Source organism: Convolutriloba macropyga, chromosome 7, assembly GCF_964194025.1.
Source record: "Convolutriloba macropyga chromosome 7, txConMacr16.3, whole genome shotgun sequence".
Classification (NCBI taxonomy): Eukaryota; Metazoa; Xenacoelomorpha; order Acoela; family Convolutidae; genus Convolutriloba; species Convolutriloba macropyga.
This window is the reverse complement of record NC_134474.1, coordinates 58,190,033-58,334,211: the sequence shown is the minus strand read 5'-3', so window position 1 is coordinate 58,334,211 and position 144,179 is coordinate 58,190,033. Positions and strand designations below refer to the sequence as shown.

Genomic DNA, 144,179 nt, shown 5'->3' with positions numbered 1-144,179 from the left:
ATCAACATTATGACTTGGTGTTTCTTAAAGTTACACTTTTTAGTACGTGCCTCTCCTGGTAGACGGGGCCCGTATTTTTGGGCACCAAAAATCAGAAAGTTTGTAGTCGATCTGTTGTTGTTGTTGAAGTCTGTTTGAAGTTGCTTTTTGTCGTATCGTCGTGTTCTCTTTTGCTCTGTTGTGTCTTTTGTGTAGCTGAACTGTATTTCTTACTTCATCTGCTGATGATTATGTTGAAATGTTGTATTGAGTTGTGGCCTCAATAAAACGCTGATCTTGAAGTTATGGACTTGTCCATATCTACAAGTTTGTCTGAACTGACTTTGATGATGTCTACTGTTGAAGAATGTGTAGACTGCTGTTCAAAAAATGCTGCTGCTTCTGCAGAAGTAATTCTTGCTGAAGTGTTTGTTGTTTTAGTGAAATTTTTGCTGATGTCTTCCGTCGGTGCTGTCTGTATATTGTTGCTGTGTAATAGTTGTCAACGTGCTGCTTGTAGTGTTATATGAAATTGGTATGCTGGAAAATTGAATTGCTTTTTGTGCTGATTGCGTTTGACTGTGTACATTTATAGTTGTTTTGAATCGACTTTTGTATTGGCTGATTGGCGAATGTCAAATGCTGAACAATTTCTGGAAATGTTGTTGTTGCTGGTCTGCTCCTTGAAAGTTGAGAAACTGATGCTCCCCTTGTTCCCGACCTACCTAAACCTACCACTACCTTCTACCTATTGCCTACGTTTACCTGTTTTTCCCAAATTAGATTTTATCGGAATACCAATTGTTTTGTAATATGTTTACCGCTGATTTCTGATTTTACCTAAGCTGTTTAGTGACATATACTTTTTCAACATACTGTTATCCTGTCGGTTCAACTCTCTGCTCTTTCGCAATAAGCTAATTAATTGTGCATTTTAATTCCAAAACCTACCTATTGTCTATCCAGATTTTGTCTTCCTGTTAATCCTACCTACCTAAATTTTCCCGTTTGAATGTATTTATCTAATGTACGATAAGCTTTGCTAATTTGAGTTGCCTTTTGAATTACTTATTGAAATCCCTAATTGTATCTGAATAATACCTAATAGTCCCTTTGAATTGCTAACTCATTGAATTGAACTTTAAAATTTCATCTTTCACTTTACCCTAATCACAAAACTGATATCAAGTTTGTTTCAGATTGTGTTTGAATTATTGTTCCCCATTTACTATTGATAACCTTTATGTTGATTTGTCGCTAATCAAAATAAGTTTGGTAGCTAGTTTAACAAAATCCCCTTTTGATGTTTTAACCAGGCAAGACCTTACCACATTATCCTTACCTTTATTTACCTTTTGTACCCTACCTACCGGCCAAATACCCCCTGGGAGTGTTGTTTTCTAATATCCATACCATGTCGCCTACTTCTATCAGGTCTATTGTTGAATGCCATTTTCGACATTGTCTGAGTGTTGGGAGATATTCCTTTAAAAGGCGTGTCCAAAATTCGTTCATGATACTGCTGACATTGTTCCATAGTTTTCCTGTTCCTCTATCTTTGCTGCTAATTGTACTATCTGATGGCAGTCCTGTTGTCATTCCTGTCAAAAAATGTCCTGGTGTCAGGCTTTCCACATCGCTTATGTCATTGCTGACTGATGTTAGAGGTCTGCTGTTGAGTAGAGATTCGACTTGGCAAGTAAGGGTTGAGAAACTGTCTTCCTGGAGTTTCCTAGATCCGGTGATATTAAAGAATAGGCGTTTGCTCATCCCAATGAGGCGTTCCCATGTTCCACCAAAATGTGATGCTCCTGGTGGAATAAATTTCCATGCAATCTTTTTTGATTCCGCATATATCTGTATCTTTGTAGTTGTGAAGCTGCTTTCCTCGAAGGTCTTTGCTGTACTGGTGAAATATAAAACGTTGTCGCTGCGAATTCTTTCCTGTAGTCCTCGTCGGCTGAAGAATCGTTGGAATGCCATTGTGCATGATTCTTTTTGCAAATTCCTGGTCACTTCGATATGAACGGCTCGTATCGTCAGACAGGTGAATAAGCAACAGTAAGTTTTCATGGCTATGTTGATCTGGTTGTAGATTTCAAAAGGCCCAAAAAAGTCCACTCCGGTTTCTTTGAATACTACAGGTTTGACTGAGAATCGGTAACTCGGAAGATCTGACATCTGAGGCTGGCTGTTGAGTTGTCTCTGTCGACTGCATTCGCAGCATCTATTTGAGATCTTCTTCATTACTGTTTTACATTGAAGAACCCAATAGTTCATTTGAATGCTGTGTGTTTGCTGTTCAACTCCAACATGACCATTGATATTGTGTTGCAGCTCCAGAAAAAGACGTATAATCGTGTTTCTGCCGCCTAAAATTATTGGTTTTTTCGTTGCTGTTGAAACTGGTGCGTTGGCTAGTCTGCTGTTTAAACGAATGATGCCATCTTCGTCTATTCGAAGGTGTCAATTGAATCAATCTACTCCTTTTCTGAACTGGCCTGTTGTGTGTTAGTTGATTTACATCCTCGTCGAACGATTGCTGCTGAGATAAACGGAAGAGAAAGTTCTCTGCATCTATGATCTGTTGGTCACTTGATTTCGTTTTGTTTCGTAGATTTTCAATTTTGATGATGACGGCTCTGAGTTCTAACCACTGGCATGAATGAGGTCCTTGTCAATTGGCTGTCGTCGTGTTACCTGAGTCTTCTGTTCTGCGCTGTTCAAGAAGACATTTTCTTGTTGTTGTTCGTCAGTTGAAGAGTTGTCTTTATAAAACAGACGAAACTGTGGTACCTGTAACCAAAGAGATTTTTCTGTCATCTCTGTTACTTTAAGTCCTCTCGTTCCATGATCTGCTGGGTTGTCCTTACTATTGACGTAGGTCCACTGATTATTGCTTGTGATATCTCTTATTTCGGCAATTCGGTTTCTGGTGTACATCTTGTGTTTCAATTTGAGGTTCTTTATCCAACTGAGAACGGTCGTGCTGTCGCTCCGTAAAAAGATTTTGTCAAACTTGAAATCCCTTTCAACCTCGATTGTTTTCTTCAATCTTGCTGCATAAAGTGCTGCTTGCAGTTCTAGTCTGGGAATTGTTGTTTGACGTAAGGATGCCACTCTTGTTTTTCCCATAAGAAAACGAATTGTGGTTCCTTGGTTGCTGGTTGTCTTGATGTATGCTACCGCTGCTGTTGCTTCCAATGATGCGTCGCAGAATACATGAAGTTCCATTATGTCCCCAAGTCCTGTACCACCTACCAACCTGTTTACCCCTACCGTACCTAACAATTCTGTTTCCTCTACCCAATCCTTGATGGCCTTTCCATTGTCTCCACTGATGGCTTTGTCCCATTCGTATCCATGTCTCCACAGTTCTTGCAATGGAATCTTTGCTCGGATGAGGAATGGCGATATGATTCCCAAAGGATCGTAGAAACTTGACACAAAAGACAGAAACTTGCGTTGAGTCCATGTATTCCTGTTTAGGTTCTTTCTGACTTTCGCTTTAAATAATAGTTTATCTTCGTCCAAGCTCCAGTGAAGTGTAAGTACTCTTTGATGAAAACCTTTACTGAAGAGCGCCTCCACTGGCTTGCATAGATCGTCTTGATCTGCTGACAAAACTCACGGCTGTTGCTGCACCATATTGTCAGGTTGAATTTACCTTTTTTCAGAGTATCCTTGACATCCTGGGCTGTAGTGAATGGTGTCGATTGTGTCGATGAAAGTTGAAACCATGTCATCCATGTAGAATGTCCGCTGAGTTATCTCCAGAGAATTTGGGTGATCTTCGATGTCGTCTTTGGCTGTCTGTTGCGAAACAAAATTTGCGCAAGCTGGTGAGTCCCTTACTCCAAAGATGTGTCGTTGGTTTTCGAACACCTCTAATTCTTGGCTGTTTGGTTGTTTCCACGTGAATCGCAGATAACGTCGGTCTTTTTGTCGTACTCCGATTTGCATAAACATTGCTTCGATGTCTCCCTGGATGGCGATGGCTCCCTGTCTGAATCGTAGCAAATTTCCAAGCATATTTCCGAGGAGGTCATGTCCAGCTAAGAGTTTGTCATTGAGGCTTGTTCCGCTTTGTGGTGCTTTGGCATTGCAGATTCTTCGTATCTTGTTGAAATTGCTTGGGCTGACAAGACCATAGTGTGGTATGTACTATCCTGTATCTTTCTGTCGATGAAAGGGTACTTTTGCAATTTAGTCTTTTTCCAGGTCTGCTTGAATGCCCTCATTGTATTTCTTGTACTGTTCAGGTTTCTTCTGTAGTCTGTTGACGAGATGATTCAGAGGAATCAAGGCTTGTGACCGGTTGTCTGGTAAACTGTTGTCGTCTTTCCAGAGAAGTCCCGTTTCATAACGTCCATCTGCTTGTCTCACGCATTTTGTGTTAAGTATCTTGGTGGCTAACAAGACTTCTGGATCATTAGACTTGGTTTTGGATTCCAATGGAATTGTCTCTGCTTTCCACCAATGAGAAACTTATTCGTTAAGGTCATTGTCTTGTTCAAGGCAATTGCTGCAAAACAAAGCAGTATGATGCAATGAATATTGTGTTTCGCTGTCATCCAACACTGTATGAGGTACAGAAATATTCCAACCAAATTTGAAAAGCCTTGAGCTTGGTGCTGAAGATGGTCCTTGTTCCACTCTGACTGGTGAGATAAAGTTAATGTTGTCCTGTCCAATACTGTGACTTGGAGATTATCCAGAGTTGGCATATTCACATGTCTAAGGTGGTCGTACTTTCTGGCAATGTCTCCCGGGTGCTCCCTCAACTTTGGCTAATTGATGTTTTCCACAACATATATCTGTTTGAGATTGTAGCGTTCATATTTTCCAATTTTGAAATTTCTGTTGAAGTTGTGTAACGAGTTTTTGTGTCTGTTCCGTTGGCTCCTTACAAGAGAAGTTGTTGACGTGTTTCTTTCTGAAGGCGTAGTTCGTCGGCTGTCTTCGAGAGAAGTATTGTCAAGCTGCTTCCTGGCTCGATGAAGCCGTATATCCGAACTTTGTTCTCTTTGTTATGCAAAATAACGGGCATGACATAGAGAAGATTCGTTGTTTTAGTTACTGCTGTTGTTTCCTTTGTTGTCGTGGTATCTTTGTTGTTGATGACTGCAAATGAGTTACCATTTCCTCTTGAGTTGTTCAATTGGGAGTTTGTTTGAAGAATTGATGCTACTGTTCGTCCGTATCTGCTGTTGGCACCGTGTAGCATAGTGTTGTGTCGTTGTCCGCATCCTTGCTCCCTGCAATTAAAGTTTGAGGGACTATGGTTGGCTCGATGGTTCCCTCCCAAACAATTTCTGCTAAGATTCAATTGATAAACCGTTTGTAGTCTTTCGTCTGCTGCCTTGCTTTAAACGTTGGGCAATGGAACAACTGAAGATTACCGTCGTTGAAGACACAAGGCAGAGGCTGGCTGTTGCTGTTGCTTCCTCTTGTTGCTTGAAACATTTGTGTTGGGCTCCTCTGGTTGTACTGGTTCCTGTTGTTGTTGCTAAAGTTGGTTATGTTCTGTGTTGGTTGTTGTTGCTGCCGTTGTTCCCTGCTGGGATGATTTGGTTGTTGATGGAATTGTCGGGTTCCATTTAAGTTGAAATTTCGTTGATGTGTGTCACTAGCTGTGCTAAGGCTGGTGCAGCTTCGTCCTTGATGCGTTGAACGTTCATGTGCTTCGGCTATTTCTTTAATCCATTGGTTGAAGTCTGCAAGTGTCGGCTGTTGAATTCTTCGTCGTAAAACAAACTGATTCCATCTGAATTCTTCGCTGTAAGGTAGTTTGTTGGTTGCATGTTTCAAGATGGTCGTGCTGTTGAGATCGGCTTCGAAGTTCAGTTATTGCAGTGTCCTTGTCATGGTGTTTATGAAAGTGGAAAAGTTTACAATTGTCCAAAGACGAGATGTTGTTGGTGGCCTGTAGTTGATGAGTTTCTTCAACAAATTGCTAATGATGACGTTTGGGTTCCCAAAACGCTGTTTCAACACGTTTATTGTATCCTTGTACAGGTGTCCGTTGCAGGCAAATCCTTCAATTGCTGTTTTGGCTTTTCCAATTACGAGACCTTGTCGATAGGCGACCTTCTGTCCATCACTGAGATTAGTGTCTCCAATCATGAAGCTGAAACGGCTGTACCAATCTGCCCATTTGCTCGGGTCACTGTTGAATTTCTGAAGATCCATCTTTGGAAGAGCTTCCACATAAGGCGTATAGAATGGAACTGGTTGTGATACCGTTGTTGACAATTGCTGTGGTTGTACTGCTGGCTGATTGAATGTCTGTGTGTCCCCCATTCCAGTTACTCTGTTCTGCTGGTTGTTTAGGCTGCTTGAGTAGGCTAGTCTGTCATACCAAAAGCTGTTGAGGTTGTCACGTTGAGCTGAATTGCGAGTTTCCAGTTGTTCGTTGTGTAGACTTCTGTTAATGGATGTTTGCTGTTGTCCAATTACTCTAGTGTTGATGTTGATGTTGGTTGCTGAGTTATCGGCTGTCGAATTGGCTGTTACTGTTGTCTCGTTGTTCTCTTGTGTGTTGAAGTTTGTTGTAGTTTTTTCTTGCAAAAGGTGATTCTGAATTTTATTTTTCATGTCGTCGATGTTGTTCCACGTGTCAGTGATTTTGTCGATGCATTCCTCGTGCTGATTTTTGTCCACCTGTGAAATCAACTCGTAACTGGTTTCCTCGAACTCCGAAAATGTTTCCACTGCCTTTTCATGAACATTCTTCGCTGCGTTTATGTTCCCACTGTCAATCAATTCGCTCATGGTTTGCGAGTTTTTCGCAATTTTCTCCCCTATCACCCTGATTTTTGCTTTTAAAACGGGTGATTGCATGGTTCTGTTCGGCATTGCTGTCAGGCGGTTTGTATTCTGCTTTGTGTTTTGTGTTGTTCAAATCTTGAGTGCTGGGGGGTCTTTATTGTCCGGTGGGGGGGTCTTGGTCTTTGGGGTTGATTCGTGGTCTTTGTCTTTGCCTTTGCCCTTGCCTTTGCCTTTGCCTTGAGGTTGCACCTCCGAGCTTGGTTAGGGGGGGGGGGGTCACCAGAAAAAAACTGTGCGGTGTTCCTCCTTCAGTTAATATTGAATGCGTAGTGTTGGTGGTGCTGTGGCCGGACGTCAAAGAAGCAAACTAACCAGCTTGCTTCACTGACACCAGTGTTGGTGGTGTTTCAAAAAAGGCCCATGAGTTATAGTTACTTCGGCACGATATGCTTGAGCTACCCTTTGCCCACTGTTGTTCCTTGTCAACAGTTAAAACTTTCGTGAGATTTGCTTCACAAATCTTCTTTTGCTACCATGAAAAAATCATCCATTTGCTAACCATTGAATTCCATCTATATAATCAACATTATGACTTGGTGTTTCTTAAAGTTACAGTTTTTAGCACTTGCCTCTCCTGGTACACCATACTTTAGCGGAAAATTTTTCCAGCAATACACAATTGCAAATAAATAAAATTAATTCGAATTTTGAGAGCTCCAGCCTAAATTTTTTTTTTAAAACAATAATAGATCGAAGATGCTTCAAACATCTACATATACTGTCTGATGTTTGTCAGAGTAAGTTTTTGCCATTATTTCTGAAAATGTTTGTTTTCCTATCATGTTTTGAACTTATATATTATATGAAATTAATTAAATCTAGCGTAATTGGAAGGTCAGTTTTAACAAAATAGCAAAAACAGTTGCTGATAGAGTTCCCCTAAAAGATAATTATTGAAAAAAAATAAGATTAACAAAGTGTTTCCAAATTCGCATGTCCCTACGAGCAATGTATTTCTAGCAGCTGAATAAAAAATAATTGTGTTATATGGCGAAGTATACTCTGATTCGTTTCCAATTGCAAATTATGTAAAAGCCGTAGTAATTAAAAGAAAATGAAAGCAATTACAGAAAAGAAGTTTCTGCAATTAGTATTGATTACAGTTTCCCCGACTTTTGAAAAATTGAAGCAAAGCAAAATTACTGAAAGAAAAAAAAGAGTAAGAAAAAAACATTCTGCTAAAAATTTGTTTGTGAGCTTTTATAGCACCGCCATTTTCATGAATTTTAAATCTGCACCGCATTCAAGTACCGCAAGAATATAATAATGATGGAGTTAATTTTTCTGGTAGAGACGCGATTAGATAGATGTGATGACCTTATGTAGTACCCTATGTCGTCAACTGAACCAAATATATACTTAACGTGAAAAGTATGATAAAACTCTCGTTTTAAGAAGTAAAAGCTCATTTTTGACCCTATTCCTTAATGATAACTTTGGTTGCAAAATCCCATGTCAATTAAGTTTTGCAAAAATTTTATCTCTAATTTTGTGAAAAGTGATCTCACTTATGTCATTTCCTCACACGACAAATTCATTGAACTTGAGATTACAAATTTCCCAAAATTACATTCATCTCTTGATGTTGTATGTGTTTTGGGGACGGTCTTTTTTTGTAAATTTTTCTATGTTCTAACGCAGAGTTCAAAAATCGAAAGACATAAACAATAATGTCATTAAGCGATAGCGCTAATAAAAGATGTGGTTTGTCTACCACCGCTTTTATGGTTTCTATTTGTCTTCTTTTGTTGACTTCTTTGTCAACAAGGTTGCATTGAAAGAAAACCTCACAGAAAAGAGGTATTTCATGATCCACTGCTGCAAATAGAAGCAGATGATTTTTGATACTTCGTTTTGATGGGAACAATTGTAAAATTTTCCGAATTTTCCTGCTAAAAAAGTTCATTTTTTCTCGGGTTTAAAAAACAAAGAAGATAAGACTTCTATGCCTAATAAACAAGGAGTTATCTCAAACTTGGTCACTAGAAATTGGTTTTCAATGTGAGATCTAATAATCTGAATTTGGACATGGATAGCTGTTGATCCCTTTAAAGGCTCTTCCCCTTTTTCGCAGCTCTTATATTTTTTTGCACATTCTCATCTGATTACGTTAGGTCAGATGCTAACAGGGTGTGTCACTTATGAGAATAACGCTACTTCCACTATTATTTAGGGCCCTTATCAGTTTGACATCAATTTTTAGTGTTGCAAACAATGCTGTTTCCGCCCCGCAAGATTTTACCTAGTTTCTGGATATGAATCCCTGCTTTCTTCGGCTTGTTTTCGTTGAAAATGTGCGGTTTGAAAAATGTTGGGCTCCAACATTCGAAAAAGTTCCTGCTTATTCTGGATGCATGGTTTCGTTGACCGCAACGGCGACATTATTTTTTGTTAATAACTCACTGCTGCCTTTGGCCGCTTGGACTACTCTCGGGCAACCACTCGGGACTTCAGATTGATTTTGTTTCCTCGTGTTTGCGCCTGCCCTCTACTGTCGTAATTGGTTCGACTATTATCAGCGCGGCTTCTGTTACTTTTGTTATCTGTTTTTCTATCTGGCCTGTTAGGTTGAACGGTCCGCAATTTTCTATTTAAATCATTAATTGAATTAACTAATTGGGAATTTTCATTAAATTTGATGGGTAGAAACACGCGACTTGTTGTTCTCCCCCTCCAATTTGCGTGACTGCTTCTATATGTATTGCTTCTTCTAAAGCTTTGTCAAAGTTCATATCCGTGTCAAGTTATTTCACAGGTTGAGTCACACCTGTCTATTTTCTGTGCCTTCGATGAATCCCCTCAAAATATGATGATCTCCTTTTCGAGTAGACTATTGGGTGTAAGCTTTCACGGCTAACGTCTGCAAATCATCGAGACAACCTCTTAATTTTCCCCAGCTACTGGACGCCCCGCAAAACTACTGGTTTCTAGTTATAACGCTGTCTGAAAGCTTTTGCGGTGTCATCATAGCTTTTCTTTTTGTCCTCAAAAAATATTCGATAGCAATCAGTAGTGAAATTTGGTAATCTTACGCAAAAGACTGCGGCCGTTCATCAGTTTTGGTCTCGGTGCCGTTTACTAATTTGTTTGCCACTTTTGAAACTGTGCAAAAGACTCATAAAAGGTTCAGATAACAGCGTTTTTGAGGAATGCCGCGCCATCCGCGTTTTGTTTGAAAGCTGTCGTTTTTCAACTTGTTTTAATAAATCTGTTGGAAACCAAGACAATTTGTGAAACTCAAACTCAACAGCTTTTAAATCTTATTGACTGTGTATTTCATTATTGAGGAATTAAAACAACACTCGATGTTGAACGTTTTGTAGTCAAATATTCTGAAACTCGAATACAGACAAATGGAAACGCTATTTTTGTGTCCAAAAACAAATTGTGTCCCACAGTATGATGTTCTATTTTCTAGGGGGTACTCAAATGAAAACACGACGATGCCAGTGTTTATTGACAGCAACTTCCAATCCTGATCGTGATGTTGATACGTCAAACTCGAGCTAGAAAACGGGTTGTCAAGCAAAAAACTCGATTTCTTTGTGAAATTAGTACATCTCCCAATATAATTGCTGGATTTTTTCTATTTGCAATTAATATTTGTCGCCACTTTAAATGCCACCCATGAAAAATATATATCTTTACTTTATTGAGGGCAGTAGAAGTGAAACTAGAAAGAAGAAGTTGAAATGATCAGTAGGCTATGCAGAAGAAAGTGTTAAAATTAAGGTAAGGTTCGATTGAGTGGCCAGCTGCCAGCTCGTCTGGAGGATTTGCCGTTCATTGTATGATTGAAATCCTTTCTTAGTACCAAAAATCGTTTCTATAACAGTGGTAAACTAATCAAGTCAACAATGTTATGCCATTTTCGTTGATATCGCTTGAAGCCAGAGCTTTGCCTAATCAAACAACTATTTTGTTTTTTTTTGCTTCTATCAACCTTGTGACATATTTCAGGTAATAAAAATTTTTTAGCTTAAATCTTTGACATCGAAACCCATGGTTTTTAGTACTCTTTTTTTATATGTATGTGACACGCACAGCGTTAGAGAAAATCGAATGACAATTTCTAAAGATCACTCAACACAAATTTATATCTCTTTATCAAACATTTTAGCAGTTTTTTTTTATTGAAAAGCTTATTTTGAATAGTGCAATCTAACAAAAATTTAAAAAAAACACCAAAAAAATGATTGATCGACATTGTGATTACGGTATAACTTCTAATGACAATGACTTGGATGCAAAATCTAATGTTTTCTTAACTTTCCTAGATGACTCATTTATCTATTTTTCTCTTGCAAACTTCAAAGTATGTAAACGTTAATTTTAGTCCGTGTGTAAATATTGTAAAAAAAATTGAAAGTTTTTGGTCAAAATTTTTAGCAGTTTTTTAGACTGTTTACTGCATCAAATTTTGTTGACATTTATGATCCTCAATTTTTCTTCAGTACAAAATGCGGAAAACCCGGGTCGAGGTTTGGCGGTGATTTTTCGTAAGACATATGTTAAAAAATAATTAAAAAATAATTTTCACCGCGAATTTCTTACATCTTTTTGCGGTCAATGCGGTGAATTGCGGTGAATTATTTATTTTCACCCCGTTCTCATTATTGTTACAAAAAAGAATCGTCACCACACTGGTTCGATCCTCCGACGTCGTGCATGCCTTCAACTGCCAAGTACACTGCGCCAACTCTCAAGTACATAATTCAAATTTCTTGTGAATTTAAATCGGTTTGAGTTAACTTTGGAAATCATATGCGGTGAATTTTTATAAGAAATGCGGCGAATTTCGCGGTGAATTTTTGTAAGAAATGCGGTGAAATGTGGTGAACTATTTTTTTTCACCGCATTCACCGCTTTCACCGCATTTCTTACATTAATTTGCCGCAAAAGTCGATGCGGTGAATTTTTGTAAGAAATGCGGTGAATTTTTGTAAGAAATGCGGTGAAATGCGGTGAAATATTTATTTTCACCGCATTCACCGCAATCACCGCATTTTTTACAAAAATTCACCGCACTCACAGCATTTCTTACAAAAATTTCCCAACAACCTCGACCCGGTGATTTGTCTTATAAAGATAAATTAAAAATAGCACAACGATATCCTTCTTATCAAGCACTGGGCACCCTAGAACGGAGTTGTAGAAACTTGAACTTTTCCTTCGGAAAAAACGAACTGAAAAGTCAATTTGTGTAGCATATTAAATTTTATGTTGATGCATACCTTCCTAAGCCTACTCTCTGTATCCTTAAATGTTCCAACTCAAACGATTGCTATACTGTAATCCTATCTCGGAGAAGAGGAATAGCGGCTCCCAAAACTCTGCGAGACAATCTATCTGGTTGAAATGTTTTTCTTCCATGTTTATTGTCTTATACAGAAAATATTACTCTATCTATTATTAGGGCACTATTTCTAAATTCTCTATTTTTTGTAAAAAGTAAAAAAATTTCTATAATAAACAGTTTGAAATCATTGCTATCTTCACGTATCTGTGGCGCATTACCACTCTACAAAAACAGTAGAAGGTTTCCAAGGTTGCTTACACATATTTTTAATTAAATACTGGGTTATTCCCATTTTGTATTAAAACGGCTGTCGTAAAACTAGCTTGAAAGCCAGCCTGGATTGTGCGTAAATCTGAAAGTTGTCGTCCAATTTTTTAATTTGATGAACGTATTTAATGAAGCGTATGAAAAGAAGTTTATTTTTTAAACTCTTTGACCGCTTTGAGAACAGCGGTTTGCCATTCCAGTGTCAAAGTGCCTATAAAGAAATTTCTTTTCTACCGAGTCAACACTTCTAAAATATAGGTGAAAAATCGAAAGTAAAATATTTTTTTTTCGCCTTCTTTCAGGCTCTTTCACCTACTTTCGACACTGTTGTTCACAGGGATTTGGAAAAATCAATTGTAATTGCAATAATTGATTGGAAGGACATGATTAATTGCCTAATAATTGACGGAAATTGAAGCTCCACTTTGCCCAGTCGCAAACCCGCAACTACAGAAGTTCTACAGAAAATTTTTCGTCGTTGATTAGAAACTGATTAATTTAGATAATATAACCATTTGCGTACATTTTTGAGTAAATCAAGGCAAAAATGTGTTGAAATCTGCGAAAAAAATTGTTTGATAGAACATCAAATTTAATTGATTAATAACTGCCATTATTGCAATAATTGAATTTTATGTTTTGCCAATTAAATTAATTGATTGCTCCTCCTTGTGTCTATAGCCAAATAATTGCAATTATTTTTTCTAAATCCCTGGTTTTCCATCTTTTTGTTTCATCCTTAAATTGTGCTTGCATTTGAAGATAATGCTATAACATTAATGGAGAGTTTTACCTATTTGGCAAATCAAAATATGATTTGTTTAAGGATTTTCTTTCTACAACAAATACCTCCTCTGTTGCTATACCCAGGTCGAGGTGGCCAGACCGAAGTGACCCCTGATCAGACGAGTTTCGAGCGCACACATGTTCCGGGTGCGCTCGAATTACATGGTCTGGAAAAGGCTTCGAGCGCACTTTTGTCTGGACAATGGTCTGGATCTTGTCTGATCAGAGGTCACGTCGGTCTGGGACGGTCTGACCAGAGGCAGTTTTGAGCGCAAACTTGTCTGATCAGAGGCCAATTCGAGCGCACACTAGTCTGACCAGAGACCAATTTGAGCAAATTTTTTTCAAGTTTTTTTTGTTTTCATACTAACTTTTGTTGTCTCTGGTTTAAGAGTCAACAATAAACCAGCATTCTGATCAGAACTGCATCTGAAAATCTGATAGGTTTGATCAGAACCAACGGGTCCAGCTGATAACAACTGCCGGTCCCCTCAAGAAAAGATTTTGAATCAAAGTAGATCAAGACGTTTTTATGCAAAGCTGTCTAAGTTCAATTATTCAGTTAAAAGCATAAATAAATGGCAAACTCAGTAATTTTTTCGATCATTTTATTTTCGATTTATTTTCATTAGCAGTACTTTCAGGATTGGTTTTTTGTTAGTTGAATATAAGATTGATAAAATGATAGATGAAATGAATATATTATGACGATATTGAGAGATTTGTTCATGTTCAAAATCATTCTCTGATCAGAGGTGATTTCGACCGCACTTTAGTCTGGGGCTATATTTCGAGCGCACTCTAGTCTGGACAATGGTCTGGAACTCGTCTGGACAATGGTCTGGAACTTGTCTGATCAGGGTTCACTTCGGTCTGGAACTCGTCTGATCAGAGGCGGCTTCGAGCGCACTTCGAGCGCACAATGATCTTCGAGCGCATACTTGTCTGATCAGAGGTCACTTCGGTCTCGGACGGTCTGATCAGAGGTCCCACTTGTCTGGTACGGTCTGATGAGGCGATTTCGAGCGCGACCTCAACCTTGGTATCTATCACCGCTTGACGCTAAATACAACTTTTGAGCATAACTGTTTTTTGCCGATACAGTTTTCTATTTTCTCTTCAGCAGAGATTTGACACAAGATGCTTTGAATTCAATCTTATCACCTTTTTAGAAACCGTTTTGTGCGAAACTGATACTGAACAGCGCAAAACTGAATTTATGTTTGTGAGCCGAAAAACTGTTCAATGCGAACATATGCTAACTTTCGACTGAAAATTTGCAAAAATGTGAATATTCAAGGTTTTCACATTGATGACGACATTTCTCATTCAAACAAATTTTTTCAGTTTGCTCCAAAAGTTATTATTTTTTTCGCCATATATGTATTCTATAGGGGATTCAGTGAACAGAGCTCCGTTAATTGAGCTAATCAGTTTACTTGTATTCTCACAACTATGTTTTTGTCTCAGCGTCTCCTTCAATTTTTAGCCAGATAACACGACTTTGCGTTGTATCAAAAAGCTACACTTGTCTTGTTACCGTTTCAAAAAGTGATTCTCTTTTAAATTTATTTTAGTTGGGCATCTTTTTGATGACCAACTTGTAAGAGTCACATCATACCTGACAGATGTCAGTATGCCTATAATCAGTCAGTACCATTTATAGAACTGCAATAGGCAAGAGATAGTTCAGTTAGGTCATGCCTTTTGAGTGGAATAGTCTTACATGTCACTTTATCTGATACCCGGAGAAAACTTCTTTCGAGCAAAAATTTTTTGTTTCTCGATTCATAACAAGGAGGCTGCGTAGGTTGTTTACTTCAGTTTTTATCTAACTCCATTTTTATTTTGCTGTTGTGTGTTTTGAAATATGGATATCGAGTTTTGGTCGCAACTATTAATTGCCATTATTTAATTTTTATGTTTGTCTTGTCCAGTACTCTCATTACTGGCAAGTCTGATCGGCACCCTAAACACATAGCATTGTTTTTCCACTTTGTTGTTTTTTAAACAACGTGTGAATTTTTGAACGTTTTCTATCTCTTCTTCATCTGGTAGACAATTAAATAAAAACGTGGATGAGCGGGATCGAAAAGTCATGTGCGAACGCTCTTTAACCTGTACTTCATTAGATAACATATGAGACTCAGTAACAGGTCGGCAAAGACGTGCAAAAAGGGCAAGTTTCAAAAGTACGCTTCTAATTTCGAAAACAACCAATTAAAAATTGATTAAAACCAGTACGTATCAAATGGTCTCATTAAAAAGATATAATCATACTTCAAAGGAAGCAATTAATACATGTCATTATCCGTAATTTGTCAGAAGACGGCAAAACGAAAAAGAAAATCAAATAAATTTAACGAGAAAACAGCACTAATAAAACCATAAGCTACTCATGAAGAATGTTAAAAATCTTCAATTGCGCAATCTTTGAACGCCAATTGTAATAATACGGCAAGGAAACAAATAACACAGCAATTGGAAAATAACCAAAAAATCACACTTGTTATGAGAATGTGTAGTGCCAAACCCAAGAAACCATTATTTTAAAATCAAAACAATGTGCTGATTCGTTCTTGGTCACTAGAATGAGGTTTCCAGTTGTCTTAAAGCAACCAAGCTAAAAATTATATTGACAGAAAGAATACAAAAGTGACAATGCTGAAACATCCATTGATTTTTGCAACAATATATTCAAAAATTCAAATAAATCATGGGCTTTCAACTTAGAAAAAACACAGATTAACTTCCAACTGCTCAAGAAACAGTTGTGATATGTATTAGTAATAGCAAATCATAAGACGACAAGAAAACAACAAATACGGACAGAACTCAAAATTTTGGAATCAGTTAAACGGAACCTGCAAAATTTCACTGACTGTTTCTATATGATACGAATTCAAAGTCGTAACAGGCATTAGATAACAACTGAAGCTATAGTTTAGATTTATCTATAACTTATTTAGAAACCAATTGGCCTTTTAACTTATAAGAAAAAGTCATCTGGCTACATAGGGAATAAAAAATAAAGGCAACTCGAAGAAAATCCGTTAAAATTTAAAAAAACAGATTGTCAACGCCATAAAATTTTAGTTTTTCAAGACGTAATATACAATTGTTTGGCCTCATTTTGTTGTGTATAGGCTCTTTAAATAATTTTCTGGGAGGGACTGCAATTTCTCAAACATATATATCCAAAGTCATAACAGTCATTAGATAACAAACGAAGCCATAGTATAGATTCATCTAAAAGTTATATAGTAACCAATAGGCTCTTTGACTGATAAGACAAAGTCATCAGGCTGAAAAGAGAATGAAAAATGATGGCAACACAAAAAAAAATTAAAGTTTACGAAAGCCATAAACTTTGGGTTTTCTCTGAAAACGTATCATAGAATTGTTTGGCTTCATATTGTTGTACATACGCTCTGTCATTAACTGTACATTGATTTTAAATCTTTGTTGTCAGCAATTGACATAAGAAGCTGCCGAAATTTTTAGAGAATGACCACGTTCAAATGTAAGCCGAAAACCTATTGATTGCAAGAATCGAATACAAGTCCAATCCTAGCACTTAGTTCAAGGTGAAGCGAACAAAAGCAATTATTTATTCCATATAATTGCAAAATCGATCGATTAGCAATTAGTACTTCATTAAACCAAAAAAAATGTTGCAAGGTAATCTGAGATAAAATTAGGCAACATTTTAATTCCAGAAGACTGCTTGAGGAGGGAAAGGTACAACTGGTTTTTTCTGGAGTTTTCAAGGAATTTGACGGCAGATGTTAGGTGTATACTTCTGGCATATTTAAAAAGGTAAGAAAAAAATATTTGGGGCTATTTTTAATTAATAAGTTTTAAATTAAAAAAAAATCAGAAAAAAAATCTACCAAAAGTATCGGATAAATCCAATTGGCAAGTATCCTCTATCTTTTAAACTAAAACAAATCCAATCGTAAATACAATTTTAACAAGATTTAGCAAAATTTGCAGAAATTTTTTAAAGAAAAGACAGAAAAACGGAATTTTGTCTGCTATTCGCAATTTATTAAACATCGATAACTCTTTGTAGAGAACAAAATTTTTTTTATATTTTATATTCTACGCTGGACGGGCTTTTTTGATACCAGTTTCAACATTCTACCGTGAATAGATATATCGGACAAAGTTGACTGAAAGGAAACCATTTGAGTATATTGTTCCTCCCCCCACAAGTGGGCTGGAACAATAACTACAACTTTTATTATTTTAATTGTTATATAAAGATGAAATCAGAATGATCTAAGAATAATATAATTTATTTGTTCGCTGAATGTTTTGTATTACACAACATAGCAAACAACACTGTCCCGCAAGACTCCTCGCTGAGCAACAAAGCTCTATCAAATTATACTAGGGATTTCTTCACCTGTGTCTGGGAAGAGGTTGAATAAATTGATAAAGAAGTTTGCCATTGGAGAGTAAACTTCATTTTGGTCAACAAAAACGAAGAGGGGCACAGATTTTCAAATTGTCCTGACAGAATTTTGAAACCCTTTCTAGAAAAAGGAAAACTTGCAGTCCTATTGCTTAAGAATGCAGCATTTTTTCCACACTTATTTCTCCCATGCGTGAAAACTGTAAACGGTGTGACTGTGGCCAACAACGCAGTTTAGAGGACTTGAACAGTGATGTAAATAGCAACTGGAGAGCTTTTCCTTGAAGTTAAAGCACTGAAACACATGCTTCGTAAACAAAATTATAGCGATAAAGAGGTTGACCTTAAACCGTTCAACAAACTTATAAAAAAAAACGAAAAACATCGAACGCAATTAATTGTTAAGCAGGAGAGCTCTCATCCCGCAGCCCCTCACCAAATAAAAAGTCAATCAAAAAACTGGACTTGTACTACTCCAAGCAAAACAAACACAACCTTTTCAAGCCAATCCAAAATGTTTCTTTTAGCCAAAAGCATTCATTTACGCTCCAAATCAACCCTCTCTTTGAAAACTGCAACACAACGACGATTAAAAATGCGACCATGAGAGATCCTGGCAGCCACCGTCCGTTAGTTAAAGACGCAATCGAAGAGAAGTGAAATTTTACTGGCTACAATAACAACTCAGGCGGAATTGCGGAAAACTCTATCCAAAGTTACCATCAAGTTTGCTATCAAAAACGTTCCTCATAATATTTTGGCAGCATACAACGCTTGTTGTCTCATACCATTGAACAAAATATGGAAAAATAGTTGTTGGGCAAATCGTCCTACATTCCAACCGGTTAGCTTAAGATGTTCCAGAAAACGAAGCAGTACTCCTAACACCCGCCAAAAGCGCATTAAATTGCTTCAATTGACATTTACTTCTTGCAAATTTTAAAAAAACGGCCCTGTTTTAAGCTGTATTGCGCTGTTTTTTAGGCGAAACTCACTTGCCGTCCCAAGAAGGCGCCACCCAGGTAGATAATATTGCAATGGCAATGTATGCAATTAGCCATACTCCCACTGATTGACTTCATGTGAAACTCGAACATAATGTAAAAAAGTGAGGTAGGAGGACGAGGACGGCAGTGCTGGAAGACGGCAGTGTTGAACACATTTCTAAGCTCTAAAGACATGAGTCCAAACATAACTAACCTCATTTTTTTGGGTTTGAGCATCAGAAATCCGATGAGGTCTGTAGATAACGGGATTAATTGACCTGCTGACGATAATGAGAAAAATTGAGAAATGCAAGAAAAAATTCTTAAAAAAATTATTTTAAAATCATTAAAATCATTAGCTACAAATTGAAATCACTGAATAGAGTATTTTAATAGATTATCGCAGAAGAAGTTATGTTTTTCGATTGTCAAGTACATGCGGTACAATAACAATAAGAACGACATTTGGAGGGGAAAAAACAAAAGATCTCTAATAAAATTTTCGAGACAACAGTTCTGCCGTGAAACCTTTCCTGGAATCTATAAAGTTGTCATTTGCGCATTTTTTAATCAACCTCAAAAATAGGCAAAAAGTCAAAAATTACAAAATTTTGCAAAATTTTTAAGTGAAAAGCCAAAGAAACTATTAGTTAAAAATAAAACCAACAAAAAGAGTGCAATTCACTATGAGGAGTTTAATTTACTTCACTTGTGATAAGTTTCGCTCTGTCTATGTTAAAGTTTAAATAAATGTGAACGTGAATAAGATTTAAAATTATGGACTTCAAATTTTCAATGACTTTTTATTGAAAATACGAATTAAAAGTTGTAACAGGCATTAGATAACAACCGACGGCATATTTTGGATTTATCTATAACTTATTTAGAATTTAATTGGATCTTTGACTCATAATAAGAAGTCATCAGGCTGAAAAGAGAATGAAAAATGGAGGCAACTCGAAAAAAACCCGTTCAAACTTACAAAACAGATTTTCAAAGCCGTAAATGTTTAGGTTTTTCAAGAAGTAATATGCAATTGTTTGATCTCATTTTGTTGTGCATAAGCTCTTTCAATGGTTTTCTGGGAAGACTGCTTCCGACACAATCGGAACAACTAAAAATTGTAAGAATCCAAGATTAGTCCAAACCTAGCCCTGAGTTCATTGTGCGTCGAACAAAAAGAATTAATTATTCCATATGTTTGCAAAATCGATCAATTAGAAAAGGAGTATTTCAATAAACCGAAAACAAATGACGCATTGTGTAAAAATTTTGAGTTAATCCGAGATAAAATTAGACAACTCCAGACGACTCCCACAGAAAAAAAAGTAAAACTAATTTTTTTTGGAGTCTCCAAGGGTTATGACAAAAGATTTTAGATGTATACTTCTGGCATATTTAAGTAAAGTGAGAGGAAACAATTTGAAGCCATTTTTGAATATAAAGTCCCAATTTAAAAAGATTTTGCAAAGATATTTACCAAAAGTCTCGAATAAAACCAATCGGCAAGTCTGCTCTATCTTGAAACTAAAACCAAAGTAATTGTTTTTGTAAGTTTAAATAAATTTACAGAAATTTTTTAAAGAAAAGACAGAAAATGTAAATAAATAAAACTGAATTTTGTATGTTATTGGCAATTTATTAAACCTCGATAATTATTTGTAAAGAACAAAAAATCTTTTTGATTTTGTATTTTACGCTGGATGGTCTTTCTAATGATACAAGTTTCAACTCACTGTTATTAATAAATTGATCCGTTAAAATTGACTGAACAAGAAAAAACCATTTTTTTATATATTTCATCCCCTCACAAGCGGGTCGGAACAATGACTAGCACTTTAAAGATTGTAAATATAACCTAAACCTCTGATAAAAGTACTCTAATAATACTTCAATTAATTTGTTCGTGAACGATTGGAATAACCCGACATTGCGATTAACACTGTCTCGCAAAAAGCCTTGCTGAGCGAAAAATTTCTATCTATTGATAATAGAGATTTCTTCCCCTATATATAAAAACAGAGTGAACGAATTGATGAGGATGTTTGGCTTTAGAGAGCAAAATTCACTTCAAAAACAAAAACAAAGCAAGCAAAGAATTTTCAATTGTCTTGAATGTTTTGAAACCATTTAGGAAAAAGGCAAAACTTGCAGTCCTATCCTTCAAGCTCGCAGCAGTTTTATCGCACTTATATGTCCAATGCGTGAAAACTGTGGCCGATTGGCCTCTGACCAACAACTCAAACTATTTTACTTGCAAAGTGGTAATGTAAAAGTCCACTGGCAAGCTCTTCCTTGAAGCCAAAGACCTGAAAAATATGCTTGGTAAGAGAAGTTTAAGCACAAAAAGAAAATGGCCTGAAAGATTTCAACAAATTCATATGAAAAAAAGAGAAATATCGAACGAAAAAAAATAAAGCAGGAGAACTCTTATCCTCTCACCAAATAATACAATCAACAAAAAAACTGGTCTTGAACAACTCCTAGAAAAACAACCGCAATCATTCAGGCCAATCCGAAATGTTTTGTTCAGCCAAACGAAATCAATTACGCTCCAAATCAACCCCCTCTTTGAAAACTTCAACGCTACGACGATTAAAAAAGTGACCTTGAAAGATCATGGCAGCCCCGTCAGGTGAAGACGCAATCGAATGGAAATAAAACCTGACTGGCTTCAAAGAGAGCTCAGACAATATTACGGAAAACACTATCTAAAATTGCCATCAAGTTATCAAACAAAAAAACGTTCTATATAATCATTTGGCAGCACACAACGCTTGTTGTCTCATGCCATTGAATGAAAGCCCTGGTTGTGAGCAAATCGTTGTTGGTAAGGTCTTGCTCCGTGCATAAGGAAGTATTTCATAAAGAGTATTAAAATTGGTCAGTGGTTTCTCAGATGCAAAAGCCAGCTCTGAATAGGCCAAAGGTGCAGGGTTGAATAATTCATACATTCAATCAGGTCTGCAGACATTTTCCAAGTAATTAAAAAGTTCTCCCGAATAAAACCTAAAACAATGATAAAAGTTATCTAATAATAATACAAGTAATTTGTCCACTGAACGATTTGAATAACCCGAAATTCCGATCAACACTCTTGCAAAACGCCTCGCTGCGCGACAAAAATCTTTCTAATGATACAAGGGTTTTTCTCCTATATATAAAAACAGATTGAATGAATTGATAAAGATTTTTGGATTTGGAGAGCAAACTTCATTTCGGTCAACAAAAACAAAGCAGGCAACAAATTTTTAATTGTCTTGAAAAATTTTAAATCCCTTTTGGGAAAAAACAAAACTTGCAGTCTTACCATTCAAGGACGCAGCAGTTTGATTGCACTTATATGTCCCATGCGCGGAAAGGTAGACGATAGGCCTCTGACCAACAACTAGAACTAGATGGCTTGGCGAGTGTTTTAAATGTCAACTGGAGAGCCTTTCTTGAAGCCAAAGCAATGAAGATCAGGCTTGGTAAAAGAAACTTCAGCACAAAAATAGAATGACCTGAAACAATTCAACAAGTTCCTGAAAAAAAAATATCAAACGCAAAAGCACATTTAAGCAGGAAGGCTCTCATCCTCTCAACAAATAATACAATCAATGAAAAAACTGGACTTGAACAACTCCTAGAAAAACTAACACAGTCCTTTCAAGCCAATCCAAAATATTTTTTTCAGCCCAAAAAATTGCATAACGCTCCATATCAACCCTCTATTTGACAATTTCAACGCTACAACGATTAAAAAAGCGACCTTGAAATATCATGGCAGCCACTGTCCGTCAGATGAAGACGCAATCGAATGGAAATGAAACCTGACTGGCTTCAAAGAGAACTCAGGCAAAAATGCGGTAAAACAACATCTAAAAATGCCATCAAGTTAGCTAACAAAAAAACGTTCTTTATAAACATTTGGCAGCATACAACGCGTGCTCTCTTATGCCATTGAACAAAATTCCTGACTTTGAGCAAATTGTCGTTGAGGAGGTCTTGCGCCGTGTATTGGAACGTGTTTCATAAAGCGCATAAAAATTGATCAGTGGTTTCTCAAACGCAAAGCCCAGATATGTCTAGTCCAAAGTTGCGTGATCGCATATTTCATACATTCAAACCGGTTTGCATACGATTTCGAAGAAACTAAAGGAGTTCTCCTAACAGACGCCAAAAAGGCAATCCTTTGCTCCAATTGACAATCACCTCTTGAATATTTAAAACGAACTAGAGCTGTCTTAAGCTGTAATGTTCAAGATACATAGGCGTCCCCTCAGACCTGTTTTTAGCCGGAAATCGCTGGCCCTCACAAAAATAAGCCACCCAAGGAGATCTTATTGCCATTGCAATGTATGCTTTAGACATAACCCGATTGATTGATCTCATGAAAAAAGCATAACTCAAAAAATTATGCCAGGGATCGCAGTGTGTTAGTTAGCTTCGAATGAGCCAAATATTTTCACGGACCTACGCGATCATTTTAGGCATTTCGGATACGTTGCGAATGCTCAAAAATTCCAACTGATTGTAAAAAAAAGCAACAGCCAGAGCTTGCGAAAACTTAAGAGGATCTGATTTTGACATTGAATATGGCTGCTTCGGTTTGAGATCAGTCATTTACAGGGAATTTTTGCGTGAATCTTCTGTTCTGGCAACTATACTGCAAAAGTTTTCCAAAGCACTTCCAAAACTTGGAAAAAAGCAGAAACATTTCCCCGAAACACACTCTTTTTTCAAAAGATTCAGCAAAATTTTGAAGTAATTGTTTTTTAACTCCTACCATTCAAAACGTTTTCTTTGAAGCACAGAAAATACACACAAAGTTTCGTTATCATTGTTCTTCGACTCGCCCATCATCAGCGACGCACGCCAGTTGTATTTGTAACCGTCCGGAGAGGGCAAACTCAACATCAGGGAGCCAACGGGTTACGACACTGACTACGGTGGATTGCTCACTATTGACGAGCCTCTTAGAAATAAAATATTTCACGAATATTCAATTCATACAGGATAGGATTACGCAAGACGAACGCAATGCTCGACTTAAGAAGATGGAAGCACGCAAAAAAGTTACTCTCACCGCTTCACCCAAAGACCAACGTGAGACAAACGACCGTTGACCAACCGTCAGAAAAAGAACCAGCTCACAGAACTGCACTGAAATGCTACAGTTTCACGTTAACATAATATTAGGCTAGGAAGAATGCATTTGATATAATTTCGAAGCAGAATACACCAATCAATTTTCCTTGTGGAAAAAAATTTACATTAACTCACTCTCTCTACTGTCCAAAGAGGGAGTTATCAACACATGCGGCACAACGAAATTCGGAACAAATGGCCAGGATAAAGCAAAACATATGCTATTGCGTTGAATCTGAGCCATTGCTTCTCTTGCTAGAAGAAGGAAGTTTTACAACAAATCTCTTAGCACTGAGGATAATGCTCGACTTGATATAAAAACAATCGGCTAGTAAAAGAGGTCCAGATTCAACTGAACTTTGTCCAATGAATAAATCTGTTATCCGACGGCTAATCAAAACCCTGAAAGAAGCCAATAAAGCCAACAAATATCAAGAAGCTTTGAAAAATCCAAAATGTGACTAATGAAATTCGGAGTTTGAAAAAGATGGCTTTGTTCCGTGCATGTTTTCTTGCGTGGGAGGCACAGGGCACCCTATAACAGACCATAAAACAACTGGCAACACAAATATTTGAAGTAAAAACCGACACATATTTGAACGCAGGAACATACATTAGAAGTAAAATAAGTTTCACACCACTACTCAGCAAAAATATCGGTCTCAGAGGCTGCCGTGGTACAAAACAATTAACTGAGGGTTAAATCCATATAATGTACCTGTGCCAAGGGAAGCGCTAGAATTCTTATTAGTTTTGTACTATTTCAACCTACGGAAGCAGCTCCTAAAGACAAGAATCTTGATTTAAATTTAGAATATAACCTGTTTTGGCGGCAAATTTAAATATGGTGCTTCGATTTTACATAGGGAAGGCTCACTTTTAAAATGATCAAGATTTTTTTCTAAAACTGCCCCGGACAAGAAATAGTTCAATTATTCCCCGCCCTTTGGGTGGAATCATGTTACCTGTGACTTATCTGCTACCCATAGAAGCCGTCTTCCAAAAAAATTGTTTCTTAATAGATTGAAACCAGCACTATGAAGAATTTGAACCTTGAATAAACCTAAAGTAATAGTATTCCGATAAAAATACAATTAATTTATTCCAAGATTGCATTGAAGGACCCGACATTGCAACCAACACGGTCCACAAACAAAAATTGCTGAGGAAGAAAATCCTACCCAATGATATTAAAAAATTTTTCCCCAACATCTACGAACAGATTATATGAAATGATAAATAAGTTTGTCAATAAAGAATAAACCTATTTCCGCTCAAAAAAATCTAAACGGGCACCAATTTATCAATTTTCCGGACAAAAATTAGATAATCTTTTTCGAAAAAGCAAAATTGGCAATTTTATCATTTAGAGTTGCAGCAGTTTTCTGCACTAAACTCTCGCATGCGTGAAAACTTTAAATGATGAGCCTTTGGTCAAAACTCAAACTAGATTTTTTCATCAGGGTTTTAAATGACAACTTGAGGTATTTTTTACTGAAGCCAAAGCCCTTAAAACATGCTTTGTGAAAAAAAAAACAGGCAGAAAGCAGGATGACCTTATAAATTTGAATAAGTTCATGGTAAAACAGACAAAATTGACCGCAATTAAGTGTTCAGCAGGAAAGCTGTCTTCGGGAATCCTCTCACCAAAAAAAACAATCAATGGTAAAATTGACCTTGAACAACTCCTTGAAAAAGTCCAGCAAATCTCTCAAGCTAATCCAAACTATTTTCTTCACCGTCAAGCGATCAATTCAATTTAATGTTATCCTTTTTTTATTTTATTACTTCAACGCAACAGCTTTCTAAAATCTTGGCCATAAAAACCATAAGGGAGGTGGTCTGTCAGTTTAAGACGCAATCGACTTGAAACTGAATCCAAAATGCTTCAAAGAGAACTTAGAGAATATTGCGCAAACGCTTTCCGAAATTGTCATCAAAAAGCTATCAAAAACGTTCCCCATAAACATTTGGCAGCATTCAACGTTGGTTGTTTCATACCATTAAACAAAACTTGGAGTTATGCAAATGGGCTTTGGAGGGGTCTTGCGCCGTATTATTAGGAAGTATTTCATCAAGTGCATAGAAAAATACCTCCGGTTTTTCGGTTGCAATAGCTTTATCTGCCTAGATGAAATGTGCAGAATTGAATATAAAAAATTTTCAAAGTTGTCTGTTTCTCAGGTTTCCAAAAACTCAAGCTCTCCACTATGCAAATGGGGTGATATACCCACATGCGGCACATTTAAATTAGAAATACCTTTGCTGGCATAAAGCAAGACATATGCTGTGAAGTCGAATTTGAGCCATCGCTTCTCTTGCAAGAAAGTTTTTACAACAAATTAGTTAGAACTGAGGACATTGCTTAACTTGATATAAATGCAATCGGCTAGTAGGAGAGGTCCAGATTCAGCTGAACGTTATCCAACGTGAAAATCATTTATCCGTCGGCAAATTCACGTTCCGAAAGATGCCAGGGAAGCCAGGGAAGCCAAAAATCAATAGGCGCTCACAAATCTAAAATGTGATCATTTGTGAACGCCTATTGATATTTGTGAACGCCTGTTGATATTTGTCGGCTTCCCTGGCTTCTTTCGAAACGTGAATTTGCCAACGGATAAATAATTTTCACGTTGGATAACGTTCAGCTGAATCTGGACCTCTCCTACCGAAACGGAAATTAGAAAAGTAGCTTTGTTTTGCTCGTGTTTTTATGCGTGGGAGGTACAAGGATCCCAAGCAACACTTACTATAAAACAACTAATCACAAAAATCTCTGAAAGAAGAAAAACACTCTTAAACGGAGGCAAAACATAAATTCTGACAAAAAAATTGCACTACTACGAAGCGCATTTATTTGTTTGAGGCTGCTGTGGCACTAAAAATTTAACTGAGCTCGATAATGTGTTAAATGTTAGAGTGCGAGAGGAAAAAATAGGCTCCCAATTAGCTGAGTTTTATATAAACCATCGGACGCAGATCCTAAAGTCAAGAATACTGAGTTAATTTTGAAATTCGCTGTGCTTCTGTTTTTCTTCCCAGAATACAGAATAGAGATTTGATCATAAGCTACATGGGACAATCCAATGGAAAATAGCGATCAGCTACTATATGGCAACATTTCATCATATATAATTTTGAAGACAAGGCCCTATAACTCTTCTGTCATAAGAATTGAATTTTTAAAAAACAACAATTTGCTATGAATATAGTCTCGCTTCTCGCATTGTGGCACTGCAAGAAATATTGAGGTCAGTTGGCCGATTGGAACCATGGCACCCTCTGAGGCGCATCGTAGAGCAAGGCAGGAGTGCGAATTTCAACTTGTTGCAAATGTATGCTATTGCGTCCGAGTATTATTCGTCGTTCTTTTCAGAAATGTTGCTATCTAGTTGTATAATTGTGCGCGTTGCAGACGGTTCTGCGCACCCATTCAGAAAAACACGAGTGAAACAAAGTCTCTTCTCGACGTCAAGTATTTGTTGCTCATACTTGAGGCTTTTCAACGTTTCTTGAGCTTTTTTCACTTCTACAGGATTTTTTGGGCATAATTTGGCAAATAGGTTCAATATCTTCACGGTAGAAATAACAGACGTAGAATTAAAGGTTGAAACTGTACCCTCAGATCATTCGCTTTAAAAATTAGTCTTGTGTTTTAATCGGTTTTAGTAGTTCTGTGCAAAGGACTCGCTGTAAAGCAACTGAAGAGAAGCTCAACATCAATATCAGAACAAGCGCCATGCATGATCTTGCCATAGTTGCCTCGGATCACGTTATGTCTCAAGTGTGTTTACACAAACTTTGTTTTTTGGGCCTCGATGTTATATCTAATGGAAGGCTTGTCTTTAAATTTGCACTTTGTTAGGTTGAAACCGTAACGTTTGAGCAGTAATGCGGTAAGCCAATTCGGAGCTCCTTTTTCCGAAGCCATTTCGTTTACGTGGCCTTGCACGGTCTGGAGGCTTTTCATGAGATCCTTCTTGCTGCTCGATTGAGTTTCATTAGGGCGTTTGGTTCGTGGGTTGTGCGTTATGCGTTCTTGGGTGAGATGAGCCTTTAATCGGTCATCATCTTAAAGGGAGCGCATGCGGTGAGCGAAGCGGCCCACACAGTTTCGTCAACTATTGGCTCCTTGATGTTAAATCCGTCCTCCTATGTGGGGAATCAAAAGCAATGGCCATGCGATTTGAGACGCAGTAGAATAGGAGGATGACAGTAGGACGTGCGTTTGGATGTTGTCTTCTGCGTTTGTGAAGATATTCCGTGAGTTTGGCGTTGCTCTATACACCACGTTTATTTTTTCTCGCCCTCCTCTTGTGAGGCATATGTAAGCGTTTTGAGGGGATATTTTTGCCACTTGCCTTAATTATATTACAAAATGGAATACTTTCCAGCTGTGGATTTCTGAAGGTCTCATAGGCTTTCTCATTGGCTATTACCGATTCTAGAACGCGGCAGCCGTCAACAGGGCTTCGTTTTCAGGTTTTTCATTTTGCCAAGGCAGAGAAGGAGTTGACTGTTTAATCCCGCACTTTTGGCCTATGAAAAGTTGTGTGTTGCCGCCCAAAAGACGAAGTTGGTTTTCTGTACGCTTGATGATGCGTTTGCCTATGATGCGACGAAGACTTCTACGCTAATAGTGCGAATACCGGGGGGTTTTGCTTAAGGCCATTGGTTTGCATGCGTCGTACGCTTCAAGAGATTTTTCAGATACTTTTTCAGTTGCCAGATGAATAGCAATTTTAGCTTCCGTTTTCGCTATGTTTGCTGAAACTTCTTTGAAACAAGTTTTAATTCATTCCACTCGTTTGAGATTAAACCTGACGATCCGTGACTGACGTGTTTTCAAGACTGCCTTTTTAACCGACGATGCGCCTGTGTTTTCGAAGATTGCGGGGTGGAATGGGATTGACTCAAACATGTTTTCGTCAACTATGTGATTAATGTTTTCTTGGGAACGGGTTGAGTGTTTCTCTTAGCAACTCATATACAGTTTTTGTAAATTCAGATGCGGTGCTGTTATGTTTGTTGATCATACCCTTTGTTTATCAGTTTGTTCGAGAAGATTCAATGTAAAAACGATAGTGGTCGATTGTGTAATTTGTTTTATCTTGACAAAAATTTTCATGCAAAGTTGTATTTCATGCAAAGTTGTTCTCTTCTTACAGATTTGAATCATGGATGATGACGATGATCAGTACATGGATGACGACGATGACTTTGGTTTTGTAAGCAACTTTGATTTCCAAGTTTTCAAATTGTTGAATATTTTGATTCAAATTTTGAAGACTTGATCACGAGCCATCCTTGTGTAAGGAAAGATTACTGCAAAAACTAGTTGAGCTCGAATGAACTTCAGGAGATTGTGAAACGTGAATATCCGTTTTTGGGTGCTAAATTCTGTTCCAGTATTGTATTTTTTTTAAGATGTGCATGTTTCAGGACTATGCCAGATAAATGTTGCTTGTGGCTTATAAAGGATTTTATGATAATGTCAGATTTTTTAGAGCTACAATGGTTGATATGAACCGAATTTGTGAACACTGAGGATGTACAGCAAAGATAAGTTAGATATATAAGAATGCCCTTATGATTTTACAGGAGTACGAGGATGAGAGCAACTCTGAACCGGATGCTGACCTGGAGAACCAGTACTACAGTGCAAAAGCTCTGAAGGAGTTAAATCCACGAGAAGCAATTGGAGAGTTCGAAAAAGTGTTGGACCTGGAGAGCGAGAAGGGCGAATGGGGATTCAAAGCACTCAAACAGATGATCAAGCTACTATTCCATTTGGTACAATGAAGAAAAACATTGTTTGGCTAGGAGGCTGCCGTGGTACTTAACGTGTAACTGAGCTTGATGATATTAAGTGTTGTGCGGGGGGGGGGGGGGGAGGGTAGGCACCTAATTAGTATAATAATGTTTCAACCTTTTGACGCGGCTCCTAGAGCCTAGCATACTGCTGTAAGTAGGAAATACAATGTCTTTTTGCAGTAAATTTAAATACACTGCTGTGATGACTCCTAGTGGGGGCTCACTGTTCCGTCCATTGCGCCATTGAGTGGAGCATACCCCTTTTTCTACATTGGTTAAATTTTCGGTTATGTTCGATTTGTTTTCTAATCAACAATTAGTTTAATCTTTTGTCACTAATAGCCGCGATAGTGATAGCTGAGTCGAGCTATTATTGACCTTCTCTTGGTTTTTGCGACTCGAAGAGGAGTACTGGTTTTCTTGGTTTTTTAAGTACTTTGCGTTGACGCGGCGCTTTGACCTAAAAGCAATAATGAGTCAAATTTCCTGTCAACTATGTTCTTACTGAGCGAGAAAAACTTTTTGTTCATGAGCGGTGCTGATGCTTCTTGTGCGGGAGGGAAGGCTAGACTCCTAATTAGTTTAGTGTTATTTCAACCTTCGGACGCGGCTCGTAAAGCCAGGAATATAAATTGTTACTCGCTGCTGCTATAATATGTCACTCTTTTCTCTTGATAATTTCCGAAGTGATTGTGGTTATTTTTTAACTTTTTCATTCATTCAGCAACTCAAGCATTCGCTTCTCACTTTTGACATGAACTGTATCTTTTCATAAAACCATATTATTAATCCGAAACGTCCAATTTTTCTAATTTTTTTGTTATTAGTTCATGCCTCTTTGTGCACCGTCAGGGAGTTAAATTATTGGCGATTCCATTAATTTTGGCATTGAGTGTTCGAAATTCAGTGAAAAGTTGATAAGTGCAATTACAAAAAGTTTTGACATTTCTTGCAAAAAGATTTTAATGTTTTGGATCTTTAAATTTATTTTTCAGCATTTCGACTGGAAAATGGCTCATTGAATTCGGTGATCAGCCAAGGCCAAAAAAAATATTTTTACTTGTTCTATTTCTAAACTTTTTCGTTTTTTCAAAATTATGAACATGAGTTTTTCTGAATTTTTATAAACATTGTGATTCTGGGCACCATTGTAGATTTTGGTAACATTCAACAGGCAACATTCTAGATTTTGGAACCTTTTTGTTTCATCGGTAGCTTCGATAATATGTGATAGGATGTCTTCGAAAATGTTTGATTTTTTAATCGGTATAGGTTTTTATAACTGCATGCTGCAAAGATACTGCAGTTTTTTACAATTGAACAGCTTTGTTTAGATTTCTGTTATTATTTTGTCCTTTCAATTTGAATTGCGAGAGTAAAAACTGACAAGGAGTAATGTGCGCTTTGTAATGTGCGCTTCGCACATACTGTTCGACATCGCTAAACGAAAAGATTCAAAACTTCACATCTTGAAATTATTTGGTGTTCATTTAAAAAATCGCTTTGAAGTCAAAACACTATAAAATGCTTCATGAGGGCCGACTTAAGAAAACTTAATGGCAATGTCAAAATAGCATCAAATAAAAACTAAACTAAACAAAGGGACCTGCATTTTACCAAAAAGATTGGGGAACTGTCTTTATGAAGAATAATTAGCAAGTAGACGAAAAACACGTTTGAAAAAAAATGAATATCGAAAAGAATACGTTTATAGTTTTGAAAACTATTAATTTCAAATTCATGTAGGGCAGAAATTAAAACGGTCGAATCCTTTTAAACCATAAATTATACCCTAATTATTTATAATCAATAAATTAAAACATCATATAATCAATTGCGCCTTACTTCAGCGCAATAAAGTGTCATGTGACTTATCTCTAATGTGATAATTTTGATAATTGGACAAGAGAGCAAAAAAGAAGGTAAAAAATTGGCAAAAGTAATGAGAGAGAGAGAGAGAGTTTAGGCTTCTGTGGGTCTTTCCACATGGGTTTGCACCCTTCATATAACGACTGAGCTGAGCTTCTGCATCGGGTTACAATGTCCACAGCTGCAGTTGAAAGCCCAGGAACATAAGTTGACTTCCGAATAACTTTTGAAGAAGTAGTTCCAGTATATTTTTGTTAAATATTTCTGATCAATTTGATCGAGATCGACGTTCCCTACTTTTCGTATTATATTTAGTAAATAACTGGTTCTTTTCCAGAAGTTTTCATCAGCCTTCCTTGCTCTTGTTTTATTAATTGTTATTAGCTCGTTTTGACGTGTGCTTAACAACCCTTCATTATTGTTTGTTTTAATGGGTATTTTTATATTGTAAGATCCTTTAAGCAGTGAGATGAGCATTAATAGATCATGCAATTCAAAGTAATATGACAATGGCAGCAACTTCATTGTGGTCAGTCTTTGCTTGTAACTAATTTCCCAGTTACTGATTATCCACGACGTTGCTTTTCTTTGAATGCGCTCGATGTCTTTGCTTTCGGTCTTATTCCCGAACCATGCTTGTGAGGCATAACTTATGACTGGTATAACGTAGCCGACATATGCATTGAGTTTTGTTGTTTGCGATGCAAGGTTTGATATGTTTCGTTTTAGGAAATAAAACGCTTTCCAGGCTTTGCTACAACGTTTCTTCATATTCGCTTTCCATGATAACTTAGTAGCCATAATTATACCTAGATCTTTTTGCTCGCTTTTATTTGAGAGAGTTTTAGAGTTAAGTATAAAGGAGTGCCAGTTTTTTTCGTTTACTTTAATCGGCAGGATGTGACATTTGCTTTCATTGAGTTGCATTTTGTTGCTATGGCACCATTTTTCGATTTTTTCCAGGTCACTTTGTATATTTGCTGGATTTGTTGATACAAGCTTGAAATCATCTGCGTATCCAAACGCAGAGCATTTTGATGTTTGTTGTGGAAGATCGTTTTTATATATTATGAAAAGTAGGGGACCTAGGAGAGATCCTTGGGGGACACCACTGGTTACTGGTTCAGTTTCAGATTCCGAGTCATTTACTTTCACGTATTGTTTTGTATTTGATAGGTAACTGGCTACAATCTTTAAGAAATTTCCCCCTACACCCAGGTTCTCCACTTTGTTAATCAGAAGATCTTGAGGAACTGTATCGAACGCTTTTTTGAAGTCAAGGTAAAGTACAAAAATTTCGTTGTCTTTTTCGTCGAATTCATTATACAACAGGTCTAGGAAAAGCACCATCTGGGTTACTACTGATCTATGCATTCTAAATCCGTGTTGTGATTCTTCTAGCTTTGTCTTGACAATTTCATATAGTTCGTCGAAAATTAGTTTTTCTAATACTTTTGAGACGCTACATAAGAGACTAATAGGGCGATATTGTTCAATCAGTGCCCGATTCTCATCCTTAAACATTGGTACAACTTCACTGATTTTCCAGTAGGATGGAAAAAAGCCTTTGTTCAAGGCAGTTTTGAAAATCAGAAAAAGGGATTAAGACAAGGCTGGCAGATTTTTTAGTACCGTGTTTCCTATCCTGTCTGGGCCGCAGGCTTTGTATGAAGTTTTGACAGGATTTCTTTGATCTTACTCTCGTCTATTTCAATTTTATTGTGCTGATGTTTATCGAAGGAGTTTTTCTTGATTTGATTGGTTTTAAGGAAAACTTTAGAAAAGAATTCACTGAAAAACGCACACTTTTTCTTATCTTCATTAGTTTGTGCATCCTTGTACTTCATTGTTTCCGGGTATCTACTACTTTTATGACTTGACTTGAGATATTTTTGAAGATCCGAAAAACGTCTACCTTGAAGGACTTTACTTTCGAATTCTGCTTGGTCCTCATTCAAGAAATTTCTTAATCGTTTTTCCATTTTCTTCAGTTTTATTAATCTCGCCAAGGTGGGTTTCTTTGATGTTTTTCGTTTTAAGGTTGATATTATTTTAATAAGGTGGGACGAATCTTTGCTTACCCAAGGAGCTAAGTTTGATCTGTGGGTTGTTGTTTTTGGGACATTTTCGCTAAGAACTTTGTCTAACCATTTGTACCATTGAATTACTAATTGATCTACGCTGCTGTAGCAGTAGGGATTAAATGGGTTTTTCTCTATGTATGAGTTCAGGTCTTTCCAGTCAACTTTGTTAAATGCGCATTTTTTATGTTTCATGTCAATCATTGTCGTTTTCTCAATTTGTAGGGTAGTTATAAAAGCGTCGTGGTCAGATTTAAAACTCTTATTGAATTCATTGTTCCTGGTCTTCGTGATGACAATGTTTGGGTTATTGGTTAGTAACACATCTAGCTGGTTTTGTGTTTTCTGATTTAGGACTTCCTGGAAATTGAGATGTGATAATTTTTCAAGAATTTGGATTTCATATTCATTTTGGGAGCTTAAGGTTTTCCAACAAGTGTGTTCGAAATTTATGTCTCCTGTTACGATTATTAATTCACAATTTTCTTCTTCAGCAAACATTTTCAGGTCTTTAAGAGGTTTATCATTTTTTCGACAGGCCATCTGTAATAACTTTCCTTAGGGGGGTTGTAAATGCAGCAAATTATCCTTGGGACATCTTTTGGGGTAACTTTGATAGCAACGTACTCGTCAAGATTATTATTACCCAGGATCACCCTTTCATGCGGTAAGTTCTTGACAGCTATGAGAACCCCTCCATGCTTCGATTTATGATTGTCTGTGAGTCTATCTTTCCTGTGAATCGCATATTCTTTTAGGAAGAGGCTTTCATCAGGTACGTCATCAGTTAACCATGTTTCAGTTATGCATAGAATGTCCAAGTCATTTTCAGTTTTTACGCAGTTAGAGAATGAATAGCGTCTTTTTAGATCTAGTAGGCTTCTGGCATTGAAAGTTAGTATTTTCATTTGTGTTTGTAGTCATGGATTATTTACGTTTTCATTTTCTGTTTGATCAACATTTATGTCTACCCATTTCTTATCAATTTGTTGCTGTAACTTTAAATTTCGTATTCGTATTTCGTTTGATTTTGTGCCGCTTTCAAGCATTTGTCTTCTTTTTTGCAAAAGGTCATTTTCAACAGCCTGTTCTTCAGGGTTCAGTTCTTTACTTATAAAGATGGGCATTTTGTAGTTTTTCATTTTGCTGAGTGATAGCAGTAGCAGTATTAGGCGTTTAGCATAATCACTATATATTTTGACTATGAGGGTTCGACTTTTACCTTCACTGAATTTTCCAACTCGTTTTAAGTCAGTGACATTGCATGTAATTTGCAGGTGCTTAGTGACCGCTTTGACTTGTTTTAGATCATGCTCGTATCGTTCACGACTGTTGTTTGATTTCAGTTCAGGAATGCCTCGGAATCTTATGCCTTCATAGTTTTCATGGTTTTTCGGGGTTTTTTGTTGGTTAAGTTTTATTGGTTTTGGCTTTGGTTCTGTTGGGGGGGGGGGGGGGTGATGTTTTTGGCTTTTCCCCGAGCTCTTGCTGGATTGAATTTAGTTGGGTATTGACTGCTAGGTTATTAACTTTTATTTCAACTTCTTGTAAGAGTTTTTCTGTTTCATTGTTTTTTCGAATATTTGTGATTTGGTCCAGCAAAGCATCTTTTTGTTTTAGGTCAACACAACTTTGGCATATTAAGAGAATGTTGTTTAGAATACCATTTATACACATAATAATTTCATTTGATAGACCAGTACATTTAGGGGTAAGATGCATGCATTCTCCGCATGCTACACATAGAAAAATGGCAGATTTATTTTCAATGCTCGTTGAGCAACTTTTGCATCGGTTGTGTTTTGTTTTTTCTTTTTGCTCTTGACTCATTTTGTCGTTTCTGTTGATTTACTTTAGTATCAAAAATATTTCTATCGTTTTAAAAGATTGTTACGATCTTTATTAAATCGACGTTCGTGTCAAATGATAGTAGGAAACCGTGATCTCCGTGCGGGGATCTATGGTTTATTGAACTTGTTACTTCTGACCGTGATCTCCGTGCGGGGATCTATGGTTTTACTGGAATTACTTGATATACGAGGAGCTGCTGGAGGAAGGATGGAAAAGAGCCCGTGACCGCCGTACGGGGGTCTATGGTACTCTAATCTAATCGAAAAAACTGCACCGACAACCGGTATCACGGGAACACTCGAAAACTTGTGGGTGCTTTTCAGCTGCTAGCTTGTTCGTATACAATACCTTGTTTTTTAGTAACGATACTACTTGGCCTTTTCCTTTGTTGTTAAGATGGACGTTGTCGTTGTCTGAAATTTGAGCACTGGAGTAGATAGCGTCTGCTAAGCCCCGAAAACCCCAATCGTATTTTTCGGATAGCTGATGAAGTTTTCGATTAACTGCGCGATGGCGAAGCAGGTCGTGGTCCTCGTACTCGGATTTAACTTGTTCAATTTCGTGTTCTGGGGGAAAACGTGGTGGGATGCCAAAAACAAAAACGTTATCGGTAACTTCAAAAAGGGTATTTGCTAACTCACAGATACTGTCAACTACTTCCTGCACTGGAGTGTTGGAGGGCAAATATCGGTTGTACAAGTCGTTTCCACCAATGAATATTGCTATTTTCTCGTATTTTCCTTTTGGTGGTATGAAGTTTTGCACGTGTTTCACCCCTGCGCCAGGAAGGGACAGGATGTTGATTTCAGGGTAAATGAGTTGTCTGACCTGTGAGTCACCAATCAGCAGGCCTTTGTTGTTTGACGACTTGGAAGTGTGATATCTCATTTAAACATACACGCAGGTCACTAAAACCCTTCCATTGAAGGTCTTCCACACCTTGCGTTTGTAGACATTTAACATGAAACAATCTATTTAATAAGTTTATCAATCTATTTAAACAATCTGTTTAAACAATCAATCTATTTAAACAATCTATTTAATAAGTAATATAAAAAGTTATGAGCTCGTAGTATCAACAACAAGAATTCATTTTGAATTGATAAAAAGCAAGAAAGACTACATTGTAATTTGCGCGAAGGAGAGCTTCGACTACGCTGAAAGGTGGTCAAAGCTCTCTTTCGCACAAATTAGAATTTAGTCTATTGCTTTTTACCATTTAAAAATCTCAAAAAAGCATTCATCATAATCAATTTTGAAACCATGAGTCATAACAACAACAACCAGTGGGTTTCGAACTCAGAGAATAGTAAATGTGTTAACTTGTTACTGGTTATGAAGCATATTAGACTTGGCATTCGCGAGAGTGTGTCAGAAGACTACAAAATAAAATCAAATGGTAAAACTAAAAAAAATCACAAAATTTTACTCATACAGCCCTGAAGCGAAAAAACCATAAGCTTTCCGCTGAAATAATTATGCTTTTCCTTGGACATCGCTTACACGTATTTTTGATTGGCCAATAGTTCAGCTTTGATTTCAAATCATTCTCGTCTCTAATTAACATTAAAAGAACAAAAATTGAAAAAAAAAACTGTCAGCTTCATATAGCTTACATCATATAGTTGCTCCCCCACCAAAGTGGGTCGGAACAATAAACCTTGAAATAGATTTGAATATAGTACAATGCTTTCTTGTTTCAGAGTGAGTTCGATCAGATGATGGCCAGATACCACCAATTGCTCACATACATAAAGGCGAGTTGTATAAAACGTTCATCGATTGGCAAATATAATAAAGGTTCAGGTTCGGAAGTTGAGAATTAAAAAATGAAGTTGTAATCGGTTTGCTCTGTGATTCATGCTGCTTTTTAAATGTCTACAATTTTGAGCGTCTGATTTTAACCGTTTAAATTGAGGATTGCTTCAACAAGTGTAATTGGATTAATCCAGAATTGAAAATGTTGTGCGGAGAGGACTTTTTTAATTCGAATTGTTTATAGAACGCAGTCACTCGGAACCATTCAGAGAAGGCAATCAATTCTATTTTGGACTACATTTCGACATCCCAGAACATGGAGCTTCTGCAGAACTTCTACGAGACCACCCTTACTGCTTTGCAGGAGGCAAAGAACGACAGGCTGTGGTTCAAGACCAATCTCAAGGTAAGCAACAACAGGTTGACATTCAGGTTGAGGTTACGCGAATCTGATGAAGGAACCGAAAAAATCTGACATCCGTAAGAACAGCGTAGTAGTTCGAGGTGTATCCAGAATTTGGAAATGACTTCTACAGTCACCTAACCCAGCTTGAAACAAAAACATCGCAAGATTCAAATTCTGGCACTATGTAGAAGAAAATCTGGCTCTGCAGATCCGCATTTTTTAAGCTTCAATATGAGAGTTTTAGGAAGAAAACCACATGTTGATATCAATCGTCTAAAACAAATATTTCTGGAAATTTCGTTGATCACTTGCGTTGCTTGCTAGCGTTAGATAACAGTGCTGGTAACTTCCTTCCTTTTTTCCTCCTCTTACCAGGTATAAATAGCAATTGTATATATTTGACGTTAGCTCAACAATTTCATAATGACTGTTCTCATCTCTTAAAAGGGTATTCATATCAATATCAACACAGAAATATAGTTTGTATGCAGGCAGGCAAATCTATAGTTTGTTTTCAGGCGAGCTAAAAATCTTGCTCCTGGCTCTGAACAAATTGAATAGAAATTTTTGTCAATCGAACTTCTTTTTGTAACAGAAATCAAGACATTTGTTGTAGAAATATTTTTTTCAATTCCATCTTTAGTAGGGAAGATTATGACCATCTTTTGAATTCCTTCAACAAAGCTGATTTTACTAACGGTCGTGGTCTCAACTGTAATGTGCACTGTTGTTCAGCTGTTGAACCAACTGTTTAAAGAGTAGATATTCACGGGAGTTGTGTTTCAGCTGGGTAAACTATACTTTGACAGAGAAGAGTTCCAGAAGTTATCTCGGATCTTGAAACAGCTGCAACAGTCTTGCAAGGTACTGTTAATTATTTTTGTCCTTGCTCATTCGTGCTCTGAAACCATTCTGTTTGGTGATTGAGAACTTTGAAGGCTTTCAACTTTTCGTGATGATATAATTGCTCTTAAGTTTAGTACACAGTATAATAATGGATTTTTAAAGAATGTAAAAGTCTGGTCAACAAGCTCACTCCCAGTATTTCTTTTCTCAGACGCTGGAGGGCGAAGATGACCACAAAAAGGGTACTCAATTGTTGGAAATATACGCCCTGGAGATTCAGATGTATACTGCGCAGAAGAACAACAAGCAACTGAAAAGTCTTTATGAGAAGAGTCTTCAGATCAAGAGTGCAATTCCACATCCACACATCATGGGAGTTATTCGAGGTAAATAAACTCAACAAACATAGTGGATAAAAATAAGGGGATTGGAAAATTTTATCTCAAAAATATTGGGTCAAAAATATATTGAGTCAAAAAAATTTATGTCAAAAAGATATTTACATCAGTCTCAATCACATTTTGTTTGTTTCGAATTTTAGCATCACTTTACAATCGATTTAATATACCAAAAACCTCATTGACACATTAAACTTGGTTTTCAGAAAAAAAGTGTACTCAATGTAAAAACAAATAAACCATTGCGTTTACAAAACTAAAAAATTACTTAGCTCTTTACTTTGTGATAGAAAACAGTGTGCTCAAATTGGCATCGCAAAATCAGAATGGATTGTAAGAATCGGTTTTTCCCAGAAAGTTTTTGGGGCCATTAATAATCATACTTTGTCAGTGTAACCGTAGCAAATCAGATTTATATTTTTCAGAGATGCAACAATTCTGACTTGCAAAAATGGAGCTTATTTACAGCTGTTGGCGGAAGATGTATTAAATAAAACGGATCAGTATATGAAACAATACAAGTTAATTTTAAACAAGGAAAACAGTTGATGGTGTCAGGAAATTAGAAATTACCAATCGTCCAAAATGTCTCCAAAAGAAAGCATCTGGGAACTAAATGAAAAGTGCCGATATTTAGGTATAATTATTGATAAAAAACATACCATAATCGACAGAATAAAGTTATAAGTAAGATTGCATGAGCGATCAGATCCTTACATTCGGCTTGTCATCAAATACTTCTAAAAAAGGAATACATCTTTTTATCGATAGATGCAAGGCACTGCCGGGGGCTTTTTCTAGAAAATTTCTCCAACAGAACTACAAGTTTTGTGAAGAAAGTTTTTGAAGAGACAAAAATTCGTTCGAATGAAGACTTACAAATAATCGACAATATGCCTATTACTGCAAATCACTATACCCGTTACCTTTTTTGGCATCAAAATTGAAGGGCAATTGAAGTCAGAATTTTTTGGCATCAAAATTGATAGTGGAGGAGGGGTTTAATTTTAAAAATCTTTTCATAAATGGAATGAAATTGAATTACGGTTGTAATTAAACAGAATTACAGTTTTTTTTTAAAAAAAAAAGGAAACCGGACTTAAATATGTTCAAATTTATGATGATGATGCTGGGTGGTTTTTATATGTCTAGCATGTAGTATTGACCAAGTGTTTATTAAAGCCGGGGATTGGGGTTCGAACCTCTCTCTCGCCAAAGTTTTTGTACACAAATTTTTTCTCAATTATGCATCCCTTTAAACTAAAGTTTTTAAGTTGGCCTCGATAACTTTTTTCCAACTCATTTCTGTGTCTGTTTTTATCTGTATTTTACGGCAAGCTAGTATATTTTGCAGCTATTCCGGTGGTCTGCGTGCTATATTTTTAATTTACAAGTTTCATTTTTAAAAAATCTCTGCTTTATCAGCTTTGCAGCAGTATGAGTTTCCGTTAGGTTGAAGACAAAAGATGTTTTAATTGACTGCATTATTGATTATTTGAAACGTTAGTAATATTTTTCTTGGTAGTTAGTGCTTTTAATAGCCACCGTATTTATTCAGGTGCTCTACTTTTTGTACAATGCAGTTAATCTTAGCTTTGATTGGTGCTCTGTCGTTTTTAAAATACAAATATTTGTACATTTCAAACGATTTGGAATGAATAGATTCTTTTTTTAACGACTCAAAGTTGAGTTATGGTAGTATTGAAAATATCAAAAATCAAAACGGTTCATCTGTTGTTTAATTGCTTGGAATTTCAAACAAATACGTGTTCTTTATACCCACTTCAATTTTGAAGAGTGGTTTCTTTGTTTGTTTGGTTTTGCTTCTATGGTTTAAAAATGACTTCTCCAGGTTTGAATTTTTGTTCTTTTGTTCACTTAAGAATAGGAAATGTTGATGTCAAATGTTTCTGTGGAAAAAAAATTATAAATTATTAAGAACCTGATAGTTTTAAAGTATGAGCAGCTAGAATGTTTTTTGGTGAAATCGACTTATCTTTTCTTGCAATTCGGAAGGTTCTTGTTTCTTTGGAACGTTGTTTACACGTAAAGTTTAAACTAAAAAGCTTGTATAATTATTTGGGAAACTCTTTTTCTGTGGCGCTAACAAAGAACTAAAAATTTCGATAATTTTCAAGCTATGAGTGTTTCTAGGACTCAAGAGAGAACGGCTAAGACTTTCAATGGTTTCAAAATCACTTGTATTTTTTCTTTCCCGGCGGGGAATGTTTTTGCACCCATAAAGAAAAATTGATCTAGACCACAGCCCCTGAATTAAAATGCCTCGCCTGTCGTTCAAGAGCAATTCTTCCGACATTTGTCGGTTTATGTTCCTTTGTGTATTTGTGTATTTATGCTTTACAGCATGTATTTACCCGTTTTTTTTACAATTCAAAAAGTTTGAATTGTATTGGGGCGCTGTCCTTTAAGATCTGTTCACACATTTTCATGATTTTTGAAGTCAAATTTGGAGTAGTGATTTTGGTCACGCCGAAACGGGAAATGGAGCGAAAAAGCGAGTGGTTTTGCGGCGTGAATTTTTTTTCGCTCTAATTTTAAAGTAGAGTGAGAAAACGGTGTCTGAGCAAAAATTCGGTTTCTCGGTAGTGGTTTTTTGTTCACATGCGGAAATTTCACTCTGATTTTTCCTGTTTTTTCGATTTTTTGGATCGGATTTTTTTCTAAATTTTTTTACCAATCCATTCACAGCTCATTCTAGGCCTAGTTTCTTGTTTGAATTAAATTTTCATTTCTCGCTAGTGGTTTTTTTTGTTCACATGCGGCATTCTGACATTGATGTTCTGTTTTTTTTTCTTATTTTTTTATCTGATTTTTTTTAAAAAATTGTTTTCTCAATTCACTCATAGTCCATTCTAGGTCTAGTTTTTCTGTTTAGTCAATGAAAATTCTTTGAATTGTACGCCAGGACTTGTCCTGCTATGTTTTTTTAATTCAGTTGGATTTAGTTAGCTAAAAATGATTTCTAAAAAGGAATTATCTCGTTAATGAGTATAAACAAAATCACATATTGGTTTTTAGCATGTATTGCACTTTTGTTACAGAATGTGGCGGAAAGATGCATTTGCGTGAGAATGAGTTTGACAAAGCACATACTGACTTCTTCGAGGCATTCAAGAACTACGACGAGAGTGGCAGTGTCCGAAGGACTACCTGTCTCAAGTACTTAGTGCTAGCCAACATGCTCACCCAATCAGCAATTAACCCATTCGACTCACAGGAGGCGAAGCCATTCAAGAACAACATTGAGATCATTGCTATGACTAATCTAGTTGCGTAAGTGTCCGCAAATAAACTTTCAAAAAAAAATTTACCTCATGAAGCATTTCACTGGTGATTAATTTTCGACGTTCCTGTGAACATTTACACGGATTGAATAATTTTTTTATTGCGCATGAATGCAGCGTGGTTTTGAGTAAGGTTATAAAATTTAAGGCATATTTCTTGGTTTTAGTTGCTCTCAAACGAAACTTGTAGCAATTTTGTGCTACCTTCTTCTTCGACAAATTTTCGTCTTGGGAAATGGGATGAGTGGTACACTTTTTTAGCTGAAGCATATCTGTTCAGGGCTTGAATTTTGACTTCTTTACAAGCAGTAATTTCTGTTTTTGAACGTGGAGCATTAACATTTAGGGTTTGCAGTGTCTTTCCATTGTCCAGAAATTTAAAACTTCGGGTAATATTCGAAGTAAAAAGTTCATTTTGAGAAATTTCGATTGCTCTACATTACCTTCTCCGTACTTAAAGAACTACCCACACCCCACCTCCTACGTCATTCGTTCCGTTTGTGTTTTGATACTATATTATTGTTGCTTGGAAGTTGTTGATCTCAGAAGCACATTTGAATAAACTATTGTGCTGGATCCGAGATCGTTAAGTTAACAAACGCTCCCAAGGGCGAATTCAATAGTAGAGTTGGAATAGCCGGACAAGCAAAATTTAATACGACATTGAATCAAAACCCAATTGATTTGATCAATTGAAACTCATACTGGAGAACTCCACGGTCATCAAATCAGTTTTACAAGTATGCACAAATTACAAAAGCAACTTTGGTATTGCATCAGGTTCATTACGATTGGTTTGCAAGGAATTCTATGGTTGGTATAGAATATTCGACACAAGTTCTGCACAGTTAACAACCTTTCCGTGACATTAAATTTACAATGAAAAAGTAGACTTACGGAAAATTTCACATTCTGTCGACATACTTATCTACTGCCAACCAAGGACGCAAAATTGAAATGTAGAACCAGGTGACTAGCAATATGAAAAAAAATTGAAAAACTACCAACAATCAGTTATTAACTGCTCTCAATCGAAGTTTGTAGCAATTATATTAGTCCTGTCGGGCTTTTTTATGCGCTTTTTCGCTTGAGGGATTTTTCGTCTGACGCTTCTGGCTTTTGGTCCTCAAAAACGGGAGAAACAGGTAGCGCCCAGCGGTCATTAAGAGCTAATTTTTGACATTTTTCCTTATTCAGGTCTTTCCAAACCCAGGGGCCTGAAAACGTCCTTGTGGGTTTGATAATAAGTTACTGAAAAATTTTTAGTTGTCATAGAATAGCTTTCAATTTTTTTAATGAGAAAAATTGTATCTTTTTTTTAAATTAAACTTGCATTCATGTTTTTTGATTTTTTTCTTGTTTTCTAGGTCTCAACAGCCCAGAAACCTCTTCTAAGGTTTGAAAATAGGTTACTGTATAGTTTCTAAATGTAATGGATTGTTTTTTAAGATTTGAACACCACGAATTTTAGCATTTTTTTTTACAAAACTTGCAATTTTTTTTAAAAAAATTTCAACATTTTTCGTCATTCAGATTTTTCAGCCTAACAGAAAATCTCCGTTAGGGTTTGATAACAGGTTACTGGAAAATGTTTTTTTTTGGCCATGTATTATTTTTCATCTTTTATTATCACTAATTTTGGCAGTTTTTTATGCAACCTGAAATTTTTTACAAGTTTTTTGAAAATTTTCGTCATTTTTTATGTTTCTCCAGCCTCAAGAGCCACATAACCTCCTCTAGTGTTTGATTATAGGTTATTTTATAGCTTCTAGATGTAATGGAATGTTTTTCAAGATTTCAACACCACGAATTTCAGCATTTTTTTGGAAAACTTTCAATCTTTTTCTATTTTGTCATTTATTCTGACAGGATTTTAATATTTGCAATTTTTTCAAGGTTTTTGAATCTTTTTGAATTTTTTAATAGCCGCACAGCGATAGCTGGGGCTATTATTGGCCTTCTCTTGGTTTTTTTTTATTTCGTCGTCATGATTTTTGTTACGACCATATGACGTCACCGCCACTTTTTGTTCATTCTTTCATGCAATTTCAACTGAATTGCACGTGTGACGTCATTTTTCGCTCTTAGTGGAGCGAGTTTTTTCGTTCATGCGCGTGATTAAATTTTTGGTCACACTTGACTTACCTCACTCTCAAAAATGACTTCCTCACTTTGAAATTGACTTTTATTTACTTTAATTCAAAGAGATAAGGTCAAATGGGTGTGTGTCACTCTAAATGAAGGTTATTCGAGAGCAGCTAATAGAGGCAGCAATAACTTATACAGATTTTTAATCAAAATATAACAGATCAGCCTTCAATGAAAAGACGAACGGGTCTGTCTTTTTTGCTGTTTTTTTAGACTGCCGATCTACGAATCTATTGCGGCTATTTTCTGGCAATCTGCCAGCTATGTTTATCATTTTTTCCTGCACCAGGATCCTAAAGACCTCCTCCAAGGCTTCGTGATAAGCTGTCGCATAGTTTCTAGAGTTAATGCAATAGTTATCAATATTTCAATGACTCCAGCTGTAGCACTTTTTTGATAAATTTTTTTTTAATTTTCGGAAAATTATTATGTTCCAGGTTTATAGATCTTTATGAGCCAGTGAAACTATTTAAAGCTTGTAATAGTGATACTGGATAGTCTCTTAAGACAATGAAATGGTTTTGAAGATTTTAATATCTTGAAATTTGGCAAGATTTTGTTAAAATTTGCGATTGTTTTCAAAAATTTTGAGTTTTTTGTCCTTTTCTGATTTTAACGATCATACTGGCCAACAAAATTTTTCAAGTCTAGCAGATGGTTTACTTGACATAATTCCAGAGAGAAAAGTAGGTTTAACATTTTCACTGCGAAATCTGGAAGTTTTTCTTAATTATTTTGCTATTTTTTTTAAAAATGTCAGTTTTTTATTTGATTTGTTTACTAACAAAGCTAGAAAACTAAAAGTTGCGGGGTCAGATCAAGCTAACGCTAACCTCACTAAACCGTTGCTAGCTACTGACGAAACCAACCGCTCGCCGGTCGTTTGAGAGCAATTCGCCCGACGTTAGTCGGTTATGTTTTAGTTATATTTAGTCATATTTAGTGATATTTTAGTCATATTTAATTGACAGACAGTGTGTATTAAAGCGCAATTCCTTCCTGAGCGGTAAATAATTTTTCACTGTGCCTTGTTTCTGTACAGTTAAATTAATTTTATCTTACCTTGATATTCTCAATCTCTTCCTGAGGAACAATACCTAAGTAAGAGACGCTTTTTACAAAGTACACAGCCAGTTTTTTTCTGGCTACACCGTATCCGAGAAACATTGGCGTTTTTGAATCCAATTAAGAACAAAACTTTGACTATTTTTATTTGGGTTTTGTCCTTGTAAGTCATCCTTTTTTAACAACTGCTAACAGTAGCAGTTTGGAACTTTGCACAACTGTAACCACGTTAGCCTACTTATAGGGCTATATTTTGTTGGGACGGGAGTTTCCCTATTTTGAATGACAGTTTAAATAACAAATCTCAACAAATGTTTGATTGTTTCAACTTAGAATTATTTGATATTTGTAAGTTTAGTGGATTATGCAGTTCACAAAAGCTAACCGCAAAAAAGTAGTATCCAGAAAGATTTGGAACCGATGAAACGCAGTGTAATGCTTTTGTCATAAGTGACATGTGTGATTTGCATTGATAATTTGTTTTGCCTAATATGAGGTGTAAAAGGGAATCATCGACATTGCGATTAATACATACCGTTGTTATTAGCATGAAAAACCGGGAGAAGAAAAGTTCTGATCTGATTCTTTTATGCTGTAGTGCGTATCAGAACAACGACATAAAAGAATTTGAGAGTATTCTGAGGAGCAACAAGCGCACCATAATGGAGGACCCCTTCATCCGAGAGCACATTGAAGAACTTCTGAGGAACATCCGCACTCAAGTGCTGGTCAAGCTAATCAAGCCATACACGAGCATCTCGCTGGAATTCATCGCCAAGTGGCTCAACATATCCACACAAGATGTTGAGAGTCTATTGGTTTCCTGTATACTAGATAGGTAAAAGTTGATGTCCATTGCCTGTTTAAATCCCAACAAGAAGGATCGATAACGTGCGCCCGCACATAAAGTTCCAACCCGGTGAATTTTGATATTAATAGCCGCCGTCAGCTTTTCAAAAAGCTATTTTTTGCCAAAAATTTATGACTTCAGTGGGTACTGTAGCTTGGGTTTTAGAGAATAAACGAGTTGATTTTTTGACGTGCTAAACGGCACCAAATTTGTGCACTAATGATAATCAGAGCTTGAAGCACGGGCTTTTACTTCGTATAGGGCGCTATTAGCTTTGAACTGAGTCTCAGTTTTGATATAAAGTCAACTACTGAGGTGAATTTTTGGTTTATTTTATTGGGCTGGTTATAAAAGAGTACCAGCTTAAAAGGATGACGTGCTTTTCCTCGGACGGGTTACAACGTTTGTGCTTTTATCCATTTTAGGAAGATCAATGGTAAAATAGACCAAGTGAGGCAGGTGTTGGAGATGAAACATGGTGGTGGTGGAGGTGACCAGCAACAAGCTAGATTACTAGAGAGCAGTAACGAAAGATACGAAGCCATCGACAAATGGATGGGAGAAATGTCATCAATACTTGATACTGTAACTCAACTCAAACTTAACTGATAGCTGTTCGTGCCAACATGCGTTTTCAATTTTAAAAACAACTATCTCGATTTTCTGATACTTATCACGTTAATGAATATGCTCGAACCCAGCAGTTCTAACTTGAACGCTCCGATTTGACCTCATTCGAAAAGTATCCGAATAACTGATTGGCAACTTAAAGTCTTGATTGGTGGATCCTAATTTTCAGCTATTACTAGCGTATTCACATCGATATCAGTTTGATGAACAAAATAAAGAATTGGTATTAGTTTCCTGTGAAGAATTTGAGCCTCATAATGTCTAATTTATCCGACTCTTGATCTGTGTTTAAAAAAAGACTTCGAACTTGGGAAAACTTTAAATTTCTGGAATATTTATGCTGGATAGTTGCAACTAGTCGGTTGTTGTTGATTTATATCAATTTTGATTTTTTCCGATGAACTCTGAAACTATCTTGAAGACTCAATTGAATAGATATTAATTAAATTTTTAAATTCATTTTTGTTTCAATTTGTGGCTGACAAAAGTTCGTGATCGACAGGTTTCACTGTTAATGAATAAGGGCTGCAAGAGACCACTGTCAAAAGGTTGACAGTGTTGTTAAATAACTTATCAATTAGCATATATCAACATTCCACTCAGTGAGACAGATACTTTGTTTTTAAGTTTCTGAGGCGCTTGTACTAACTGACCTCACAAACCCGAAAAAGCAAGTGTTTTTCAATTTTTCTGATAGTTGACAAATTTGATGCTCTTGTAGGATTTAGCTCCTGCTTTCTGGTGCAGAAGTAGGGGATATGAAAAATCAAATCAAATCAAAAGTGTGTGAACAAAGGCGTTCATTCCAGTTAGAAGATGGCGCATTCTTGAAGAATCACTACTGATTTCACCAGAAGGTACCTTGATATTTTACCGCACAATGGGAGGGGGATAGAGTTAAGATCTGTAGGAGCCAAATAAATTGAATGATGATCTTGCAGAATTATTGCCTCAATTTTGAAGCTCAACTATTATGTCACCCAATGAGAGGGGACGTTGTACATTAATTGATTCTTCTCGACTCACGCAATGAGAGGGGAGTTGAACAAATTGCCTGAGTAAACGAAATAAGAAAGCATTTGATGAAATTAAAGAACAGGGGGGACGGTAAACACAATTAGGAGAAGGTTGATTTATATTAACCATGTCAGCAATAAAGTAAGAAATATCACGAATCTAGAAGAAGAGCAGGAAAGCTGTTCTAATTAAGATTTTAAAATGTCAGTCTAAAAATCCTATAGTGCTGTATTAGTTCAACATGGTATTTTAGTGATTTGCAAAGGGATTCAGCAGATATTATTCAAAACAGGCATTGCGATAGTTCAATTTTTTGACAAATTTGAATTCAATAAGAAAGAATATTCGGAAGTTGATGCATCAATTAGACAGCACTGTCAAAGTAAAGACGCGAATTATTTTTTCCATTTAAAAACAAATTTGCTTTATTAGAATGGTTATTCAGTGTTTTGCTCTGCTTTTGTTTTGTTTACTTTAAGAGACTATACTGTTCAAAATAGATGTTCTGAAACTAGTGGGAGACAGCAGAGTTGCTGTTCTTGGCTTAGACATTTCATTGATTTTTCGAATTTAATCATGCCCCAACATTTTTGTTCAGCCTCTTTTAAATTATTTTTCTGCTCCTGTTAAAGAAAAACAGTTCCGTTTGGTGAATGAACAGCAGTAAAACTCAGAAAAGAAGCGTAAAGTTACGCGCTTGTAATCAAATCGTCATTTGATTAATTGCTCTCAAACAATGTTTTTTGCAAGCATTTCATTCATACCGATCTTTATAATAAACAAAATTCGGAATTTTTTGACATTCGGCTGAAAAACGACTTTTCGTGAAATTCAATAAGAAACGGGATAACTGGTAAATAACAGGTGCAGTAAGTCGTTGATCAGGTTAACTGAGCCTAATTCTTCTCTAAGTATCTGTTTCACCGAAAGTGCCTGACGGAATAATTCGTATTATGCTCAATTTATGAAGTTTTAACCCTCATTACACCTCACCTTCAACTTCCTCCCAGCACCCCACCGAACTGTGATGAAAAGTAATTATTCATGGCGAAACAAGTAACTTTGTGTAATTTGAATACCCGATATCCCGTGAAAAACGCCCCTCCATCCATTACATCCCTTATTGACCCTACACACTGTTCTTCCCCGCAAAGTAGGGGAAGAATGCCCCTAAATTAAACAAGCTGGTAATAACATAACCAAGCCCTCATCAGGCGTTTCAGAGCAACGTGTAGGGTGTTAGTCCATCGCCCCGTTGTTATGAGCATCGTCATCATCGAGCAAGGATCAAACTCGGATGCAAAAACATGTTTTTGAGGACTTTAACAACTCAGTTGCTCGTAACTATTGACATGTTCTCTCTATGATTTTACCATGAGTGTTCCAATTTTTTTTCTCCATTTGTTGTTCTAACATTTTTGCAGAATGGGTGAATATATCTGGCAGGCTGGTTTTTTTCTTTTTTTCAATCAAATTTTCAGTTTTTGTTTACGCATCGTACAGAAAAAGACATAATTTTGTAGCCCGCAGAGGCTAGTTTTGATTTTTGTAAAAACTAAAATTTTATTGCAGTTTCAAAAGAGGGCGAGCTGTTTAAAATGAAAAATCGTTAAATTGAAGGAAAACTGGAGGAGGAAACTTTTTGTGGCGTGGGGGATAGAGGTAAAGTTGAGGAGGATATTAAATTATTTTACTATAAATGCTAGAAAAATTGCCATTAAATTAACTAACAAGTTAAATTCGATTCAAATAATTTGCCCGAAAAAAACAGAAAATTTCTTTTAGAATTTCAGAAGATTTCAGAATTCAAAGACAAAATACTGTAAGAGTTTTACAATTATATGAAAGAAATAATGAAAAACACGAAAAAAAACAACAAAGCTGAAATTTTTCCATTATTTTTTATTTCTACTCCGAGCTCAAAAATTGTTTCGCTTAGAAATTGGAACATAATTACAGCTTTTTTGAATTAAGAAAGAGAAAGATGAAAAGCTTTTTTTAAATTAACAATTTTTCCGTAAAACTGTCTGGTTGATTTAAATCATTTTCGATTAATTGTTAAAAAATGGGAAATTCTAGACGAGAACTACAGAAAGCAAAATGCGATGTAAAAGCAGGAAAATTTGTTTGCTTTTTATTTCATCTTCTGATGATTGTTCCTTATGCCTCACGTGACTTTGCAATACAAACTTTTCATTGGCCTTTAATTGACCACACACTTAAGTCTTCAGGAAGGGTGTAAAAACAAGATGATATCAAGAACATTCTGGCCTTAACTAAAAGTTGGAAAATTGAGTCAGGATAAGAAGCAAACCATATTTTTCTCTGAAATTTTTTGCCAGAATATGTTATTAATTGCAACCCTTCCATTTTGTAAACCTCTATTTTACGTTTTAATAAAACATGAAATAACTGATTCCTGGAAATTGTCCAATTGGAATTGTTTTCGTAAGCTATATTCAATGCTATATTCAGTAACAGGTAAGAAAACCTTTGGAGGAAGAAAATTGTTTACACTTATCAGTCCCCTAACTTCAGATTTATATTCACTTTCATGTTTGTGCTGTTGGAATGGTCTCATTCTAATTAGCTGTCTTGTTTTTCGGATATTCAATAGGAGTTTTCTTTATCATTTCCTTTCCAATAAGAAGAATGCGTAAAGCTTCATATTGAGGTAGAAAATTTCCTTCCGAATTGTTGAGGAATAGTTACTAAAAGCAGTTCATCCAGTCAATTAATTCTCCTTAATCACGATATTCAACCAAATTGACTGTACTTTTTCAATCTACATATAGAAGAACACAAAAGAGGCTTTTAAGAAAGAAGAGTGACATTATCTTTGTCAGAATTGCATCAGTTTTTACAACTTTTGCTTGTTTGAGCTGAAAACATACTCTCTACAGTTGATTTGAGTTTGATTTAATCATCAGATTACAAAATAAACTTTTTTGGACTAGTGAAAATACAACAAAGTCAGTATTGCAGTCCGAAAAATGTAAGAAAACTTCATTTTCTTAGCATTTTCCATTTGTCACGTAAATTTGTATTATGAAACGTTTTTGTTTCGTTTTGATTTGAATTGCTCTGATTTGGAAAATGTCCTGTTGAATAATTTAATCGAAAATAACTTCAAACAGATTCTTTTTGTGCAATAGATGCTCTAATCATGTAGAAGGAAAAAGAAAAACGTTTGCTGTTTACGGTTGGAAAACAAATGAGGAGAACAAAAATTCATGATATAGAAGAAACTTCTTTCCTCTTTGTTGCCTCGGACTCAATTAAAATATTCTGTACAGATAGCTCAACAGACATTATAATCATGTAGAGACAATCACAAAATTGCACGCTGAATTTTCGTATCTGTGAGAAAAATTGCCTCTTTCAATAAGGAATTTGATGCGGAATAGCCGAAAGTTGGGAATGTTTGGGCGAATTTGATAGATATTTTGTTTCTCATACACTACCTTATGGAGTGATCACAAAAACTTGATCCTTCTAGATCTAAAATCAGCAACTTCGGTATGAATTCTGATGACAAAAAATGCAATTATGTAGCCAATAAAGGTTTCGCTCCACTTCGTTGTGCGGCACTTATTAATACATGGAGTGCAGATTACATTTGCTAATTAATACATTTGCAAATATTGCAGGGGACCTCAAAGATAATTGTAATCTTTTTGTATCTTCGATTTCCAGAAAACCCCAACTTTTCGAGAGACGCTCTACAAAGCAGATTAAGAACGTATCAATTGCGAATTTTGGTATTTTGATGATGCGAAGTATCACCTGCAAATAATTGCGAAATGATTGCTTTTAGGTAAGTTATTTGGGTTCCGTTGCTCAAGAAAATTTTCTAGAGGCAGATGTACATTTCGCAAGTCACAAATTGAATCTTAGCTTTTCTGAAATAGAATCCAAACACGGAAGAGACGTATTAACTAGTAATTTATACACATACCAATTTACCAATGATTTCATGTACTTGCATTCTGTGCGTTTTTGGAAACGCCGAGTTTTTCTCTTTTTCATTTCCCAGGAAACAGTTCCGAAAACAGCAAGTTGTTCAGCAAGTCAAATACGTCGATAAGATTCTCTGTCCATTTATTGAGCCACTAGATCCAGGTTCTCAGCCAAATAATTGCATGTGATCTCTTATGATCTGTTGCCAACATTAACAACATGTAACTTACTGGACACAAATAAATGAACACCTACTTCAACAATGTCTAAAGATACGGATTTTGTAGAGATTCACAATGAATATACTAAAAATCCTCATCTAATGTTTTAATACTCCTTGTTACTAACATATGCTTCTAGAAGACTGACGCGTTACGTAAAGCATTATTCGTTTATCATACCATGGTCCGTATGTTCTTTGCGCGCAGATTTTGATAGAATAGAAAACAGTCAAAAGCAATTATTTATGTATAGCAAAAACAAAAAATTACATTCACCTACACACACGTACAGTTTATAAACTACTGTTCGCTAGCTGCAGTTTTTCAATACAGATTGTTTATTCATCGACGCTGGTCAAAAAAGTTTCAAATTTGTTCAGCGCTGAATAATGTTGGACACGTTTATTGACAACTTGAAGCATCCAGGCTCAACCAAAGCCACCAACTGGGTTGACAAGTTGAACTTCCAGCTGACAACTATTACATTCTTCTCCTTGGCTCTCCTCAGCACTCTCAAGTCATACGTTGGAGACCCGATTGATTGCTGGACCCCGGAGTACTTCACCAGTAAGTTTGATTCCAGACTATTTTTTTGGTTATCAGTTAGGCAGGATACTTGTTCAAACTTTTTTCGAAGAACATAGGAGGAACTATATGTGAGGTTACCATTGTTAAAGCATTTGGAAATATTGTAGCTCCTATTACTTAGAGCGGTCGTAATAAATTTCATTAAGTGGACAAATATAAAACATAAAATATATAAAATATAAAAATATAAGAAAATTCAAGAACCCTTCGATTTATCTTTTTTTGTCTAATAAAATAGTGAAAAAGTGATTCGGAAATTTCTGAAGATACTGAAACACTTCAGTAGTCCAAAAGTAAATAGAAATCTTATTTTCAACGCTAACGATCCAAAAAATTTTAAGTTTTTGTTGATTCACATTTTCTGAGAAAATCTGGTTCTTTCCGTGCATTAATGCTACGTGAAACGCCCAATGTTCTGTGACATTTTTGATAAAAAATATTTACATTGCTGTATAAAACGGTTTCAGTTTTTTTTTGAAATAATTTTTTCGCTATTTGTGTATCATCTATTCTCGGCGCTTTCAATTCTCGTGTGGTAAAGTCTTATTCTGACCGCTTAAGAAAGTTAGCATCGTATATTGATTTTCATTTCAGACACCTAACACATAGACAAGGTCGAAAAAAGTTGGTAACGGACAACTATTCTGATTTATTTTATTTAAAATTCACGTGAAATTTAATTACATTTTTATCGACATTATTAAAATTTCTTTTATCATGACACTGATAGCACAAGTCACTTGGGGAAGTTTTTAAATTTTTTTTGTAAGAACATAAAGAGTGGCAAGATTCAGCGTCGGTGATAGCGTTCCAGATTGCACAAGTAAACAGAAAGTGAATAGTTTACACATCCGGATAAAATCTGCTTTTTCCAAACCAACTGATTTCTTGAATTCTGATTATTCGCAAAAGTTTTTGCTAAATTCTTTCAATTTAAGTGCCATAAATTCAAGAAACTTAACAATGGACGTGTTTTTAAGCATCAGGAGATCTTCACCAGCATCCTAAAAGAGTTACAAAAATGTCAGTGAAGCGACTAACTTGAAAAGAAAATAGGTCAATGTTCTACCCAGTTTCATGTATTGTTTCGTATGTGTCAAGCCTTATTCAAAACTTTTTGGACGAGTCTGGTTGCACGATTCGTAAGGTATCGTATCTATGGGGAGCAATTATGCTCTCAAAAATGAATAATCTGACATGCGGTGGTTGATAAGAAAGGAAGCAGACTTCTGCAAATGCACGGTAGATTGAAAACCATAATTCTGCTCCGATGCGAAACAAAATTATTATCATTATTATGTTGACATGATTTAGCTCAGTGGATCCAGTACGTTGACAACATCTGCTGGATGAGGAACACTTACTTTATTCCGGATGACATGTCAGTTGGGGAGGCTAGGGATGACCTCAACATAGACTGGGAACTTACATACTATCAATGGGTGCCAATCATACTAGGTAGTCACTTTTAAATCAATTATCACTGACTTGACCACTAATTATAAGATATTTCAAATCAGTGACCCGGGTCGCAGTGTCAGTATAGTGAAAACCCCTAAAAATGTAATAATTGAAATTGTCGCAAATGCGGTTATTTATTTGTAAAGGGTCAGCATGTCCACAATAAGGACAATATTGTGATCAAGAAGCTAAACGACAATTAAGGGAAATTACTAGTGTACTGTAACATTTTACAGTACACTAGTAATTTCCCTTAATTGTCTAGCTCAAAAGAACGAATTTAAACATCAATTTTTAGACTAGCTTGTCCTCATATGCTGACTGTCAACTGTAAATTATCTTGAAGTAGGTGCACCACAAATTCGAGATCAACCAAGCGGGTTTTTTTACTGTTCTTTCGCAACGAAGGAACATGAAGAATTGTGAAAGCTTAACCTTTTTAAAATCAACCAAAAATTTATTAATACCGGAAAAATAAATTGTCGGAAAGTTCTGTGCTTCATACTTTTTGTTTTTTATATTTCAGGACTGATGGCTCTGACCTTCTACGTACCCAACTTCTTCTGGCATGCGACTATGAAACACACAATCAACATCAACTCATACGTCGAGAGATTTAGAGAAAAGTACTCTTGCACAACAATAATCCTTCGTAGATTGTTTTTTTACCTAAGTTAGCTTTTTTACTTAAAATTAAAGTATTTCCTCCTGAACTTTTTCAAGCATTGGAGCGCTTTCTAAGCAATAGCGGTCTGTTCTCGGGTATTGGTACTGTATAAGAAAAATTCGTCGAAGTTTGATAATTTTTACGTTTTCGGGATTTTAAAAACGGCGGTCAATTTTTTCTATGTCTACTTTGTTATACAATTAAACGAACTGTAATTAATAAGATTATTAACCGAGGTCTTGAAAATTTGAAAGATGAAGCTTTCATTTCAGATGTCCGTAAAGAATTTTTTAAGTATCGTTGGTTATAATTCACCTTTTGGTTATAATTTTAATTATTTTTTAAAGCGTCAATTCTTTTTAAGAGAGAACGAGACCAACGTGCGCTTGATGTACCAGACTTTCGATTCAGCCTCCAAGACACTAGATCACTACCTACGTCAGAGATTCCTGCAAAACGAGCATCTTCGTCTGAGACCATCGAGCTGTCACAACTTTAATGTATTCCGAACATACCATCACAACCGGATATCTATAATATACATTGTTATCAAATTACTCTACATCATAATAGCAGTTATGGACTTATGGTTCTTATCACTATTTTTTGGGCATGAGTTTTACTACTTCGGTGTTACAGTGTCGAAACTGCTGATCAAAAACGGCGCTAAGGAAAAAATGGTGACGTCACTCTTTCCCAAAATCACTCTGTGTGATTTCTTTGTTCGTGAGAAGGGCAATGTTAAAACATACACTGTCATGTGTGTTCTGACAATCAATTTGTTCACGGAAAAGATATTCTTGATTGTGTGGACTATCTTGGTGGCTAACATCATTTTGACAACCATCAACTTCAGTAAGTAATAAGAGAGTATAGCCTAACGGGTTGGCCACTATGAACCTTTCCTTGGCAACCATATCCGAGTCATGCATGGAAGTTTTGGTAATTTGGCAACCATATACCTGACAATGAAATATTAAGCCACAAAAACATATTTTTGCTGTGGATAACAGAGATAACAGCTTCAATTTGCCTTAAATCGAATGATTTAGAAATCAATTTATTTCTTTAAATAAGTGTTAATTAGCGTTTCTTTTCTTAAACTGCAAATTTGGCCTTTTCGTTCCGACTCCATTATAAGGGGGGGGGGGGGTGGAGGGATGGAGGGAGGGAGGGAGGAACTATATACTCAAATGAGTTTTTTTCGTTCAGTCATTTTTCGCCGATCGATATATTCACTGTACAGGTTTGTGCGTAGTATCATTAGAAAGCTTGTCGAGCGTAGTTTTGAAGTTGGGATTTTTTTGAATTTCAAATTTTCCCAGGAGTTACGGAGGTTTATAGGTCTGTGAATGTCAGCCTAACTTTCGTTGTTTTGTTCACAATTTTCGTAAAGCTGCAATAGCATGACAACTCTTCTCCTTATCGTGGAAGTTTCTAAATGAAAAAAAATTTCGGACTGTTATTTTGGGCTCTATATTTTTTTTAAAATACCTTTGCTTTTTTGTTTTTTTTTGTACCTATTAGTCACAGGACATAATCACTTCAAATCAAAGCTCACTTATAAACAGATCAATTTACGTGCACATAAAGGCCATTGAACATACATGATAATCCAAGCCGAAAGCAGATCCGAGTCATGCATGGAAGTTTTGGTAATTTTGCAACCATATAACCTGATAATGAAATATTATACCACAAAAACATATTTTTGCTGTGGATAACAGAGATAACAGCTTGAATTTGCCTTAAATCGAATGATTTAGAAATCAATTTATTTTTTTAAATAAGTGTTAATTAGCGTTTGTTTTCTTAAACTGCAAATTTGGCCTTTTCGTTCCGACTCCATTATAAGGGGGGGGGGGGGGTGGAGGGATGGATGGAGGGAGGAAGGAACTATATACTCAAATGAGTTTTTTTTCGCTCAGTCATTTTTCGCCGTTCTATATATTCACTGTACAGGTTTGTGCGTAGTATCATTAGAAAGCTTGTAGAGTGTAGTTTTGAAATTGGGATTTTTTTGATTTTCAAATTTTCCCAGGAGTTACGGAGGTTTATAGGTCTGTGAATGTCAGCCTAACTTTCGTTGTTTTGTTCACAATTTTCGTAAAGCTGCAATAGCATGATAACTCTTCTCCTTATCGTGGAAGTTTCTAAATGAAAAAAAATTTCGGACTGTTATTTTGGGCTCTATATTTTTTTTAAAATACCTTTGCTTTTTTGTTTTTTTTGTACCTATTAGTCACAGGACATAATCACTTCAAATCAAAGCTCACTTATAAACAGATCAATTTACGTGCACATAAAGGCCATTGAACATACATGATAATCCAAGCCGAAAGCAGATCCGAGTCATGCATGGAAGTTTTGGTAATTTTGCAACCATATAACCTGATAATGAAATATTATACCACAAAAACATATTTTTGCTGTGGATAACAGAGATAACAGCTTGAATTTGCCTTAAATCGAATGATTTAGAAATCAATTTATTTTTTTAAATAAGTGTTAATTAGCGTTTGTTTTCTTAAACTGCAAATTTGGCCTTTTCGTTCCGACTCCATTATAGGGGGGGGGGGTGTGGGGGGGGGGGGAGGGATGGAGGGAGGGAGGGAGGAACTATATACTCAAATGAGTTTTTTTCGTTCAGCCATTTTTCGCCGATCGATATATTCACTGTACAGGTTTGTGCGTAGTATCATTAGAAAGCTTGTCTTCGTAGTTTTGAAGTTGGGATTTTTTTGAATTTCAAATTTTCCCAGGAGTTACGGAGGTTTATAGGTCTGTGAATGTCAGCCTAACTTTCGTTGTTTTGTTCACAATTTTTGTAAAGCAGCAATAGCAGTACAAGTTTTCTCCTTATCGTGGAGCTTTCTAAATAAAAATTTTACGGACTGTAATTTTGCATTCTATATACTTTTTTTAAATACATTTGCTTTTTTTGTTTTTTTTTGTACCTATTAGTCACAGGACAGAATCACTTCAAATCAAAGCTCACTTATAAACAGATCAATTTACGTGCACATAAAGGCCATTGAACATACATGGTAATCCAAGCCGAAAGCAGGTAGTTTTTCGGGTCCAACTGCGTTTGCGTAAAATTGTTTTCGAATTTTTTGTTCTGCCTGTACTCGTTGTTATTTTGTAATTTTTTGGCTCCGTCTCACTAATGACTTGTCCAAAAGACTTCCTAAACATTGGCAAGTTTTTTAAAATCTTTTTCATTTGAAAGCTCACAGTGAAAGCTCACAGCCTATTGAAAGCTCACAGCCTATTTGAACCTTTTATTCTGCCAACTTTTAGCGTAAGCTTGTTAAAGAATGGTTTTTTCTTTTTCAAGTGAATATCAAATTAGTATTCATTGCTCTTCATATTGAAATAATGGTTTTTAAATAATTTAAATAATAAGTTTATATGACTTTTTAAATTTTTGTTGATTTTTTTCACTTTCTGTGGTTTTCTTCTGCTGTTTTGTCCGATCATCACGTTAATGAGAAGTCGTATTCTTGGCTTCGAAAGAAGGTGCAATTGATTATTTCCAGTATTATATTGAATAGATTGTGGTTTTATAGGCATCGACACCGTTTCCTCGCAAAAATCTGCTTTATTTCCGCCTGTAGTTTTCTTTTGTAGTCATATGACATCCTGGATAATGATAGGTTTCAATGGTTTCGTCTGAAATTATAAGTGGAGCAGTTGATTGATTTCAGTTGACATCTAATAGCTTTAAAAACTCTGAAGTTAATTTTTTCAAAAAATGTCAACGTATTTTCTAAATTTGACCTTTTTGTTTACTGTCTATTTGTTGCATATTCTCAATAAAGACAAGTCACATTTTTTTTCTTGAAATGCAAGTCATTTAGTTTACTTTATTTTTTATCGGATATTATTTTTTACTTTTTGCTTAGTCTTTTTTTAATAATAAAATAGATAGAAATTGAGTTTTGGTTATAAGTAATGCCTGTCCTTTTTTCATTTGATTTTGGTGATTGGCTTGTCTCTTACTCATTTTAATGTTAGGAATCATCAACCTTCTCATGCGTGATTGTTTAATTTGTCTATTGATTGGAGATTAAAGCGATTGAAAATGTTTACACCTGTTTTATTCGATAAAAAACTGATTTTTCTGAAAGTTTTCTATCTCTTCCTCATTTGTCGGACAATTAAGTCAAAAACGTGTTTAAGCGTGGTCGGAACATTTTATGCAAAAGCACATTTCGGATCCTCCTTGTTTTTGTTTATGTCTAATTGACAAGTTGTTAAAAGCTATCGAGGAAAACAGAATGTAAACTTACTCGACTAAAGTTCCTCGCATTTTGTACGTTTTGTGGCTCAATGAAAAATCTTTGCCCAGGAATGTTTCTAGCTTTTTTGTTGCACAAATTACTATTAAAAATGCTTCATTTAGTCAACTTTTAAACAAACAAGGAAACAATCTACTTTGGATCTTCACTTGTGAAAAGTGTTAAAACGATTAGGGGCTCAAAATTGGCAAAAAAAGCCAATCTGCCAGCTAAAGATGAGCAAAATTCGAGCTGTAGGGTTCATTGTACAGTTTGTTGATAGATTGAAGCCAAGGATCATACTTCAGTGTCAAAGTGCATAAGAGGAAGTACTCCAGCCACCGTGCTTAAACAATAAGTGGAAAAAAATTAGAAAATGTACTAGCTTAGAAGACGAGAAACTTTGCAAAAGCATCATCAACTTCGGGTCAAGTATTTTTTTTGGGTAATAAATTGTCTACTTCAACTAAAACTTCATGATTTCTTACTTGCTCACTGCTGATCTCTGCTGCTTTGCACACACTTTTCACTCTTATTGATAAACGTTGGTGGCTCTACCCATCGTTTAAAGTTGTTCAAATCAATATCAACGTCAAAACTTGCAATAGTTGGCACCACAAACATCTTTATCTTTAATGATTTGGCACGACAATATTCTGGCAAAAATATTGCTCGTTCAGGATTTTTGACACTAACGTTAATTATGTAAGATGCAAGATTATAACTGTTATATCAATAACCATAAGCATAAGGTGCTCCAAGATTCTCAAAACTCATGCGGTTATGTTGTAACATCTTGCAAGAATCGCGCAAAAAATTATAGGTTGACGCATGATTTTAAATGAATCAGGCAGCATGTTGAAAGTTCAATTTCTGGCTATAACGGGAGATCATAAAATGCAGACACATTTTAATCTAATTTCTGCCATTCAACTGTATCAACTTTACCAGAAGTGTAGACTACCGAGCTTCACATTCACTTCATATAAAGTAAAAACTTATTATAACACTGTTGAGGTAAAATAACCTAAGTAACCTAAATTAATTTGTAACGTTTTCTTTTGTACCAAACAATCAAATTACTTACAGTTTAGCTCAACTTTAGTTAGTGTGAATCGGTAACTCATTTTCAGTCTCGTGGTGCTGGCGTCTTGCCATTCCGTACAACCGAATGCATTGCGTAATCTCCTCAATCAAGCGAGCCAGCAGACGCTTTGGAGTGGAGTATGACAAACTCTCCCACAACCGGACTGCCCTTGAGAAGTTCGTGAACGAGTATCTCCGATCAGACGGCGTCTTAATTCTCAGAATGGTCGAAATCAACACAAGTAAAACAGTCGGATGTGCGTTTGTTAGATGGCTGTACTCAAAATTTATGGAAGAAGAGGTTAAGCTTATGGAACCAATGCGACCACTCGGAATCCCTAATTTTGGCCTCGGGCGTGAGGATGCTCAAGGTGCTCTATTACAACGTCAACCAGGAGCAAATGAAGGGGAGGGTGGAATTTTGGGAAAACCGGTTTGGGTTCCTAACTTTGGACAACCGACAGCGGAACCTCCTTCGTATACAGCTGCGAATGGAATACAGGGTAGGTTTTAATCATAAATAAAAGCTGCGCTGAAGAATTGGGAGAAGCTCTGAATGGCAACGTGATGTCTTTTTCTTCATCAAAATTTTTTGCTTTTTCCTGATTCTGATGCTCGCTGAGCTAGCTTTTCCCGATCAGTTTGTATGAGAGTGACAAAATAATTACCATAGCACCCATTTTTGTAGTTACTTTTTGTCAGTTTTTCACAAAATTCAAAAATATCCTCAACTAAATGGAAAGATCTTTTTTCAATGCAGAGGTAACTGGAAATTTAGAATGATATACAGTCACTGAAATTTTGTAAAATAAGAAATGGAAAACGCTTCTTTAATTTTTCTTTAATTTAGATGTAGTTCATTATTTGAATCCATCACATTTTAAAGCAGAAGACCGCCTTATCAAAGGAATAAGTCTTTGGTGTCTAATGGCACCAGAGACGTCGAACTGAGCCGACTGCAAATAAAACCAAACAAAACTTTTTGGAAAGTAAGTTGTCAAGCAGAAATTGGAACTTCTAGGCGCCTCTAGTTTCTGTAAATTTTTTTTGAATAAAAAAATCGAATTCTTTTTGATTTACCAGGATTGTGCTTTAGGGTTGAAGAATTGTTTATTTGATGGATTTTCTATCTGTTTTATAATTGGATGTGGACCAGAGACAGACCCTCAACGGTCTGCAGTTTTAAGGAACTAATTTTTAAAAATAATTGCTACTTGGTTAAAAAACTGCTCAACACCACAACAAGTTTGAGACTGATGTATATGTTTCCACAAAATGTATTAGGGCTGTGCAAATATATTGCAGCAATTTTTTAAACAAAAAGAACACCATTAGTCAAAAGTTAACCTCTTGGATATGTCAAAAATGACAAAGTTTGCTTTAAAAACCTTCTTGTGTACTTTTTTGACAAAGTACTGGAACTTAGTTATCAAAAGCAAACGAAAAATAATTTTGTCTGTAAATTTTTATGCTCTTGCTAGCCAGCCATTTTTTTCAATGAAACGTTATTGTTTTCGTTTCTAGCAAAAACAGAAGCCACTTCTATCGTTGCAAATTTCAAGAAGTGTTTTTTATAGTCTTAATAAAAAGTTTAAAACAAAAACTGTGCTCCGCATTCAAGAGTTAACCATATTAACAAGATTTCTATCGATTATTATTGAATGGTGTCAGTACAAAATACTCAAAGCCAATATACCCATAGTGACAATTTAATCAAAACACACCCAATATACTATCCGGATATTGAAACCACCAGAATCATAGTTTAGTTTAGCATAAAATTGAGTTAGTGCAATAGTGTAATGGCGTGCGGGTCATCGCGGGCCTCCGTGGGACTTGATATGAAACTATCACAACCTAAAATGTGATTGAATTTTAAGCTTAATTATTCGAAAACATGCTTGGAATATCGAGTGCTAATTTATAATCGGAGTGATGAATGAAAACATCAAAGGAAATGAATTGGGTAAATTGACACGATATGTATTTCGCCATTGTGTATTTTGTTATGTAACCTACCCGTACTTGTATAAGTACTGGGCTAGTCTAATTCCAATTCTAAGTATCAGTACTGATTCAGAGCTATGATCATAACACATTTAAGACTTGTCAGACTTGGCCAAGACTTGGCAAGTCTAACCCAAGTGCGAAAATAAAGTTCCGTACGGGGCTCGAACCGCCAATCTCCCGTTACCTACATATATCCGCCCTCCTTACTGCGCAACCGTGACTGCCGAAAGTTACTCCTTCGCCCCGTTAAACTACGCTTGAAAGACGCAAATTTCAATTAGAAGGCGAGCAAATTATATTACATGGGAGACTTGCATTTACAATTGCCCAGTACTGATTTACACTTGGAGTTCGGTACGGGTAATTGAATGCATTTTACATGGCTGTGAGCTCATTCGCCGAAACTTTTTGTAGTCTTCTGCTATTTGCTCAACTTTGCGAGAACATATTTAGACCCTTTTTGGCAATGGGTTGTCGACTCTGTTGTAGGAATTTTGAAAAGGCAATAGAAAAACTCGTTTTTTTTAGGGTTTGGAATGATTTCTTGAATTTTTGGTGTAATTGTATCTAGAAAATTGATTTTATTGCCTAAATTCTGCTATTGAATTTTAATTGACAACACCTATTTTTACTAAGTTCGAAATTGTGTCAGCTGTGTAGAAATTTGACATTATATTCAGCGACATTATATTGTAATTTGAATAATATATTCATTGCTAGTAATGTGTATATGATAGCGCCCGTTGTAGAGCGGGAAATTACTAAATTTTGACGTTTTTAATATAGACATTAGTAATTTTTTTATACATATATATATATATATATATATATATATATATATATATATATATATATATATATATATATATATATTTATATATACACATAAATACCAATATATACATAAATTATCACGTTTTATACACGCTTAAAAAACATCAAAATTGGTTATTTTTAAAAATAATTTCCCGCTCTACCACGGGAGATACAATATACACATTGCCAGCGCTTTCCCAATATAATATCACTAACAATGTTTTTCCCAAAAAAGTGACACTGATTTTCTTCAGCGTGCAATATTTCTAGATTTACAAACTGCAACCTTATCTTCACAAAATGGGGGATCTCCCTTCGCCAATGAGACAAGAATATCCGACGAACCAGACCGGCCAGGGGGAAATCTGAACACAACTATGCCAAATCCGACATTTGGCCGGCCTCCCTTGTCGCAAGTGGGCGGGACTTCGAATCAAAACCGGTCTTTGGGTCGAGAATTCAGACCTGTCCCGCCGACGCCCATAAAAAGGCCAGATGAAAGACGGAGGCTTTTGGATAGTTTCATTGACAACTGAAACGCCGCCCTCCTTTCATTTGCAACGAATTTTAAATATAATAATTGATTACTTAAAGTTGTTTTAATTTCGGAGTTTAGTATTTGAACAATAAGCAGTTTCGTTTTAAAACTATTTACATACAAATGAGAGGTACTTGCTTTAGCATTTTTGGGCTGGCGAATGACAGATTTGAATTCAAATTACGACTTGTCACGGTGAGCCAATTTGAAGCACTTATCAATCCCAGTTCTCCCATTGAGAATGTGGCGTTTAGTGCTGCACAACTTCCCGGTGCATATTAGGCTAGTGTTTTGACGTAGCAATTTGGTAATGGGTTGACGCTGACACAATGCTTTCCAGCCGACTGAGCAACTATAGCATGTATCGAACATAATGTTGAAACTCACAGCTGCGAGTTTTAAATTGCTGGACGTCCAGCTGTACTCGGCTTTTCAATGCCAGATTTTCCGATAATAAAAATCCATGTTATAGAGAATGGAAAAAAATGGCTTTTTAAAAAAAATAAACAAGGCAGCTGACTCCGCAGAAGTCTAATTGCATCTATGGCTTACATTTCGAATCGTTATGTGGTTCCCAATTTATTACCATGTTTAAATCAGAATCACATAACCGATAAGTTTAATGTGCTTAACTTGATTTAAGTTATTTTGGTATGAGATCCAGAATCCGATCTTGTAATGGATTTAATTAACAAAATTTGTGTTCCTCCTTCGAAATTATTTATTTATGCGCATTGGAGAGTACGTTAATGTCTGCTAATAACTTGCTATTAACAATTCAAAGTCTGATTATAAGTAATTTGCACGACCATTTCTAAAGCTGGACGAGATCCTGTAGAAAACAGCGTCTATGTCCTTGTGGAATTTAAACGCTTTCAAAATGATGCAAACAAGGAGCTCGATTCAGCGCGATATCGGACAGGTGGCAAGTCAAAACCTACTCTGGCTTACATATCGAATCGTTACGTGGTTCTCATTTTTTTAACCAATCAGGGGAGATTTTATCTTTAGAGTTCTTACATCGATTCATCTCCTCTAAGTAATCGCACCAGTTTTTGAGCAAAAAAGAAGGAAAAAATACATATCTCTGATTTCTTTAAATATTGGTTGCTCAATTAAAGTTCATTTTTGTGACCAGAACTCTCGAAATGCAAGTACTTTTGGGTAACGAAGAATATAGTCATCAGTTTTCAATAACGTTTGCTGGATTGGACGTCAACTTTTGTAGTGATATGATTTTTGTAAAGTTCTTGAAGCTTTAGCCAGTTTGCATTTCTAAAAAGTCACGGTATTCCATTTTTGATTTCTGAGGTATGCGTTTTGATTTTCTTTCGAATTACTAACGCTAAAAGTCAACAATTACTAAGTAAAAAGCAGGAAGCTAAGTTATTGGAAACCAGTCATCATCATGCCAAAAAAATTCATGCAAAAGTTTATTGTATGACAATTTTTTTAAAAGTTAGGATCTATCTAAATAGAGAATCTTGGTTCATAAACGATCATTGTTATCAGTTCAACCCATGCAATCACCCATGCAATCACACTCGTTTCCTTCTTGGAAATATGTTTGAGGTAAAACTTCCTGTTCTGGGCTATCAAATTTCACCCGCCACTGAGTTACAGCTAGTATGATAATGCATTAAATTTTGAGCTCCCCACTCATTGGGTGAGTCAAAAACTTATCACTTTAGATTGTCTCCGCTCCTAGATGACACACTATTCAAGGCCAACTCGCCTCTTAACTTCTGCAACAAGGATTCAAAGATTTGCTCCAGTTTCATATGTGTCTATAATCTCGCATCCTTTGCAAAGAGCATGATTGCAGACCCCCGAATTGTTGTAACAGAGACTGGTTGAGATAACCTACTGAAGGCTACCGACAACTCCGCCAGCTGCAAATTTCTGTTATCAGCCAGAGTAGCGATTCGTTTGAGGGTCTTACAAACTGTCTCTGAAAATCCTCCAAACGTTTCGAAAGCCAAAGGATTTAATTGAATTCCGACTTCACTGCAGTTCTGGGCTTACTGTTCGTACTTCCTGTCCTCAGCAGCTGACAGTGCGAAACCACTCTTCTCCGACGCATTTATAATGAGGCTTGACTGCAAGGGAGAAGTGAGGGTTATGTCTAAAGCTGCTGGTTGACCGGCCAGAAAATATTGCCCGGCCAGGAGTTATTGTCGGGTAGTAAACTTTTCTGTTCACCGATGGGAGACAAAAGAACTCCCCGCAAGCTGATATCATTTGTCTCGTATACAATCATGACGACAGATCATATCACCGCGACCATGGAATGACATTTTCTCGTTCACGTACAATTTTACACCCAGCCGATATTTGAGAGCAACACGGAACTCATTGGAAGATAGGTGTAGTCCCAGAGCTGGAATGGGGGCTTCGGATAACCAGGCAACAGACTGCGGTAGAGAAAGAGAATTTAAACGAGCTTTTTCTGTTATGGAATTTTGTTTTCCTAACAAGTTGTCGAAGGCTGAGTTATCAAGTTCCTCTCGAATTTTTCTTTGAGAGGGATATGTCATCGCATTTTCGCTGAATTCTCCAACTGCCTTAACAAATGAGATGTCTTCAGTTGGATTATGGCCTGTTAATTTTTCTACAAGAACCGAGGATTGGAAAACAGATCCAACGTATGCAGCCTGAACATGATCTGCTGATCGTCTTAGTCCTACACCGGTTTTATTGATTGGAAGGCATGCTTGGTCCCAAGAGGTGTCTGACAACAAAACTCCAAAAATACTTTCAAAGGTTGCACGCTGAACCGAATCAAATTTTCGAAGGATTTTATTTGATTCGTCCGAAGAAGAAGTGCATCGGAATGAGTAGACCATTTTGGGAGTACTAAAGCAAAAACGCAAAATACCAAGAGCACATTGAGTATCGTCTACAAAGGATAAAATGTCTAGAAGTTCCTCTAATTTTTTAACGCGTTTGACTATACAAGAGGAAACAAAAGCTTCCGATCCTATAGCAGCTCCTACTAAAATTTCAATTTCATCTACACAGTTCCTCTTGATCAAACTGTCAACTTTGGTCATTCCTTCGATTGACCATAGCTTTTATCTCCTGATTCTGAGAGAATTTCTAACGCTTTAAAAAGTTCGTTCTCTGTTCCTGCAATAATTCCGTCATCAAGATACCAGCAATGTTGTGAGAGATTTGGTAATTTGCCTTCGATTTCGTCAATAAGAGGCCAGATGGCCAATGAAAACAAAAGTGGACATAGTGGATCACTTGTTGCACTCCTGTCTGACTGTCAACAGTTGACCTATTGAAGAACAAATTACTATGCTTGGAGTAACAAAAGGATTCAAATGACATTATACTAGGCATCAAAACTTTTGTTGAGTGGAGGAGATGACTGCGCTTCACTGAATTAAAGGTGTAAGACTATTATTCTCGAAAGATTTCGAAATCAATTATAGTTTTTGTTTTTAATTTGAGATCCTGTGACAAGAAACAATTCTTGTAATTCAAAACAACTTCGCATCCCTATCAAACAAAGGCTACATACAGGAGTGTTTAGTGCTGTAGCAGCTCTGCCCAGCTTTAATTTAATATTGGTTTTAAGATCCGATATCTTTTGGTGCTGAAAATTTTCTTTCTTATTATTTTCTGAATTTTATCAACGCTTTTGGAATTTCGGAAAAAATAAAGACTTCAAAAAGCCTACCCTTTGTATAGTCTCTTAGTGATTTCTGTTCAAAAATCTAATCGGTTCAATAGTTTTCCTGGCATTTTTTAGCAGAATTGTGCTGAGCTAAAATTAATAGAACTCTTTTTTCTCTGAAAAACCAAATAAGTATGAAGTTATTCCAAAAATCATGTGTCAAAAACCATTTGTTAGATATTAAGAGAAAATTGCGCCAAATTGCACTGACTAAAACTTGAGACCTTTCAAGTAAAATTGATTGTGTCATGTGAGCTAATTTATTCAAGGCGCTTGAAAATAGTTGCATTACTTAGCAGATTATTCATCTCATGGATTAGCGTTAAGATCATTTGGGACAGAATAGAGACCGTTTATAAGAAAAAGGAGATCTTTTTGCTAAAAAAAAAATCCGTATGAGATTACTATCATCAAATGTAAAAGAAACAAAATCACGAAAACTGGTTCTTAAACAGACCAGAACGAATTTCAAGACTTTATCAGTACTTTTCCAGTGTTCTGAGCCGAATTGTGCTGAGCTAAAATTAAAAAAAACCTGTTTTTCATCGAGAAACCAAATACGTATTAAATTATTCAAAAAATTAAAAATATGTCAGAAACCTTTTGTTAGATATTAAGGGTGAATTATGCCAAATTGCACTGATTAAATCTTGGGATCTTTCAAGTAAATTGAATGTGTCATTGAGCTAATTGGTACCAAGCGCTTGAAAATGGTTGAGTTACTTCACTACGGATTAGCGTAAACATCATTTGGGACAGAATAGAAACCGTTTATAAGAAAAAGGAGATCTTTTTGCTAAAAAAAACTCCGTATGAGATTACTATCATCAAATGTAAAAGAAACAAAATCACGAAAACTGGTTCTTAAACAGACCAGAACGAATTTCAAGACTTTATCAGTACTTTTCCAGTGTTCTGAGCAAAATTGTGCTGAGCTAAACTAAAAAAAACTGTTTTTCATCGAAAAACCCAATAAGTATTAAATTATTCAAAAAATTAAACAGGTGTCAAAAACCTTTTGTTAGATATTAAGGATGAATTATGCCAAATTGCTCTGATTAAAACTTGGGATCTTTCAAGTAAATTGAATGTATCATTTGAGCTAATTTGTACCAAGCGTTTGAAAATGGTTGAATTACTTCACTACGGATTAGCGTAAACATCATTTGGGACGGAATAGAAACCGTTTAAAAAAAAGAGATCTCATTGCAAAAAAAGCTCCGTATGAAATTACTATAATCAAATGTAAAAGAAACAGAATCACGAAAATTGATACTTAAACAGCCAAGAACCAATTTCAAGACATTATAAGTACTTTTCCAGTGTTCTGAGCAAAATTTTGCTGAGCTAAAATTAAAAAAACTGTCTTTCATCGAAAAACCAAATAAGTAGTAAATTATTCTGAAAAAATTGTGTCAAAAACCTTTTGTTAGATATTAAGGTTGAATTACGCTAAAATTCACTGATTAAAACTTGGTATCTTTCAAGTAAAATTGAATGTATCATTTGAGCTAATTTGTTCCAAGCGATTAAAAATGGTTGAATTGCTTCACTACGGATTAGCGTAAACATCATTTGGGACAGAACAGAAACCGTTTAAAAGAAAAAGGAGATCTCATTGCAAAAAGCTCCGTACGAAATTACGATTATTAAATGTAAAAGAAACAAAATCACGAGAACTTATTCTTAAACAGCCCAGAACGAATTTCAAGACCTTATCAGTACCTTTCCAGTGTTCTGAGCAGAATTGTGCTGAGCTATATTTAAAAAAACAGTTTTTCTTCGAAAAACCAAATAAGTATTAAATTATTCAAAAAATTAAAAATGTGTCAAAAAACTTTTGTTAGATATCAAGGGTGAATTACGTCTAATTCACTGATTAAAACTTGGAATCCTTCAAGTAAAAATGAATGTATCATTTGAGCTAATTTGTTCAAAGCGCTTGAAGATGGTTGAATTACTTCACTACGGATTAGCGTAAACATCATTTGGGACAGAACAGAAACCGTTTGCAAGAAAAAGGAGATCTCATTGCAAAAAGCTCCGTATGAAATTACTATCATCAAATGTAAAGAAACAAAATCACGAAAACTGAAGCTTAAACAGCCCAGAACAAATTTCAAAACTTTATCAGTACATTTCTAGTGTTCTGAGCAGAATTGTGCTGAGCTAAAATTAAAAGAACTGTTTTTCTTCGAAAAACCAAATTAGTATTAAATTATTCAAAAAATAAAAAATGTGTCAAAAACTTTTTGTTAGATATTATGGGTGAATTACGCCAAAGTGCACTGAATAAAACTTGGGATCTTTCAAGTAAAATTGAATGTATCATTTGAGTTAATTTGTTCCAAGCGCTTGAAAATGGTTGAATTACTTCACTACGGATTAGCGTAAACATCATTTGGGACAGAACAGAAACCGGTTAAAAGAAAAAGGAGATTTCATTGCAAAAAGCTCCATATGAAATAACTGTTTTTAAATGTAAAAGAAACAAAATCACGAAAACTGATTCTTAAACAGCCCAGAACGAATTTCAAGACTTTATCAGTACTTTTCCAGTGTTCTGAGCAGAAACGTGCTGAGCTAAAATTAAAAAAAGTGTTTTTCTTCAAAAAAGCAAATAAGTATTAATATATTCAAAAAATTAAAAATGTGTCAAAGACCTTTTGTTAGATATTAAGGGTGAATTACGCCAAATTGCACTGATTAAAAATTGGGATCTTTCAAGTAAAATTGAATGTATCATTTGAGCCAATTTGTTCAAAGCGCTTGAAAATGGTCGAATTACTTCACTACGGATTAGCGTAAACATCATTTGGGACGGAACAGAAACCGTTTAAAAGAAAAAAGGAGATCTCATTGCAAAAAAAGCTCCGTATGAAATTACTATCATCAAATGTAAAAGAAACAAAATCACGAAAACTGAAGCTTAAACAGCCCAGGACAAATTTCAAGACTTTATCAGTACTTTTCTAGTGTTCTGAGCAGAATTGTGCTGAGCTAAAATTAAAAGAACTGTTTGTCTTCGAAAAACCAAATAAGTATTAAATTATTCAAAAAATTAGAAATGTGTCAAAAACCTTTTGTTAGATATTAAGTTTGAATTACGCCAAATTGCACTGATTAAACTTGGGATCTTTCAATTAAAATTGTATGTATCATTTGAGCTAATTTGTTGAGAGCGCTTGAAAATGGTTGAATTACTTCACTACGGATTAGCGTAAACATCATTTGGGACAGAACAGAAACCGTTTAAAAGAAAAGAAGATCTCATTGCAAAAAGAGCTCCTTATGAAATTACTATTATTAAATGTAAAAGAAACACAATCACGAAAACGGATTCTTAAACAGCCCAGAACGAATTTCAATATTTTATCAGTACTTATCGAGTGAAATCAGAATCTTGAATTGACCGATCACGTCTTGAAACTTGGTACTGATCACGTCTTGTTAATCTAAACAAAATATTTTTGATTTGAGTACATACCAACTTAAAATGTCCCATAATTTCACCCCGAATCTAAACTAATTTCAACGATGAGCAGAATGAAATGGCCATGAACGGTTTTTTTGGGCGATATCAGAATTTTTTCATTCTCTATCAAGAACTTTGGGGTAGTGCTCGCTTTGTCTTGTGCTTCTTTTTTTTTCATATTGGAAAGTTTTTTTACGCAAGCCTCTGTAAGTGGCGGCCTTCTTCTTTCATTACAAAACGAGGGCAAATCGTCAATAAAAACTCTGCTCAATATTTGGTCAGAGACTTATCAAGTCTTGGACGAGGTCTGCTCAACACTTGTCAAGTCTTGGCCAAGACCTTCTCAAGACTTGTCAAGTCTGGGCCTCAACTTGCACAAGACATGTCAAGCCTTAACCAAGACTCGATTCAAGACTTGCCAAGAACTTTGACTTGATTTAAGACGTACCGAGTCTAAAAGTGACATCATCAGAGCTGTGATACATTACGGATCCAGGAGTTGCAGTTTCCTTGAATCAGTACTGATTAAGACCTGACGTTCCGTCTGGGAGCAATGCTCGAATGGCGAATATGAATAGTTAATTTAATATGGTGTTTAACAGCAGCTAAAAACAGAACTCAAGTTCTATACAAAATAAACAGTAACTGATTTTACTATATGCTAAATTTTGTCAGTGCTTTTGGACTTTCGGAAAAAAAAGATTTCAAAAAACCTACCCTTATTATAATCTTTTGTTCAATTCTGTTCAAATTATTAATCGTTTCATTAATTTTCCTGCCATTGTTTAGCAGAATTGTGCTGAGCTAGAATTAAAACAACTTTTTTTGAAACTCTAAATAAGTATTAAGTTACTCCAAAAACCGAAAATGTGTCAAGAACCTTTTGTTAGATATTAAAAGAGAATTACGCAAAATTGCACTGACTAAAACTTGAGATCTTTCAAGTAAAATTGATTGTATCATTTGAGCTAATTTGTTCAAAATGCTTGAAAATGGTTGCATTATTTAGCATACTATCTAAGTCATGGAGTAGCGTAAACATCCTTTGGGACAGAAAGGAAACCGTTCAAAAAAAGAACATCTGATTGCAAAAAGAGCTTCGCATGAAATTACAACCATCAAATGTAAAATAAACAAAATGACAACAACTTATTCTTAAACAGCCGGGAACAAACTTCAAAACCTTATCAGTATTTTTCCAGTGAACTAAAAAATCTTGAAATGACAAATTGGTACTGATCACGTCTTGTTAATCTAAACAAAAAATTTTTGATTTGAATATATGGCAACCTAAAATGTCCCATAAATCCACCCCGAATCTAAACTATTTTCAACAATGAGCAGAATAAAGTGGCCATGACGGGTATCTTTGGGCAATATCAGAATTCTTTTGATTCTCTATCAGGAACTTTGGGGAAGTGCTCGCTTTGTCTTGTGCTTCTTTTTTCACTTTGAAGAGTTTTTTGCGCAAGCCGCTTTAAGTGACGGCGTTCTTCTTTCATTACAAAACGAAGGCAAACCGTCAATAAAAACTCTGCTCAATATTTGGTCCGAGACTTGTCAAGTCTTGGCCAAGACCCGCTCAAGACTTGTCAAGTCTTGGCCAAGACCGGCTTAAGACTTGTCAAATCTGGGCCTCAACTTGGGGTCAAATCCGGGAGCGATGCTAGATTGGCAAATATGAATATTTAATTCAATAGGGATGGTTTACAGCAGCTAAAAAAAGAACTCAAGTTCTATACAAAAAGAATCAGTATCTGATTTTATTATATGCTGAATTTTATCTGTGCTTTTGGACTTTTGGAAAAAAAGATTTCAAAAAACCTACCCTTATTATAAACTTTTGTTGAATTCTGCTCAAAAATTTAATCATTTCAATAGTTTTCCTGTCATGGTTTAGCAGAATTGTAATAAGCCAAAAATCTAAGAGGGAATTACGCAAAATTGCACTTACTAAAACTTGGGATCTTTCAAGTAAAATTGAATGTATCATTTGAGCTAATTTGTTCAAAGCGCTTGAAAATGATCGAATTACTTCACTACGGATAAGCGTAAACATCATTTGGGACAGAAGAGAAACCGTTTTAAAGAAAAAGAAGATCTCATTGCAAAAAGATCTCCGCATTAAATTATTATCATCAAATGTTAAAGAGACAAAATCACGAAAACTGATTCTTAAAAAGACCAGAACGAATTTCAATACTTTATCAGTACTTTTACAGTGAAATAAAAATCTTGAATTGACAACTTGGTACTGGTCACGTCTTGTTAATCTAAACAAAATATTTTTTATTTGAGCACATACCAACTTAAAATGTCCCATAGTTCCACCCCGAATCTAAACTTTTTTTCAACGATGAGAAGAATAAATTGGCCATGCCCGGTATCTTTGGGCGATATCAGAATTTTTTCATTCTCTATCAAGAAGTTTGTGGTAGTGGTCGCTTTGTCTTTTGTTTCTTTTTTTCACGTTGGAGAGTTTTTTACGCAAGCCACTGTAAGTGGCGGCTTTCATCTTTCATTACAAAACGAAGGCAAACCATCAATAAAAACTCTGCTCAATACTTGGTCCTAGACTTGTCAAGTCTTGGCCAAGACCTGCTCAAGACTTGTCAAGTCTTGGCCAAGACCTGCTCAAGACTTGTCAAGTCTGGGCCTAAACTTGCACAAGACATGTCAAGCCTTAGCCAAGACTCGATTCAAGACTTGCCAAGAGCTATGACCTGATTTAAAACGTGCCAAGTCTAAAAGTGACATGATCAGAGCTGTGATACATTATTGTTCCAGGAGTTGCAATTTCATTGAATCACTAATGATTAAGACTTGACATTCCGTCAGGGAGCGATGTTAGAATGACGAATTGGAATAGTTAATTCAATATGTTGATCGACAGCAGCTAAAAACAGAACTCAAGTTCTATACAAAAAGAAACAGTATCTGGTTTTATTATATGCTGAATTTTATCAGTGCTTTTGGACTTTTGGAATAAAGATTTCGAAAGACCTACCCTTGTTATAAACTTTTGTTGAATTCTGCTCAAAAATTTAATCCTTTCAATAGTTTTCCTGCCATGGTTTAGCAGAATTGTGATAAGCTAAAGATCTAAGAACTTTTTTCCAAAATTCCAAATAAGTATTAAGTTACTCCGAAAATCAAAAAAGTGTCAAAAACATTTTGTTAGATATTAAGAGGGAATTACGCAAAGTTGCACTGACTAAAACTTGGGATCTTTCAAGTAAAATTGATTGTGTCATTTGAGCTAATTTGTTCAAAGCGCTCGAAAATGGGTGCATTACTCAACTACGGATTAGCGTAAATATTATTTGGGACAGAAGAGAAACCGTTTTAAAGAAAAAGGAGATCTCATTGCAAAAAAGAGCTCCGCATTAAATTATTATCATCAAATGCTAAAGAGACAAAATCACGAAAACTGATTCTTAAAAAGCCTAGAACGAATTTCAAGATTTCATCAGTACTTTTACAGTGAAATAAAAATCTTGAATTGACAACTTGGTACTGATCACGTCTTGTTAATCGAAACAAAATATTTTTGATTTCAGTACATACCAACTTAAAATGTCCCATAGTTCCACCCCGAATCTAAACTATTTTCAACGATGAGCAGAATAAATTGGCCATGACCGGTATCTTTGGGCGATATCAGACATTTTTCATTCTCTATCAAGAACTTTGTGGTAGTGGTCGCTTTGTCTTGTGTTTCTTTTTTTCACGTTGGAGAGTTTTTTACGCAAGCCACTGTAATTGGCGGCTTTCATCTTTCATTACAAAACGAAGGCAAACCATCAATAAAACTCTGCTCAATACTTGGTCCTAGACTTGTCAAGTCTTGGCCAAGACCTGCTCAAGACTTCTCAGGTCTTGGCCAAGAGCTGCTCAAGACTTGTCAAGTCTGGGCCTCAACTTGCACAAGACATGTCAAGCCTTAGCCAAGACTCGATTCAAGACCTGTCAAGAATTATGACCTAATTTAAAACGTGCCCAGTCTAAAAGTGACATGATCAGAGCTGTGATACATTATTGGTCCAGGAGTTGCAATTTCATTGAATTACTAATGATTAAGACTTGTCATTCCGTCAGAGAGCGATGTTAGAATGACGAATTTGAATAGTTAATTCAATATGGTGATCGACAGCAGCTAAAAACAGAACTCAAGTTCTATACAAAAAGAAACAGTATCTGGTTTTATTATATGCTGAATTTTATCAGTGCTTTTGGACTTTTGGAAAAAAAATATTTCAAAAAACCTACCCTTATTATAAACTTTTGTTGAATTCTGCTCAAAAATTTAATCATTTCAATATTTTTCCTGTCATGGTTTAGCAGAATTGTGATAAGCCAAAAATCTAAGAACTTTTTTCCGAAATTCCAAATAAGTATTAAGTTACTCCAAAAATCAAAAATGTGTCAAAAACCTTTTGTTAGATATTAAGAGGGAATCATTTGAGTTAATTTGTTCCAAGCGCTTGAAAATGGTTGAATTACTTCACTACGGATTAGCGTAAACATCATTTGGGACAGAACAGAAACCGTTTAAAAGTAAAGAAGATCTCATTGCAAAAAGAGCTCCTTATGAAATTACTATTATTAAATGTAAAAGAAACAAAATCACGAAAACTGATTCTTAAACAGCCCAGAACGAATTTCAAGACTTTATCAGTACTTTTCCAGTGTTCTGAGCAGAAATGTGCTGAGCTAAAATTAAAAAAAGTGTTTTTCTTCGAAAAAGCAAATAAGTATTAATATATTCAAAAAATTAAAAATGTGTCAAAAACCTTTTGTTAGATATTAAGGGTGAATTACGCCAAATTGCACTGATTAAAAATTGGGATATTTCAAGTAAAATTGAATGTATCATTTGAGCCAATTTGTTCAAAGCGCTTGAAAATGGTCGAATTACTTCACTACGGATTAGCGTAAACACCATTTGGGACGGAACAGAAACCGTTTAAAAGAAAAAAGGAGATCTCATTTCAAAAAAAGCTCCGTATGAAATTACTATCATCAAATGTAAAAGAAACAAAATCACGAAAACTGAAGCTTAAACAGCCCAGAACAAATTTCAAGACTTTATCAGTACTTTTCTAGTGTTCTGAGCAGAATTGTGCTGAGCTAAAATTAAAAGAACTCTTTCTCTTCGAAAAACCAAATAAGTTTTAAATTATTCAAAAAATTAAAAATGTGTCAAAAACCTTTTGTTAGATATTAAGGTTGAATTACGCCAAATTGCACTGATTAAAACTTGGGATCTTTCAAGTAAAATTGTATGTATCATTTGAGCTAATTTGTTGAGAGCGCTTGAAAATGGTTGAATTACTTCACTACGGATTAGAGTAAACATCATTTGGGACAGAACAGAAACCGTTTAAAAGAAAAGGAGATCTCATTGCAAAAAGAGCTCCTTATGAAATTACTATTATTAAATGTAAAAGAAACAAAATCACGAAAACGGATTCTTAAACAGCCCAGAACGAATTTCAAGACTTTATCAGTACTTTTTGAGTGAAATCAGAATCTTGAATTGACTGATCACGTCTTGAAACTTGGCACTGATCACGTCTTGTTAATCTAAACAAAATATTTTTGATTTGAGTACATACCAACTTAAAATATCCCATAATTTCACCCCGAATCTAAACTATTTGCAACGATGAGCAGAATGAAATGGCCATGAACGGTATTTTTGGGCGATATCAGAATTTTTTCATTCTCTATCAAGAACTTTGGGGTAGTGCTCGCTTTGTCTTGTGCTTCTTTTTTTTCATTTTGGAGAGTTTTTTTACGCAAGCCTCTGTAAGTGGCGGCCTTCTTCTTTCATTACAAAACGAGGGCAAATCGTCAATAAAAACTCTGCTCAATATTTGGTCCGAGACTTATCAAGTCTTGGACGAGGTCTGCTCAACACTTGTCAAGTCTTGGCCAAGACCTTCTCAAGACTTGTCAAGTCTGGTCCTCAACTTGCACAAGACATGTCAAGACTTAACCAAGACTCGATTCAAGACTTGCCAAGAACTATGACTTGATTTAAGACGTACCGAGTCTAAAAGTGACATCATCAGAGCTGTGATACATTACGGATCCAGGAGTTGCAGTTTCCTTGAATCAGTACTGATTAAGACCTGAAGTTCCGTCTGGGAGCAATGCTCGAATGGCGAATATGAATAGTTAATTTAATATGGTGTTTAACAGCAGCTAAAAACAGAACTCAAGTTCTATACAAAAAAACAGTAACTGATTTTACTACATGCTGAATTTTGTCAGTGCTTTTGGACTTTCGGAAAAAAAAAGATTTCAAAAAACCTACCCTTATTATAATCTTTTGTTCAATTCTGTTCAAAATATTAATCGTTTCAATATTTTTCCTGTCATGGTTTAGCAGAATTGTGATAAGCCAAAAATCTAAGAACTTTTTTCCGAAATTCCAAATAAGTATTAAGTTACTCCAAAAATCAAAAATGTGTCAAAAACCTTTTGTTAGATATTAAGAGGGAATCATTTGAGTTAATTTGTTCCAAGCGCTTGAAAATGGTTGAATTACTTCACTACGGATTAGCGTAAACATCATTTCGGACAGAACAGAAACCGTTTAAAAGAAAAGAAGATCTCATTGCAAAAAGAGCTCCTTATGAAATTACTATTATTAAATGTAAAAGAAACAAAATCACGAAAACTGATTCTTAAACAGCCCAGAACGAATTTCAAGATTTTATCAGTACTTTTCCAGTGTTCTGAGCAGAAATGTGCTGAGCTAAAATTAAAAAAAGTGTTTTTCTTCGAAAAAGCAAATAAGTATTAATATATTCAAAAAATTAAAATTGTGTCAAAAACCTTTTGTTAGATATTAAGGGTGAATTACGCCAAATTGCACTGATTAAAAATTGGGATCTTTCAAGTAAAATTGAATGTATCATTTGAGCCAATTTGTTCAAAGCGCTTGAAAATGGTCGAATTACTTCACTACGGATTAGCGTAAACACCATTTGGGACGGAACAGAAACCGTTTAAAAGAACAAAGGAGATCTCATTGCAAAAAAAGCTCCGTATGAAATTACTATCATCAAATGTAAAAGAAACAAAATCACGAAAACTGAAGCTTAAACAGCCCAGAACAAATTTCAAGACTTTATCAGTACTTTTCTAGTGTTCTGAGCAGAATTGTGCTGAGCTAAAATTAAAAGAACTGTTTCTCTTCGAAAAACCAAATAAGTTTTAAATTATTCAAAAAATTAAAAATGTGTCAAAAACCTTTTGTTAGATATTAAGGTTGAATTACGCCAAATTGCACTGATTAAAACTTGGGATCTTTCAAGTAAAATTGTATGTATCATTTGAGCTAATTTGTTGAGAGCGCTTGAAAATGGTTGAATTACTTCACTACGGATTAGCGTAAACATCATTTGGGACAGAACAGAAACCGTTTAAAAGAAAAGGAGATCTCATTGCAAAAAGAGCTCCTTATGAAATTACTATTATTAAATGTAAAAGAAACAAAATCACGAAAACGGATTCTTAAACAGCCCAGAACGAATTTCAAGACTTTATCAGTACTTTTCGAGTGAAATAAGAATCTTGAATTGACCCATCACGTCTTGAAACTTGGTACTGATCACGTCTTGTTAATCTAAACAAAATATTTTTGATTTGAGTACATACCAACTTAAAATGTCCCATAATTTCACCCCGAATCTAAACTATTTTCAACGATGAGCAGAATGAAATGGCCATAAACGGTATTTTTGCGCGATATCAGAATTTTTTCATTCTCTATCAAGAACTTTGGGGTAGTGCTCGCTTTGTCTTGTGCTTCTAAAAACAGAACTCAAGTTCTATACAAAAAAACAGTAACTGATTTTACTACATGCTGAATTTTGTCAGTGCTTTTGGACTTTCGGAAAAAAAAGATTTCAAAAAACCTACCCTTATTATAATCTTTTGTTCAATTCTGTTCAAAATATTAATCGTTTCAATATTTTTCCTGTCATGGTTTAGCAGAATTGTGATAAGCCAAAATTCTAAGAACTTTTTTCCGAAATTCCAAATAAGTATTAAGTTACTCCAAAAATCAAAAATGTGTCAAAAACCTTTTGTTAGATATTAAGAGGGAATCATTTGAGTTAATTTGTTCCAAGCGCTTGAAAATGGTTGAATTACTTCACTACGGATTAGCGTAAACATCATTTGGGACAGAACAGAAACCGTTTAAAAGAAAAGAAGATCTCATTGCAAAAAGAGCTCCTTATGAAATTACTATTATTAAATGTAAAAGAAACAAAATCACGAAAACTGATTCTTAAACAGCCCAGAACGAATTTCAAGACTTTATCAGTACTTTTCCAGTGTTCTGAGCAGAAATGTGCTGAGCTAAAATTAAAAAAAGTGTTTTTCTTCGAAAAAGCAAATAAGTATTAATATATTCAAAAAATTAAAATTGTGTCAAAAACCTTTTGTTAGATATTAAGGGTGAATTACGCCAAATTGCACTGATTAAAAATTGGGATCTTTCAAGTAAAATTGAATGTATCATTTGAGCCAATTTGTTCAAAGCGCTTGAAAATGGTCGAATTACTTCACTACGGATTAGCGTAAACACCATTTGGGACGGAACAGAAACCGTTTAAAAGAACAAAGGAGATCTCATTGCAAAAAAAGCTCCGTATGAAATTACTATCATCAAATGTAAAAGAAACAAAATCACGAAAACTGAAGCTTAAACAGCCCAGAACAAATTTCAAGACTTTATCAGTACTTTTCTAGTGTTCTGAGCAGAATTGTGCTGAGCTAAAATTAAAAGAACTGTTTCTCTTCGAAAAACCAAATAAGTTTTAAATTATTCAAAAAATTAAAAATGTGTCAAAAACCTTTTGTTAGATATTAAGGTTGAATTACGCCAAATTGCACTGATTAAAACTTGGGATCTTTCAAGTAAAATTGTATGTATCATTTGAGCTAATTTGTTGAGAGCGCTTGAAAATGGTTGAATTACTTCACTACGGATTAGCGTAAACATCATTTGGGACAGAACAGAAACCGTTTAAAAGAAAAGGAGATCTCATTGCAAAAAGAGCTCCTTATGAAATTACTATTATTAAATGTAAAAGAAACAAAATCACGAAAACGGATTCTTAAACAGCCCAGAACGAATTTCAAGACTTTATCAGTACTTTTCGAGTGAAATCAGAATCTTGAATTGACCCATCACGTCTTGAAACTTGGTACTGATCACGTCTTGTTAATCTAAACAAAATATTTTTGATTTGAGTACATACCAACTTAAAATGTCCCATAATTTCACCCCGAATCTAAACTATTTTCAACGATGAGCAGAATGAAATGGCCATGAACGGTATTTTTGGGCGATATCAGAATTTTTTCATTCTCTATCAAGAACTTTGGGGTAGTGCTCGCTTTGTCTTGTGCTTCTTTTTTTTCATTTTGGAGAGTTTTTTTACGCAAGCCTCTGTAAGTGGCGGCCTTCTTCTTTCATTACAAAACGAGGGCAAATCGTTAATAAAAACTCTGCTCAATATTTGGTCCGAGACTTATCAAGTCTTGGACGAGGTCTGCTCAACACTTGTCAAGTCTTGGCCAAGACCTTCTCAAGACTTGTCAAGTCTGGTCCTCAACTTGCACAAGACATGTCAAGCCTTAACCAAGACTCGATTCAAGACCTGCCAAGAACTATGACTTGATTTAAGACGTACCGAGTCTAAAAGTGACATCATCAGAGCTGTGATACATTACGGATCCAGGAGTTGCAGTTTCCTTGAATCAGTACTGATTAAGACCTGAAGTTCCGTCTGGGAGCAATGCTCGAATGGCGAATATGAATAGTTAATTTAATATGGTGTTTAACAGCAGCTAAAAACAGAACTCAAGTTCTATACAAAAAAACAGTAACTGATTTTACTATATGCTGAATTTTGTCAGTGCTTTTGGACTTTCGGAAAAAAAAAGATTTCAAAAAACCTACCCTTATTATAATCTTTTGTTCAATTCTGTTCAAAATATTAATCGTTTCATTAATTTTCCTGCCATTGTTTAGCAGAATTGTGCTGAGCTGGAACTAAAACAACTTTTTTTTTGAAACTCTAAATAAGTATTAAGTTACTCCAAAAACCGAAAATGTGTCAAGAACCTTTTGTTAGATATTAAAAGAGAATTACGCCAAATTGCACTGACTAAAACTTGAGATCTTTCAAGTAGAATTGATTGTATCATTTGAGCTAATTTGTTCAAAATGCTTGAAAATGGTTGCATTATTTAGCATACTTTCTAAGTCATGGAGTAGCGTAAACATCCTTTGGGATAGAAAAGGAAACCGTTCAAAAAAAGGACATCTGATTGCAAAAAGAGCTTCGTATGAAATTACTACCATCAAATGTAAAATAAGCAAAATGACAACAACTGATTCTTAAACAGCCGGGAACGAACTTCAAAACCTTATCAGTATTTTTCCAGTAAACTAAAAAATCTTGAAATGACAAATTGGTACTGATCACGTATTGTTAATCTAAACAAAATATTTTTGATTTGAGTGTATGGCAACTTAAAATGTCCCATAAATCCACCCCGAATCTATACTATTTTCAACAATGAGCAGAATAAAGGGGCCATGACCGGTATCTTTGGGCAATATCAGAATTCTTTGATTCTCTATCAGGAACATTGGGGAAGTGCTCGCTTTGTCTTGTGCTTCTTTTTTCACTTTGAAGAGTTTTTTGCGCAAGCCGCTTTAAGTGGCGGCGTTCTTCTTTCATTACAAAACGAAGGCAAACCGTCAATAAAAACTCTGCTCAATATTTGGTCCGAGACTTGTCAAGTCTTGGCCAAGACCCGCTCAAGACTTGTCAAGTCTTGGCCAAGACCGGCTTAAGACTTGTCAGATCTGGGCCTCAACTTGGGGTCAAATCCGGGAGCGATGCTAGATTGGCAAATATGAATATTTAATTCAATAGGGATGGTTTACATCAGCTAAAAACAGAACTCAAGTTCTCTACAAAAAGAATCAGTATCTGATTTTATTATATGCTGAATTTTATCAGTGCTTTTGGACTTTTGGAAAAAAAGATTTCAAAAAACCTACCCTTATTATAAACTTTTGTTGAATTCTGCTCAAAAATTTAATCATTTCAATAATTTTCCTGTCATGGTTTAGCAGAATTGTGATAAGCTAAAAATCTAAGAACTTTTTTCCGAAATTCCAAATAAGTATTAAGTTACTCCAAAAATCAAAAATGTGTCAAAAACCTTTTGTTAGATATTAAGAGGGAATTACGCAAAATTGCACTGACTAAAACTTGGGATCTTTCAAGTAAAATTGATTGTATCATTTGAGCTAATTTGTTCGAAGCGCTTGAAAACGGGTGCATTACTTCACTACGGATTATTGTAAATATAACTTGGGACAGAATAGAAACCGTTTAAAAGAAAAAGGAGATCCCATTGCAAAAAGAGCTCCGCATTAAATTATTATCATCAAATGTTAAAGAGACAAAATCACGAAAACTGATTCTTAAAAAGCCCAAAACGAATTTCAAGATTTCATCAGTACTTTTACAGTGAAATAAAAATCTTGAATTGACAACTTGGTACTGACCACGTCTTGTTAATCTAAACAAAATATTTTTGATTTCAGTACATACCAACTTAAAATGTCCCATAATTCCACCCCGAATCTAAACTATTTTCAACGATGAGCAGAAAAAAGTGGCCATGACCGGTATCTTTGGGCGATATCAGAATTTTTTCATTCTCTATCAAGAACTTTGGGGTAGTGGTCGCTTTGTCTTGTGTTTCATTTTTTCACGTTGGAGAGTTTTTTACGCAAGCCACTGTAAAGGGCGGCCTTCTTCTTTCATTACAAAAGGAAGGCAAACCATCATTAAAAACTCTGCTCAACACTTGGTCCTGGACTTGTCAAGTCTTGGCAAAGACCTGCTCAAGACTTGTCAGGTCTCGGCCAAGAGCTGCTCAAGACTTGTCTAGTCTGGGCCTCAACTTGCACAAGACATGTCAAGCCTTAGCCAAGACTCGATTCAAGACCTTTCAAGAATTATGACCTGATCTAAAACGTGCCCAGTCAAAAAGTGACATGATCAGAGCTGTGATACATTATTGGTCCAGGAGTTGCAGTTTCATTGAATCACTAATGATTAAGACTTGTCATTCCGTCAGGGAGCGATGTTAGAATGACGAATTTGAATAGTTAATTCAATATGGTGATCGACAGCAGCTAAAAACAGAATTCAAGTTCTGTACAAAAAGAAACAGTATCTGGTTTTATTATATGCTGAATTTTATCAGTGCTTTTGGACTTTTGGAAAAAAAATATTTAAAAAAACCTACCCTTATTATAAACTTTTGTTGAATTCTGCTCCAAAAATTTAATCGTTTCAATAGTTTTCCTGCCATGGTTTAGCAGAATTGTGATAAGCCAAAAATTTGAGAACTTTTTTCCGAAATTCCAAATAAGTATTAAGTTACTCCAAAAATCAAAAATGTGTCAAAAACCTTTTGTTAGATATTAAGAGGGAATTACGCAAAATTGCACTGACTAAAACTTGGGATCTTTCAAGTAAAATTGATTGTATCATTTGAGCTAATTTGTTCCAAGCGCTTGAAAATGGGTGCATTACTTCACTACGGATTAGTGTAAATATTATTTGGGACAGAATAGAAACCGTTTAAAAGAAAAAGGAGATCCCATTGCAAAAAGAGCTCCGCATTAAATTATTATCATCAAATGTTAAAGAGACAAAATCACGAAAACTGATTCTCAAAAAGCCCAGAACTAATTTCAAGACTTTATCAGTATTTTTACAGTGAAATAAAAATCTTGAATTGACAACTTGGTACTGATCACGTCTTAATAATCTAAACAAAATATTTTTGATTTGGGTACATACCAACTTAAAATGTCCCATAATTCCAAACCGAATCTAAACTATTTTCAACGATGAGCAGAATAAAGTGGCCATGACCGGTATCTTTGGGCGATATCAGAATTTTTTCATTCTCTATCAAGAACTTTGGGTTAGTGGTCGCTTTGTCTTGTGTTTCTTTTTTTCACTTTGGAGAGTTTTTTACGCAAGCCACTGTAAGTTGCGGCCTTCTTCTTTCATTTCAAAACAGAAGCAAACCATCAATAAAAACTCTGCTCAATACTTGGTCCGAGACTTGTCAAGTCTTGGCCAAGACCTGCTCAAGACTTGTCAAATCTTGGCCAAGACCTGCTCAAGACTTGTCAAGTCTGTGCCTTAACTTGCACAAAACATGTCAAGCCTTAGCCAAGACTCGATTCAAGACTTGCCAAGAACTATGACCTGATTTAAGACGTGCCAAGTCTAAATGTGACATGATCAGAGCTGTGATACATTATTGGTACAGGAGTTGCAATTTCATTGAATCACTAATGATTAAGACTTGATATTCCGTCAGGGAGCGATGTTAGAATGACGAATTTGAATAGGTAATTCAATATGTTGATCGACAGCAGCTAAAAACAGAACTCAAGTTCTATACAAAAAGAAACAGTATCTGGTTTTATTATATGCTGAATTTTATCAGTGCTTTTGGACTTTTGGAATAAAGATTTCAAAAAGCCTACCCTTATTATAATCTTTTTTGATATCTTTTCAAAAAATAATCGTTTCAATGGTTTTCCTGCATTGTCTGGCAGAATTGTGCTGAGCTAAAACTAAAAGAACATTTTTTCGAAACTCCAAATAAGTATTGAGTTACTCCAAAAATCAAAAATGTGTCAAAAACTTTTTGTTAGATATTAGGAGAGAATTACGCAAAATTGCACTGACTAAAACTTGAGATCTTTCAAGTAAAATTTATTGTATCATTTGAGCTAGTTTGTTCAAAACGCTTGAAATTGGTTGCATTACTTAGCAGATTATCTAAGTCATGGATTAGCGTAAACATCATTGGGGACAGAATAGAAACCGTTCAAAAAAGGAGATCTCATTGCAAAAAGAGCTTCGTATGAAATTACTACAATCAAATGTAAAATAAACAAAATCACGACAGTTGATTCTTAAACAGCCCGGAACGAATTTCAAAATTTTATCAGTATTTTTCCAGTGAACCAAAAAATCTTGAAATGACAAATTGGTACTGATCACGTCTTGTTAATCTAAACAAAATATTTTTCATTTGAGTATATGACAATTTAAAATGTCCCATGAATTCACCCCGAATCTAAACTATTTTCAACGATGAGCAGAATAAAGTGGCCATGACCGGTATCTTTGGGCAATATCAGAATTTTTTTGGTTCTCTATCAGGAACTTGGGGGAAGTGCTCGCTTTGTCTTGTGTTTCTTCTTTTCACTTTGGATAGTTTTTTACGCAAACCACTGTAAGTGGCGGCGTTCTTCTTTCATTTCAAATAGATGGCAAACCGTCAATAAAAACTGTGCTCAATATTTAGTCCGAGAATTGTCAAGTCTTGGCCAAGACATGCTCAAGACTTGTCAAGTCTTTGCCAAGACCTGCTCAAGACTTGTCAAGTCTGTGCCTCAACTTGCACAAGACATGTCAAGCCTTAGCCAAGACTCGATTCAAGACTTGCCAAGAACTATGACCTGATTTAAGACGTGCCAAGTCTAAAAGTGACATGATCAGAGCTGTGGTACATTATTGGTCCAGGAGTTGCAATTTCATTGAATCACTAATGATTAAGACTTGACATTCCATCAGGGAGCGATGTTAGAATGACTAATATGAATAGTGAATTCATTATGGCGATTGACAGCAGATAAAAACAGAAATCAAGTTCTATACAGAAAGAAACAGTATCTGATTTTTTTTATATGCTGAATTTTATCAACGCTTTTGGACTTTCGAAAAGAAACAGATTTGAATTGTGTACCCTTATTATAATCTTTTTTGAAATCTGTTCAAAAAATAATCGTTTCAATGGTTTTTCCTGCCATTGTTTGGCAGAATTGTGCTGAGCTAAAACTAAAATAACTTTTTTTCGAAATTCCAAATAAGTATTGAGTTACTCCAAAAATCAAAAATGTGTCAAAAACTTTTTGTTAGATATTAAGAGGGAATTACGCAAAATTGCACTGATTAAAACTTGGGATCTTTCAAGTAAAATTGATTGTATCATTTGAGCTAAATTGCTCGAAGCGCTTGAAAATGGGTGCGTTACTTCACTACGGATTAGCGTATATGTTATTTGGGACAGAAGAGAAACCGTTTAAAAGAAAAGGAGATCTCATTGCAAAAAGAGCTCCGTATTAAATTACTATAATCAAATGTAAAAGAAACAAAATCACGAAAACTGTTTCTTAAAAAGCCCAGAACGAATTTTAAGACTTTATCAGTACTTTTACATTGAAATAAAAATCTTGAATTGACAACTTGTTACTGATCACGCCTTTTTAATTTATAACAAATTATTTTTGATTTGAGTACATGCCAACTTAAAATGTCCCATAATTCCACCCGAATCTAAACTATTTTCAACGATCAGCAGAATAATGTGACCATGACCGGTGTCTTTGGGCGCCATCAGAATTTTTTCATTCCCTATCAGGAACTTTGGGGTAGTGGTCGCTTTGTCTTGTGTTTCTTCTTTTCACTTTGGAGAGTTTTTTACGCAAGCCACTGTAAGTGGCGGCCTTCTACTTTCCTTACAAAACGAAGGCAAACGATCAATAAAAACTCTGCTCAATACTTGGCCCGAGACTTGTCAAGTCTTGGCCAAGACCTGCTCAAGACTTGTCAATCTTTAGCCAAGACTTGATTCAAGACTTGCCAAGAACTATGACTTGATTCAAGACGTACCGAGTCTAAAAGTGACATGATCAGAGCTGTGATACATTACTGATCCAGGAGTTGCAGTTTCATTGAATCAGTACTGATTATGACTTGACGTTCCGTCCGGGAGCGATGCTAGAATGGCGAATATGAATAGTTAATTCAATAAGGTGATCGACAGCAGCAAAAAACAGAACTCCAGTTCTATACAAAAAGAAACAGTATCTGATTTCCGTTTATGTATTCTTCGCTTTGATTGTATTTACTGCATAAAATTTCACATATCTCAATATCTTTAGAAGAGTTTTTGGTCTTACATCATTTTGGCTGAAATAACTTTTGTCTCTCGACTAATGAGGCATAACATAATAGCCAATGGGATAAGAGATGATTAAAAGAAAGTTCCCTGGGCTAAGCTGGTGATTGAACCTACACGGTCGTTGAATCAATCACCTTTCAACTTTCACCTGAGGGCAAAAGTATACTTTCAAGTGGCGCTCCATTCCTTCAATTCACCTTTTGGGGTTCTTTTGTGGGTAATAATTATTACTCTTTACCAAAGTAATAATTGGGGAGGTAGTATGCACAAGTGATAGATTACGATATTAATTATTTAGGGAATTAATGGATAAAAGTTTGCGCTGAGTGAAGTGTCTTGGTAAACTCATGGGTGATTTGGTAGAAATATGAAAATATGAATCAATATTTATGGTCGGGGAGGGGGGGGGGCAAAAGTGAGGCCTGATCCTTTTTTGTCACGCTATTTTAAATCATAGAGCGCGCGGATATTTTCCGTCTGTTGTGTCCCCCCAGGACGTTACGACCCCCCCCCCCCCCCCCCCCGTAATAGAGCGAGTGTCATTACATAGTAAAACATTATGTAAAATTATGACACGTGTGTCGGGGGAGGGGGTGCAAATAATAAGCACCCACTAAGCTTGGGCGGGGGCACAAACGGAAAAGATCCAAGCGCGCTGATTGGAATCGTAGTTATGTTCCTTCTAGATATCGTTATATAGCTATTTTAATTCAAGCATCACATGACTTGAACTAAAACTGAATAAAACTAAATCTCCATCGTAGGGTCAGCCAAGATGGCGGAAACCATGTTTTGGTTTAATTCATTTTAAATTTGTTTTTATTATTTTATTTGGGTTGAAGTGCACTAACCAAACTTTTTGAGAAGAATTTCGTGATGCAAATTTCATTCGGTGAAATTGCAAAAACCTTTTTTGCAAGGTTTTTTCTCGGGTGTGCCGTTTGCCCTGTTATTGTTATTTCTTGCTGCCAATGGAAACAGGTTCTATTGTGCCTAGATTGATAGATACTATAAACTTACTGTAACACTTCAAAACAAAATCACTTTAGCTCCATGTCTGCCTTGATATATTGTCCGCTACGTCTTATTTTGCATTGAAGTGTACTCATTCAAAGAAACTTACTCTGTCAGCTGTTCTAACCGATTTTCCAGCCTAGTAAAGTTGGATGTTTTTACCCCCCCCCCCCCCCCCCCCCTCGTTACAGAGCACGTACCATTACATAATACCTCATTATGTAAAAATATAGCACGTGCGTCTTGCGGATGCCAAAAATATGCACCTAATAAGTTGGGGGGGGGGGGCACAAACGGAAAGGATCCGGGCTTTTAAACCGTCATCACTTTCAAACTTTTCACTAAACATGTGTTTTTAAGCGTTCTGCACGGCATACCATCGCTTGTTGTTCGATGTTGAGAATCGAGTGGTTGCATTGACTTCCTTTAGAAGCATTGTTCCGAATCTTATGCAGCCATTGACCCAGGTCCTCAATACGCCTTCTGCTTTCACACTGGTTGCGCAACTCAAGACTTCATGGCTCGCGTCAATACTAAAATAGAGTGTTTTAGACATGTTTTTCTAAACGCTGCCCCAAGCGACTAACTGTGGGTCAATTTTAATTAGGCTGTTTTTTTTCTTTCAGGTCAAGTTCTAACTTATTTCTTGGAGCTCTATGCTCGATCAATATACCGTGGTTGTTTGCTTGTTTCAAACGTGGTAGCTTATCAAACCAATTTATGTCAAATTTGCAGACCTAAAATTACGATTTTTAACCTGACCATCTTTTTCTGAAGAAGGCTAAGTCCACGTTGTTGTTATCAGTTCACTGGGTTGCTACTATTAACCCAGTGCAGAAGACCCACGCGAAGTCATCGATGAAGTCATCAATGAAACCGTATTTTTCTGTGGTTTCCCTAACCAAAACTTTTACCTTAAATTTACCTCGCAGTCGCTGACTCTAGACCACCAAGATTGTGATGGTTTCAATGAAACATCAAGAAACTTAGAAGTTTTATTAAAGTTTAAAAGAACGAAAGAAGAACTTACCTGACGAACTTTATTGCTGTGTCGATAAGTAATGGCTACAAAACTAAACTCAATTCAAATTTTGTTTTGGCGCTATCATTATCTTATTGACATATCAATCATATGTCAGAAGTAAATTCTCCCACCAACAGAAACCTGATTCTAACATCCACCGACCTCCAACTAATGAACTCGATTGTACCCAAGCCATATATGATTCTCATGAAATGTTGATGAAAATAGAAAGTCACCTCCGGGATTCGGAGTTGAGATCTATTCACATGCCAATCATGTAAAATATTTTTAGCTAATCTAAATTTTCTCTGTATATTTTCGCATAGATAACCACTATAAATACAAGCTAATTTTTGTATATTTTCAGTTCAAAATTTAATTTAAAATTCAACTTATTGAATTCTTTGACCCGTGTTATCGACCACGACAATGGTGTCCAGACCAGCTACAGACAGACAAATTTTGGATCTACAGAATGCAGAATCAGCTACTGCGTGGATTATGTCTTTTGTGGCGAAATGTCGCGCAGAGAAGAAAGAGGACAAGGTCAGCACCGATGGTACTGTACAGGACCTACAGGTAACCAATCTCTTTCTTAGTATGTGCGGGCAAGATGCAATTATTAAACTTAGGAGCTTAATGAGTCCTAGGAATTTAATAGACACTCCGTATAAAGACATCAGATTGGCGATTCAAAACTATATTTCTCCTAAAGAGAGAGTAGTAACGGCAGAAAGGGCTAAATTTCTGTCCGTTATACAAGATGTAGGGGAGTCAGACGACGACTTCCTAGCACGTCTTAGAGAAGAAGCACGCTATTGTGACTTCCAAAAATTGACAACAGCGGCCAACCCCGAAGAAGAGTTGGTAAAAATAAAGTTTATCTCAGGTTTGAGGGACCCTGAAGCAAAACTTAGACTACTAGACGGTTTTAAAGCAAAACCAGCAATGTCGGTTACTGAAATGACCGAGAGCTTACAGTTCAGAAGTCAAGCAATGGCTTTTGCAAGTTCTTCATCAGGTAATAAGCCCTTTACGGTGAAAGAAGAAGTTGGGTTCAACTTCAAAAAGACTTTTCGAAAACCAAATGAAAAAATTACGACTAATAAAAGCAACAACATGTGCACTAGGTGTGGAGGTAAGCCACACTCTAGTAGACCTTGTCCAGCGCTAAGTAAGAAATGCAACACCTGTGAAAAGATGGGACACTTCTCAAAAATGTGTAGAAGCAAACCCCAACCAAATTCAGGTAAGTACAATAAACAGAATAACTTTTGCGAAGACGAAAATGTTTCTTCAGAGCAAGCATCTCCAGCATCGGAGATGGGAATGTTTTATACTAAAGAACAAATCTTTAGCATGTCTGTGACATGGGAATACATCTCAATAAATAACTGCAAAGTAAAAATGCAGGTAGACACAGGTGCAGATAGCACAGTGATATCATCAAAAATATGGACTGAGCTTGATAAACCTCAGTTGGATGGTAAGATAAGACATCTCGAAGCTTATGATGGTCATCAATTAACGCTTCTGGGATCACTTATTTGTGACGTTGAGTGGAACGGAAGCAGGCTCACTCAAAAACAACTTGCAGTTGTGCAGTCTGATAAAGAATTTGGACTACTTGGTAGAGACCTTCTACCCAAGCACGGCGTGAACAACATAACAGCCGAGCACCTACCTGCTGTGAAGGGTTACAAAGCTCATGTGAAGTTGATACCAGGAACACAGCCAATGTTCTGCAAAGCCAGAAAAATACCTCTACCTCTTCAAGACAAGGTCACAGAGAAGCTGGAACAAATGGTCAGACAAGGCATCCTTGAACCGGTACAGCCAGGAGGAGTCACTAATGCATCTCCAGTGGTGTGGCAGAGAAAGAAGAGTGGAGAACTGAGACTTTGCGTGGACTTGAGAGTGCACATCAATGGAAAGGTCATGGATGAGGACTACCCAATACCAGACATGGAGACGATCTTCCATAACCTACATGGGGCCTCATACTTTGGCAAAATTGACCTCTCAGATGCCTACTATCAAATTGAACTTGACGAAGAAGCAAAAGATATATGCACAATCAACACATCTCAGAGACTGTTCAAGATGTGCCGACTACCTCAGGGATTGAAAAACTCTTCTTCAATCTTCCAGAATTGCATAGAATCAACACTCAAAGGAATCAAAGGTGTTGTGATCTTTCAAGACGATGTATTGGTGTATGGAAATACCAAGGAGCAGTTCGACAAGAGAATGCTTGCAGTCAAGAGTCGACTACGTGAGAAACACTTTACTATTAATGAGAAAAAATCTAACTCAAAACCAGTCGATAGCGTTAGCTTTTTGGGATACTCCATTTCAAAGGAGGGAATAGCACCAGATCCCAAACAAGTTGAAAAAATAAAAAATGCAAAAGCACCAACTAACAATAAACAACTCGAATCGTTTGTTGGGCTAGCTAATTATTACGGAAGAATGATTCCTGATTTTGCAACAAAAATGCTACCCTTAAATAACATGAGAAATAGCGATTTCTCATGGGGCAAAATGCAACAAAAAGCCTTTGAAGACATAAAAAATGAATTATGTGCTAACCCACTAGTACAGCCATATAGTCTACAAAAAGAAGCAACAGTTACTACTGACTCCTCTAAAAAAGCCATTGGCGGGGTTCTTTCGCAAGAAGGACATCCAGTCATATATATATATCGAGAAAATTGACTCCAGCGGAGCAAAACTACTCGAACATAGAGCGGGAAGCACTGGCAATTGTCTTTGTGGTCACAAGATTGAAGCAATTCCTTCTTCGAAGACGATTTACCCTACAGACTGACCACAAACCACTCAAATATCTCTTTGCACCAGACGAGGAGATCCCGAAGACAGCATCAGCGAGAATCACAAGATGGGCAATAGCTCTAATGGGTTTCGACTATGAGTTGAAGTACACACCAGGGGAGCAGATACCCCATGCAGATGCTTTGAGCAGAATGGATTTTGACGAAGACGAATCCGACAACGATCGAGTGTGCTTCGCAATCAATAACTTCTACTTCGCCCACAGTGATTTGGTGACCCAAGCAGAAATCAAAAGTGAACTTGGAACAAACAGACTCTTCCAGGACATAATGAAACGAATCAAAAGCGGCAATTGGAAACAATGTTCAGAAGCGGAAAAAGGATTCGAACAACAGAAATATGCACTTACTTTACATAATGGAATCATCTTTAGAGGTGTTGTTCCTTTCATTCCACCCAAACTACGACACTTGGTTTTGGCAAAAGCGCATGAGACACATCCCGGAAAGAATGCAACTGAGGCATCAGTCAGAATGATAGCTTGGTGGCCTGGCATTACCCAAGACGTTCAACACTTTGTTAGTAAATGTAAGAATTGTCAATTGAACAGGCCTAGCCTGGGAAAAACAGTCTCTACGTTGCCAGAAGCCGACGTTTGGGAACGGCTCCACATGAACTGGGGTTATGTTAAGGACCAAGGCAATATAATAGTAATTGTTGACGCGGGTTCTGGTTGGATAGAAGCCTTCCCCGCGGGAAATAGAACATCAGAAACAGATAAAATATATCTTAGTCAAATCTTTGCAAGATTCGGAATACCAAAAACTTTAGTTTCTGATAATGGTCCTGAATTTGTAAGTGGTGACTTTAAACAGTGGTGTGAATCACTGGGAATTAAGAAAATAGAATCACCCGTCTATCATCCAAGAGCTAATGGACTAGCTGAAAGAACAGTTCAGACAGTGAAGCGGGCACTTCAAGCGTGGAGTCCCAACCTTAATGTGTCATTTGGAGCATTCCTGCAAAGGGCACTGATGACACATCGCAACACTTCAAAGACGAGGAGCAAAACTCCAGTTGAACTCCTGTTGGGACGCAGAGTGAGACTACCAGCAAAAGCAGATTTCGACTTGTGCGAACCCATTCTATTCAAGGCCAACGAAAAGACAAATACAGTTCCTGCTACCTTCATCATCAGGAAGGGCCTGAACACATCTTTCATACAGCCTGAAAACTCAGCACGGACTATTCTAGTGAGCGACAACCAAATTGCGAGACTAGACGAGGACAATGTGAAAACTGAACCAGCAGTGGAGGAGACCATATCTCAATCAGAACTACAACCTCAGAAAACAGATGTGGGACCTTCACATCAAGATGAAGCTTCTGCAGCCACATCATCTGCAGAGCACCAACAACCCGAAACCTCAGAGCCTTCACGAACATCAACCAGGAACAGAAAACAACCTGACAGATTTGGAGAACCTATACCCACAAACTTGCTTAAAAAAGGAGGGAGGATGTGATGGTTTCAATGAAACATCAAGAAACTTAGAAGTTTTATTAAAGTTTCAAAGAACGAAAGAAGAACTTACCTGACGAACTTTATTGCTGTGTCCATAAGTAATGGCTACAAAACTAAACTCAATTCTAATTTTGTTTTGGCGCTATCATTATCTTGTTGACCTATCAATCATATGTCAGAAGTAAATTCTCCCACAAACAGAAACCTGATTCTAACATCCACCGACCTCCAACTAATGAACTCGATTGTACCCAAGCCATATATGATTCTCATGAAATGTTGATGAAAATAGAAAGTCACCTCCGGGATTCGGAGTTGAGATCTATTCACATGCCAATCATGTAAAATATTTTTAGCTAATCTAAATTTTCTCTGTATATTTTCGCATAGATAACCACTATAAATACAAGCTAATTTTTGTATATTTTCAGTTCAAAATTTAATTTAAAATTCAACTTATTGAATTCTTTGACCCGTGTTATCGACCACGACAAAGATGTTTCGAGTCATTTTTCAAGTAATAAAAAAACTGATCATTAAATTTATTGTTTTCAGCTAAAACTTGGTTTTTAGTCATCTGTGACATTGTTGATCAATTTTATTAATCACTGTTAATCTTCACTGTCCTTCTTTTTTGTCAGGTAAAACAATCCGACGCTGCTTTCGATTTTGTTGCGTTTTGATCTACAGTAGTTGCATCTATGCGGATCTTAGAATAAAAGTCTCTGATGACAATCAGCATGCGCTTGAACTTGAAAAACTGCTGTCATGTCTGTCCTTTTGCATTAATTACCCTATTTCAATTACGTTGGTTTGTATTTGACAGCTATTGCAATCAGACAATTACATATTAGCCTCTTTTCATCCAAACTTTGTTTTCTGTCTGATAGCACTATTGTTACTGTCCAGTGTCTCTCGGAACACATTGATAATACTTAAACATTGTTGTTCCCTTTTATTGTTACTTGTTACAGTTTTGACAAGTGGTATGATTTCTTTTTTATTCCTTACTAAGATTCATATTATGCGCTTTTCTTCTGTTTGATCACATCTTTGATTGTGAGCATGAATGTCTTCATAATTCCCAATCTCTTGGCTCGCAGTCTTATTGGACAAACAATTCATTCCTAGCTAATTTCAACATATGCGAAATAGTTTTTTCTAACAACTCCGACTCTTTATCAAAATACTCTTGAGGGCAGTTGTTCCATTGGAGGTTTTCTGTTTTTGTTTTTTTCCATTTAGTGACGGTGCCGATAGGCTTTGTTCTCTTCGCTTCATTTCTGTTTTTTTTGGCAACCCTCAAAACTAATGCTTTTCTTGACAAAACTGGCCATCCATTTTGGCGCGGGGCTTCTTCAACGTATAATCAACTGCCATTTCTATGTTGAGTATATGTCCCATCCTTTAATCATCTATATTACAATTCATATTTCGCTCGGATGCAACTGCAGTGTGCCTGGATTCGTTTCCAGTAATTTTTTGATTTTAAAAACCCTGAGAATGAGTGCATTTCTGTGCCATTGAAGTGGAGCAAAAACGTGTGCGTTCTCAGGTCAAAGAAACTATTGCAAAGAAACAATGCCCAAATTACATATAACCGGAAAACTGCGCAGCATCGAAGTCGGCAGTGTGGACGCTGACTAGATGAGTGGGTAGTTTTTGTATAACAGCTGACACGTAAAATACATTTGACGTTCAATCAATTTCAGCCATTGGTTGCTACAGACCAATAACTTCTTTGATATGTTGTAGAAAAATCTTATAAAAAGCAATGATAGCGTTCGTGATCAATTATTTTTGTCTTAATAACGTATCTTTAAAAAAATTAATATTCTGTAGCAGCCAATAGCTGAAATTGATTAAGTGTTTATCGTATTTTCCGTGTCAGTTGTTATACAAAATTAACCACTCATGTAGTCAATACTGCTGACTTCGATGCTAAGTAGTTTTCTGGTTATCTGTGAAATTTTTTGTGTAATATCTTATTTTCCTAGGCCTTAAAAAGGTGTAAATTTTTGTTGTCTTTTAGCATACGTGAGACGGCACGTATCTTGCCAACAGATATGGCAAAACAATTATAGAATTGCGCACGATATAGCCTGATCTGAGCAGATCTTAAACAATAAACAAGATAAAAAAGTTACTATTAAATTTTTGACTTGGCAAATTGATAAACATCGGTCGCCGCTAAATTGAAGAATACAGCGTCGCAAGCAGCTGACTACATTGTTGGGTGATTTTTAACTCAAACAAATAGGGAAACGGTTTTAACAGAATCCAAAAAAAATTTAGGTTGTTGAACATATATTTCTTATTATTTACCTTATCAAATATCAAGAAGACAAATTTTTCTCATGAGAGCTGTTTTTATGGAAGATTACATGGGTTTTTTGCAAATAGATAGACATCACAGCAGCTATATCAAGGTCAACTGCATGCTGAATTGTCATCAGAAACCTCCAGTTTAAGATGCGCATAGATGCAACAACTGTGTAATTGTAGATCGAGTTGCAACAAAATCAAAACCAGCATCAGAGTATTTTACCCGAAAAACAAGAATGGCAACGAAGATTAACAGTGATCAATGATTCCCGCCAAAATGGGTAGAAATCAATCAAAAAAATTTGATGAATAAGATTTTTTTAAGAGACTGTGACTTAAAGGTTCTACTTGCAGCTGCATAGCAGAGCAACAGAGCTCTAGAAAAAGTGGAAGCAGAGAAACCATACTAATAGAATGAGACATTGAGTATGCAGGAACAATATAATTTACCTGTTGCTTAAGAAAGACCCAAATGTAAAAACAATAGAACCAAAAACGACAAAGTCACACATGACAAAAACCAAGTTTAAGCTGAAAACAATAACTATAGCGATCAGTTTTTTTACCACTTAAAAAAGTACTCGAAACATTTTGGTAGCTATTGAAGCAAAATCTGACAAACACAGTAATTTGTTAACCGTTGGTGTTTCAATTAGAAGCCTTCCGATTTAAATGGTTTTTGCTGTCTGTAATCAATGACTGCGAGGTAAATGTATGCTAGATGTTTTGGTTAGTTTAACCACAGAGGCGCAAAGTTTTATAGATGACATAATAGGTCATCAAGTGAACTGACATCAACCATGTAGACATGGACTTTTTCAAAAACAGATGGTCAGGTTTTCCTGCATACTCAATGTCTCTTTCTTAAGCAACAGGTAAATTGTATTGTTCCTGCATACTCAATGTCTCATTCTATTAGTATGGTTTTTTCTGCTTCCACTTTTTCTAGAGCTCTAGTGCTCTGCTATGCAGTTTCAAGTAGAACCTGTAGGTCACAGTCTCTTAAAAACATAGACTCATGTAGGTGAAATTGGCAGAAACCAACGGTTTGATAAGTGATCTGAATCCGTTTTAATTCTTTCTTCAGATTCATGTTATGCCATTTTGATCACTCATTTGATTGTGATCATTTCTGTCTTCATAATTCCCATTTTCTTTGTCCGCATTCTTATCGGACAAATCATTTGCGCGTTAGCTAGTTTCAACATTTGACAAATAACTTCTTTCTAGTAATTCCAACTCCTATTCAAAAATACCATTCCTTGAAACACCTCTTATCAAAAATACTCTGCTTGAAACACAACTGAAATAACAGTTATGAAATCAGAAGAACAGAGCTCTACCATCACCTTCAGTATATGAATAAAAATGAAAACCTCCAATGGTGGTTTCTTTTTTGACTCTAACTACTCGAAACTAAATCAATCAGTTATCATATGACATCGAATGACTTTCCATAGAACATAGAACTATATTCAGTACTGGACATAGTACTTTGAGATAGGCAAATTTTTTTCTCTGATTTTTTTCTTGGCGTGATAAAAAGTGAAAGAAGATAAGAATATAGCCAAAATAAAAATGCATAATTGAAATATCATGATTGAGTGCTGATTTTCCCTGGAACTATGGTCCAGGTAATATCATAGCTCTCTGCCAAACGGGAAGTAAAGGTCCTCTATTTTAGTATACAGAATTGAGGAATTGTGTGTCTCAATAAGAGTTGAGGTCATTTCTATCATGCTTCCTTCCTCTGCTCGCTATTGTACAGTTGTACAGCCTTCGGCATTTGGGTTTTGGGTTGGAAGTGATTGGATGAACTGATGAAAGGCATAAGAGGCACTTGCCAAAACGCCCCCGGACAGGTAGTAATGAATTCTGGTAATGAACTTTATATCTCTTACCCATTGTACTAACTTTCATTATTAATATAGTGTAGTGATGTCGAGGGAGGGGTGGGGAGGGGGGGGGGAGTAAGGGTTGCGAAATAACCAATAAAATTCCGAAACTACAAATCGGGTCTTTTCCATCATATCCCCCAGCTTCGTGATGACATAACGTATACTTCCTCCCCCCACAACCCCCTAATTACTGTAAACCTAACAAGCCATACTGGGTGTTACAATTTGATGTCCAGCAGGACAATCAGCAGTTTGTTCATCGTGTATGTAGGAAGAAAAATTCAAGAAATATGAACAAAAAAACTGTAAAAATATGAACAAAATCTCCAAAATCGGCCGGGTTTTAAATCGTACAATTTAATACCCTGCTTTTGTCCGCCTTATATCGTATTACTATTCTTTGTTCACGCACTGTGATGAAAAGATGAAATCATTTCAATCATCTTTTGTCCAAATGAATGATGAAGAAAAAGAGCGTCTTAAACGGCGGGCGAATTAAATTAGGAATTGAAAAAATACCCGCCAAATATCAAGTATGCATTGTATTCATCATCTTCATCATAAATCAACCCACCCCCATTTTCATTTGCCATTCTTTTCCCTACAGATTTTTTCCATCATTTTACCTAAGTTAAATTTTTCCAAGCTGGATAGAACGCTTTTATATACAATATAGTGAATCTTAGTGGGTTTTTGGTATAAAAAGGAGTCAAGCTATGATCCCGGAAGCGTCTTTATAATGAACCCTGCCCGAGGTAGACAGAGCCGCATGTGATATCAATTTCAAAGCAGCTCCACTAAATCAGCCAATAGCTAACTTCGGGTATACTAATCTTATTATAACCCGATATTACACTAACTTATCAGCGGTATAATGTCAAATATAAAACTTGAGCGGTAAATTGGTGCTTGGATTATTTTGAACAGCTTATTTTTTTATCGTCTTGGGGGAATATTATTTTGATTTCGCTTTAATTAGAAAAGTCTCAGGTTTATAATTAATCTGGTATTAAACTTGTAATTGTCTTTCGATATACTTTCATATTCCGTAATAGTATTTTGATATTATTGCGTTTCGATACATTATCTGTTTACTAGCATCTCAGTTTATGATACTGAAAATTATACCTTGGGTTAGATCTTTTCTGAATAATTGGAAATTTGATCCTTCAAAAAATTATCATTTCCCTAGAATATTTTTACTGAACTTCTAACTAATGTTTTCAATGATGTTTTGGGCTGCAGTGTTTGTGATTTTGTTTGAATTATACCTCACCTGGTAAGTTTGGAACAATTTCAAAACCTCAGTATTCCTTAAAAGAGGACAATGTCTGCAGATTTTTGTTCTTTTCTTTGGCTTAATATCAGAATTCATATTTGTAAATTCATATTTGTAACCTCTTAGGGAATTTTGGAACTTTGGAAGACTATATTTAGCTAGAATTTGGGGATGAGTAGACTGTTTTTTTCAACTACATACCTTAATAAATTGCATGTATTCAATTGACAGTTATTTAGACATAGGCAATTGCCCAATTCAGAGTTTCAAAAAATTCCCTAACAAACCTTCTGATTTTTAGTCAGTTTTAGCTTTAATCAGTATTTATCAATTTGTAGAACTGATCTGCATGTGCTGTTCACCAGAACTGGCTCCGTCATTTTTTCTTCAATCTATTTTTTAGAGTCAGGTTTCCGGATAAAAAAAGGAAGAATGGTGACCTCTAGCTACCACGATTGGCCAATACAGCTAATTGTTCCGATCCCACTTATCTGACGATCCGAACTATATGCTCAATTGGTGTTTTTTTGTTCTGACAATTATGGCCGATTGATATATCTCGCTTATAAAGACATGAGTGGTCTAATTAGAAAGCCCATCAAGCGTAGAATTGGAATTTTTTAAAGCTACAGTTTTGTTTTTTTTTGAGAAGTCAACTATTTTGAAATTTTTATGAATATTAGGCATTTTTCCGTCACTTCGTTCACTTTCAACGTAATTTTCAATCAAATTTATTCTTTTAACCCAATTATGTTAAAATTAGTGACAATTTCTTGTTGTTAATAACCACCCGATCCAATAGCCAGGCTATTACTACTCTCTCTTTGTAGTTTTTGCTATTGAGAACATCTGAATTATTTTAGGGCAGCCCTCTTTTTTATCTTATTAATTTTTTCTACTTCAACGTCAATGGGAAGTCAAACTGAGGCAGCGTGGGTGGTAGCGCTAGAACAGTTAGTGGAGAAAAATTGTAGATACGAATCGCTAAATTTTTTAAGTTAACTTTTAAGTGGAGAGAGATACTTCTGTTTGAACAGTTTTTTCGAAATTTGAACATTTTTTTCTATTACTACAATTTGACTGTTTTGTTGCTGTTTTTCTTTTAAAATTCTACGCATGCTCTCAAAGCTGATAAATATATTTGAATGATAGACGGCGAATGATTTTCATGGAGCTGTCTCTTAAATGCTTTCAATAAAGTGTTTGTAATTTTTTTTAAAGTTTTATTCGTAACTCTTCTGTTTTCTCTTGTCTTGTCTCTCCTTTTCTTCGAAAAAAACAAGTTCTCAGTGAGAATTTAGAGAAGCATCAGGTAATCCATCAAATGTTTTTTGTGACCAGCCTATTTGCGTTTATGATTTTGACATTCGGACATGAGTTTGACATTTTGAATTTGTCTCGTACAAATTTTTGTTAAGTTTTAAATTCTCCCTGTAACTTTTGTTCTCTTTGATGTACCAAAATTGATGAATGACCACACAATTTTAAATTTTCTGTTGCTTTGACACATTGTATTTTTGTTTTGCCTGTTTCTAGTTGTCCGTTTTTGTTGTTTTATTGAAATTTTAATACAGAATCTCAAACCAAGGGCCGTTGTGTTCACAATTATTTTTTAAGGTTATTGATATTCTTGCCATATGCTAATTTGAAATCGTTTGTCTTTTATAAAAATAAATGGTTTTTGTTTTTGTCTAGTTATAATCGTTCTGCTTTTCGACTTGTAAATTGGTCTTTCAGATGACAGCCCCTTTCAGATGACAAGTCTTCGTTTATTTAGAACCAAGCGAATCTGAATAATAGTTCCACTTTTCAAACAATGTTTATGACTTTCATACTGTTTTTCGAAAAAACCTTGGGCACTTGAGCTTTTTTGTTTTTTTTCTCTTCTTTTGTTCTGAATAATCAAAGACCCTATCAGATTTCTAGCGCAATAATGTTGCTTAAATAGTTTCAATGTTTAGCTGAATTCACTGACAGTGACACTTTTTTTGAAACCTTATTTTATTCATGTTTTGAATTGGGCCTTCCTTTTGTTTGTATGTTCTTGCCTTGATTTTTTTTATGTCATTGTCGCTGAGCACTCTTTAATAACAATTCTAATTAATGAGCATTATGAAACGGTTGCTGATTTTAGAGTTCGATTAGATGTTTTAACTTGATGCTTCGAGTTTGTAAGCTCTCAGGCCATTAATTTCAAAAACTTTAATATTTTTTGTTCATTTTGTGCTTTTGCTTAAGTTTTTCGGTGGTTGACGGCAAAACTTCTTTAATTTTGTATTAAATAGTTAAAAATTTTCCAACATAACCTGCTTCTAAAAATTTAACATTATAATGTACCGGCGGAAAAAATTCATATATCGAGAATTGATTTTGGTTTCAATTAGCGTTAAGATTTTTTGTACATGTTTGTTTTGCTCACTATGAAAGACTGACATCACCATGAAAGTTATGAGAGCACGTGACGTAATATCCAATATTACTTGTTTGCGTATCATTTTTCGATCAGTTGTCTTCCTCAATTTTAGTTACCAATATCGGTTCACGCATCGTAAATGAAAGACAGCGTTTTTCACTGAATTCTACCAAACTGCTTCTGAATTTGTGTAATCGACGTCTTGTTTGCCGTGTTGTAATCGTTTTTAAGTCAATTTATGGATAGAATTTTTTGAGCGCATTTAATGCAACTTATTTGAGAATGAAAAAGACTGAATAAAGTGAATAGTAGTTAACCGAGCTGGAGAAGCTGAATGCATAAATCATATTAATGTTGATTTTTCGCAAAAAAATGCGAAATTTGTTACTATGTTCAATTTTTATCATTCTAGTGAAACAAAAACTAACTATAATGGTAATATCCTCACTGTTTTATATGGTTTGAGAACAAATCAAGTTTTAAGTTACAAATCATGATCTACCTTTTTTGGGCTGATTTTTGCCTACCTTTGTGCGATATTGTAGATAATTCAGCCACAGATGTGAATGATCGGGCTCGGAACAGTTTTTGAAAACGGACTTTACTTCTTCTTGTTTTCTAACCGTTTGCACTTGCATATGTCAATACGTTGATAACTAGCGTACGATAGAAATGAATTAAAACTGTTTTACACATTGCCCTACCATTGAGTAACATCTATGACAACAGGATCACATTTCAACTGGAAAAGATTTAATTGCAGAAAGACCCAAGACAGGATTTTTCAGCGCAGTGACTCCCAAACCTTGATTTTCGTCGTCAATAGAAATTTTAGAGATTGACTGTGGAGCTTTGTTTTTAGCAGCATTTGAGTTTTGATTTCATTCGCAGTGTTCTCAGTTAAATAAACATTATAGCTCTGTCGTTTGCTGATGTTTAAAATCACTCCCTTATCAGAATATTTCGAACGCACTTTAGTCTGATCAGAGCTAACTTCGAACGCACTTGAGTCTGTTGAGAACTAATTATGAGCGCATGTGAGTCTGATCAGAGACAATTTCAAGCGCACTTTTGTCTGATCAGTGGTCAAGTCAAGTGCACTCTAGTCTACTCAGAGACTGATTCGATTGTCAAATAGTCTGATCAGGAGTGATTTTTGACCGCATGACAGTAGGATCAGTGCAGGTTTTGGAGCGCACTTTGAGCGGATGCGGAGATTCGATCGCAGGATAGTTTAATAAGAGGTCACCTTGGTCTTGTCAGTGCGATCTGAGGTCACTTTTGTCTGGGAGGGATCAGACACTATTTCGGTCTGAACCTCAACCCGTTGTAACAAATGCTTTGCAGATTGTACTTTGGTGAGGTGAAACTGATTAGATGCTAATCAAAATATCAAAATCAGTGTTGTCAATCCTCATAAGCAATCCGATAAATTTTTTGCCAGTTGTTAGTTTTCTTGCTTTCTTCGTTTTCTGTGTTATGTAAATACAGTTAATCGCCCACAGAGAAAGAACAGAAAAAAGGGGTCTAATTGTTTAAATTGCTGCTAAAGGTCACGCAATGTAAATTAATTGCGCTTTTTCATCTTCCTGTCTGTCTACTCACAGTGAACCGTCTGCTAATTCATCTTTTTTCAGAAAAAATGACGAAACATTGAAAAAGAAAACTGATAGCACTCTATTTTTATGCCAAATTATAAAGCCGACAATATCTTAAGGTTTTGTAGGAATCTGAACCAATCTATCTGTCTCTGTACACTTTTATGATTTTTGCGTCTCATATATTCGTTTTTGTTAACCCTGCGACTGTATTATGGTTGAGAGTTGTAACATATTTGCCCATTGGTGCTTGGATAGGGTAATTATGGAGAATCATTTCATACTTAGCTAGTATAACTGCTGTTTGAGTAAAAACAACAAACATCTTGTTCAAACTGAAATAAGAAAAATAATTTTTTTTTCTTTTTCAACTTCAGCAGTTTGTCGATTTATTTTTAAATCTCGTTGTGGTGTTCAGAGTGAAGTGAACTCTAATCAGAGCATCTTCGAGTGCACAACCACCCAAGCTGCTCTCGAATTTTATTGTCTGGGCAAGCGCACTCTAGTCTGGACAATGGTCTGGAACTTGTCTAATCAGAAGGTCAAATAAATTTTTATCGTAATTTCAAAAAATTTTTCTTGATTTGTTTTGAAAGCCATTTGATTTCGACATAAATTTAGTTTTTGACAGAATTGCAAACATAGTTAATCAATTTAGTTTTCTATCATTTGTCTTGCTTTTCGTATTTGAGTTTACTGTTAAATTTTTATTGATTTTTGCGGTACGTGAGAATACTGAAAGTGTATCGTCTGTAGCGTAGCGTTCTCTAAAACGTATCGTCTGTTTTGAGTTTTATTGAAATATTATAATTATAACAGTTTTATTGCAACAACTGCCATTATTTAGAGCTATAAGAGTCAACTTTTTGGTATGGATGACGTTACCAAAAGCTGAAAAAAATTTTTCGATTTCTGATGTTTTTTATACCATTCCCTGGTAATTTGGGTTAAGGCTCTCAACCTGCTGAAAACATTTAATAAATAAACATTAAAATTGGGATATCGATTTATTTTTAAATCTCGTTGTGGTGTTCAGAGTGAAGTGAACTCTAATCAGAGCATCTTCGAGTGCACAACCACCCAAGCTGCTCTCGAATTTCATTGTCTGGGCAAGCGCACTCTAGTCTGGACAATGGTCTGGAACTTGTCTAATCAGAAGGTCAATTAGTTTTGCGACGGTTTGATCATTGGCTGATTCTAGCGCTCACAAGTCTGATCAGAAAAGTTTTCCAGTGTAACTGGGTCTCACCAAAAACTATTTCGAGCGCCTTTTCTTCAAGTTTTTTTAGAATTTTTTTATTGAGAACTAATTTTTACTGCTGCTGTGACCAAACGGCAACAATACATCAACCCTCTTATTGGAGAATAATCTAGAGTCTGATGGTTCTAATCAGAAACGATGGGTTCAGCTGATGGAAAGCACCAGTGCCGTTTAGAAGTAATTTTGAATAACTTAAGATCAAAACACCTTTGTGGACGTCTGTCTATATTCATCACTTGAGTCAGAAACAAGAGTTTGCTCTTCATTAGCACTACCCTTAAAATTAGACTATCCATAGTCGAATATTTTGCTGAAAAACTATTTTTTATGAAATGAATATAGTATAGCGATATAATGAGATCTCTTCGATTAAAACTGTAAAAATTTATTTTAATAAATTTTTATTTCTTTTGAGTCTGATCAGAGTTGATTTTAAGCGCATTTTTTTTTATCAGAGGAGGCTTTAGCGGGCCCTTCAAGCGCGCAGACAGAGTTCAGAGCGAACTCCATCTAATGAAAGATAAATTTTGTCAGGCCGGTCTGATCAGAGGTGATTTCGGTCTGGACTGCAACCTGAGTAGTGAATCTTTAGATGTGAGCGACGCGCTCCAATGAAATTGTGAACACAAAATAGAAAAAAAGCTATTTAAATTTTCCAAAACCTGAAAAATTGTTTTGAGACTGCGTGGAACTGGTCTCTGTTTAAAAAAATAAGCAGAGTTGATGCCATTTTTTATTAGTTTGTTATCAAAATAAATTTTCTTCCTTCACGGGATAAAATTAGAGCAATTTAAAAATTGCCCTCTTTAGTTGAACACATCAAACATAAATGATTGCTTTCCAATCTGATTGTTTTCCAAGAAGGTATTTTTTGTTTTGTAATATGGTGAAACAATACCCTGGCTCTCGAACTGGTCATATTGACCATCTGATGTTTTTTTATAGTCCAGTTTGTTCATTGTTCATTTGCCTCCAACAACACTTCAAAGTTTTCACACAAGGTTTACTAATACAATTAGTTGATACTTAAAGACTTTTTGGTCACCGTTTCAGGTTTTCAAACTTAAAAACTCATTCCTAAGAAGAATTTCTGTCGAAATACTCGAATGTCAAGGTATTCATTTGGCTTAGTTTAGGATGCAGACCATTTTTGAACATATACTATGGTTACGGTTTCTTCTAAACAACACAACTGAGGATTTTTTTGCGATAAATTTTTATTGCGCCCGCTAGTTACGGCCGTGTCAAAGTCGGCGCCATAGAGGAGCCCATTTCTTCACTATTGGTACCCAGTACTGAAACACGTGCATCAATTATGCCCCAGACGAGCCACTTTCTGCAACACAGAAGAGTCACGTGCTGATCTTTAGTTTTTGAGTAACATGAATAGTTTAAGCCATGAAAAAGAGTTCGATTTCTTGCGCTCAAATAAATTTTTATCGTAATGTCAAAAAAATTTTCTTGATTTGTTTTAAAAGCCATTCGATTTCCACATCAAATTTAGTTTTTGACAGAATTGCAAACATAGTCTATCATTTGTCTTGCTTTTCGTTTTTTGAGTTTACTGTTAAATTTTTATTGATTTTTGCGATACGTGAGAATACTGAAAGTGTATCGTCTGTAGCGTAGCGTTCTCTAAAACGTATCGTCTGGTTTGAGTTTTATAGAAATATTATAATTATAACAGTTTTTTTGCAGCAACTGCCATTCTTTAGAGCTATAAGAGTCAACTTTTTGGTATAGATGACGTTACCGAAAGCTGAAAAAAATTTTCAATTTCTGATGTTTTTTAAACCATTCCCTAGTAATTTGGGTTAAGGCTCTCAACCTTCCAAAAACATTTATTAATTAAACATTAAAATTGTGATCTCGTGTCTTTCTTCGAGAAACTTAAAGAAAATTCTGTTAAAAATTTCAAATTACTACAAAGAATTCAAAAAAAAACAATAATAAACAATAACAATAACAGTAAGTTCAGTAATAATAATAGACGGGTAGACAAGTTAACAATACTTGTGTTTGGTTTGAGAAAATTTAACCCAAAGTTTGAAAAATTACTAGACAGAAGAAGTTTAAGACAGAAGTTTTAGCCAGGAGTTCTATGATCTGACCGCTTGAAATTTGGTTCCAACTCTTAAAATAGGAAGCAAATTTTTTAAAAAAACATTAAGGACAATAATAAACTTCAAGATGTCGTGTACACATCTTTCGATCCACCTCGTCTTGTGGTTGTTAGGAATTGATATTTATGTTTTGTAATTTTTTTCAAAATTTTCTTCATTGATTCTTAAGCCATTTTAACGATTTTCCTATTGCGTGTGCGCGATTGTGAAAAAGGCTAAGCTCACTGTTAAAAAATCGGTTTCTACCACCTCCAGGTAAAAAAATGCAAAAAAGCAATTTATTTTGTACTTTTTGAGTTTACAAAAAAAACAATCCATCCGGTTGATAGATGCCGATATCTGAAAAGTACTTAAACTCCAAACCGTTTTAAATGCCGCCATTTTTTGCCAACATATAAATTTCTTTCAGTGGCCCGCTACGGGTTCATTTGCCAGATATTGTTACATCCCTCAAAATAAAGTTGGGTTTAAAAACCATAGGAAAACGAGTTCTACACACCTAAAATAATTATCAGTTTTTTAAAAATTTTTCTCAAATTTGCGGATGAAGGCTACAAAAAAACTGAGATCTGTAAAGAATACGAGATATTAGATCTAGGGAACAACTACCGCAGAAAAAGAGAAAGAGATGTTTTTGTAAATGATGTCTCATTCAACCAAAGTATTTTATGGAGACAGATTTGTGACGGAAGGTGTGACTGCGTGGTATCATTGAAAAACTCCGAATAGCAAAAAAAATCAATAATTTGTAATGAGATTTTTGACCTTTTGACTCTAAGGTTGTTTGATTTTTTTATCATCTTTTTTTCTTGCTATCGGACCATCAAACTTCAATTAATATCTTGTGTAGCCGAAATATGCAAAATATATTGGTAATGATCACAGTATAATTTTTTGTTATGAGTGCTTTTTAAATTAAATCATTTTCTGGTTAAACTTTTAATTTTCATAAATGCAGAAAAAAATTGAAACAGAATTTTAAAAAAAAATCAGAAAACATTAAATTGTTAATAACAGAAATCTTTGAAAAAACAAAGTTAGTTGTTGAGCACATTTTCGGACATTTTCGGACATTTTCAGTCAACGGACAATCCCAAGAAATCAGCATGTTTTTTCCTCATCCAACATAGTGCGGATCAATTAATCAGTATACGTTCCATTGTTCTGTATCTGCTAAAATTTAAACTGACAGTCACTTATAATTTTTACATTACAAAAATTCATTAAAATTTGTCTTTCTCGCATTTTTTATCGATTAGAACGTTCAACCAATCTCCTTAAAAAAACATTCACTAACCGTACACTATAGCTTCCTTTGATATTCGGTGGCAAATGAAAAACTATCATAATAACGTTAAATATTATAAGCAGAAAAACGATTTTGAAGGAGAATTACATACTGTTAAGACTTTTTTGAGCAAAGTTTTCAGTTTCTGATTTTTTAACGAATCCAATTGCGGCTGAATTTTTTCGTTTTCTTAATCAACAGATTCCAGATCTATTATAAATTTGATGCTGCAATGTTCTATTAAACTGAGAGCCATTTGTAGCTGACAAAAAAATTTTTAAAAAGGAGTCAGTTCATATCTTTTTTTTGCTTCAAGGTGTGTTGCCGGAGGTATCAATCAATAGCTCCAGGCAATGCTTTAGAAACAAACAAAAAAGTGTTTTTAAAAGCTGATGAGAAGATATAATTGTAGAATAAATGAAAAAAAATTATTGATCTACTCGACTATGTTATTTCGTTATTGTTAACTATTAACTGTTTTCGTTGATAAGTGGCATAAACGTTTTCCTGAAGGTAATTTGATGGCTTTTGTCTTAATGACAACCGAATTTTTTGTCGTATCTAAGTTTTACCAATTTTTGAAACTTGGTTGATCTACTTGTTCCAGTTATCTTTATTCGGGCATGAATGCATGTAGCAGCTCAGCGTGAAACTTTAGAAAATCTTGCAAAACTCAACAGAACTTGAAATAAAAGCTGCGGCCGGAATATTAAGTATTCGACAACATGTATTCTACATTGAGAAACGCCTGGTCAAATTTTGTGGCTTTTCTTACAGGCTATGAAACGTTCTAACGACCGGCGGTCAGTTAATTTAAAAATTTAAACGATTTTTGGCCGATTTTACTTATCTATGGGGCAAATTCTAGAAACGTAATAGAAACGCTCAAATAAAATTATCCTCCACAAACGAGAATTTGATTCATTCTGCTCTTTACGAGAGGAACATAAATTTTACACTGTTAAGGAACCGCACACATATGAACTTGTCAGCACTTGTTTAAAAGTTTACGTACTTCGCTGATTACACATTGTTAATATTCTCACCTGCGGAGAAAAAGAAAAAGTTTCAATTGGTAGATCTAAAAAAATTTCAACCTGCAGTTGATGGAGTATGAAAAATTGTTTGAATAGAAGAATAAGAAAGCTTTAAAATGTAGTTTTCAAAATCGAAAATGGGTATGTAGACAAAGTTAGAAGTCTCAACGAGCAGGAGACACGTAAACTGTTGCATAAATTTTAGACAATTACATTTTGAAAATTGATCAGTCAATGAGAATGAATATCACCTAACTAACTTCAAAAACTTGCATACGTTTTTTTTTTCATTTTATCCTACTTTATTGTATCCGTATTAGTCACATTCCTCTACGCTAGAGGCACCTGAAAACAGTTCAGTCTGACCTAATAGTGTACTCTTAGTTGGTTTGGCTCTAATTCGCACGTTTATTTGTGTAACACGCGTACTGTTTCATAATTGATATGCATTGTAAAACGTAGGTCTATGTTTCTGTACCAACCATGAGCAATGTATTGTTTTCATTATTACCAATCCTAGTCGTTATTGTTTTGTCGAATGCATCAATTGTCTTTTTGACGTTTTACCTACGCTTGAAAGTTAAAAGGAAATGTGGTTAATACTAGCCGCAGCTTAGCAGCGTGACGTCATCTACTAAACTCTTGAGCATGATTTTGAGCTAATAAGCGTGAATTTTTTAAAAAATATTACGCCACTCACTAAAAAGGACCTCAGAATTTAGACAGAAAAGTTCAATCCAAATTTTCTGTCTAGATTTTGAGTAAGAAATGTTGTAGGAAGAAAAGTAGTCAGAAAAGTTCAATTAAAAGTGAACCAAGTGCACACATGCAATACTTACATTTAACTGGGCTCTATTTTCTGGGCTCTGTCTTCTATTTTCTGCAAATCTGATGGTACTTTTGGTTCGTTATAAAAACACCAAAAATTACATCAAATTAGAACATTGTTTGAGTTTTAGAAAAAATGTGTTTTAGGATTCTATCTTTATACATTAATATCGTTTCTCGGCCTGTTTTAATATTAATGAAGACCTGGTTGGTCAACCACTCAATCGCGGCTAATTCCGGCTGGTTACAGCCGGCTGATTACTGCCGGATGATTTTTCAGGAAACTATATTTTTATTTTTTCAGGGGTCAAACCACTCCTGACAGAGACCGGCCACCGTCATCAGCCACAATTCCGGCTTCGATGCCCATTTCATCCTCTTCACCCGTTATTAACAGTGCTGTAAGTGCCCAGTTGGAGACATCACAACACGGGAAGTACTCTGCGCAGCAAGATGAAGACATGCTATTGAAACTGCTAGTGGCGAAGAACTACGAGAACAGGCTCAGACCAGGACCCAAAGGCAATCCACGTAAGCTAAATCCACTAAATGCAGCATTCGTCTCTTTGAGGTAATTTTTCCAAATTTGAAGCGAAGTTCACGAGCAATAATAGGTTTACATTGAATTCAATTTTTTGCTAACAGAAACACCTATAGTATGTATAAATGATAACTCGAAAATGTGGCACAATTATTTCTGTTACCGACACAGACTCAACTTTGAGTTATATTGCATTTTCAACTGAAAAAACAAGCATGCCGGATGTCCGTACATATTATGTCCGCAACATTTCAAAATTTTAGTGAGCTAGTCCCTTAAATTTTTATGAAAATGCTTTCTGTTTGCAGTTTAGGTCATGGCTCAGCATTGAAAGTTCAAAGGACCTTGAACAATTGGAATAGAAATTTTTTGATAATTTGGTCAATTGGGATGTTTGACTTTGACGAATAAACCTGTATGTGTTCAGGTGGTCCATTGATGGTGAACGTGTCTTTGCACATTGTGAATATCGGCCCTGTGTCTGAGTTTGACATGGTTAGTACATTCCTACTATAAAGAGAACTACTGAAGTCAATCAACTCGGAAGTCAAAAATTGCCATATTTGAATTAGGAGATCTTTTCCGTTTGTGCCCCCCCCCCCCCAGCTTAGTGGGCGCATATTATTTGCACCCCCGGACGCACGTGCTATATTTTTGCATAATGATTTACTATGTAATGGCACGTGCTCTGTAACTGTGGGGCGCATAAAGTTTTTTTTGGGGGGGGGGGCACAAACGGAAAAGATCCGAATTTAGTTCTCCGCGTATGCATCCTGAATGATTGAGCAGTCCTTATAAGTCAACCCACGTCTGCAGGCGTGCCTAGCAGAACTTCAAAAAAGCTAATAACATATTTTGCCAAATTTAATGAATTGAATATGAATATTGGTTAGTTTTTCACATATCATTTACAGAGCAAATTGTATCTTAAAATGATTGAACAGTATTTAAAAACTGATCCTTCACGTTATACACCTCAGAAACTTCATCTCTTTGTATCTTTCATTTTTTGCATTATTTTTTGAAGTTCTTTTATATTGTCATCATGACATCAACTTTAGCTCCCCGCTCATCGGGTGAGAGAAATAAAACGTATTTATTTGCTCTATTTATTTGTGTTTACAGACATTTAAACTGGGTGTGTACTTCCGTCAGTTCTGGGTGGACTCCAGACTGAAGTTCAATGGCAACAGAAGTGTCACTCTGTCTGAAGATCTCCTAGATGCCCTCTGGCTTCCCGATTCCTTCTTCCACAGCGAAATCATCAGCAATGTCCACAAGGTTCTGTTCATGTTAGAAGGTTGAGAGAGAACAACCCAATGTAAATTGTGCATAAGATAAGCTTGACATAGCTTGACAAGAAGCTCTACTTGTTCAACCTATACTTGGCTAGAGAGATGAAGCCTTGCGGAACGAGAAAGAACATGAGAACGGGTTATAAGAGATGCCCAAGTTCGCGAGCTTAAGAAGAGTTGGTGTAATTGGGTAGCACACTAGGCTTGCAAGTAAGAGATACTGGTTCGAATCCAGTACTGGTCCATTTTCACAGTAGTTGAGCCTGAATAGACCCCCTAACAGTTCACAATCAGTTGATCTCCCTAAGTATGTAACAATCTTATATAACAACCCGCATCGAGAGTTATCGGCCGAAATTACTGTAAGAAATGCCTTGAATTGCGGTGGAAAAAAATTAATTTCACTGCAAAAGTGTTACATTTTTAGCGGTCAATTTAGAGGAGGTGATACCATCGGTGATAATATTTTTTTCTCAAAGTTGAATGACATTTATGACGCTCAAAATATGATATCGGCCAACGGTTGAAAAGTTGTTCACTATAAGGCTTAATCAGTATGTATACGTGTTTTTTATTTTGGAAGCTTCGTTTATAAATTGCCTGTTGACTGTTTTCCAGCTGCCCTATAGGCTACTATGACTTTTTGCTGAAAATTGCTTTTCAGCAAAAAGTCATAGTAGCCTTTGCTGAATATTTTTTATTATGCTTACGCATTATTCGATATGAAAATTGATACCACATGATGCTGTATGTGACGGTGTTTGTTTAGGTAACGAAAGAGAATGTTTTCTTCAGAATTGAGCCCACTGGCTACATTCTCATGAGCATCCGGTTAGTAATTTTCAATCTTACTATTTTAAACAGCTTATCTACTTCTTTTTTTTTTTCTTGCAACAAGTAAATTAAAATTATAACCATACGGTTAAATATACCTGAAACAAAAAGTATTTCAAATCATTCAAACAAAAAGATATAATAAACATCAACAACTTTCTTAAAGAATCACATTATAAAATTTTCTTTCGATTGTTTTCTTCCTAGAAATAAAAATAACTTTTAAAAGCTCCTACGTTACTATTCAAAGGAATTTTTTCATGTTGTGAGAGCAAGAAATCATTCAACGTTTTCTTAAAAACGTTTCATTTTTTGCCAACCGAAGCCAATGTGGTAACTTATTCCATTTTTGTACGCATTGACGAACAATTGAATTCATTCCAAAGCTGGTTTTGGCATTTTGTCTAATTTTGAATTGTTTTGTTCGAGTATTTTGATGAAGACTCAGATACCCGTGAAAATTTCCAGAATTTTCTGACCTAGCGATATTATAATGAAATTTGATTAGCGACATTTTTGCAATTATTAGCTCAGCTGGTAGGGTCTTTGTCTGGATTAGCAGATCTCTCGCTTTGTCATACTTTTTGCGTAGAAAGCACACCTTTATACCCCAGTTAATCTGTCGGTTAAGGCGTTTCAGCTTTTTTGCAGATAATTTTTGAAAAAAGATTGCCGAAAATGATAGGTTTGAAAGCACGAGTGATTTTAGAAGAAGAATGCGCGCGTTCAGGGGAACCTGATGTCTTATAAGGTAATATGATCTTATAGCATGAGCCATCTTTTTCAAGGTTTTTATTCAGCTGCTCCTCGAAACTAAAATTCCTGTCAATTTGAATACCAAGATATCTGCAGCTTTTTTGTGTTGTGAGAACCTCGTTTTTGTAAAAAATAGATCCGAAATCAGCATTCTCGCGCAAGAAAAAGATTAATTCGGTTTTGTTTGTATTCAACGTTAGTTTGTTCATCTCTACATATTCTTCTGTCTTCTTGTTAAATTTCCGTGACTTTTCCATGTAGGCTACCTTTCTGTCCACAACAGACAATACTTGTGTCATCTGCGAATTGAATTACCTTTTCCGTTGTGCTTGTATTAGATGAGAAATCGTTCACATGTAAAAGAAAAATGAGTGGTCCTAAAACAGTTCCTTGTGGCACACCGTGATTCACAATTTCACAATCAGAGAATATGCCATTAAATTTTACTTTTTGTCTGCGGTTTAAAGAAATGAAAACAGTAATTCTTTCGCTTCCTGGGAGAAACCATACATTTCAATTTTTTAAAGGAAGATATGCGAAATGGAATTAAACGCTTTTGCAAGGTCTAGAAAAATGGCAACAGTTTCTTTGGTTTGATCTAAATTAGCCGAAACTGTTTCAACCAGTTCTAGAACTGCATCTGTTGCAGAGTTTTTTCTGAAATCCGAATTGTTCGTTGTTTATAATTTTATGTTTATCATTGAACTCTATCATCGCAAATATCGGAGTTACAGAAATTGGTCGGTAATTTGTGCTATCTAATTTATCACCTTTTTGAAAAATTGGTTTACATAGGCTAGTTGGGAAATTTTCTCCTTAATGCACCCATTTAAGGTGAACTGTAGATTTATGCCTATAGCTAATTTGCAAGACTTTATGAGTCGAATTGAGATTTCACCAGGTGCTGCTGCTTTGTTATCGTCCAGCGAGTCAATGACTGAATGAATTTCTTTTCTAGTCACAGTTCTGAATGTGAATTCAGGTATATTAAGTTTATCAGGGTATTTACAATTAATATGCGAACCTTTGAAAACTTCTAGATTAGCAAATGATCTATTCAGACAATTGACAATACTTTTCGGTTCCCTTGGAATTTCCCCACTGTCTAATCTGGTTTCATCAACCTTGACAATTTTTTCACTCGGACTGGTCTTTTGTTTAATGAATTTCCATTGTTTCTTACTTGTTTGTAGTTTTGGAAGAAATCGATGCAAAAATTGTTGTGCGCCTCCCTTAGTCCCCTATTAACTAAGTTTCTAAGCGCTTAAATTCTTTGTACGCCTCGCTGTCAGGAATTTTTTTCCATTTATTGAACAAAAAATGTTTTTGTGCAATCAAATGTTTCAATTCTTGTGTTAACCATGGCTTAGAATTCTTATAGTTTTCTCCCCTTTTTTAAGACTCTGAATTTGTGCGTGTTTTTCAACAATTTTCTTGAAAATATCGAGGAAGGAATCAAACATATCGTTGCCATTCTCACATTTGTACATTCTACACTATTCGTCGAGGGCAAGATCTCTGTTAAATTTTGAGCGTGAGAAAATTCGAAAATTTCTCATTGTTACTATGTTGTCACTCTCAGATTTCAATGATAGGTTTGATTCTAAGATAACAAGAAAATGGTCGGAGTTAAAGGGGTTGTTCTGACATTGTAGGCAATTATCTGATCTTTTGAAACAAAACAGTGATCAATAAGAGTAAATATTTTATCAGCACCTCTGGTTGCATCCCTTAGGTTAACAATTTTTAATCCTGAATTTGACGCAAAAATGTTTAGTTTACTTTTTTCTGTCTTGCTCAGATAATTCAGGTTGTAATCTCCCAGCAAAATAACGTTATCTGTAACGCTATATGACCCGATAATTCGGTACATAACTGATCAAGAAAATACTCACCAAGACGTTTGTTTGGGCAATGGGAAACGTTAACAAGTAATTTTTCAGTCAGAGGGTCAGTTATTTCAACCCAAATGGATTAAAGAAACATCTACTTCTCCGCCCTTTGAAGCCCCTGTTTTGTCTGATCTACATTTTCCAAAGAAAGTATGCAATGCTGTTAAAAAGTTATTTTCAATATTACAATCAGTGTCCAACCAGGTTTCAGTTACAGCGACAAACGTATTAATGGGAGCTGTTTGCAAAAAGTTTGCAAACTCTTCAAACTTGTTCTTCAAGCTTTGACAATTATTAAGGAAAAATAAGGGCGAGTGGCTTGTTCCTCTGTTTTTTAAGTAACTTGAATACTCGATCAAATTTTCCAGATGAGGCCCTGGGTTCAATTCAATGTCCCCTGACAGCATGAGACGTACAAGTGAACAAAAAACTAACACTTTTAGGAAGAAAACAAAAAAGTATGAATCAACTGTTTTAAAAAAATAACAAACATTAGGTTTGTTGGAATAATACTTTTCAGATGTGCACTTATGAATTTCAGTATGATTTTCTCTTCCCATAAGTATACTGAATATTAAAAATATCAAGAAACCATCTTCCGTCACCATCTTCACATCAAACCCCGCCTAGTGCCCCCGCCCCACCTAGTGCCCCCCCCCCCCCCACCTAGTGCCCCCCCCCCCCCACCTAGTGCCCCCCCCCAAACTAGTGCCACAACCCCCGCCTAGTTTTCAGACAAACGTATACCCCCTATCATGGTAAACATTCTTTAAAATGTCACGTGATGTGTTTTTAATTCAGAGCGACAGTGACGTCACGGTGTCCGATGAACCTGAGGTACTTTCCCATGGATACTCAGATTTGTGAGCTGCGCATTGCAAGTTGTGAGTACATTTCGGGATTTCAGTGCTTTAAGTAAGCGACTCCATGAACACTTAAATTATTCCCCAACCGAAAAAGGAAAGATAAAAAGGAAAGCTTGTAAATTCTATAAGAATTTTTGTGGAAGATCTTAGAAGATCCCCAAGATCTTAAAAGTTCATGGTTGCTTATGAATTGGTTTTTTTGTTCATGTTTGTTTTTCCCTGACTAATGAAAATGTATATGTAGATTTTATGATCAGTTATATGAAATAGCCATTGTGATCGCCGAGGCGGCGTGTATTTAGCACACCATTAATTGGTATCAATTATTCAATACCCTGCTTACGTGAAACAGTCGATCTGTTTCATGTCCACACTTCTGGGCCTTTATTGAAGTTCAGTTGGTTCAATAGACTTTTGTCCATCCTTGTTCATGCGTCCTTTCGTATGAATCGAATGGATTCAATTAAATGTATTGAATTCTCTGTAAAAGAACTCTGTATGCTAATCTTAAAACGGTAATATAGAAATACACAATCATCCTCTGACGTTTGTTAACTTCACCAATTAAATTAAACGTCATAGCATTGTTCTGAATTATTCAAGATGGTTCTCAGTAGATTTAAAAAGAGATCTAGCAAATTCATATTCTGCTAAATTGAAAATGGTATCTGAAAGCATTATTTTGTTAGAGTGAATTTTCCCTTAGTTGTTTATGACCGTTTTCCAAAAAATTTGTAACACTGAATATTCTGTTTTTGCTTTTTTTTCGCTGAAAAGTTTGCTAAAATCTACCTGTGTTCAATCATTACAGTGTAGAATACCTCAATAAAGCCTGATTTTTTATCTTGAAATATTTTAGTGTGGCAGTGTTTAATCAAAAATTTTATCGTCAAAAGATCTTCTCAGCTCTTACAAAATAAAATTTTCCGCCACTGTCGAATTTTTCGCAAGTAATATTAGATTAAAATCTTTGTAGGGTAATTATTCAACGTTCCTATTTTTGACAAGTTGAAAATTCATCGTTCTTATTTATTGTGTGTGATAACTGGTAAAAATATTTATCAGCAAACTTATAAGGCCCACTCACTGCTTTGAAAATATTGCTAATCTGTAAGATACTATAAGAGAGTTCTAGGTGCACAAAAATTAATTAGTTCCTCATGACGAAATCAGAAGGACACATGATCAGCTTATGGCAAAATCATAAACAAGATTTATTTGCTTACAACAATTGGAATAGTGTTGAAAAAAACATGTAATTTTATATAGTATATCTAGGAAATAACTGCTACTGGTCAGGAGGTTGATAAATCTTGATATCTGAGGCACGTAACCCTAACAAAATTGGAGGATGCTTGCTCTAAGATCAACCTGTAAAGATTATTTTATAACTGCAAACGAAATGTTCTATCCACTGCAGATCAGCTCTGGACCGTCTACTGCTGCTTTTGAAAGGCAATACTTCCTTTTTTGGAGTGGCGAACTTTGTTTGATTCCATCCAAAACCTCTTCACCATAAATTGTTATCCAAAATCTGTAATAAAAACATCAAACTTTTTTTTCTATCGTGTGGGAGCCGAAAAAAAATCTTGTCTTTCAAACATATCAGAAAAATTTTATCGAAAAATTCAGTCAGGCAACGCGTTATATGATGACTGATAACTTATGTTCCGACAAACTGTCCAGAAACTCTACAGATTTTACATGATAAAAATTTAGAATTGCTGTGGTACTCTTGTTAAGGTTAATTACTCCCTTTTTTCCAGTTTTTGTAAACAATTTTTAGCGCAGTTTTTTACCTGCTCTCGGGAAATACCAACTGTCACTCTGATTACTCAGCTTGTCCGTGGCACCGTCTGTGATCAGATCACGTCAGACAGGAAAAATCTTTCAGGGGTCTCAGATGCGTTATTTTTTGTAGAACTTGGTATGAACTTGGTAAAAAGGTAATACAGAAATAAACAATCCTCTGATGTTTGTTAACTTCACCAATTGAAAAAAACTTCAAAGATTTGTTATGAATTAGTCAAGATGCCTCTCAGGAGATTTAAAAAGAGATCTAGCAAAATCAAACTCTGCCAATTTAAAAATCGCATCTGAAAGCATGATTTTTTAAAGCTAATTCTCCTTTCGTTGTTCTAAATATGACTGTTTTCCAATAATTTGGAACACTGAAATTTTTTTTGCTTTGATTAGGTGTGCTTTTATTAGCTGAAAAAATGACTAAACTGCATCTGTTCAATCAATACAAGTGTTCTGTTTTGAATGCTACCATGCTTCAATAAATCTTGACTTTGTCTTGAAGTGTTTTTATGTGGCAGTGCTTAATCAAAATTCTTATCGTCAAAGGATCTTCTCAGCTCCTACAAAATAAAATTGGCCGCCACGGTTGAATTTTCTGCAAATAACATCAAATGAAAATCGTTGTATGTGAAAATGTAGAAATGAAAATGTAAAAACTCAACTTTCCTACTTTTGATAAGTTCGAAATTTAAACTTCTTATTTTTTGTATGTGATAAATGTTAATAATATTTATCGGCAAATTTATAAGACCCATTCATTAACTGCTGTGAAGATATTGCCAATCTGTAAGATGCTATCGGACAGTTTTGTGTGCACAAAATTTAATTCGATTCATGACGAATCAGAAGGACACGTAATCAGCCTATCGCAAAATCAAAATTAAACTTTATTTGCTTATAACAAATGAAATAGTGTTGACAAAAACATGGAAACTTTTATAGTATGCCTAGGAAATATATGTTACCGGTAAAATGGTTGAAAACTGTTGATATTTGGCGCAAGTAACCATAAGGAAACTGGATGTGATTGTTGGTTTAAGATCCACTTGTAAAAAATTATTTTATAACTGCAAACAAATTGTTCTATCCATTGATGTGCCGCTCCGGATCGTCTGTTGTTGTTTTCGAAAGGTACTGTATCACTTTATGAAGTGGCAAATTCTCTTTGATTCCATCCGAAACATCACTATCGCCAATTGTTTTATAAAATCAGAAAGAAAAACATCACACTATTTTTCTATCGTGTGGGAGATGAAAAGAATCATATCACTGGCACGTCTCTGAACAAATTTCTGAAAAAAATTTAGTCAGGCAGCGCGTTTTCTGATGACTGATAAATTGTGATATGACAACTTCGCCAGAAAGTTGTCTGATTTTGTACGATAAAAAACTTTTTCAAGGTTATTTAAACAGTTTTCAATGCAGTACTACCCTCATGCGATCATACGCGGTCTCTGGAAATACCATTTGTCACTCTGATACCTCAGCTTGTCCATGGCACTGTCTGTGTAATAACCTTTCATCGGTCTCAATTGCGCTATTTTTCTTGAGCATGAACTGCCCTTGATTCCCTTGAATCCCTTGGATCACTGGTCACATTCAAGTGCGCTCAAAATGTTCTGGTGGTCAAAGAAAAGCCCTGGAAATAAAGTATGTCTACACCCACCTGCGCTTTATAATCAGACCAAAGCGCGTTTGAATTCATTTCTGATGGGACAAACATTTGACCAAATTTTTTGAATTTTGAACGTTTGAGAATTTTTCTCTAACAAGGCGGCTCGGTAATGTGCGATCGCACATAAGGTTCCGACCCCGCTCATCCACAATTTTGGCATAATTGTCTACCAAATGAGGAACAGATGGAAAAACACAAAAAATTCAAACATTTTTCAAAAAAAAAAACTGGTGTATGAACGAAAAGATAGCCTCCAAAGAAAATAACTCAGTGGAGTAAAAAAAGATTCATTAGATTGATGAGATATGCCGATTTTAAGAAAGCGAGCGAAGACGAACGGCAAAATCAAACAACAGCAAAAAACATTAATTGCATCAAAAAATTATGTCCGTTTTAAAAAACAAAACTTAATAACAAAGTCAAAATAGCGTCATATAAAACTGAAAATAAACAAAATAACTTGTAATTCACCAGAAAAAATGGTTATTAACAAGTTTATAACAAAGCTTGGTAACAATTGGACAAAAAATAACAGAAACTTTAAAGTTAGAAATTTCGCTGAACTTTTTTTAAAAAAGAAATTAATTTCAAAGTAATGAAAACCATTAGGAATCAACTAAAATACCCCATAAGTTTACAATTACCAATTCTTCTATAGAAATGAATTAAGAACTCTTGTCATTCAATTTTTTATGCAGTTACAAAAAGAACAACAAATAGACAACAAACTAAAAATCAATTAAAACTTGCCAGAAAATGCTTTGGAAGCCGTTAAGCCTTACTTTTGCCCCAAAATATGTTCGATTGCACCTTCGTCGAACACCGATAATATAATATGTGGCCGGTCATTAATGAAAATAAGCAACAATTAGACAAGAAAGAAAAAAATGCAAAATTATGTAAAACTTGTTTTTTTTCGAAAAAAATTTATTTCCAAAGACATAAAAGCCACTAATTACAATATGAAGAATATGAAGAGGTTCGTCCATTCCTCCAAACAAAACCCTTGAGACCTTCAATTATCCAGAGTATGTCTTACGTCTACAAAAAGAACGTCAAACTTGACAAAAATCAAAAATTCATTTACTTTTTTTTGTGAAAAACCCATGTGGAAGACAGTCAAGTCATACCAAATTCTATTAAAACATTAGATTTTTTGACATCAAACTTTTTCGAAACCTTCCCTCTCATTAATGAAACTAGGTAATAATTTGATCAAAAAAAGCAAGATTATGTAAAACTTGTATTTATCGAAAAAAATTTTTTTCCGAAGACATAAAAGCCATTAGTAAACAAAATGAAAAAATTGAAAAGGCTCGTTTATTCTTCCAAAGGAAGCCCTTGAGACCTTCAATTATCCAGAACAAGTCTTACGTCTACAAAAAGAATGTCAAATATGACAAAAATCAAATATGATTTTACTTTTTTTGTGAAAAACCCGTGTCGAAGCCGATAAAGTCCTAACGAATTCTTTAAAAACATTAGACTTTGTGATACAAATCCCTTTTGACACCTTCCCCTGAAAAAAATGTCATCTTTAGCCTTTAATTAACGAAACCAGGTATCAAACAGACAATAAAAGGAACAAAATTGCGAAGTTGAAATGTTTTTTTTCATTTTGGAAAACAATTGTTTTCAAAGTCATGAAAGCCATTATCTATCTTCTGATAACAGAAAATCGGCTCATTTACTTTTCCAGGAAAAGCCAATTAAACTGGGTCAATGTACAGGAAATTAAATACGGCTAAAAAAAAACAAAGTAAAAACAACAGTTAGAGACAAAATTAAAAACTCAATTAAATTCTTCGAGAAAGTACTGTCGAAGCGGTAAAGAATCACAATCTATATCTTTAAAGATTTAAATATTATCAATTGTGCGTTATTTTGAAGGTGAAAATGTGATATATGAACTGACAATAACGTGACAATTTGACAAAACTAGAAAACATGAAAAATGGGCAAATACCTAAAAATTAAAAAAAAAATGTGAAATCTAGTAGTATCAAAGCCAGAACAACATAACTTAAGGCGTAAAACCACAATAAAGACTATATTTGAATTCAGCAGAAAGAAGGAGCACTCTTTGATTGCTGACACTAAGCTACAAGTTGACCAACTTAAGAGAAAATTGGAGGCAAGTTTCAAAAAGCCATTATTTATTTAAAAATCAAATATTTTGAAAGTCAAAACGACCATAAGCTTTCAAGCAATCAACTAGACAATTTAATTTTGAGCTAATTATGAAGCCAATAAGACCTATCACTAGTGAGCTTTGATTTGAAATGTTCTGATATTTAATTAATATAAAAAAGTCGAATTTTTTTTTTTATAAAAAACCGACTGACGACAATCCGAATTATTTTTGGATTGTAACAGTCCAAGATTGGCACAGAACTAGTCCTGCTAATGCTGATTGTCCCTTAGCAATATTTTATTTTTGGAATATCATTGATATAAATATTTTGTTAGTTAAAAAATCAAAAATAAATGCTGCGTTTTTGATAATCAACGAATAAAGTTAGCAAAAAAACGGCCAACTTTTAATTACAGAGCACTCTCAACGAAAGTTGAAGTGGAATTAGCTCTTTTTCAGTCTACAAAGATTGTGTTAGTGGTTTTTGGGTGTGCACTTCCTGCAAAATTAATCAGAGTGGACTAAAGAAACCTATTTCGTGCTGTTTTTGATGAAAAAGTCTGAATTCTGTGAAATATTTAGCCGGAATTTGTGACAAAAGAAATTCAATGAAAATAGCCGACAATATATTTTGCCTTTAAACGTAAAACCATCAACATTTTCTTGAAACATTTTATGAATTTTATCAAATTTTATCAAAATTGGCGAAATTTTAGTAAAAAATTCCGAAAAAAAGTGAATGAAGTCAACGGAATTCACTCTATTTTCTCGAAAGTTTAGACCTCGATATCTCCCTGTCAAAAACGAAAATCAAAAAAATCTTTTTAATTCCATATTCTACGCTGGACAAGCTTTCTAATGGTACCAGTCTCAACTCTCTACGATGAATATATCGATCGGCCAAAATTGGCTGAACAAAAAAAACCCATTTTAGTATATAGTTCCTCCCCCCTCAAGAGGGGTCGGAACAATAAAACTCTCCCGAAGTCCTAATGGTCTCAAATCACAACATACTGCAATCGAAGTGATTTCTGATTAGAATTTCAGGCGTCAAGAAACTGTCTCTGATCAAGCCGAAGTGCTCTCAATATAGTCTGACTAGAAAAGTGTTAAACTTGAGTACTAAGTATTTCTGTAACTTTTTCAGTTCTGTAACATTTTCAGTTCATAGAGATGAGCAAAACATTTATATAAGAACTCAATTAATTTGAAACAGGCCGTCTCCATATTGTTGGTTCTTAATCAAACAATTAACGAAAATGTATCACTTAAAAAAATCACTGCTATATTATCTCTGATGCGGCTCATTTTACCTCAATTCTTTTCTGATCAGACCCAATTGCGCTCAAATCTGCCTCTGATCAGACTATCCTGCGTTTTTGAGTTCATCCAGACGATCAGACTCAAGTGCGCTCGACCCGTCCCCTGATCAGACCGGACCCAGACCATGGTCCAGACTATAAAGACTATGATCAGACCTTCCAGACCGAATTGACATCTGATCAGACCGAACCCAGACCATGGTCCAGACTATTGTGCGCTCGAACCGCTTTTCAGACCCTATAATTTCGGTCTGGGAACACAAGGGTGTGCGTTCGAGTGGGTCTGATCATAGCTCAATTTGGGTCGGGACCTAAACCTGGGAGGCGATGCAATTCCGAGCGCGGAAGTAACAAGTGTGCGCTGGAATGATTCTGATCAGGAGTCAAATCGGTCCGGGATCTCATCCTGGGTAGCTAATCCGTATTACTAAAATTGGCTCTACCACAAGTTTTGAATCCTATTGGAATATATATGTGTGTATGATTGATTTTTGTAGATGGGTACACGAATAAGGACCTTATGTACCAGTGGCACTACAGAGATATCATAGCTGTGGAGAATGACACCACTCTCGCCAATTTCAGACTCATCAACTTCACCCTCACTTCATTCAACAGAACTATCACCACAGGTATTTCATTCATCTCTTGAGTAATATACAGCACAATAACGAAATGAAATTTAACACCACAATTATATTTAATACAGATTGAAAACTATTAGAGCACTACTGGTTTCGAGCACTAGTTCAGAAGTTTTGGATTTCAAACGTAGAAAAATTGTCGGTGCTCAGTTTTAATTATTCGTTTTCTCTTCGGTACAGACGGCATATTCGGTTTTAAAATATAAGAAATCTTTGGTATGTTCGGGTTGAAGCGTTGAATGATCGGTTTCGAGAAGCTAAGGAGCGAAATGAATAAATTTTCTAAATCTGAAATAGAGTTCTTGACGAAAAACAATTGAAATTGCGGATTTTAATAGCTATCTTGAGATTTGGCTGCATTATAATCAAATCAATTTTGCAAAAAAAAACAGGCGACTTTTTACGTTCTAAAACCACTGATACTAATTTTTTCGCACATACCGAATACTTCGGAGTTTCTTACGTTTTAAGCAGAACTAACCTAAAGTGTCTGAAAAGCTTTTTATTAATTTTTGAACGGTCTTCTCGCCCGAGTAGGAGAACGTGTTTGAGATTTGAAAGATCATTTTGCTGACCTTGAAGATAGATTTGCAAATCAAACATGTTAGAAATTGAAAAACATGCAGCACTGTACTTTTCACATAATATAAATTCACTATGGTATAAAAAAACACGTACACATAAAGACATTATAAAAAGCGTCAAAAGCAACAAATCAACATTTTGGGTTCAATTAATTTTTCTGGTAAATTGACCGTTTTTTTCTGTAACATCTCTTAAACATTTGAAATAATTTTCATACAAACTTTGCACGATAATTCTTATTCCAAATCTCTAGCAGTTTTTCTTCCAGTTTTTACCAGCGTTGCTTCAAAATAGCCCATCAGTTTTCATTTGGATTTCAGACCTAGACTATAAACTGTTTCTACCACTAGCTCCCATTCTTTTTCTTGCAAAAAAAAATTCGGACAATATAGGCACAACAGCATTATTTTGTCAAAAATTTAGGTCTTTAAATTGAATTTTTGTTTTCCTAATTTTCCAAAATTTCCAATTAACCCAAAAAAATAGAAATCTAACAGGTGACTTTGTATATCTTATTGCTTTGCATTCCAAAATGTACTTGTCCGATCTCAAATTTCTTGTTTTTTGTCCAAAAATCTTGTTCCAGCTTCTGAAAACAAACTCGCAAGGTTCCTTTGCTGGAGATACCTTGACGCTCTTAATTTTTTGGTAGCGTTTGCATGCATGCCCGTCACTACAGTTTGATTTTAGGTTGAGTTGTTTCGTTTTTCGGTTCGTCCATGAAAATCGACATTTCGAAAAACGACAGCTGGGCAAACAGTGAGTGGAAAAAGCGCTTAACTTTTATTATCTTTTCTGTGCAAGCGAAAAAAAAACAAGAATTAAATGTCTGATACTTCAAAATTTCACGCCTGTTTCCACGCTTCAGCAAATCAATCTTACAAAAAAAATTACGCTTAATGAGTACAAACTCTGCTGTACGTTGCTTTTTAGTACCATTTTATACCACAATTCAATTGAGATCGTTTTTAATTATTTGGGTGTAATAAACAGGGAGAGATTCAAGCTGGAACTGCTCCTGATCTTAGAACACTGTTAAACAAAAATAACATTTTTTATTTGTAACAATATTTGTAATACATATTATGTTTCTCATATCTTCTGAAACGTGAAAGTTGATACGTGAAAATGAACTTTTCTATTTTTAAGGATAAAATCTGAAACAACGAGTCGTGATAATATATTGAAAAAAATTAAATTTGGTGCGAAAACGTTAGGATATGCCTATTTCTTTTGAAATGTATTCAAAATTTCCACAAATTAGGCATCTTGACAAGAATTTCTCAAAACAAAGCATCATTTTTTAAATATTTTGTGAACAAAATCTTCTTTAGGCATGTTTTGGCGAGATTCTTTCAACACTGGCTACATTTAAAGCTTATCTTATTAACTACATTGAGAGAAAGCAGCTCAAAACAGCCACCCTTCCTGAAGATCGCACTGGCTCCTTTTCTTCTTACATTCCTGATAAATCTTAAAATCAAGTTTCGCAGTTCTGTAATTGAAGAAAAATATCAAAAATATTTCAAAGAAAAAGTTCAACTTGATTAAATTAATTTCATTTTGGGCTTAAATTACTGTAAGATTTTTTTTTAGTTTTCAGTCTGACAACTGCAATCAAGATCTCCAGAAAATCGTGATTTTTAAAATATTAATCCAATATTGTCAATTTTTCACAAATTTCATGATTTGGTTGAGTTTAAGAGACAAAGGGATTCCAAAAGTTAATACCATTTATAACGTTTAATCAAACTATAACTCATTTTATATAAAACCCATTGTTTAATAGTATAATAGACCAATTAGTGTAATGGTTTCATTTATCACCATACTTTTTATTCAAAGGCCAAGTTTACAAGTTTTATGATACGTTTTCTGGATGCAAAATGAACCAAATGGTACAATTTATTTGCTAGAGACGTTGGATCGTAATGAGCAGAACAGTTCTTCGTGAAGTCGTTTTGATTGAAGGGAAACGAAGATAAACCAGTTACTCTAGTTCTTAGTCTCTTTACACCAAGTTCCAAAAATAAAAAAATACATTAGAGTACACAAAAGCGCAATCTCTCGTTTCACAAAAGCGCAATCTCTCGTTTAGAACACAAAAACGCAATCTCTCATTTCGAACAGTTGACCTTGCTTTATTCATGTGTTCTTAAAGAAGAAAAAAGACAAATTGAAACAGAATTTTAGCTTTCCTTTATCTCGTTCTTAATTCTTATAACTTTTATCTGATACTTTCAACAACCTCAATAGATCTTAATTATCAACATGATGAACCAAGAGGAGTTCAATTCTTATAATAAAATTGAACTGTACCGAATTTTTGTAGATTTATTTAAAAAAGTTGAAGAAAAAGACTCAATTATCAAAAAGTTTGTTATTTCAGCAAGTCAATTTTAGCTAAAAAAGCAGTCAAATGACGATCCAAAGGAATCAGGTAAAATCTCGAAACAATATAACCCCCCCATCATTCAAGAGGTTCGTGTAAGACGTTTTGAGCCAAAACAGATTCCCACAAAAACACTAAATCTTGTTATTGGAAGCAGTCTGGTGAAAAATTTGGTGGGGGATAGTACTATACCAGAAGATATCTGCGTACATGGTTATCGAGGCTCAACAACCTGTGAAAAAATTGAAGTTGTTAAACAATTGCCCAAAACAGTGATCAAAACAGTTCTCATTCAGGACGGGACGAAATCAATTCCGAATTCTGAAAGAAAAACAAAAAAACCTTGACGAGTTGTTTGAGAAGTATACAGATTTGGTTGATTTAACAAGAAACACGCTATCTCCTGAGAATATTGTACTAATGCAAGTGCCACCAATTCGAAATCTGCCAAAAAACGAACATATTAATGAGCGCATTAAACTTTTTAATAATCAAATAAATGCATTAGCAGGTGATGAAAATTATAAAGTTGCAAATGTGTACGACCTCATGAAAGCCATACAAAGCTATGATAGTTTGTGTTATGATGATTTGCATTTCCATTCCAAACAAGGTGTCCCTCTTTAAAAAAATTGCGCTTTCTCAGTTGCTTCCCACATCCAATAATTTAATAGCTCTGAAAAACAACCAACTTAACCTAAACCAATACCCAAATCAAGCAATCATTGGAGTCAGAGTTACAATTATATGAGACGTCATAACTAGTCGAGAGAATTGTTTTGCTGAATATTCTTAGTTTCATTTGTCTTCTTTTCATTTTATTTTCTCAAAATGAAGCTTCAGTTCCGCTTTATTTTGCTGCTTATTTTGTGTGTAATCACATCAAAAAGGAACTGGGTCTTCACTACTAAACCAAAAAACCCTGAGAGGATGTCATCGTGCATGTCTAATAACAATGCGTATCCAAAAAAGCAGATCATTTTTGCCTGCCTGTTAAGGAATTTTCTGTACTCCTTGGTTGTCATTAGATTTCTTTTGTCTTGTCAGGTGACGTAGAATTAAACCCAGGGCCACCTCTCAGTTACGCGCAGGTTACCACCTTAATGAAAAAATACAACGATAGAGTAAAGTTTCTACATCAAAACTGTCAAAGCGTGCTTGGATAAGGGCTGCTATTTAAGAATTTTCTATCTGACCTAGGTTAGATATGTATTTCGGGCATCTCAGAAACGTGGTTGAAATCAGTTAACGATATTCCGTTTTGGTCGATACACTCAGAATACTTAATGTCCTTCAGACGCGACCGACGTACTGATCATCGGGAGAAAAATAAAGGCGAATTCTTTTGCTCGTTCCGAAAAAAAATTCATTCAAAAGCACGAAATGATCTAGAGAAAATGTCAAAAGAGCGTTTTGAAAGTGTTTGGGTAGAGTGTAAAATAAACAAAAAGCCCGCGTTGATAAATTTGGCTTACTGTCCAAAAAAAATAACTAACAATATTGTTTTTGAAAGAACTAGCCCTGGGTTTAGATAGAGCAGCGTCTGAAAATGAAGAAATTTTTCTACTAGGTGACTACATCCTTAATTACATTAATTGCAAGGAAAGAAATCTCCTAGAAACTCTGATCTTGCCGTACGGTTTACTGAATTCAAATACAACTTTACCAACAAGAGAAACATCAAGAACGAAGTCGTTAGTAGACTATGTTATATGCGAAAATTTTTTTAGTTCCCAGACACTAGACTCGATTCTAAAAAGTGATCACTTAGCCACGCTTACTTTAATTGGTGAAACCGTTAAAAAAAAGAAGCTATCAAAAAATTGTTCTTGATAAAACAGAGTACTCTAAAAATGCTTTTTCCCTAGATGTTGGAAAGATAAATTGGAGATCATTTTATTTATCAGAAAATCCTGAAATCATGTATAAAAACTTTTGCTCGTCATTGGAAACGGTAATTAAAAAGCATGCTCCACAAAAGACCGTCTTCATATGCCATGACTTTTTTACTGTATTTTTTGATATCCATTGTTGATGTAGCGTTAGTTTAGCGCTACATCAACAATGGATATCAAAAAATACAGTAAAAAAGTTTAAGTTTGCAAAGACATCAAATAATAACAACAAAAATGTTTTGAAGCAGGAAAATGAAACACATCTGCTAGATGTGTTTCAAAACTTAAAACGTGCAAGAGAAAAGTGGAATTTTATCAACGGAATCAGAAACTGTGAAAAAACACAGACAGAAATACCAAGACTCAAAAACTGTTTTGGAACGGTTTTGACCGATGGAAATGATATTGCCAATCTTCTCAACTATAAATTTTCAGCGATAGGTAAATAATTTGTTTAAAAAGAACAGTATCAATTTCGTAATAATTCGGCACGCCACAGTAACAAATTGATATTCAATTATACGACAACCAAGGCGATATTTGATATACTCAACAATTTAAATGTTAAAAAACCGTTGGTCCATCACTCATTCCAGCTTGGGCTTTAAATGATGCAAGAGAACACATAGCTGAACCTTTCTGTTTATTGTTTAACCAATTCTTAACTGAACAACAATTTCCTGACGACCTTAAGCGTGCCCATGTGTTGCCTCTTTTCAAGGAAGAGGATCCTGAAGATCCGATAAATTATCGACCAATTTCGCTTACTGGAGCTCTAGCTAAAATTTTTGAAATCCTTCTTCGAGATCAAATATTAGCTTATTTAGAAAAGAATAAGTTGCTTGCAACAACACAGTTTGGATACAGAAAAAAAGTATCAACTACAGATGCTCTTTTATATTGCACTGAAAAAATCAGATTTGATCTCGATGAAAAAAAACATCATCACAGGAGCTTTTTTAGACCTATCAAAAGCTTTTGAATCGATATCACATCCTACTCTTCTGCACAAAACTAAATTTTTATGTTTTAGTGAACAAGCAAATACAATTCTAAAATCTTATCTAGAAAACCGTGTTCAAAAAGTCAAATTCTTGAAGTATGAATCAAATTGGATTGCTCTTAACCGTGGAGTACCACAAGGTACTGTGCTAGGCCCACTGCTTTTCAACATATATGTAAATGATATGAAAGATGATACTGATGTGAATTCTAATATAATCCAGTACGCTGATGACACTTTTATCTTTTGCAGTAGAAAAACAATTTCTTAATCAAAGTTACATCTTGAAAAAAGTATTGCTAAACTGATTCTCTTTTTCAGGAAAAATGAGTTAAATTTAAATGAAAGCAAAACCGAATTCATTATTTTTGGAGCCCCTAAAAGGAACAAAATCGAAGAAATAGTTGTTAACGGATGTACAGTTCTTGAGAAAAAAGTTGTGAACTACTTGGGAGTTCATATTAACTGTAATCTTTCTTTCGATGAAGAAATAAAAAATGTACTAAGAAAAATGGCTGTTGGCATAATAGTCATTTACTCCATCAAAAATATATTTCCAGAAAAAACTAGATCTGCTTTACTGAACGCTCTTGTTTTAAGTCATCTGCATTACCCAATTGTTATGTTCTCAGGTCTTAAAAAATCACTTCGAGTTACTCTAAATAAACATGTGAACTGGGGATTAAAGGCATGTTTCAATAGAACCAAATTTGACAGGACCACTGATCTCAAGATCAAACACAAAATCTTACCAGTAGAATACCTCATAAAGTATCGGGTTATTATATATTTTATAAAGCCTCTAAAAGCAGATCTACCAGCTTTCGGTGAACTCAAGTTAGCCACCTTAAGTGCTAAAATGAATGACCGCACAAACAAGCTGTCATTTGGAGCAAACCAAAAAACAAAAATATTATGCAAAACTGTTTTTCAAAAAAAGCAATTGACTGGTATAACGATTTGCCTCTCACCTTCAGGCGGAATATCCCTAAAAAGCGGGCTCTCAAAACTACAATAAAAAATCATATCTGGAGTGAGTTTCTGAAAGACCCAACGTTTTCTGAATTGAATTCTTATCTCAAAATCTTTTAAGTTCAATCTTAAATTGATTTAGTTTTAGGGCGTCATTTAGTCTTCTATGAAATGTTAATTGGAGGATTAGCATTTTTAAAAATTTTCTCTTCTCTCGAAAATGTTAATTGGAGAATTAGCGTTTTTAAAAATTTTTCTTAATTCTAATTCATATCTCTTAATTTGTCGATATTTTAGCAAATTGTAGATTTAATACAATTTTAAACTTTATGTGACGTTTGTTTCAATTATACTTCTTAACACTACATTGCCTTTAAACTATGTTCTGTATTTTATAGTTCATACTCAAAGGAATTAACAATGTTTTTCTTTTTTTCTTTAATATTGAAATTCAAATAATTTTGCAGTGTTGGCGCAACTATCTCGAGTTTACTTTTGCAATTTTTAGTCTTTTTTTCCTTTTAGTCCTTTTTTCCCAATTTTTAGTGCACTGGTGAGCTGCTATATTGAAGGTTCTGATGAAACCAGTAGCAAACTTATGGACAGTTAATGTCTAACTCCAAAAATATAATTTTTTCTGATCTTTTGTTGCATAACAATAAACAATAGCAGGACATTTTTTACATAATTTTTCAATTTTTTAAATTTATTTTCTGTTTTTGCTTTTTTCCTTTTATTTTCTGATGCTTTACTGCTATTGTTTCTATTCTATTGGATGCCTACTACTGATTATGTAAAATTTACTTTAATGAAAGTTTTGACATGCCTGGCTGCTCTAAAACTAAAACTATATTTAAACACTGCTATACAGTAACTGTGCTGAATTCCGAGATTAACAACTTGCGCAAAGTGTGCTGCATAGAATAAGCAATATGTTTCTATATTTATAAAAACTAATTGGCTCAATATTTTAACTAATTCAGCAAATCTCTCATTTGTTCAAGTAATAAAACTTTTTCATTATTTGTAATTTAAGGAGCAAAATAAAGATGGCCCTCTTTAAATGCGCGCATTACCAGTGAAAAGAATTCGTATAATCACCGACAACGGTTTTCATCTGTCCTGATTTCTGTTGTGATAAGTTGTCTGCTTATAAAACCTTATCCCCATCCAAGGAATTCATATTAGCTAATCAAGTCTCTTTAATTGACAGACGGATATAATAGGTCGTAGAGACCGTGCCCTTTCAGACATCAAACAATATCTAATGGTTGTCAAAATAGCAGGAACAAAATATCGGGCTGCATTTGTTCACATTCATACTTAAACAACTCCAGAGTTCCTTTGGAAAATGTTTTTGCAGGAATTTGATTGGTATTCGTAAAAATTTGAGTGGTTTTAAGTAGAAGTCAAACTGATCTAATCTATGGAACAACTTCTACGCGATGACTATTGTTTCGACGATTTACCTACTCTATTTCAAAAACAAAAAATCTTTATGTGTAAACTTCAAGTTTACATGAGTATAAACTTTTATTTTTTGAGCATAGTAATGACGTGCGGCTTGACTCAATTCAGGGCAAACAAGTAACTTACAGTCCGAATTGCTGTTTAATTAGAATATTCCCTAGTGATGAGTGAATTTAAATCTTGCAAGCTGATTCAAAACTTGCAAGATTCTTGAAAGAATCTTACAAGATATCAATCAAGGCCAAAAATAAATCAGGTTACAAATGTTTTAGAAAACATCTTTGAAGCAAATTTTTGTTTATTGAACAAATTACAAAACCGAATTCAATAAAAAATTTTTTAGCCCGGACTCAAAATCTTGCAAGAATCTTGCAAAAATCTTGCAAGTTTTTGAATTCTGGAAAAATTATTTTTGTATTTTTGTATTGTTGTTCGCAATTTCAATTGATTTCGTCTTTCGTGACATGTTTTAGGTAGCTGGTCCACGCTCGCAGTGCAATTTACATTTGTGAGGAATACTCTCTACTTCTTCATACAGATGTATGCTCCCTCTGCACTGATAGTGATGGTTTCCTGGGTCTCATTCTGGGTCGGCACTTCATCTGTACCCGCCAGGGCTGCACTAGGTTATATAATTCACAATTATTTTGCTTAGATACATGACACACACACACACACACACACACACACACACACACACACACACACACACACGCACACACACACATCTACACACACAGACACGCACACACACACATAAACATACATACACATACACACACATACACACGCACATATACACACACACACATCTACACACACAGACGCACACACACAGACGCACGCACACACATAAACATACATACACATACACACACATACACACACATACACACACACTCAACTACACACACAGACGCACACGCACAGACGCACACACACATAAACATACATACACATACACACACATACAGACACGCACGCACGCACGCACGCACGCACACAGACACACACACACACACACACTCACCTACACATACAGACGCACATAAACATACATACACATACACACACATACACACACACACGCCCGCTCACCAACACGAACACCCAACCACACAAAGTGAAAATGGCCTCAAATGAAGCCTAAACAACCCAAATAAACATGACCTTGACTAGAAAGCATATGGTAACTGTTTTGGTGGGACAAAGCAACAGGTCGTAAAAAGAAGAATTTTTTTTCAAAAATCTGTTGAATTTTTGCATCCAATTAATTTCAAAAGTCTTGAAAACCATCAGTTTTTGACTAAAAAAGAAGGTAGACTTATATGTTACGTCTCAAAAAACCAATCGGACATGTCTTTGGTTAAGCCAAGCCACAGGACAGAATTTAAAGAAACAACATTAAATAGAGAAACACTGACAAGTTTACAAAGACTTTAAGAAAACAGAAAAGATTTTAGCCATTAAAAACCTTTTTTCCTCCCTGAAAATTATTCAATATTATTGAGGCTTTTCTATATTTTATTACCGCTAGAAAATAACTGTAAGATTATTTATGTTAATTGGTCTCGTTTGAAAATCACTGGATCTTTTACTAATGAAAATATTGCAAAAGACAACCAATAAAACCTCAAAAACTGATGATTGACAAAATTGTTAAAAAATTCATATTGTCCACATCATAAATTATCGATTAAAACATAAAATCGAAAGTGAGCTTCAAGACTGTTTGACAACGAATATTCCTATATTTATGAAAGCAAACAAAATCAAAATCCTTAAAACACTTATCAATAGAAGACATTTAGCAAAGTTATTTAGACACCCATAGAAAACTATTAATTATTCAAGAAAAATATTAGAAAGAAAAACTTCTCATGGAGAACTTTTTTATGTCCAATTTAAGAACAATAGATTCTGACATTTTTTAATGTGACTTCAATAAATTTAATGAATATCAAAAAACAGATAAATTATAAGAAAACTTGTAATAACAAAGCCATCAAAAATTATTTATTTTCAGCGGAGAAAAATAGATAACTTTATTCCGATAGCAAGTCAATACAACTTGTCACTAATCAGTATATATCTTACCACTACAAAAATAACGACAGACAAAGCCAATAACCAAAAATTTAATACAAAAATGCGAGAAAGTGACAAAGCCATTAATACGATAAATTATTCACTGAAGTCTTTTTTTTATACCAATCTGAACTTCTGTTCAACTCCAATTGGACTTGTCGTTGTAGTGATGAAGTGACAAGACTTTAAAAATGAGCCAAAAATGTCAATAAATATCCAAAAACTCACGAATTTCACAAGAAAACTCTGAGTATCAAAGTCGTGTGAAAGCAATAGTAAATCGTAAAGCCACCAGCCATTTTTTGATTCAGTATGAAACATGTGGGATGTGTAAATATTTGGATTGACGTACAAATTTACAGATAAAAATATAAAAAAGGGGTACCGCTTTCAAACTATCTTTATTTTCGAAAATTTCATAATGGCAACAGCCACTAGGTATCAACTCAAAGCATTAGGTAAGCTAATTTAACCCACTTTATGATGCCAATAGAACTTTGAGAAGTACAAAAAGTGCATCATTTTTAAATTGAAAAATTCAATAAATGTTTACGAAAACACGGTGTCGAAGAAATAAAAAACAATGAGCTTTTCCCTGAAAACAAACTAATTGTTCACTGGGCTCTTTTGAAAGTAAATGAGTATGTTCTTTAATACGACATTAATATGAAATTTGAGTGGTGTGTAGTTGAACCAAAAAAACAGAAAACATGGAAAAAATTTGCTGGAAAAAATGCTGGTCTAGTGCTGGTCTAGTAAGTACTAGTACTACTACTGAAAAAAATTGATCAAAATTTCGCATAAAAATTAAATTGAAAAAAAAAATTATACAAAAATCATAAAAATAACAAAATTGACGCTAAATGTGGACACAATAACAATTGTGCACAGAAAATATAAAGTTGGAAAACTCCTCAAAAAAGCGAATTTCAAAGAAAACTTTTTAGTTTTTTGATTTCTGCGTCTGAAATTTTTCTATTAATACCACTCACAGCTCTCTAAGATAAACATGTCAATCGGCCAAAACTAACCGAACAAAAACCAGTTGAACATAAATTTCGTACCCCCTAATTGGTGTTGAAACAATAACAATATGCTTTTTAATTCTCATAAACTCATCGTCAACCATTTTAGTAATGACCTGGTAGAGAACGAGACTATCGTGTTGGCTATTGAATTTCGAGCCTCAGACTTAGCGTCACATATCTTCAAGTTACATGACTTATAAGTTAACTTATTAGGTTTCATAATTCACCTAATTCTTTCGTTGTTGCGGTAAAAAAATGGATTTTACCATTGTATCTTAGAATTTTAGATATGTTTTCAAAATTTTCCTGACCCGACAAAATTTCAAGGATCATAGGTGTTCAAATATCAAACACATTTTGGAAAAATGGTTCTGCTTTCAATTGGGTTGATAAAGATCTTTTTAAAATTGTGTGAGATTCTACTCTTGTTTTGCTCATGCACATAACATACCCTCCTATAGCTCCAATTTACTGAGACCTTTTGATTGCAGGAAACATTTTTAAGGCTCAAGAAAATCATCGTTTCTGATAAATATTTTCTCAGAAGACGCAATACTGTTATTAGTGTTAGCGCTGAGTGTGCTCAGTGAAATACAATTGTCTTGAAATGCTTGAGAGTGATGTATGGATTCCAGTCAAACATCTGAAAAAAGAAGTTTCACTTTTAGCTTAGTAAAAGGAAGTCCTGATTACTAGTTTCAATTGCCCTGTTAGTTTGTTAGTTTTGGAAGGAACTGACGTCAGTAATTCAATTAAATTCTGTCATTTCTGCATAGAATCGGTAAAGTGTGTAAAATACACTATACTCGACAGCCTTATGCATCGGTAAATTGTTGTTCAAACATCTAAATATATTTGGAGGTTAGAAATTTCAAGCTACCTTGGTTTTTTATTGAGTCAAATTTGGCTGATCCATCTCTTCCGAGGAGAGATGCAAATGTGGCAACATTTGAAAACCACTGAAAATCTGAATTGATTGTTGACAAGACATCTTCTATTTGTTCATTTGAGACACGAACGAGGCTGAAAGTATGCATTTTTTTTACTTTTCCTGTCTTTTCACTGCCGGGACGCAGAAAAATTCAATTTTACTTTAAAAATGTTTATTCTAGCTGCTTGTTTTAAAAAGTTTGATAGATATAGATAGCCCTGTGGATCTATTATTGTCGTTAATCTTGTTTCTTTTATAACAAATAGAGCTTAATTTGTATTGAAATAAATTGGAGAAGCCTTAACTCTTTCCGTGATCAAATTGGAGAGGTGATTTTAATCACTCCAGACTTTTGAAGAGAGAAAAAGCGATCAATTTCGAGTTGCGATATTTTCCTTTTTAGTTTATTTTAAGGTAAAAAAAAGTGTTTCAACAATTTAATAGATTTACCGAGCGAATTTTTGTACACATGTGGCAATTTGCTTTCTGTTTTTGTTTTCTACGTACTCTTTGTTCAAAGAAAAATATAAGTTTTGTATTTTGCAGTCCTTCTGATTGTTAACAAGAAACATCAGACCAAAAGCTTTAAAGTTTAATTTAAGGCTTTAGTTAATACCAATGCGAGATATAATTCAGAAGCAGAGGTAGTGAGTAACGCTTTTTAATTATAGCTTGCATTGACATTAATAAAAGCCTTCGTTTAAACTTTGAAGCTTTTGTCTAATGTTTCTTATTATTAGAATTACCACTTCGTATTTTTTATTAATTTTTCTATCAAAGAATTTGAGTTAGGCTTTTTTTGTTGTCTCTTTGTAGTGTTGGCATCAAGGAAAGTTTCAAATGGTTCATCAATCGTGCGCAAAATAGCTCATTTCCTCTCTCCATCTTTAAAACAGCTTTCATAAATTGATAGTGTAATTCTGCAGTTTAACTGAATTTACTGTTCGTCTTACTGTCTCGTGAGTTAACCTCAGTAGTGGCAGGTACTATTGATTTTTTGTTGAGTTGTATGTTCACGTAATTCATCTTTTTCATTGATTTCAAGTAGTTTTATCTGATTTAGTTTTGATAGTTTCCTATTTTTATTTTAATAGCTAAAATTCTTCAGGTTTTCTGACAAGACTTGCGATTTGAAATTAGCAATCCATGCCTTTGGCAATCGATTTTTAAAACTAAAAGTGAGAGCAGATCCCGTTTTCAATTCTTAACGGTACTTGTGAATTGAGGGATTAAAAACCTATTTTTCAGTTCCAATTTTGGACTTCAAATTATTACTCGTTCTCCATTCCTCATCTTCTCTCTTATTCCATTGAAAAAATGGCTATTAAATATTTGGGCACTTTTCTTGTTCGAAGCACAGCTGGTTTCAATTTCCTCTTATTTTTTTAATAAAAACGACTACTAAGTGTTGAAATTTTTTGGCAATATTCCATACCTCACTATAATACCGTATCTCAATAAATTACATGCCTCAATAAATTTCCGGTTTTTAGATCTCACAAACCCTCACAAGATAAGCTTTTTTCTTGAGAACTCTTGCTTAAACATAACATTATGTGGCCAGAGATGTACTTCAAGCGAACAAAGTTTTTAATCAAACGAAACTCTTTAAACTATTAGTTTTTCTCTTACATAGAAGTAAACAGTTATTTATGGCGACCTAAACAGACTTAAAAGATAATGCAGATTAAGCAGAGATTACTTATTTACAACATTAGGGTAATTGTTTGGTCTGGTTTGGCATTTTGGCTTGATGTGTGTGTATTTATGTTGCAAATATGTTACAGTTTAAAAAGCGGAACAGAGGACTGGGAAGTGACCGTCTATTTTTATTAGGAATCACGACAGTGCTGACTTTGCTGACAATCATCACAGGTAGCAACAACAACATGCCTAAGATATCCTACATGAAAGCCATAGACGTCTACTTCGCCGGTTGCTTTTTCTTCGTGTTCTGCTCTCTGATCGAATTCGCAATGGTATGCTATCTGAACGTGCAGAGGGGAATCTACGACCCAGAGACGTACAATTACCTGTTCCAGCAATCAGAAGATGATGACTTTGTGAGCTTTTCTGAGTGTTATGGGGAGGAGCGGAGTCCGTATAAAATTCCTCTGAGTAAAGTGAGTTTCAGTTAGTAAATACCCCGCGAAATGACCCTAATGACGAGAGGACTCGATTTTTGCAAGATGAAGAATATCTTGCAAGATATCTCTACTGGCAAAAATATGAGTAATTTTTCCAGCCGATTTGCAAATTGCATGTTTACACCAGTTTTAATGCTTGTTAGGCCTGTATCACTTCTAACCCAAAACAAAATATAAGCTGGATTTCGATCCTAAAAAACAAGCGTTAATCTTAGTCAAAAATTTGATAAACTATGTTTGTATGCCGAAGTCGAGTCCTCGTTGAAACTTGCTGACTATCAGATCATCAAAGGCGAAAAACGTGTGGTCTGTATTTAATAGCCACACAAGTGTCAAGATTTGCAAGATTTTTGAAGATGATAACAAGTTGCGCGAAGAACTTTTGGCATACATCACAAAGATCTTGTTGGAATCCTGCAGTGGTTTGCCAAAAAACGTCGGCTCATCAAGACCTTAGGTAAGATATTTAAACTTTTGCGAGGATTATCAGTATCTTGCATGACATGGCAGGGTGTAACAAGGTTCTCTTCACTGTGTAAATGAAGGAAAACACAACCTCGAAATAGACCTTAGAATTCTAGTAAAATGTAACACCAGAAGAGCGCGGGTCTGCATTACTGGCATGGCCAGAAACCAACTTTACAGCTCTATTATTTAGTAACGGAACCTAGTGATTCCGGACGTACATATTTCTTATATTAACTCGCAAGTTCGTGCGTCCGGGCGAGGTGATGGAAATAAGAATTGGATTTTAACCTCTTGAGTGGGTTTTACTGTCTGGACCACGCAGTTGATATGTTTACCACCTGACCCTGGGGTGCCCGCATTTAGGCCTCGGTATATTAAGAGGATTTATATGTCTAGTAGGAGGGTAGGAGTCAATATTGGCTAGAAACACAAGATCTAGCCGCATAGTCAAATTCCTTTTCCTGGACCGAGCATGATCTTTTCATAGCTATATAGTGGCCTAAACCTGGGTCACTTACATACTGTCATACCGGTGTTTATTACCATCCAACTTTTCTCAGTTAAAAGCTCGGTTACTTGTGTTTATTGATTTACTTTTCGTTTAAATTGCAGTTTAATATGTTAATGGATGGTTTCAGTCTATTTTCACCAACAGTCACCTCGTCACACTTATTATTAATTAAAATAAAAAAGTAAAATCACTCAACAAAATGTCACTAAGAAAAAAAATAAAAATTTTTATCCGTAAGGAGATTACAGAAAACCGTCATTCGATTATCGAATTCTATCTCAGTGTGACTTATAGATTTTTGAAAAAATCTTCAAACTTCCTGTATTATGAGTTCTTTTTGTGCATCATTTGTTTGTTTGTTAATTAACTTACTCTTACGCTGCCTCGTGTTGTCTGTTTCGACTACAATTTAAGAAAATTCACTGTTTTTGAATTGTTTCAGAAAAGACGAAGCGTTGGTGATTCAGACAGACAGAGTTTGAGAAATAACAGCATAGCCTCGTCGTCAGTCGCCAATCATAACAGCAGTCGAAAGCCGTCTGCCGAGTCATCCGAGGGCACGACAGCAGAGGGTAACATTAAAGTCATCACCAGCGCAGCTGACGATCCACAGAATGACTCAAAGATCATCAAGTTTTCCCTATTCAGGTGTCTCATTCCCTGGTTTCCCAATATCAAACTTTTTAGTGATCCTACTAAATTTTATATGCATAAAAACTCTGTGCACTTTCCCGGCAAGTATAAAAACTCCTCAAAAACGAAAGTATCGCACATCTACATCACCAAGAAAAACAGAAGACTTGTGCAAGAAATTTTATATAAATTTTCTTTTGCATTGAATCATAAAAAAGGTTTCAGTTACCACAGAAAACTTCGCACCAAAATTTCAAGAAAGTATTGGAAAAACAAAAAAATCATGAAAAGTACAATATCTACTTTCTGATTTTTTCAGTCCTCTATATTAAGTCAGATAAAAATATTTTGTATTGTAGTAACTTAAATAATTGCAATTAAAGAGAGGACTGTATAACAAATCTCTAGCTTACTTTTAATTTTGAAACAGAAAAAATGTGCATTTTTCCAGATTTGGTCTAGATTGAGTCTGTTAAGCGGTCAATTAGGTCCGGAAGGTCTGATCATAGTCTGGACAATGGTCCTAATTTGGGTCTGATCATTGGCGCACTATATTCTGGACAAAGGTCTGGGTTTGGTCTGAAAAGCGGTCACTTTGGTCCGGAAAGTTTGATCATAGTCTGTTTATAGTCTGGACAATGGTCTGAATTTGGGTCTGACCATAAGCGCACTATAGTCTTGACAAAGGTCTGGGTTCAGTCTGATCAGAGGACATTTTGGTCTGGAAAGTCTGATCAGTGATCATTTTGGTCTGGAAGGTCTGACCAGAGGTTACTTCGGTCTGGAAAGTCTGATCAGAGGTCATTTCAGTCTGGATAGTCTGATCATAGCTCAAGTTGGGTCTGGACTAAAACCTGGGTGATTGTTGGCAGTCTCACTAGGGCATATATGAATATAGCTTGACTTTGGCAAATAGCAGACCACAATTTTTGACGCTGTTAGATTCGTTCAAATTACTCGCATTGGAATTTTGCTTGACCCAAAAATTCATGTTCTTCAACTTTTTCTCTACTAAAAATACTAAATTTCAATACATCGAGCTATTGCCAAATCAGCAGTCCCGAAGTTATGTTTTTTTTGCATCTAAATATTTTACGTGCTATTCGATTGCGAACTACTGCTTTGTACGTTGTCAGCAAGTATGCTTCTTTAGTCGCAATTCTGAAGAACTACTAGTCAACCAACAAACTGCTTTTCATTCGAAGCTTTATATTTGAAAAATATGAGAAAAACGACTCTAATCGTCCCACTCTTATCATTACGTCGCCAATCCTACAAATAAGTGTTGTCCGCGTTTGCGAACATGAGTGACAAAGTTTTGTCACCACTTCTCGCGTGGAAGAAATATGGTTAATTTTTGGACAACAGTGACAATAAATTTGCGGACAATCTTTACAAAACTCTGCCACTGATCTCAAATTTTCGCGTTTTTATAGAATTAATGTCCACAATTTTGAGCATGCTTATTCCATTTTAATTTAATGCTCCGCTCTGAATTGAGTTTTTAATTTGGTCTGCGGCCATTGATTACATTATAAATTACGACGGTCAAGGCTAATTGGAACAAACTTTTCAAGTAACTTTTCTAGTTTCATTAATTCGAGGTTTTTTTTACCACACAAAAGATACGCATAGAAAGACCATGTTTGACTCTTGATGTACGATCTTTAGAAAAAGACTTTTTTCTTGAGTTTAAGTAGGCAACTGGAAAACTTGGAAGTGTCCAGATAACAGATCCATTTTACTTCTCTGATAACATCAATTTTTGTCAACCCTTTATTTATTCATCGGTAAAACTTAAATTTTGAAGCCAAAAGTATTACAACTTCAAAATCCTGCGCATTTGTCTTGTTGCTGTTTTCATTTTTTACACAACTTGACATAAAAATAATTTCTCAATGAAACAATGCTTGATACACCTCACCACAAAGTACATTGCTCTGTCATCACGAATTTGTCTTCTTCACACGGACTTGATTAGTTGTCATCAAGATATATTTATTAATTTTACAGCAACCACTTGATAAGTTGATAAATTTTTTTTAGCATTTTAGGCAAATAAACTCTTTTCATAATTAGGTAAGGAAATAATCCATGTGTTTTTGGTACAGTGGGTACTTGTCAGTTTGCTTAATAACTGTAAGTGAGCGGGGTCACGAATCCCACGTCCACTGGCATGTTTCGTACATTGATTTTTTTTTACTTGCGGAAACTTGCATCCTTATCGATATCTTGGTGTTTTGATGTCAGATCATGACGTTGACCAGATCATAATCTGATTTCCCTGGGTTGACAGTTATGCTTTCAAACTGGAGAAAAGATGGGAAGGTCTCTTACACCATCAAATTTTTCAAACATTGGATTTAAGAATTACAAACGGTTTTTAACAGGATTTTGCCAAAACGTCCAATTAAATGACAAGAATTCGTGCGGATTTCCAATTTCAATCAATTTGACGGTATTGTTTAGGTTTTTCTTTTTCAGGTTGTTGTGTTCGTGCAGAAGATCAAAGGACAGAAAGTCTTCACGAGACAGTTGCTTAGCACACAACGTTGACTTGATCGACACCTACTCGAGATATTTATTCCCGCTTTCGTATTTTGTGCTTAACTTGATGTACTGGTATTTCTATAAGTATTATATTCAATCGTAGTAGTTTCACACTTGGCTAAAAATTACTAATAAATTCAGATTTTACTTTTATTTTGAGCAATCTTTGTATCTTTTCCGTTTGTGCCCCCTCCCCCAACTTAGTGGGTGCATATTAAATGCAAAAACACTCAGGTTGAGGTCCCAAACTCAAGCAACCTCTGATCAGATAGATTTGGGTCGCACACGGGGGGTAAACTGTGACCCAAATTACAGGTCCTGGAAAATGTTGCAGGTGCACGTAAGTCTGCACAAGGGTCGCACAAAAGTCTGATCACAGAGCAATAACTGACGTTTTTAATTTCACTGCAGTTTTTTTACCACCGCTTTGGGCGATATATTATCAAAATTGCAAGCACTTTGAAATAGTTTTTGTTAATATTTTTCGCAATTAGTCTTGTCCTAATCTTAACAAGATATTCTACTTTATGCGAAATTAGGTTGAGATCTATAGCATAGGCAGAGTTCTATAGGTTGGCATTGCATAATTTATACAAACTCTAAGTGGTGATTAGAGAATGGTCGGATAACAGGCGAAGTCTAGAGGGCGATGTGATCATAGGGGGCGTTGGTCGCTCTAAATTCGCACAAAATATTGGGTTGCACAAAGGTCGCACGAAAAATTTGATTGCACACATGTGGCTACGTCGCACCAAGATTGCACTTATCCTTGAGTCGCACGAAAATCTGATGAGAAGCCATTCGGTCTGGCCCGGTCTGAACAGAGATCAGAGTCCGGACATAGTCTGATCAGAAGTGACTTGGGTCTGGGACTTAACCAACACTCTAAATTTTTCTCGAGTGAGATCATTGCCCTTAGAAAAAAAATTAGCCGTTGGCCTCTTCTTCCAGAATGTTTGGTGAAGTTTGAAAGATTTCGCACGAACTACAAATTTTGCACAAAACGTTTCTTGTAACCATATTGGCCGGCAATTAGAAACTTGGGGTTCAAAACTATTGAAAGTATTTGCAGCCCATATTTTCATATTGCATGAAAAATCGTGTGAAAAATTAACACACGAGTTAATTTTTCTCGCGTGAAAACCCACGACTTGCGACTATCACACGAGAAAAAATCGTGTGATCCCACACGAGAAAAATTTAGAGTGTAGTCGCCTCATATTTTGTCATAATGATTTAGTATCTAAAGACTTTATATAAGTAAGATGAGAGGATATCGATGGGAGTGGGGGCACAAATTGAATTAAAGCTCTGAGCCTTTAGGTTGGGTCTATGTATGAGCATCATGGTTCGTGATTTTATCGTAAAACATTGAACGAGTTGCTTCAAAGTCTGTATCTGTGTTCCCTTGTGACATATACCTATTTTTAAACTCACACACAGGTGAGAAGGTGCATTCAAACATACATAGACAAGGATTTTTTAGAGAGGAACATGAATAAATCAACGACTCACGGTTGACCCAATCGCTGCGCCACAGAAAAGGCAAAATCTGCCACATTACTGAGCAACACTCAGCTCCATAGACAACCAGAAAAATTCATCATTTAAGGCTCAAAAAGTGCTCTTCGGAGGGAGGGCTGTGAGCAACACTTACCAATTTATGAACTACACATGCGATAATTCGTCAGTACTTTTCACATTGAATTTTTCTCGCAGTAGTAAGTCATACAAACATGTAATTGGTTTTCACATTTCACTCGTGTGAATTGAACTTATGTTTTCTCGCTGCTAGATCTGTAACAGTGTCAAAGCTGCCAACATAAGTATAGTTCACCAGAATATTTAAGAAAGCATTTAAAAAGATAGGTTGTGATCTTTAATTACAGTCGAGTGCAAATTTCTGCAATTAAGTAAGCCAATTTAGTGGGGGGAGGAATTATATACTCAAATGGTTTTTTTTTCAGACAATTTTGGCCGATCGATATAATCATCGTAGAAAGTTGTGAGTGGTATCAATAGGAAGCCCGTCCAGCTTAGAATGTGGAATTAATAAGATTTTTTTGATTTTCAATTTTTAAAGGGAGTTACTGAGGTTTAAAGTTGTGTGAATAGCAGACGATAATACCTGGTTTTAATTCACTTTTTCCGTATTTTTTTTCCAATTCTTCGTTAATTTTTTGGTAAAATATGTTAAAATTGTTAGGGGTAGTGTAATTTTTTTATATCTAAAGATACACTAGGGTTGCTGAATGATTGGACTCGTGTTTTTGACTAGAATAAATTCTAAATTTTGTCATAATTCTGACTTTTTCGTCAAAAATGGGAGCAAATACGCTTTTTAGCCCACTTTCTTCAATTTTTCTGAAAGTGAACACTTTGAAACTGCACTGATATTCTTTGTAAGCTCAAAAGAAACTAGTGGCACAATTACTGGTCTTAAGAGTTTTCTGGAATTATAATACTGCGAGTTTTTGGCAATCTCAAACTCGATAATTATACAAATTTCATGACTTTTTTGATATACTGAAAAGTTGTGTTTGAAACCCGATCTATTTCGCAACCACTTGAACAAATGAGTGTAGTTGTGGTCGCGCAGCAATATCAGGGCTGATCTTGATCTCTTCTTGGATCCATATGATTAAAAAGAATTTAGATTGTAATGGGGCGCTGCCTTGTTTAAAAAATATTTCCGC

The 144,179-nt window shown here is 35.3% G+C and overlaps 5 protein-coding genes across 8 annotated transcripts in view; 3 read left to right on the top strand and 2 right to left on the bottom strand.

Moving 5' to 3' along the window:
- LOC142343196 (COP9 signalosome complex subunit 2-like) overlaps positions 1-47,178 on the top strand; it is a 508,192-nt gene extending 461,014 nt beyond the window's left edge. The window contains exons 2-10 of one of the 2 annotated variants that reach the window (XM_075394924.1): positions 28,867-28,926; positions 29,300-29,491; positions 37,017-37,070; positions 37,316-37,477; positions 38,264-38,341; positions 38,535-38,709; positions 41,784-42,015; positions 45,838-46,077; positions 46,515-47,178. In XM_075394924.1, coding sequence (XP_075251039.1) covers positions 28,876-28,926; positions 29,300-29,491; positions 37,017-37,070; positions 37,316-37,477; positions 38,264-38,341; positions 38,535-38,709; positions 41,784-42,015; positions 45,838-46,077; positions 46,515-46,698 — 1,368 coding nt within the window. In that variant the 5' untranslated portion in view covers positions 28,867-28,875 and the 3' untranslated portion in view covers positions 46,699-47,178. Of the gene's footprint in view, positions 1-28,864; positions 28,927-29,299; positions 29,492-37,016; positions 37,071-37,315; positions 37,478-38,263; positions 38,342-38,534; positions 38,710-41,783; positions 42,016-45,837; positions 46,078-46,514 lie in introns of both variants that reach the window. The other variant, XM_075394923.1, reaches the window with a different exon arrangement.
- LOC142343085 (uncharacterized) lies at positions 1,342-2,226 on the bottom strand. The gene has a single exon (XM_075394771.1). It carries the CDS (start codon positions 2,224-2,226, stop codon positions 1,342-1,344), a length of 885 nt encoding a protein of 294 aa, XP_075250886.1.
- LOC142343083 (uncharacterized) lies at positions 2,629-4,011 on the bottom strand. Its single transcript, XM_075394770.1, has 2 exons — positions 3,647-4,011; positions 2,629-3,418 (listed from the first exon to the last, which is right to left on the bottom strand). Exons 1-2 carry the CDS (start codon positions 4,009-4,011, stop codon positions 2,629-2,631), a joined length of 1,155 nt encoding a protein of 384 aa, XP_075250885.1.
- Positions 47,179-52,171: 4,993 nt separating the features above from the next.
- On the top strand, positions 52,172-63,452 carry LOC142342406 (innexin unc-9-like). Its single transcript, XM_075393724.1, has 6 exons — positions 52,172-52,484; positions 53,820-53,963; positions 54,493-54,592; positions 54,998-55,488; positions 60,050-60,505; positions 63,099-63,452. The coding sequence occupies exons 1-6, from the start codon at positions 52,307-52,309 to the stop codon at positions 63,362-63,364; spliced, it is 1,635 nt and encodes a 544-aa protein (XP_075249839.1). The 5' UTR covers positions 52,172-52,306; the 3' UTR covers positions 63,365-63,452.
- A 34,008-nt stretch (positions 63,453-97,460) lies between these two features.
- On the top strand, positions 97,461-141,636 carry LOC142342405 (gamma-aminobutyric acid receptor subunit rho-1-like). 3 transcript variants are annotated; one of them, XM_075393723.1, is made up of 11 exons: positions 97,461-97,484; positions 109,353-109,579; positions 110,017-110,084; positions 110,715-110,870; positions 111,654-111,715; positions 115,168-115,250; positions 122,664-122,798; positions 131,601-131,753; positions 137,011-137,297; positions 138,743-138,948; positions 141,418-141,636. In XM_075393723.1, the coding sequence occupies exons 2-11, from the start codon at positions 109,411-109,413 to the stop codon at positions 141,584-141,586; spliced, it is 1,488 nt and encodes a 495-aa protein (XP_075249838.1). In that variant the 5' UTR covers positions 97,461-97,484; positions 109,353-109,410; the 3' UTR covers positions 141,587-141,636. The 3 variants fall into 3 exon arrangements, with proteins under 3 accessions (XP_075249838.1, XP_075249837.1, XP_075249836.1); XM_075393722.1 differs by lacking the exon at positions 97,461-97,484 and adding an exon at positions 98,231-98,354; XM_075393721.1 differs by lacking the exon at positions 97,461-97,484 and adding an exon at positions 98,231-98,500.
- Positions 141,637-144,179: the final 2,543 nt, after the last annotated feature.

Excerpts from the sequence above, each read along its gene's own strand:
- LOC142342405 (XM_075393721.1), top strand. The coding sequence starts at position 98,439 with ATGTTTTCAATGATGTTTTGGGCTGCAGTGTTTGTGATTTTGTTTGAA. Across the intron at positions 109,580-110,016 it reads AGGACCCAAAGGCAATCCAC|GTGGTCCATTGATGGTGAAC; the intron begins GTAAGCTAAATC and ends GTATGTGTTCAG. Across the intron at positions 111,716-115,167 it reads TACATTCTCATGAGCATCCG|AGCGACAGTGACGTCACGGT; the intron begins GTTAGTAATTTT and ends TTTTTAATTCAG.
- LOC142343083 (XM_075394770.1), bottom strand. The coding sequence starts at position 4,011 with ATGCTTGGAAATTTGCTACGATTCAGACAGGGAGCCATCGCCATCCAG. Across the intron at positions 3,419-3,646 it reads CAAGGATACTCTGAAAAAAG|TTTCTACGATCCTTTGGGAA; the intron begins GTAAATTCAACC and ends TTTTGTGTCAAG.
- LOC142343085 (XM_075394771.1), bottom strand. The coding sequence starts at position 2,226 with ATGAAGAAGATCTCAAATAGATGCTGCGAATGCAGTCGACAGAGACAA.
- LOC142342406 (XM_075393724.1), top strand. The coding sequence starts at position 52,307 with ATGTTGGACACGTTTATTGACAACTTGAAGCATCCAGGCTCAACCAAA. Across the intron at positions 54,593-54,997 it reads GTCGAGAGATTTAGAGAAAA|AGAGAACGAGACCAACGTGC; the intron begins GTACTCTTGCAC and ends ATTCTTTTTAAG. Across the intron at positions 60,506-63,098 it reads AGCTGCGAATGGAATACAGG|ATTTACAAACTGCAACCTTA; the intron begins GTAGGTTTTAAT and ends CAATATTTCTAG.